We start from the raw sequence: 117,859 nt of genomic DNA, 5'->3' as shown, positions 1-117,859 counted from the left end.
ATCGAAACCATGAGTCCAACTTTCTCACTTACCGTTGAGAAAGTGAGACCGTTAATTCCGTTAATCCGTCAAACGACAGTTATATGATGTACTCCTAATTCGTCTGCAATGGCATGAACACATTTCCGTGGGTTCACTCCCACCGCATTCTTGAGGAGGTAATGAGAACATGTTGTTGGTCATTAGACGTGGGCCTCAGTTTTAAATATTGTGCCACCGGCGCGAAAAATTATAAACCAATGGCGTATTAAGGATTTACAAAATACTTTTCGCGTGGAGTAGACTATACGAAATTGTCACCATTGAATTGTTAATTATTGCACAGTCCAATAAAAGTAACCAGATGATTAAATGATGGCCATTTCGTAAACAGTACTTCATACAAAAATCTTTTTTCATAAAGTGTTTTTTGGTCCATAATCTTTTCACTGATATATGATATCACATACGTTACCATTTACAATTTTCGGATACTCCTCTTGAGCTCTATGAAAAGGGGCGCTGTGGGTCAAGCAGAGCACTCTGATCGATTCATTTTCTGATATTTTTAATTTTATCCTTTTAATTAAATCGTTTGCGATTAAAAACCAATGGAGGTTTGAATTTGCAAAAACTTGCAATTACTCGTGGTCGTGGTTGCTATTTCGTAAATAGTGCGAAATATGAAGAAAATGTTCCTACAAAAGTTGCTTGCTCTTCATTAATCTTTTCAATAATATAAAAAAATAAACCTTGCTATTTATAATTTCAGGAAGCTCTGTGGGATAGGCAGAGGGCTCCATTTGATCCACCCTCTGATATATTCATATCTCTTTTACTGTTACATCCTTGTATCTCCAACAATTTGTGATTTATAGGAAGTGGATGTCATGCTTAAAACACTCAGTGAAAAGAATGCTTTTCTTGCGTGAAAGTGAATTCATTAGCAACAAATCGCCGTTCGTCAAAGATAATAATTCTGCGGCAGGTAAAAACAAAATACTAATGATGAAGCTTGCTTACATATTCGCAAATCTATGAGAAGAGCACATAATGGTTACAGAAAGGGACGTCAAACTTTCTGTGAAAGAGCTGGAAGGCAAGCTTATTATTGTTATTACTAAATGTTCTTGCCTTCCGTCTCATTCGTAGAAAGTTCAACATGCCTATCAGTGACTATTACTTGCTGTTGTCACAAATATATGACTATGTCCGGGATTTGCAATCCACACTAACATATTTTAATAGAACTGGGAGTTAAAATTCGACACTTCTGTTCAATTTAAGGGAGTTTGTGCAAAATTAATTCAAAGTATCTTGAAGACCGGCATCACTTCGTGGATTGTAATGTAAATGAATTTTTCAACGTAAACTCCAAGGTTTGCCGAAAAAATATTTAGTAGAAACTGTTGTATTATAGAATATATTAAATCCCTGGATATGTAAGCATCTAAAGCCTATTATATATCGTCATACTCTTCCATCAAATATTGTATCAAACTTTCCTTTGACGGTAATTTGGTCAAATAATTGACTAAAACTTTCGCACCTATTATAAACGATCAAATATAAAGGTGAATATCATTGCTCAATTGTTTATATTTCTTGATTCAGTTGTTAGGTTACTTAAACGTATATGTGAGTTTTATGGTGGCACCTGCTGGTGTGACTATAATGAATAAGGTTGTAGAAATGAATGGAATGACTATTCACAGTTACTTCTGTCTCATTTCCCTCCTTTATTTCTATTCCCAAACACATCTTACCTTCATGGTTATTTCTTGATCACTAAATATGTATGAATTTATATTGTATTTGCTAGTCTGATGCTTAAATTTCATCTAATTTAGTTAATTTCCGAGTAACTTTTGTAGCTTTGGGACAATGATTAAGAATAAATAGTCAGTCATAAAAATATTAGGTTTCACAGTTAAAATGAGAGAGTACATATTAAAGAGGATACTGTGGAACATTAAATTCTGGAGGAATTTTTCACAGTGTAGAAAACTACTAATTTATATTTAGAAATGCGAAAATATTAATGCTCTGCTATGTGATTTTATGCAACGTCAAGTGTTTGTCACATTATCCTCATTTACGCGCCCACTCTCAGTCACTCATGCCCCTGCCCCTTGCGAACACAACCCTGTGCTAAGTCGTGGGTCCCCTGCTGTGCTCATGCTTTGAACCGGTTAAATACCATCCCCGTTTTAATGGCCACCTAACGTAAGTTGCTTTCTCCGCAGTTTTTTTAAAATGGTATTCGTCCGATGCGTATTTATAACTTAAAGAAAGTGTTCGTAAAGTGAATCTGCACTCATGAATGCAAGTCCTACCCTAAGAAATAATTTTTAAGACATTACGAATGAATTTCGTGACGAAATAATTACATATAGTAAGATAGCACATAATCATTCCAGACACATCATATGCATGCATATTGTCATTCTGTACGCAATAATCTGAGCATACCATAAAGTAATAACATACCAGAACGACTTAAGAAATCATTTAAATGAAGAAAAATGAAAGAAAATGTTTGTTTTTTAAATTTCACGGAATATTCTCAATCTACATCAATTTTGGGAAGTCACCTGCGGTACTTAGTCCTAATATTCTTTAATTGTATAGTTATACAAAACAGATTACTGCTAGTATACATCGAAAGAATGTCAACTGCTTTCCGTGTCCACATCATACTCGATTTTAGTGCAACCGCATAGAAATTTTCGTTTGTTTTCTTTGATACAATGTTGGATAGAAATAGAACAAGTTCTAATTTGAGAACAGTTGTATCAAATGTTGTAACCAACTCGAAAGTTGCATACAACTTGGTGCCGTAACGTTCAAATTCCATTTTGATGAAATATTTTATATAATATATGATGGAATATTTGTTCGTCTATAACCGGCTTAAATGATTTTTTTCATTCAGGACAGTTCCCTCTACTTGTGGCTAGTGGGGCGAAAGTATATTATGGGGCCATTCATATCAGGTATGAAAAAAGGTTTTCACAAATTTTGACATTTTTATGTCCATTATGATGGTATCCCACTATGAAATCACTTCCGAAAATTAATAATATCAATCAATCCATATGAATTTGTAGTTTACAGTCATAATTTCATAATATTTTTAAAATTAAAAATAGTGAAATCGTTACTTTTCCTGAAGAGTATAAGTTTTCTCCTATGGGGCAGACCTTTTAGGGCGCAGAGTCTGGGTAAAATACCGCACTTTCCCCACCCATGGGAAAGTCCTGTCCCCACTTGATCCGAATTCGATGCCAGATTAAAAGTAAGTACGGAAGGTTCTCCCTATTTGTTCATGTTAGCATTTTTACTTGTCAGCAATTTTGCATACACCGTGTGCTATTTACTGTAACTTAAATTTGTGCTACTTCTATGGCCTTTCAAGTAATTGCAAGGCATGATAGGGTGTGGAGTAGTGGAAAGGAAATGAAATGAAATCTTTGAGTTTTACGTCCCACGGTTATGCCGGTTAGGCTAAAGGAGACGGTGAAATGGTGGAATGAAGAAAGTGGGAGGAAACGGGAGAACCCCGAGAAAACCCACGAGCACGGTGTTTGTCCACCACAAAGTTCACTTGGCGGGGGCTGGGATCGAACCCGGGACCCCAAGCACCAGAGGTGAACGCTCTACCACTGAGCCACCGCGCCCCCGGAGTAGTGGAAAGGCACGACATTTTGAAACAAAAGATCAGTAATTCGAATTTATTCGAAGCCATTTATTTAGTTTTATTAGCATTATGTAGAATAACGAATTCATGTTAAGTTTTGTTTACAGTATAATTGAACATTTCGGAAATTACAGTTTAGCCTTAGAAGGACTGTTTTATTATCTAAGAGTTTAATATAATGTTCATCACCCTTATTCAACAATTATTGCTTAACGTCGCGGCATGCTTTCAATAAGCCTTAATATATAGTTCGAGCCTTCTGCTAACTCTGCCCTTTCAACTAATTTTCACAAATCATCTTGCCACACACCTCTCATTATCTTCTTGATTTCCGACCACATATTCTCGAAAATGTTCATATTCTTTCTGGGAGACCAATCTAGAACGTCTAAATTTGCTTTACCAGTAAGCGCCCCTGAACAAACTGAGACCTGTACATCGAAGATCCATCGTATCGAAAGTGGATTACTCTATCTGAATAGAAGATACAAACAACTGGCGGGATTACTTAGTGGAGGAAGTACAGTTACTGTGCAGCTAAAAATCTCCTCTTCACACGACGGAGTAACCCATGTCCATGAAAGAATGTGAAGTGAAATGAAATCTTTAAGTTTTGCTTCCCACATTTATGCTAGTTAGGCTAGAGGAGGCGGTGATCGTGAGAAATGAATAAAATGGAGGAATGAAGAAATGGAAGAACCAGGAGAAAACACACGCACACATTGTTTGTCCACCAATGAAAGAATGTGAATCCCCAAGCGTACATAGATACCCTAACAGAGAATCTTCTATGGTAAACATATCGTGAGTAATGTTTCATTCTTTTCGGGCTGTACACAATTATGGGACCACTATTTGGAAAAAAATGTAAACTCGTCTCTGAAGATAATCTCTCCAGTAGCGATTCATATTTTCTTGAGCAAATGCAAGACGCCGTTCAATGTGACCTTCCGACAGAAATTTTTGACTTAACAGCCCTCAGCCGTGTTCACGAAACGCAGGAAAACTCGCTGCTTGTTGCAGTTATCTGAAAGGGAGGAATGACCTTTCTACTGCGGTACTCACAAACCTCTGGACTTCTTGAAAAGAAGAAACATGCTTTCTTCCACTTTCAGGCCGGCGCGGCGCACAGTTTTCCCTCTCTCGATACCACTGCCCCAAAAGAGAGCGGCTCGTGGAGAAATACCACATCTTTTAGCAGCTTGCTCAGCGCTATAGTCTTCCCGAACTAAAACATGGATTTCGTTTTTCACACTGCCATTCTCTGTCATTGTATCGATATAATGACTTTTCGAATAGAATATCCTAAACAGTTGATTTACGAACTTCACAACTGGTATTTTGATTGGCTTAAAATAAAAGTTTTAAAACATTGACAATTTGTTGTTTAAACTTAGAAGATGCTTGTTGTTAGTTATGTGTTACATGGTTTTCAATACGTGTAGTCTCACAAAAAACAGATAGCTTGTATTTTCTTTCTTTCTCTCTTTCTCTCCATCTGTATGTTAAATGCCTAAAGAAGAAATCACTCAACATTGATAAAAACTGAACGTATTGTTTTGTTTCCTTCCTACTTTATCTGAGAGCAGTGTTCCTTAGACAACGTAGAAATAAAGACTCCATGATATGAAAACCTGCCTATGGCATTTTATGTAGCTAGTGGTTTTAATATTTTATCTTTACAGCATGTTGAAATAAACAGGTTTACGCCATGCGGAAATGTGATTACAAATCACATATCTTATTTCATTATCATTATATTAAAAATATTGCTTTAAAAATTGCATAAGCCTATATATATTTACGAAAGTTATCGCCGAAATATTTTTTAATTGTGAGGATAATTTATCCCTTATCGGATTAAATTTTACTCTAGACCGATTTGAAGCCCAATCAACCTCGAAGAACATGTACACAGGATGGTATAAGATATATCTACCTTGAAAGTTCTTTTGAGAAAACATCAAAGAGGGGAGAGTACATTCACTTCCTCATCTATGATTGATTTTAAACACACGGAATAATAGATATGCATCCTTTATAATGATTTTATATCCAACCAACAATATAACATATTTATTTGTCAATAGGAAGTTGATATGGTACATTGTAGAAGCGAGCGATCCATCTCTTCTCCCTCACTAGTGTTAACCTCAAACTATAAGAATAAGCAAAGTTAATCTCTAATACTCGGAAAGGGCATACACTAAATGTATACAAGAACAGTTTACCCTTTTCAGTACCAAAGTTGTGAGAAAACACTAATCATTCCGCAACCCACAAAGATGAATTCAATGAGGAAATCATCGAGTGTGCAGTAGGAATTGATAAGATATGGAGTTGTAAATCAATTCGTCGATCTGGACACAACAGAAGAGTTTAACCCTCCACTAACGCTGTCAAGCATAAGCAGAAGATTTCAGACGACAAGAAACATCATGGAACTGTTAACGAAGAATATGAACCCAGAAAGAGAAGCTGCTAAAGACTGGACACAGTGAATTCACTTTCTGCTTCTTAGCCACAAGAAAAATCTTTCTTGGTATCTTCACAGCAAATTCGGCTCACGTGCATACATTAAAGAGAGAGTGATGATGAACTCACCACTTACAGAAGAAGAAGCCCAGCTAGAGAAAGAAGAGGATCAAAATCACGAATAGAAGCTATCAAACACAGGAGAAAAACAAACTTCACAAATAGGTGAAAGTCATACAGGTGAAAAACAAAAATGACTAAAAAATTCACACAGAGGTAGACCCAAAAAGACGCAGTACCAGAGACAGAAGAAGTTTTCACTTGAACAAAGAACATCAAACAAAGAAGGATGACACTCCCTGAATAGACAATGAAGAAAAAGAAACGAAGGCGCTCCGGCTCTTTACAACAATAAACACCTACAACAGCAGCGAAAATTGAAAAACGATGGCAGAAGGATCACCGTCCACCAACTAACAAACAGAACCAATTTACACCCTTGCAAAGAAGTAAGACTGATACACCAATAGTAGTTTTAGAACCAGCAAGAACAATTCCACCATCTGGAAGAAACAACACCACATTTACATGTGTTGTTAAGGGTCTCCGTATCAACCTAGACATCAATGAAATTAAAACAGACCTTACGAACCAGAAACTGAAGATCTGAACCATCACAAAGATTAGAACAGGCAAAATGAAATCTTGCAGTTTAACGTCCCACGATTATGCCTGTTAGGTGAGGGAGACGATCATTAAACCAAGTGAATGATGATGGAAGAATTGGTGAGATGAGAAAGTGGGAGTAAACGGAAGTACTCCGAGAAAACTCACGGACACGTTGTTGTCCATCACAAACTTACTTGACCGAGGATCAAACCAGCGATCTCATGCACCAGAGATAAGCGCTCTACCACTGAGCCATCTTGCAGAACAAAGAACCCGCTTCACTAATTAGAGTTGTCAAGGTCAATCTAACACAAATAAACAAGTTGAGATCACATGGAATCAAAATCCAAGAAACATTACAGAGTACAGAGACATTACAGAGCTTCCAGGAGACTGCCCAGACCCACACCATGCCACAATTGTTACCAGTACGGACATCTCAAGTACTGATGCAGAAAAGCCAAAATTTGCAACCGTTGTTGCAAATCACACACAGAAAACTGCAAAGAATAGAGAAAGGATTTCTGAACCATATGCATGAGTGACAACTAGTGATGTGATGAGGAAAATTTTCCGTTCAAAACAAATTATATCAGGTAACAATTCCTCGCTAACCATAAAATTGATTTACTTCATGTATAGAAATGTTAAAGAGTGGAAGATCGTTTAAAGAATATGAAAATTTTCATGGTTCAGAAAATTTCCGGTACTATGTAGGAACAACTGAAACAATTTTTCATGAATCGTAAAACTTTTTGTCGTGTATGGGAAAAAAATTGAAAAACTCTTTATCATTTTGAAGCAAAAAGCAAAACAACCTTTTATGAATCGGGAAGTTTTGTCTCTGCAGAAACAACTGAAAGGAATTTTAGTAGTTCGGAAAATTTTCATTGTGATGTAGAAACAAGTGGAAAAACTTTTCATCTCATCAATTTTGAATCACGTATGTATAGTGATGTTAGGTGGAAAATTTTCCACTATGATTAACTACACATTGAGCTACAAAATTGAATTCCTGTAGAGGAAAGTTAGACAGCAACTAATTATAACTTTCGAAGTAGCTTTCGGGAACCGAACAACTTTCTAATATTTCGAGTTGGTAACTAAAAACTTACATACTTTCTGTGTGTATATATGTGTTTGTAAAGTGCAGGGAACATAAATCGAGTTCGTAGAGTACAATTATCCCATCTCATTGTTTAAAATATAACAAAAAAGCAAAAAACTTTATGAATTCATCAATTATAAAACAGAAAATTCCACTATTGCTTTACATATACGCCTTCTTATGTAATGAAATAGATACATAAAACATAAAAGTTCCAATTCCTTATGAAGATTATTTTTATAACAAAGATTAAGAAGAAAGGATTTGAGTTTTGTTTCTAAAGCTATGAGATCGTCTTACGCATATTAAACTAACGAAATATGAGTTTGTGAGATCAAAGGTGAATTTTGAGGGAAGAATACATTGAAGTTTTTGAAACTTTTTTGCAGAAATGAAGAATCATTAGATCTTCACTTCATGAAACATTTTTCAGACAATATTTACTACAAATAAATTTTACAGCTAAGCAACGAAGCAGGAATAAATGGAGTATGTTTTAATGAATCGGAAAATTTTCCGTTTCAAATTTTTTTCGGAAAATTACATCACTGGTGATAACCACCGCACTGGCAGTAGCTATTGTCCAAGGAAATCAAAATCCCAACAGGCAAGAAAACCACCACTACTATTAAATGAATTGCTAGTTAAATATTCGAAACAGCTGATACAGTAGTTAGAGTGTATGTGTTTGATTCCCATTGGGATTCCCACGTGATTCCCATTGGGATAGCTTTAAAAATTTGAACACATTACGATGGTTTCAATTGTACCTTAGTTTGTAGATCCACATCTTATATAGCCTCGTTGCTGAAATGAGACGCTGAATTTCAAAGAAATTTTCGAAGCATTTTACACAGCGATTTCATAATATATAACCGTCCACAGGTTTTTCCAAAGGAGGCAAAACACTGACACATACCTAAAGCCGCGAATGTAAGCCTACAGATTGTGATGCACCTAACACTTCATGCAAAATAATCATTATTGATGCACATTCACATAACTTCATAAACTATAGTAAATATATTAAACACTGTACTGGGTGATTAAAGAAATCTAATGTGTTTTGGCATGCTCCATTTTGCTCCCTTTGCTGTCTACAAAATTCTACGTGGTGTCTATAAAATTCTAAAGGGTAGACGCTGTCTACATTGTCTCACTTCAAGCTTCGCCACTGGATTGCCTCTACTACAAAATCATGAAACCATACCTCACAGCTTTGCCATGAAACCACACGCCTAGGCTGTCATTTTTGTTGCCTCAGTTTTTAATCAATGTGCCGTAAATTAAAGATAAAAATTGCAATATCTTACGAGCTATTTATTAAATTAAGCAAATAATCGGAAATAGGCCTGATTATGAACCCATCTGAGGTTAGTAACTCCGAGCCTAAGTGAGCACGACTCCCTCTGAAATTAATGAGTTTGAGCTCCATTGAAGATAATGACTCCAAGTCCGAACGAAATTATTGTACTTGAGCTCTAGAAAACTAGTGAGTAGGACTCTAATCCCTATTGTTCTATGTGAGCCCGAGCTCGAGTAAATCGAGCCCGAGCGCGAGTCTCAATGAGAATTGTATGCATGAGCCACACTAAAGGTAATGAACCCTAGCCCAATGAGTGGAAGCCCTACTGACATCAACGAGCTCAAGTCCCATTGATGATTGAGAGCTCAAGCTCCATTAATGCTTGTGAGCCCTAACACAGTTGACCGAAGTGAATCCTAGAGCGAGTGTGCAGAAGTCCAACTGAGATTAGTGAGCCCGAGCTCCACTGAATGTAGTGAGCTTGAGTCTAAGTAGGTGCATGCCCGAAAGACATTAATGAGCTTGACCAGCGGGGAAATTGGTGAATGTGAATCTCAAATGAGTATGAACCTGAATAAGCACAAGTCTTATTGAAGGATGTGAGATTGAGCGTGATTAAGCACTAGCTTCAACGAGATTAGAGAGTGTGAGCCAGGCCCGTATCTACGGGGGTCTCGGGGGACCGGGAACCCCTTAAATTTTTACTGGCCCCCTAAAATATTCACGGTAGGCTGGCAAATGAACAATATGGTTGGATCGGGCCCGCCTAACTTCTAGCGGTCCCCCTACATTGTTGGGCTGGCTACCGGCCTGGTGTGAGCCCCACTGAAGTTAATAAACTCCACACGGGCGGAAGCCCCACTAATGTCAGTGAGTTCGAGCCCAATCGAAGGAAGTGAGCTCGTACGAGTAAGCACGAGTTCGATTGAGGTTAATGACCTCGAGTCCAAGAAAGGGTGTGTCCAAAAGAGAATAATGAGCTTGAGCCTAATTGAAGGAGTAAGAGTGAGTCTCAGTGAAAGTAGTAAGCATCAGCTTCAACGTGAAAAGTAAGAGCGAACCCCATTGTATTAATTGCATCAATTCAATTATGAATTAATTTGTATTAATATTTACAATGAAAAATTTCGTAACGTTTCTGCTTGATTGATTCCTTCTAGTACAGAAAAGAAGCGTATATATCAACTGAAAAGGATAAGTTGAGTGGCGAAGCTAATTATGTGACGTTAACTGATGTCTCCACTTCAGGACGTACTCCATTTTGGTAGATGCAGACTGTTATAAATGGTTTCTGTTTTTTTTTTTTTTTGTGTGTGTGTTTTCACAAGTTGTTCTTAAACAACAGGACGATATATGGCGTATACGTAAAAGAATGCTTTGAAATTAGTTTTTTAGTTTTTATATATAGTTTATATATGCGTGTGTGTGTAAAACGAACATTCTCAAAATTGAATTGCATGTATAAGTTTAACATAATGTTTCATGATCGACAAACTATAAATTAAAATAGGTATTCGCTATTGAAAATTACTAGTAAACTATAGATTTTATTATAGATTGTTTTTACCAACTATTGTGCATAACTATAAGAATGGCGATTTGCAATATATAATCGGCTTCAATTCGAGTGCGATGATAGCAAATTGAGTACTTAGTTGAGCGTTGTCAACACGTTGTTGTTGTAAGAAAACGTTTTTCTGTTTGGTTACATCACGTGTTATAGTTTAACTTCATCTCAAAATAAGTTCATCTTCATGAAAAGTTGTCTTCTGTATAATTGGAACCAAAGTTACAAACTATTAATTTATTCTTCGAACGGTAAAAGTACCAAGGATAACTGTAGGTTGGATGCTTAAGAAATTCGGAAGTGTGATGTTTATATTACATTTTAAAAATAATTGCCATAACCCTCCATTACTTTTATTTTATTGCTCATAATTTCAAAGCTAAACAATAAACATCTCAGCACACAGTATAAAAAATGTAATACATGCTTAATAAGCAAAAAACTTACATAAGAAACTGGAAGATAAGACGGTCAACTCTTGCGTTGCGTACGTTTTTGTTTTGTATAGATCTGGCAACCTGGGTGCTGAGAAGAAAAAATAGAAGAACATATTTGCAATTGCGTGTAAGCCTGTGTGAAACATTTCCGTAAATATTCTTTCGTAATTGTTTATATTTTTTTCTTTGACATTAAGCACATGTTCTGATGAAATTTGAGAAACTAGAAAGAAAATTATTAGTAGAATAGGTCAGCAAAATGTAAGTAAGGAAGTAATTCCATTGTATTTGTAGAGTAGAATTGCGCGGGAAGTAAAGTGACATGATCCTTGCACTTAAATTTGTGTTTCGTTACTTAAGTGCTGCAAAATGGAAGTCGTAAAGATATTAGCTTCCACGAATAAAATGGTACATGTACTACTACTACATAGGGTGCAAATACATTTTACGTATCCACACAAATTAATGATACATATGCCTATTTCTTCACGAGGTGTACCATCAGAAACTATCTTTAAATATTGTTTCTCATGAGAAGAGTTGCAGTCCTGGGTAAAGATTCGCTTTAAGAGAACTTAAAAATCGAGGCCCATAAAAACAATGCAGAAAACACTTCAATCTATGCTAAATGGCCACAAAGCCAGAATTGTATCTAACCTGAGAAAGGGCAGGGCAAATCTGGTTGTCCCGCGCGGAGGTGCGTCCATTGGGAGCAGGCACATCTGCAACGGGGGTTATATGTGTAAACAAATGCAGTTCAAGAAAATCAGGGTTCACTCGAGTAGAATTTTCTACAGGGTTTCTATCGGTCACGAAATCAGAAAACGGTCATGAAAGTCACGAAATTTATCTTTTGGGTCACTTTTTATTTGTATAAATATGAGTATAGACTAGGAAATTTTGTTCTATAAAACGTCAAAGTTCACAACCAAAAATGTCTATGGTCGGCTTTAGACGCTGCCAAATCGCAAGCAAAGCACGCTTCTATCGCATGCATGAAGATTCGGCCTAATTCGTACCCAAATTTGCTCATGAGAATGTTACGAAATTTTATGGTTTGGTAAAATAATAAGACAAAGTTTCATTTTGAAATTTTAGTAGACACCCTGTTCTACCAAATAGAAAATTTATAGGCAAAATACAATGTGAAACATTTTTCCTGAAAAAATAAAAGTGTGAATATAAGTAATTACTGTGAGTTCATAGCATATTGAAATAATTTTGGCTATTTAGCTTCAGCTTTTTAACTGACTTTTTGCGATATTCTTTTCACATTTGGTTAGGTTAGATTAATATCATTTGAGACAGTAGTGCCGAGCGAGCGTTAGCGAGTGAGGGTTAAGTTCCAAAGTTGGGCGTCCATTTCCAGCAAAAATTTTAAAATTTAGAGAAAAGATGTGGATAATTTGATCGTTTGCGTGCTTGATAATATATAAGGGTCTCGAAAAATCTGTTTATTTGTTATATATAAGCGGTTATGAACATGGGACTATACGGCGAGCGGAAGGAACTACTTGGCGCAAGGTAACCGAACAGTTGCATTGTGGGAAAGAAACGAGCTTGTATGTTATCAACATGGCGAATGTACAAGGGCAATGGACTAACAGTTTTAACATTTGTGAAGCAATACGTTGATAACGAGCAAAATCTTTTAAAAGTTTGTGAAGAGTACGGACTAATGAACCCAGTAACAGATTGCAGAAAGTGTGCAAAGGAGATAACAGCGAAAAAAACGTGGCGAAAGCGGACTCCCAACTTCGGAATAAATGCCGCGAGTGAAGGCGGGTTAGAGCCCCGCAGGGCAGTTTTCCCCCATTACTAAACAATAACCTAGAATTTTAAATGTAAGTGAAAGTGTTATGTGTGTGTGTTCTTAACTATCCTCGTTTATGCATACACACCCGTCGCTGATACGCCCTCTCGCTTCTGCTCGGGCCTCCTGCTGCGCTGGTGCCTTGACTTGGTTAGATGGCATTCGTGCTTTTTAGTGGCCACCTAGCACAGGTTGCTTTTCCATGTACTTCACCAACGTGCTGTAGTTTTTATGCCATACTTCCACACCGTAGTTGGAAGGTTCTAGAACACAGGTCTCCCCATATAGGTTAGTACGTAGGTTGGTTCCTTTCTGTACCAAAGTTTAATATTTAATTCAAATAGTATTGCCGAGCGAGTTAGTTTTGGAAAACGCTGTCTAAGATACTTAAATCCTTCACTTTCTTTGTCCATAGCTTTTACGAAATTCTTCATGAGGCCCAACTTATATGAAGAGGTGGAAGCAGCAACTTGGCTGGATCGATCAGAGGCTCATACTTGACACTGTTGGTACCGGGCTTAAATGTCTCTCTGGGGGCCCACTTTTTTTTGTGAAAAATGTTTTCCTGTGGCTCTTGAGTCCCAAAGACACAAAAAACAACAGTAGTTTGTAAATCCACCTTGCAGACCAAGTAATATTGCAATAACTTTCAAATCTCCGCAAATTTGCCAACCATATTCTTTGTAGTTAATACGATTTAAAATGAGTGCGAGATTCTCGTAAGTCTCTTTCATCGAAACAGTATGTGCCACAGGAATAGACGGCAGCTTATTTCCATTATGAAGTGAAACTGCTTTCAGTTTGTACTTAGACGAATTTATGAAAATACGCCAATCGGATGGATCATGTTGAATTTCTAATTCATTCATCAGACCATTGATGTCCGTGCATACGCAAAGGGAACCTTCCATTCTGTAGTATTCTGAAAAGGGCTCGTTCCTTTTCCTGTAGTGAGTGTAAGTAGTTCCAGGAGCCAGTAGATTCCACTCTTTGAGTCTAGCATCCAAAAGTTGAGCTTTCTCTTTCGAAAGTTGTAACTCTCTCACTAAATCATTCAACTCATGTAGAATGAAGTGAGGCTCATCTTCTACGTGGAAGGAACTGTCTCTCGGATCTTCATCTGCAGATATTGAGTTGATGTCCTCATCGCTTCCTGTAGGCGCTGTAATATCGATAGTTTCCCAATCTTTCGGAGGAGTGGGTACAGGTAAATTTTCTCCATGGGGCACTGGTCTGATCGCGGATTGCTAGTTTGGTTATTCGATGGCACGTTGTTTCTTCTTGTTACTTCCTGCTGTATTCGTCATACAGAAATAGCAATCATCATAATGATTCCGGGGTTCTCTCCATATCATCGGAACAGCAAAAGGCATCCTTCGTTTGGTTCCTTTAAGCTAGGCAGTCAGAGTCGCATAACACATCAAGCACGCTATCTCCCCCGTATGTACATCATGAGTTAACACACTGCTTTCACATGACTTCGCGTCGTAGTGACTTCTTTATATATGAATGTGTGTCTAAAACATTTCACTTTTGTTGATTGGCCCTTACAGAGGTTTAGATTAATGGTGGGTACAAAAACCGGTTTCAGTTTCCTGTCTTTAGGGAAAACCAGTTTATGGAAATTTTCAAAAGACAGGTTTTCGCCGAAACTGGTTTCGGTTTTCTCCAAAACCGGTTCGGTATTGCATCAAAACGGGTTTCAGTTTTTCCAAAACTGGTTCTATTTCTGACCAGAATAGTGTTTCGTTGTTCTGAAACCGATTCAGTTTCCACAGGAATAGTTTTATGTGTTTTCCAAAAGTTTTTTTTATATACTTTATACTAAAGCCAGTGCAATAATAATAATTTTATTGACCTTGAACCAATTATGGCAATAGACAACGTCAAAATATACAACAAAATATTACAATATGTTAACTATCACGTTTAATTTGCATAAAGTATTCATCTAATGAATAAAACGGCCTTTCTAATAGCCAATTGTATAATTTACGTTTAAACACATTCATGGGACTTGAAGATAATTCACTTGGTAACCCATTATACAATTTTATGTCTAGTACATCATAGTTATTCTTCGACTTATTGAGTCTCTTATGGGTCATTCCATGTGAAATCAACAAAGCCCACAACCCGACCATCTTAGATTTTTACCAAATTTTAATATTTCGTAGGGATTGTCGAGATATGGAATTGTGCAAAGTTTTAGCTTCCTGTGTGACGAAGTTTCTGAATTATGGGAGCTCAAAAATACGAAAAAATCGTCCACTTTGGTACATACACGAAACTTTCGGACAACACTGCTCTTGATCCAATTGGTGTAGAGAGCTGATTCCTTTTGTTTGAGAGAGAATAAAATAAGCTTTCCAACAATATATCGCATGCCTAGTTTGGGAAGAATATCTATTTAAGGTCACCCGGTATGACCTTTTGACCTTGAACTTCTGAGAATGCATATCTTCGATTTTTCTAAAATTCGCATATAATTTACACACAAGTTTACTCTATAACATAACGGAAATAGAAGTTGGGACAGTAACGGGAAATTTCAATAAAATTGTTTTTTTAGTAACAATTTGTTTGTACCAGATAGAGTTTTAATGTGTAAAGCAGTTTGCAACACTGCATTTAATGTAATAATAATAATAAAGCGATAGCTCTCGTGTCCAAACTGGATTTTTTTTTTAATAATAATAATAATAACGTACCAGGAAAGCCACAGGAGTGACGCTTCCGCTTCGTATTCCTTATTAGTGACATATTTTAAGGCCATATGTTTTATATTTTGCCTTGCCCAATCATATAATTGTTTTGGTGTTATTATCTGGTCACTATAAGGTCTTTTCAAACTTGCTCTTGCAAATCTCTTTCAAGTTTCCCTAGTCCATCACACGTACTTTTTCCATGTGCGGCGGAAAAAAAAAACATTCAACAGGTACGGAAAAATAGCTTTAATGTATCTAATATTGATGAAGTTCTTGTGATTTTTGTAATGAGCTGCTGCTCCATCGGAGAAATAGAATAATTTTGTTAAGTCTTCAGAACCGAATTTATCTCTCAGAAAGGTAATAAGTATTTTCTGCAATAGGTGCACTAAAATTGTATCATGTTTGAGACAGCTGACGATCACATTGTCAGTTATAACTAGACGTCTGGGGATTTCTGGAGTATAAGCAAAATAGTTGCTTGACCGTTATTCCAGTGGAAACCTTGTGACGCTTCTAGGAAAACGAACGAATAATTTTTTGCAAAATCGGAAAGAACAATGCACTGTTTATCAAGAAGTTTTTCTTTCAGATCCTTAAGATATGAAGATTGTTGATGAGTAAGTTCTTTTGCTTTACGAGCCATAGTTAGAGCAGTGGAATTCTTGCTGATGTTTTCTGACAGGTCAACTTTTTGAAAATACAGTTAGCAATTTTACTTGCACATTTCTATCCGCTGTTCGAATTTTTTCTTTCAACTGCATTATAATTTCAGTTTCTGCTGCATTTTGCTTCCCATACTCTGTAGAAATTTCTAATAATTTTGTGATCTTTTGAGCTGCGGTTCAGAAATTCTAACGCACTTTCTTTGACGCACTGCTCAGTATCACTATTTTCAGCATCGGTGCTGCTAATCATCAAACTCTCTGTTATTACAGGAGTAGTACTCGCATCACAAGGTGTTGCTAGATTCTTACGACAGGAATCAGAAATTTTAAATCCATCTTTTAGCGATGAACACTTTGAAATCATCCACGGCAACATATTTCTCAAATTTCTTTTGCCATTCCCATGACATTCTATATTAAATGCATTGCACTAAACTGTCTTCTTGAATCTTGACGATGACATTATTCTGATATAATAATTCGTTAAATAAAAGTAACCATTGGAACACTGACTTAACAGACACCACAATTGTACATTTAAACGTGTGGACTCAGTCCCCTATTAACACATTTCTCTAACTAACGTATCCACACCTCTCAATCGTCCACATCTTTCTGTAGCAGACGACTGCGCAATCTATCATGCAGTTGTGCAATGCTACAGTGTTGCAAACTGCTTTACACATTTAAACTCTATCTGGTACAAACAAATTGTTACTAAAAAAACAATTTTATTGAAATTTCCCGTTACTGTCCCAACTTCTATTTCCGTTATGTTATAGAGTAAACTTGTGTGTAAATTATATGCGAATTTTAGAAAAATCGAAGATATGCATTCTCAAAAGGTCACACTGAGTGACCTTAAATAGATTTTCTTCCAAAATTAGGCATGCGATATATCGCTGGAAAGCTTATTTTATGCTCTTTCAAACAAAATAAGAATCAGCTCTCTACGTCAATTAGATCAAGAGCAGTGTTATCCGAAAGTTTCGTGTATGTACCAAACTGGGCAATTTTTTCGTATTTTTGAGCCCCCATAATTCAGAAATCTCGCCACACAGAAAGCTACAACTTTGCACAATTCCATATCTTGACCATCCCTACGAAATATTAAAATTTGGTAAAAATCTAAGATGGTCGGGTCAGAAATCCCTGTTTAATTTGTTGATTTCACATGGAATGACCCTTATATGGTACATCTGTGTGTTTATTGGGGCCGCGGTGGCTCAGTGGTAGAGCGTTCACCTCTGGTGTATAGGGTCACGGGTTCAAACCCTGCTCCCGCCAAGTGAACTTTGTGGTGGACAAGCACCGTGTGCATGGGTTTCCTCGGGGTTCTCCCGTTTCCTCCCACTTTCTTCACTCCACCATTTCATTCATTTCTCATAATCACCATCTCCTTTAGCTTCACCGGCATAACCGTGGGACGTAAAACTCAAAAATTTCAGTTTTCTATGTGTTTATTGTACATTGTATTATACGAATGCAAGTTGTATCTGTAATGTAATTCAGGTAGTCTGTTTTTCACAAACAAAATAGCTGTATATATATAAATTTATCACAGTTAATAATCTCAAATTTCTAAATAAAGGTTTACAATGCACTGTTTGATGTGAATTTGTCATAATTCTAATTACTTTTTTCTGGATTAATAAGATATCATTGATACAGGAAGCGTTTCCCCAAAAGAGTATACCATATGAGACAATACTTTGAAAGAATGCAAAATATGCAGTTCTTACATAACCATCCGATACATAATGTTTCAGTCTTTTCAGAAGGTAGACAACTCTAGATAATTTACTAGCCATATATTGAATATGTGGTTCCCATGATAACCTACTATCGACATAAACACCCATAAATTTTACATTATTTGTGATGTTAATATTTGGAACTTCCCTCAAGCGAAATAACATGTGTTGTGTTTTGCTTCTATTGAAATGAAAACAATTAGCTTCAAACCACTTACTTGCTTCAGTTAAAACACTATTTGCCATGTGTACAAGGTTGTCTACATCATGGTTTATGTTCACAAAAGTGGAGTTATCAGCATACAATATTGATTGAGCTTGTACACAACTTGGTAGATCGTTTATCATTATGGTAAATAAAAGTGGACCAAGCTCCGACCCTTGAGGGACACCACACTTTAGACTTTTCATTTGAGACAGTATACCGTTTGTAAAGACAACTTGCTTTCGGTCTTCCAAATATGTTTTAATTAAGGTCAATCCAGTGCAATTTATGTCATAACTAGTTAATTTATTCAACAGTAGACTGTGGTCTACGCAGTCAAAAGCTTTGCTCAGATCACAAAATGTAGCATGAGCAGAGAACCTATTTTCAAAGGCTTGTGTAACCTCTCTCACCAAGACGTCAAAGGCGTTAACCGTTGATAAGCCTGCCCTAAAACCAAATTGAGATTTGCTTATTAAGTTATACTCATTAAAAAATTTACTTAGCTGAGAATACATAGTTGCCTCTATTATTTTTGAGAAAATAGGGACTAGAGAAATTGGTCGGTAACTACTTGGATCACTCTTATCACCTTTCTTATAAATTGGAACTACTTTACTTACTTTGAGCACACTTGGAAAATATCCCTCAATTAAGCATTTATTAATACAAAAAGTGAGTGGAAATAATATATGATCTATTACTTTTTTAATTGTATTACTTGATAAATCATATGTCAGTACTTTCAGAATACTTCATTTTGTTAACTATATCCTGTATTTCATTAGGAGTAACACTTACAAAATTAAATATGAAGTTGGTATGCTGTATACAGTTAGGTATTGTGGTGTTTGACCCTGGTGTAGTTGAGCATGCTATATTGCTACGTATTCTGTCAACAGATTCAATAAAAAAATTATTTAATTCATTGGGTGTTATAGGAATTGTTTCTTTCTTATTCTCTTTTGCGACAGAATTTATTACCTTCCATGCGGCTTTACATTTATTATTTGATGCTTCAATGTTGTTCATAATGTGTGTTTTCTTAGCTGTAATTATGGCAAGTTTGTATTCCTTCTTGGCACTTATATATGCATCTTTTGTTGTTTTAGACATTACATTATTATATCGATTATACAGTATCATTAGTTTACATTTCATATTAGCCAATTTTGGAATACACCATTCCATTTTGCTGTTTCTGTTTCCTTTCTGTTGTTTTTAGTAATAACTTTACATTTCCTTTTTGGTATTTGTAAGTTGAAAATATGAAGGAACACATCAAGAAAACGCTTAAATACCTCATTGGCTGATAGTGTGTTTCCATAAACATTGCTGGAGCCGCCCAGGTAATCGACCAAATTTACGTAAGATAAAGCAATTTTTGCCGAAGCCGGTGTTGGTTCGTTCTTAAAGAAAAGGACGCTGGGTGAAAAGAGAAACCGGGCTCCATGCCTTACCAACACTCTTGTATATAGAGATTTTGAAGAAAACCGAATTTTCGGTTTTTCTACAAACCGGTTTCCTTTTTTTTTTTAACGGTTTTGCCCATCCCTAGTTTAGATACCCCACATATTGTAATTAGTTACAGAATATTTTTCTAAAACTCCTGTAAGTTTTGAAAGTCTATGGATCTGTAAACTGTACTGGCACCCTGCATAGAATATAATCCAGTACATTTTATTGACACTAGAAGCATCGATAGGTTTTCTTACACTGCTTCCAGTTGTACTAGATATTTACTCTCTGTTTATTTTTCGAATTCGTTCATTGTTCAGACTCTATGACTTGTGCTTAAGAACTCGATGCATTTTTGAGATTGCAGTAAAAATTTATCGTGGTGCAACCAATGCAAGTGTTATTCCTATAAGATATCTATGGTGCAAACAGTACGAACCACCATTTTGCAGAGAAGCCATGAGCAGGAGTAGATTTTGTGAGATAATGAAATTTCTATGATTTGGCAGAAAAAAGCTGTAGAGTTAAAAGACCAAAGATAGCCTAGCCTTAGCTTTAGACATACAGTATCCACTCATTGAAACTAGGGTTGCCAAGTCTGGAGAATAATAATAATAATAATAATAATAATAATAAAGGCACTCCTCAAAATTTCCTATGATATATCCCTATGATGATATATCTCTGTTCAGACCCATCCATATATCTCTGTTCAGACACTGTATTCTGTATATCCTTAGCAGGGCTAAAATTTCGAAGTCAGACGCACTCGCCAATCCAAAAACGATGGTCGCCAGTGTCTCTCAGGTACAAAATATGAGAGCCCCTCCCCGCACGGCCTTTGGTTTGACAGTTAAAAAGATCGCACCAGAGCATAAAATTTTAAAACCAGACAGTTAGATTCAGGATAATCAATTTTGAATTGGATAATTGATATACATGTTAAAAAATATTTTACCTTAAGACTTCACATTTGTGTAACGCTCTCTCTTTGCACTGAAGTATCAGTTGTCGATTGCAGTTTTCAGATCAAAGTCCTTAAGTGAAGAGCCATTGATGGAAATTGTCAGCATATCATCCAGTGCGTCAGTCTTCAGTGAATTCCTGTAAGCAGTCTTAACTCTGTTGACGCTTCTGGAGCCTCGGTCACATGAAGCAGTACTCACAAGTAAAGCTGCACAAAATGTGACAATTGGAAGCAAATTTGGGAATATCGTAGTAATTAAAGTTTTCGATTCAGGGTGGGAAAGCAGAGACGAAGTACAACGTTGTGAAGACTTCACATTCCGTGTTTTCTCTCACTGAGTGATAATTATTTTCGTTCGAAAAACAGAAACTGGCAGCCCTGAAGTTTAGGCAGAAACCATTCCTACTGAATACTGGTCGCCAGCTCTAAATTTCTAGTCGCCAATGGCGACCGAAAATTTTGTGCCCTGTCTTTAGAACATTCACTAATAAGTTTAATAACATTGTGCTATGAATGAGAAACTGAAATCGGCATTGATCATTTTATTGTATTTACCAGTAACCTCCACTTCTTCAAAATTATCGAAACATGTGAACAAAAGTATATTAATCTTTACATGACAATTTTGTATTTGGAAAGTGAAATTTATTCGTTAAACGTATACTTCAACTACAGTAAATTGCTTTAAGAAGTCTTTTTTCACTCTCAATAAATGTATAAAATTCCTTTCAGGTAAATTTTAAATTTTCCCTGATACAGTCCCTGTCATCTCTCTAAAATTATCTAAACTGATGAACAAAATATATTGATCGTTGATAGATGGTGAAAGGTGACAATTTTGGGTTTACAGAATGAAAGTTACTTTTTAAATCTGTACTTCGAACTAGATGAAATTACTTCGAATTATATACAAATTTGAAAAAAAAAAAAAAAAAAAAACAGTCATAAAGGAACTGGTAAGAAGTTTGTTCCGGTCACCAGCTTTAATCTAAATAACCGCAATATTTCCGGCCAGACCGGTGGAAAACCGGCCAGTTGGCTACCCTATGACAACTGCGAGAGAAACTATAAACCTCATGAAGTTGTTACTGCTGACAAGAAACTTCCTGCAAAAATTCTTATATGATGCTTTTTTTATTATTTGGCTTAGAAAACTCACAAAAAGAAAACAATCGTAACGAACAAAACAGTGACTCACAGTTCCTAAACTTAACAATGTGGAGTTAATTTGCAGTATATAACAATTTAATACAAATATTGTAAAAAGAAATCATTATCAGTATCGTAGAATGATGTTTTCAATATTTTTAGCACTTAAATGCGTACAGTGAAGTGAAGTGTAACACGATTCGCCATTAATAACTGGATATTTTTAGGAGCGCTCTAAAAAAATCGCTTGGTGCTTCTAGTGTTAAAATTACATCTTTACTGTTATAGTTGGCATAAGGAAATCACGTCTTAGGTCATTCAGTTGGGACAAAGGAAATACAAAGAGAGCGGAGTAGTACAGGAGCAGATGTAGAGAGCTTATAAGAGCCATCCGAAATCATTGACTAAATACAAATATATTGGTGCATATACGTGCAAAATAATAGAATCGGAGGTTAATTAATGATTCTGTACATTCTGGGAGCGAGTGATTTTCCACAGAAACGCAATAATCTGCGAACTCTTGAGTTTGTAACATTGATTCATACATAAACATAAAAGATGGGGACCTTGAGATTCAGGGCTCATAGCGAGTCATTTTTTTTTTTTTTTTTTTAACTAAAACTTCCTTTTTTTTCTAGTTGTTCACTAAAAGTTACTTTTTGGGAGGTAAAGTGACTTTTTCGTGTGATTTATGTTTTGCATTGGCAGTTTTCTAAGAAAAATATAAAAATAAGTGGGGAAAAGGCAGAAACTTATTACTCATTACTCTTCTGAAAGCTTCATTACTTGCTGCCACATGTGGAACAGTCAGCTTTATTTTAACTTCACCTTTTCTTTGTAAAGCACAGAGGATGGTTGTTGGATGCTTAAGCACTCAAGGTGGGGTTGAGAACCCTTCTGTGTCTATTCTTTCTTCTATCATAATAATCTTTTAGTTTTCTCTCGTAATAGTTAACGCTCCGCTCAATGTTGTGTATGTGTGGTTCATCATGTTCGTCTTGAGTTATGCTTCTTGTATGTTCTTCTTAAGAGTAGGTGATGAATTTGAATATCTCATGGCTTTGAGAACTCTCAGTGCTAAGTTAAATATAATGTCTGGGATAAAGAAATTCGGAAATAGGCCAGAACTGGTTCTACTTACTCAGAAGCTTCTTACATCTGCTAAGTCTGCTTACCCTAACTACAAAGCATACTTAGAAAACCTAAGAAAGGAGGAAGCTCACAAAGAAGAAGTTAAGAAGAAAAGATGAAACAAAACACCAAACAAAGAGATGTAACGTTATTCTTCGTTACATTGTCCGGTTCCAAATATTATATAGTTAGTATTTATAAAGATCATGAGATTAAAATAAGTCACACACCATGATCATACACTTTAGAATATATATTTTGTGTAATAAATACCAAATATGACATATTAAAATGATGAACATCAAATTCATACAAGATGGTCTTACGTTATATTATTTCTTAGTTACTCTATCAGCAACATAAACAGGTAATCATAGCAGCTAAACAAAAAATATGTCGATGCAATAACAACTATTACAATTAAATCTATATATATTTTCTACTTCTTCTTTTCAGCAGCTTGTGTCCTTTTAAACAGCACTTTTACCCCTAAATAGGAAAAAATACTGAAAAGAACACAAATACACATTATTATTGTATATATGGCTCCCGAACTATAGGAATTCTTAAATTGGTTACAATTGGAGAAAATCCTGGACCGTTGAACATTTCATATATATAGTTATCTTACTTTTTGAAAAGCCTTTACATATTAAAATTGTAATTCATGAGATAATACATTATTTTTATCTTATCTTAATACCATTCTTATTTTTTATACACATTCCCCCCCCCTTTTTTTTTGATAATCAATTTTATTTTAATTTTATAAAAGTATTGATGAAATGGACATATTCAAAATATGATAAGTTTGTTAATTATTTAGGTCCTAAATAGATTCTTTAACTCAATACCATTTATAATTGTTAACAATAAAGTTGGTGTAAGTTAAAATACAACACGACATATTTCATTTATTTGGCATGGCTAGCATAACTTTGATAGACAACATTCATATTGTGACTGCATAGAATTACGAAATTCGAATTACAAGAAAGTCATAACAATATTCAAAGCGAAACAAAATAAGAACTAATTGATATCAAATAAAACAATCATACAATGAAGAAGTTATTACACTAAGAGTCAATCTGAAAACTCGACATTATCTATATTGATCTTAGATAAAACTTCTGTAGGAACTAACGTTTTAACTAGTTGCATCCATTTACCTTTAGTATGTTTTGACGGACGCCATAACTTCAGCTCGTCAAGTGATATTACCAAAAGATTCGATTAGGTTACATTGGATGGCATAATCTTGAGTAAAGTCCTGTGTACTATTTACTTCACCAGTTCTTTGATTCCTACTCTGGAAATTTCTGCCACCTGTGTAATTACTACGAAATCTGGTAGTACGTGGGAAATTAGATCGGTTTACATTATTTCTAAAAGATGTACGATTATTATTTCTGTTTCTTCTAAAATTAGATTCGGTCGTAATACCATTACGATAAAATCCAAAATTACCTCTTGCATTAGGATTACAATCTTCCTTAACATTGATATTTCGAACAGGAATATGATTAGCTTAATTTCTGTTAGTATTACCTTGCAACATAGACTGGCTTTCAAAATTTTGAACTATCATAATTAGATGATTGAAATTAATACACTGGGAAGAGATCAGTATTTGTTGCAACCTAAAAGGTAACAATATTCGTATCGATGCAATGACGCGTGATTCCTGCTGATATGGATTGATCAGTTTCAAATCGTTATACGCAATCGCAAAATCTGTGAGACTTTTATCTACCTTAGGATCATAACGCCTGCTCCTAACCTGAGCATCACGGTTTGCCAACATAAAATCATTCTCGTAATTTGCTATCAGAGCATTTTTAAAATTTGAATAGTTATGTAGACTACCTCTGATAGCTTTGAACCATACCGAGCAAGACAGTAACAAAATATGTGGCAGAATTTTGAGAAACTTAGATTTATCTACACCATTAGTTCACATTCCTCTTCAAATTTTTGTAAGAATGTACTTGCTGATATATAGTCAGGGATTTTATTTCGCTAAATTTTAAAGGTATTATTATTAAAACATCTTAGACATCTAGATTTTACGTATGCATTGTTCCTCCGATGCGGTCTTCTCTCTTCATTCTCGGCATTAAAAGCAATGTCATCCCTTTCGGAATAGCATTCAGATGGATAACTATCCTCTTCACATGGTCTGGATTCAGCTATCTTACGTTCCACATAAGCTACGTTGACGACGGGATCGGGATTACAATTTGCTGTACTAAGCTTCTCCTTGATAGACTGTATTTCTTCTTGCAATCTCCTAATCTGGTTTGTATGGTCATGAACTTGCATTTCTACCACTTCAACTGTACTTCTCACAACCGCAAAACTGTTGATAATTTGTTCTATTCTTTCCATTTTGGTATCAAGTTTTTGTGTTACTTGTTCCATTTTGGTATTCATTTGTACCATCATAACATCTACCTGCTCTTTATTAGTATTTAAATGTTGCGTTACTTGTTCCCATTTGGAATCCATATGCTGTCCTAGTTGCTGTATAAGGTCACACACACTCGTTGATGTCTCAGTTACTGGTAAATTAGTATCTTCAACTCCAGTACTAGTATCTTCATTCCTATGAATATTCATTTTAATATTTCTGTATATTTTCCTTTTATTTCGTAATAACATATAATCCGTGGTCGAATATATGACACAGTTTACTGAAACTTCCAACTAATCTCTTAGATCCCGTTTCGACACCATCTATATGTAACGTTATTCTTCGTTACATTCCCCGGTTCCAAATATTAAATAGTTAGTATTTATAAAGTTCATAAGATTAAAATAAGTCACACACCACGATCATACACTTTAGAATATATATATTGTGCATACCAAATATGACATATTAAAATGATGAACATCAAATTCATACAAGATGGTCTTACGTTATATTATTTCTTAGTTTCTGTATCAGCAACATAAACAGGTAGTCATAGCAACCAATATGTCGATGCAATAACAACTATTAAAATTAGTTCTATATATATTTTCTTCTTCTTTTCAGCAGCTTGTGTCCTTTTAAACAGCACTTTTATCTTAATAGGAAAAAATACTGAAAAGAACATACAAATACACATTATCGTTGTAGAGAGAGGTGATGGAGAAATTGACAAAGGAAAAAGGGGCATGATGAGTTTTTGGTCACTTTTCAACTATTTACAGGAGACCAGACCACTATGAGCCCTGGAGATTGAGTGGATGTGTTTGTACTTCATTTAAATATAGCTGAGAATTTATAAAAGAGGGATTCGAGCAAAATTTATGCAATGTAGTTGCTCGCTAGCATAGTGAATTACATATAGGCACACCTAGAATAAGGAAAGGTATCGTTATATATGCTAACTGTAGACCAATGAGTTACAAATCTACCTTTGCGCGCGGACTGTTGAGATCAGGCAAGTCTCTCCCACGGTATCTTAGTGGCGGGAATAAGAGCAGTAGATATTACTTCCACTATTGCCAACTGCAAATACATTGTATTAGCATTCTATTCAGCATTTATTGAAAAAGAGGAAATAAAGTTGTAGTTTTATTGTTACCCGTCATGCTGTTAAGACTAAAAGAGAACGGTTAATGAACTGGGATGATAAATAAACAATAAAAGAAATAAAAAGTGTGGCCGGAGAAAAGACAGAACCTTTAGAAAGCTTACGCATACAAAATTCATTATATCATAGGAATGAAGCAAGAATTGCAAATACCTCAGTAATCCTTGAGAGCTCTACATAATTTTACGAGTTTTCCCTCTGCGGGGCCCACTTCTCGTCTTGAGTCATGGGGTCCGCTAAGTGCGCTTTCTGGCGGACAAACTTCGTGTGCATGGGTTTTCTCGTATTTTCTTGTTTCGTTCTTCATTCCATCATCTCCTTCATTATCATCATAATCAATGATCACCGTCTCCCTTAGCCTTGGAGCATAATAGTGGGACTTTAATGAAGCTTTTTATTTTGTTATTTATTTATTTTGATTGTGATGTATGCAAGTGAGAAATTAGTAAAATTTTGGCTGTAGATTTTTGTTCACAATTTTAACAATGCAGACAATTGGTGGTCAGAAGAAATAGAAGCAAGATGTAACATCATTGTGTAAGATGAATAGACACGTGGCTAAGTAGTACAACAACATTTTATAATGAGGAAACCCTCATTCCTCATTACTGTTATATTGGAAATTTCATATGTAAATCAAAAGAAAGGACGGAATGTAATTTTTTGTATTTCTGTAAATCTAACAACGTATAATAATAATAATAAACGGCGCAATATTGCAATTTCAAGAACTTTTTTTCTTTCTCTTCAAATGAAGAATTCAGTGCTTAATTCTCAGCGGATGTTACTTTTGAGTTTTTAGTATATATATATTATTGTGCAAATAACAGTGATTTATTGCGCTAACTTCAAAGAATAGGTAAACTTACAAAGTCCATTGACTGTATTTATCCTTTTGTGCCTCATTTTGTGAAGTGAAAGAAAAAGTATTACTTAATATAAAATAAGAATAATATTAAGGAATTTACATGACAATTGCAAAATAATTTTAAATTCTAATCAGTAACATTATCTACATCCAAGTAACTTCATCGCCCACCCATGTCTCGCTGCTCTTTAACTGGAGGTAACCGTATGAGATTGTAAATAAATAATATTTTCAAAAATAAGTGACACACTGCAAAGAAACAAACACCAATGGGGAGGGAACAAATCTCAAGTAACCTTTTTTTTTTTTTTTTTTTTTTCAAATATCGGTTAAACCACGGAATCCGCGGTCTGTCAAATGGATACTATTAACGAACTAAAACGAACTAACTCTGTGGCCTATGGAACCCGGAGGCTCAATACCACGTTCACAAAAGTTCTCCACTCACTTCTATCCTTAGCCAACTGGATCCAATTTCTATTTTGTGTTCCTGTTTCTGCGAGATCCATCTTAATATTGTCCTCGCATTTGCGCCTGGGTCTTCCCAATGGTCATGGTCGTTTTCCGATTGGTCTTCCAGTTAAGACTCCGAAGACTTTCTTTCATTCTGGCTACATGACTTGCCCACCTTAGCCTCCTAGATTTGATGACTCTAACAATGTTTGATAAACCGTATGAATTATGCAGTTCCACGTCATGAAGTTTCCGCCATTCCTCATTCCCGTTCCTCTTGGGTCCAAATATTCGTCTCAGAATCTTGTTCTCAAATACTTCCAGTCTACGTTCTTCTCTCAGAGTTCGCGACCATGTTTCGCAACCATACAGAACAACAGGCATGATTATCGTTTTATGTTCAAATTCCTCGATAGAATTCGCGACGACAAGAGATTTTGAACTGAATAATAACACGAATTCCCTGCTTTTATTCGACATTTAATTTTTTCGTGAATATGGTTTTCATCTGTTAATATTGATCCTAGATATTTGAAAGTATCCCCTTTGTCAAAAGTATTATTTGATATTTTAATGCATCCATCATTTGCCAGCCTATAAAGAAGATATTAACTCAGATTTCAAAACCCATTTAAGTCACTGTGTCCACTTTGGGTAAATGACCTGCAGTATAGGAGGGAAAAAAATCATGAAGTATTTGAAATGTCACCAAAAAATGATTGAAAATATCCATTTCACATAGTTTCAAAAAAATTAACTCCTGGGAAATTTATTTGATTAAATTAAAAAATAATGAAAATTTTAATTAATTAATTTAATCGTTAATTTTTTAACGGAAAACTACAATTCTGGCCCAAGTACACTACCAAAAGCCCGGCGCTGCGGTAGCAGCCTGACCGTTGTCAATCCAGAGATCTGGCGTGTTCCAACTCCAGGTATTTCCATTAAACTAATAGGATCTGTACATTATAGAGAGAGAGAGATATTAGGGTGGAGCGAAAAATTGTTTTTTCGAAATTGGATTTTGAATAGGGGGTAAAAGTTGCATCATATCGTAGTACTTTACCATAGAAAATTTCAATCCTCTAAAACAATTTTTAGCTGGGGCGCAAGGGGACTTAAATTTGAGATTTTGCAAATCAGTTTCCATTTACTATGTAACTATTTGGCAAATCTTTGCTGAAAGTAGATTGTAATTTGTATTGTAAATAGAGGGGAAGAGAATCATCCTGTATCAGTAGATAACAACAAGAATTTTTAATTTTCTAAAATTCTTTTTAGTCGGAGCGCAATGGCCCTGAAATTTGGGAATAATAAGACGAAAAGTGATCATATAGAAGCTTTTTGCTATTTAATAACATTCTTCTTCTGATATCCTATAATGAACTTGGCAGTATTGTCACTAGTATAGTACCTTGGTGGGTGGTAACAGTGATGTAACCTAGCGGGGCAAACGAGCTTGTGCCCCGGGCGCCGAATTGAGGGCGCAAATATTTATTTTCACTATAAGGCAAGAAAAGGAGTTTTAACAAACTAAAAATTATAAAAAAATATCTCAGAAACTTAACAGGACAACGACGACTCACTAACCTTTGGATCATATCCATAAAGCATAAATTACATTCAAAGCTATCTTTTGAGAACATTGTAAGAAATCTTTGCAGCCAAAACAGCCCACAAAGTTAAATTTTAGTTTCAGCTTTTTGTATTTTCATTTAACTTCTCGATTTAAGAGATATAAAATGTCCGAGTATAATTCCTGAGACAACAGTTTGACTGTTATAATTAAATACTCTATTCTAAATCAACAGACTGTTGATTCATTCTACACATACACACATCCCGATATAATTCCAAAAACATTGTGAATTGCAGTTATTATGATAAGGCTATAAGAATATCTCAAACATGCTAATCTCAGATTATTTGGCAATCAATTGCTAATTAGTTTGGTGTTTTATCATGTACTAAAAGTTAAATTATGTACTGCAATTTTAAAATCAAGCTTTACTACTTGAAGAAAAAATGGAATAGGTGAATTACTGTGTGATGGCAATTCAGGTGTAGTCGGGGAGCGTTTTGGTTTGGGAGGTCAGGGAGCGTTAAGACGAGTTCTTTCCCTGGGGCAAAAACTAGCCTAGTTGCGTCTCAGTGGTGAGTAAAAAATGATAATCGGTATTACTGATGTTACTTGGACAAAGAAATTGAAGAAAAGAGAAAAAAGGAAAGCCAAAAAGCGACCTTTCGGTGAAGCTTTCAACCAACTTAGTAGCAGTTACATTATCGAATCTTCAGACTCCTCGTCATCTTCAGAAACAAGAAAGGAAGGCAATAAAGAACACACTGAGGCTGGAGAGGATCCTGATCTTAGTTGGAAGTGTCCTTTGAAGAAGACAAGAAAGCAATCACAGATTGGATGCACGCAAATGAGAAAATTTCTCCCAAAATTAACAAAAGTGAAGGAGGAAACCGGCGTGACTAGGAGAAAAATTGCAGCAACTGCTACTGCAGTTTCGGAAGATTTTAATATTGTGAGTCCAGAGCATCCGCAAAACATAATTGATAGAAGTAAAATTCAAAGAGAGGTTGCGAGAAATCGTAAAAGCGTAAGAACTAAAGGGACGGTTAATAAAGTGAAACCTCGTGCTATCTATTTCGATTGGAAGAAAGACCAAACACCCGTGATGTCCGGAAGTCACAGAGATATGAAGATGGAAGAACATTATTGTATCCTTGAAGAAGTGAGTAATAAATTTCTCGGCTATGCCTCTTTGACCGGATCAGGATCAGCAAAGAATATTGCTAGTTCCATCTGCCGCGAATTACAAGAAAATAATGTGGACCTATAAAATGAGGTAGTTATCGGCACTAATACTAATGTTGGGTTGAAACGAGGAGTGATTAGAGTGCTCGAAAACCATTTAGGAAGGCCCTTGCAGTGGTGCATATGGTTATCGAATGTCATTGAACTACCACTTCGTCATTTACTAAAAGAAATCGATGGTGTAAGTACTGGTCCGTACACTTTATCTGGTCCTATTGATAGATCATTTGTGAACTGTGAAACAAATCCAGTGTGCGGCTTCGAAGAGATTTCTTCAGAACTTCTTACATTTTTAAATATACGTGATCTCATTTATGATCAAAGGTAGTTGTATGAAATATGCCAATCTCTCATAAGAAGAGACTGTAATAAAAGCCTAGCAGATAAGAAACCTCGGAAACTTGCGCATGCTTGCTGGTTAACATTGGCTTACAGACTTTTGCGTCTATATATATCAATGCCAAATCCTTTAGAGGAGTTTAAAATTGTCGCAAAGTTCGTGGTAAAAGTGTATGCACCAGTGTGCTTCAACATCAAACTGAAACCTCTTGTCAAATACGGAGTTAAACGTTTGTTCTTGACCATAAGACTTCCGCGATGTTTGCAAGAACCATACAAGACTTCTGTCAATAAAGCAATTCCCAGAAATGCATTTTATGCGAATCCTTAGAATACTCTCATTGTCATGATTGGTGACTACGGATCACTAAACGAATTCTTGCCGTCAATAAAATTTCCAATCCAGAAAAAGTGTAAACCTTCTGAAATTCGTTTCTTCGAAGTGCTAGTATTAAACTTCGAGGCTATTAATTATATAGAAATGATAAACCGGAATGAGTGTAACATAATAGAACCGCCAATATTGACTTATGTGACAGATGACAAATTGCGAGAAATTTGCTCTTCAGAAAATACAAGTGTTGATATCCCTGAGTTCCTATGTTATACGCAAGCAGTGGAAAGATTAATAAAAATAATTAGTGAAGCTTCTTTCAGTATGTGGGACACGAGAGAGCGATTTCTTTATTCGTTCCAAAATTGACTCGAGAAAATAGATGCCTACTTTCGAGACAAAGTCGCAGTATTTTGCACGAAGACGTGAATGAAACTTATGAAACATTCAATCTAATGTAGGTGGGGGATGGGATCGAACCCGATGGTGCTCACCTCTTAATGGTGAATTCTGAGTTGACGTAGCCTGTAATATAAAATATGAACTTCGATAGCTTTAGAAATCCATCTGGACACGACAACGAATCTTAAAACCCTCAAGCGAAGAACTCCCTAATAATTACACAAATACACAATAAATATGTAATTGTTTACAAAACCTATGAAACTTAAGGCCCATTGCGCCCAAACTAAAAAAATATTTTAGAGAATTGAAATTTCCTATGGAGAAGTATTACGATATGATGCAACTTTTGCCTTATATCCAAATTCGAATTTAGATAAATAAAAAAATGGCCTCTTTTCACTTATATACAAAATCTATCAAACTTAAGGACCATTGCGCTCCGGCTAAAAATTATTTTAGAGAATTGAAATTTTCCATGGTAAAGTACCACGATATGATGCAATTTTTGCCCCCTATCCGAAATCGAATTTCGAAAAAAAAAATTGGGCCCTCTTTTCACTCCACCCTAATATATATATATTCATTCTAGTCTTATCATAATAGTATTCAAATATTCAAGGTGGTTGAACATGCAGTCATATATCCTTGCTTTGAAATCATGAAAACATCCTATTTACTGTCGGTTTCTCCCGTGGCGAATCATCATCCATCTGTGAACTTTTCTTTGTAATGAAAGGCTTAACCGATTTCGATGGCGAGCTAAATTTGGTTAGGATCATTCAAGGTCAAAAGCTACAACCAGAAAATGTCTTGGAAATAACCGAATTAGAAACAATAATGGTCTGACACTAAATTATATGATGGTAAAAGTAAAATAGCAATTACAGTACTTGTCATGTCAAACGTAGTGGGTAGCCATGCCCAATGGGGAAATATGAAAAAAAAAAAAAAAAGGATACTGAATCTAACCAGCGTGCAGCCACTGTTCGATCTATGATTTGCTATACATTGACATTTTTTTTTTTTTCGTCTTGAATATTGTACAACACATGTTATTTAATGCACAAAACATAAATGTATTCATTATTTGTTCCTATATTATCTTTCAGTTTCACATCTTCATCTTATATTAGAAACATATACACAGAATAATGTTAGGCAGCGGCGGTCAGCAACCCACTTTTGGGAGCGGCAGTGTTTCCACCACAACAGCATCTCAGCCCGTGTTTGGTCAATCTGGTTCAAACATATTTGGTACCGCAGGAACGACCACCACAGCAACACCTACGTTTGGTTCTCTCTTTGGTTCCTCTGGTGGAACTGCATCAACTGGAGGATTTACATTTGGTGGAGGCGGCGCTGGAACCGGTGGAACAAGTGGTGGGGGATTTACGTTTGGTGGCACTGGAACTAGTTCCACAGGCATAGGCAGTGGTATGGCGTTTGGAACCCCCGCAACATCTGCACCGACAGGGGGATTGACATTTGGTACACCAGCATCTTCAGCACCTTCAACTGGATTAAGTTTTGGGAATCCTGCTTCAACAGCCACTGGTATAACTTTTGGCACTCCGTCGTCATCTGCAGCTACGACAGGCAGTATAAGTTTTGGGACACCTGTTGCTTCTTCTTCAGCAGGTTTGTCTTTTTTCTCCTTTGTCTTTCATATATTTGGTATTGTGACTTAGTTTCATTTGACTGCTAATTTTTCTTTTAAATAAGGTTTTAACATCAGTATACAAGAGAAAACATATGACATATATACAGGCTGTCCTGAAAGATTAGATGGAGATGTATCAAGTATCGGACAGATAAGATTCATGAGTTTCTAAAGGGAGTGATAACCGGAATTGTATTGTATGATGACAGATCGTAGCTATGAATACTGTAATTAAGTCTCCGTCTGTAAGTTCTGTATTACTTTTTTCTGCTGGAGAATTTTATCTATTTAAGTAATTTATAATAGCACTTTTGCTCGATGGTGACCCAGTGCTAGAACTTCCAGCCGTACAATATATATGAATACAATACAATAGACATAGAGTGAAGTACATTAAATGAATTTATTTTCTCTAATACTCCGTCACTTTTTTTAATATTTTATTTGTATTTCTATCATTTCCATTATTTTTTAGTGTTCAGCTATAAAAATAAAATCCAATTGTTAAATTGTAAATATATAAACTTAAATTCAACTTCCTGGGATAGTGATTATTATTGCTTTTATAGCATATTTCTCGTTTACTTTCGTGTATTTCAAGTCATCGATGAGGTGGTGAGTACGGGATAAGCAAAATTCATACGTTTGTGTAGAAAATTATAACTGAAATGGTGTTTTATGAGGGAATTCCAAACTTAGAATTTTACGTTAAAAGTAAAATTAAAAAAAAAAAAATAACAATAATAAATAAAAATCACGCAAAAATTGCGCAGATAAAATTGAATATATATATATATATATATATATATATATATATATATATATATATATATCTGGTTGGAAAATGTTGAGGAAGTGCTCTTGAATGACAGTGGCGGATCCAGGAAAGGGGCAATCTCCCCCCCCCTCCCCAGAACAGGAAACTTTCTTGTTTTACGTATATATATATAAATAAAATCAATCTCAGAGTTTGGAGCTCTTAAAAGTAGCTCTAAGTAGCAGTATCACAACCCGCCGCCTCTCCCCCAGAAATCCGTTCTGGATCCGCCCCTGTTGAGTTAGTTGTTGAGGAACAAAATGGTGGATCAAATGTGTATTCCTTGAATGACCAGGAAAAGGGTAGAGAATTAGGGAACATTTGATATAGTAAGGGAGATCTTGAAATAAAAAAAAAAAATGTTCATTAGTACGTTAGTCCGTTCTTAAGTTTGAGATTCACATCAAGGATGGTTGATATAACGGAACATTCCTTTAGGGACTGTAGAAGTATATCCAGCATAGGTTGAACGTGCGTACGTATTAAGTGAATATGATCAATGAATCGAAACCAGACGAAAAGTTGAAGTTGTAATGCAGATGAGCTGAGTATTTGTTGTTGCAGGCGTTCCATGATTAGGGTGGGATAAGAGAGAGAATGGGAGAGGGGAATATACACATATACAAGTGCCCATGGCGGTATCCTTGATTTGTAGGTAATAATTAAATTCGAATAAAAAGTTATTCATGGTTAACACAAATTGAACTTTTTGGGTTAAAAATTGTTTGCTTGGTTTTGTGTGTGGATTGTGTATTTAGGAATTCGTCCATGAGCTGAGACCATGAGTGAGTGGAAAATTGCTGTAATGAAATAACATCTATAAAGGATTGTTTTTTTTTTATTTATTTTTTTTTAACAAACCAAAAGAAAGAAAGAAGAGGAAATGAAACTATCCAACGGAAGTTAGATATCAAAATTTCGTACATTGTATATTTGAGGGAAATCGGTCTCGTCCAGACGTCCGATACTTTTTTTGTTTGTTTACTTTAGAAAGGAAATTGGTTAATCCAAAGTTCACATACGATATATTGACAGCTATTGAAGATATAAAAAGTAAAGAATAAGAATAAGGTTGTTCTTATCTCACATTAAGGGAGTTAAGTATATTTCTGATTTGTAAGATTTTTCGTATTTTTGCATCAGTATCTCTGTGTGATAGTTTTCAATTTTTATAACCTACGTTATGCTTCATTCAGTTATTCCAAAAGTTTTTTTCTTTCTTTTTTTAAATTTCTTTTTATGAATAATGAGATTCATTTTATATCCTCTATATTTTTGGGCAGTCTGTTATGCATTTGAGTGATGTTATAACTAAAGACCGGATGTTAGGCAAAATGCCTTTCTTTAATACTAATGATATTGTGGTAGTACCAAACATAGATTTTATATTCAAATTAAATTTGATTTTCATTTTTAGTTTATAAAATAAGAAAATACGGAAATAAGTTCATTTGTAAACAATTGTATCTGAAGAAATAGATCACTATATAAATTCTGTCATACAGTCATGTCTGAATTTGTCTTATGCGCTGCTGTGTGTACTGATAAAGTGCTGCAAAACTTTGGACTGCTGTGTGTACTGATAAAGTGTATAAAATTTGACTGTTATGTGTAGTGATAAAATGCTATAGAGAATGCTATAGAACTTCCCTTACATAATTGAATTCATTATCAAAAGTTAGCACAGACATACTTCTTTCTTTCTAAATACCGAAATTTGTTCTGGAACTTCTGGAACGCGGACTCGGAATACTTTATTACTGCACGTGGCTTTACGTCATGTCCACGAGCTTTTAGATTATCAATCTCAGCAAAGATCCTGATATAAAATATTTGGTAATTTCAAGAAAGAGAAGTTCCGGGAGTTCATGCAGAAACAGTGGATGTTCGGCATAACCACTGTACGACTAATAAAGGACTACTAGTCATCAGTACTCTTATCTCCGAGGTAATAATTCACCACCAACAAGTACAATATCAGGATCGGAGCTAAGCAGTGGTATAGAGCGTGGGATTGAAAGATTCATCCTCATCAAAGTTTACCAGGTATGTGTCAGAGAAATCTGTTTGTGCTAGGCTTTCCAAGTGCATGAGACAATTCATTCACAGACACATAAATTCACATTCAAAATTAACTGTATGAAAACTCTTTTTTTAAGTTTGATTTATGGGATTTAATTACTGTACCTCTCGCTATAGACCCTCGAACTAGAACCCAGAATTAGAACAATCTCATATAGCAACAATATGATCAAAATTAACGTTTTAAAGTTTATATGGAGGGTTATAGTTTCAATTTAAACCAATTTTATTTTGCCTATTTCGTCCATACCTGCCTAAATAATTGCCTTTAGTGCGTAATGTTGCCTGTTCCATGTATTTTCTTATAATAAGACTTTATGGGGGGGGGGGATATATAATTTAGTATTTCAAGAAAGGATTCTGCTTCTTCCGAGAAATATAAGATGCCATAAAACTTTGGGCTGCTATGGGTACTGATAAAGTGTATAAAATTTGGACTGTTATGTGTAGTGATAAAATGCTATAGAGAATGTATTTACGGAATTACATGGAATATATGTCAAGTTTCATATATATATATATTGAAAGAAGATATATTAACAAACAGGTTCTTCGAACATTATCTGTGACTTGAACGTATTTTTTATTTCGAGTTACATTTTAGTGCATATTTAACTGCGTATTTTTTAAATTTTAAGTCTGTATTTGCCTGCCTATTTTCCAGGTTTTTAATGCCTAAACATCCGGTCTCTAGTTATAACCTAGTTCCTTCCTTTCATACCCTTACTATGAGAACTAATCACATTAAACCTATCCTGTTACTTCTCCGTAGAAATAATCCAAAAGCCAAAATATAAACTTATTTTATCTGTATGTGTGCGTCCTTTCAGCATTCTATCAACAGAAAAAAATATTCCCCCCGCTTCGATAACTTCGATTCTTCCAACCTCATTTACACCCTTAAATGCGTTTACCATGTAGCGTTGTGTGTTTAGAAAACCCCTCTTATGATCCACATTCACAATCCATATATTCATACAACACTCATTTCCCATTCACCTGTCCCAAAACACATGGCTCATCACAGCAATACATTGGATATACGTGTACATTTTACGTTTATGTTCTCATGGCCCATATTTTAGACTGTTCTCTTTCCTTCAGAAAGAAATGAGAAGACACTTTTATTGTCCTGTCGACGAACCTCCCCTTGATCTTAATCTTCTTTAACAACCTGTCTTCCCCACTCGTATATATTACTATCATTTCTGGTATTTTTTTTAAATGCTTCATTTTATTATTTATTAATTGTTATTTTGTATAGTGTTTATTATTTTTTACTTTGTTACTACTTTCATTACTTGTTCCATAATTTTCATTCTTTTCAAAATATATTCTTGTAGGTTTTAATTTTGGGGCAGGAGCACAATCTAAAGTACCATTTGGTGCTCCAGCAACTAAACCTCAGACTGGAGGTTTGACTTTCGGTGCAGCAACTACAAGTACATCGGCGCCACCGACTGGTTTCTCTTTTGGTGCTAGTGGTGGTACTAGTTTGGGATCCACTGGACAGGCTTTCGGATCAACGGGAGGGTTCTCTTTTGGTCAAACAGCTACAAGTACATCGTCCGCGGTGGGTGCTGTAACTACCTCTACCGCTGCTTCTGCTCCAGCTGCTGCTGCTGTTACTAGTAGTGCGACACCATCAGGTAATTGAAATATAAAACTGCATTTGGTCCGATGATAACTCAATAACGAAACTTCAATCTTTGTAACAGAGGATAGCGCGGGTTGAGCTTTGTGACGGATTAGCACTATATGAATGGGCTTTCTTGAATGCTTCGTTGCTTATTTAATTCGTATTTCCTATCGCTTACGTTATTTTGTAATTCTCATTTGTTGAAGCGTAAAATCCAATCCTCTGTTATTGGTGTTGCTGTTTCTTATTTGCTTTATAATGTTATCGAGATTTTCGTTATGGTTAGAATTTTCTGCAAACATAAATGCATTACGCATTTTTTTTTTTTTTTTTGTCTTTCTTTTTCTTCCTCGTTTTCCCAGCTGTGCCACGACGAAACTCGATTTATCCAATACATATATTCTATCACAACCGAAGCTGGAAGGCGGCGGATAAAAATATAAGTACCGTAAAAATGTAAATGAACGGACATAGAAATATATATATATATGTACTTCAATCAAATGTGAACAACAAGCTGAAAATTAATCTTATGAACAAATGAAAAATTCGGTCTGTAATGTATAGCACATGTAATATCAGTTAATATGAATTATGATACATGAAGAATAGCATCGAACATACATCTAAACAAATCCCTACTTTTAATATTTACGGCCGTTCGATTTTGATCTTTGGTGACTTGGTGGCAATTTGGAACATGTTGTCATACTCACTACAATCTTCGACCGGTCAATCCGTTCAGGGTGATCATGGTCCTGGTATCAAGTCCCAATTAGATGCCGGGGTCCACAGTAGGCTCCACAAATGGTGATCCAAACTGGTTCACATTAATGCGTTTACAGTTGCACAATCACAACTCCGGAGTATTACTTGGATAGGTTCCCAATGAGGGGTCGCGGTGGCTCAGTGGTAGAGCGTTCACCTCTGGTGCTTGGGGTCCCGGGTTCGATCCCAGCCCCCGCCAAGTGAACTTTGTGGTGGACAAACACCGTGTGCGTGGGTTTTCCCGGGGATCTCCCGTTTCCTCCCACTTTCTTCATTCCACCATTTCATTCATTACTCATCATCACCGTCTCCTTTAGCCTAAGCGTCATTTGGAACAGATTTCAGGTTCCAAATGACGCACAGTTACTTAGTACATAATAGCGTAGGCGAGTATCATGGTATACGAAAAATAATATGCAATACACGACGTATGATATTCCACTAATTACAACACTGTTGATAGGCAGAGAGGCCCATTTCAGTATTCAAATATATACGTTCAATTTTCAAGTTAATGTCTCGTCTTTAAATACTGAACCCAGGGAAGGGAGTTCACTTCATACACTCTTAGCAAGCCACTTAGAACAGTATGGACACGAGAAATCCGGCTCCCAAAGGTGTAAGCGCGCCAATAAGTTCGTTTGTCTAATAAGAACTAGCTTTCACATACAGCAAGGCGTGGGTGGAAGGAAAGTTTCCCGAAGGGTCCAAATCCAAGGGACAGTCACAAAGAATGTAGACATCACGTGGACAGTCTCCCTGTTTTTTAACCATATATGGTCTTAAAACAAGGGTCAAGCACACGAACACACAAGCAAGCATACCAAACTTGTGAGAGAACAGTTCTGAGAACCTTCTTTCATATACGAGGCTTGGTCAATTAAGTTCAAAAATTAACACTGCTTTTCCGTTTTGGTTGAAAATCGTAAATGAGCTTCGGAGGCCGGTGACAATAATATATTTATTTAGTTTTAAAAATCGCAATATCTATGCTGCATGTTCTTAAGAAAAGACGCTAATCGTCCCCCCTTGTCTTTCATAAGTTAGAAATAAACTTTGCTGATATGCACTGGTTTTCGGTGTTACCCAGTGTTATTGCAGGCACACCTAAACCATCCTTGTAGACCGGGATCCTGATTGTGAGGAGCACTACAGAGCAGAGCATCGTTGGCCAGACTTGCTTCTAAAAGGATGTATGTGTTCTAAAATACCCTTTCCCCATTCTTATTACAAGCTACAAAGAAATGAAAAGTTTGGCTTAGGGTAGGAAAATTGGCGAGTTGAGTCAAGCCAATCGAAAGATTCACCCAAGAAGAATATATTTCTTATTCCCCTCCTGGTAACTCATCTGCACGGTTCTCACCAAATTGGAGAATCAAGGAAATCGTTTCTCCTGGTGAATATAATTATTTATTTAACAAAATCATTTTTTGTGCAGTTTTTAACATGTATACCAATTTAGATTTATCGTTAAAAATCACGGTATGCATGTGTTACACGTAAGCATTGCAAGTCAACACATAGAGTGTTTGTTTGACAGTTATTATTTGTACACTAATAGAGCTTATTACGATTCTGTCATGAGGTAATGAATATGTTGATTTTTATTCTTCCTCTTTGTGAACGAAAGTCACTGATAGAAAACCAGGAAGAAGAGACTATTTTTTTTCCTGAGATACATTAGGGCATGTAGCATCTCGTGTAGCCTCGATGCTGAAAAGGGACCCTAAAACTTCAACAAATAAAATTGAAGGAATAGATAACTAAAAGATAAAACAAAGTTTTAAATAAGGCGTAGCGAGATGAGAAAAAGGCATATGAAATTCAATAGCAAAAAAGTGAAGCAATAGGAAAAAGAATTGAAATTGCCTTCCAAGGCAGTGAAGGAACTTGAAAGAGGGATCTAAGTTGTTACAGCAAAATTAGGTTTGTGTCTGTGTAATCGTTATTATATGTTAACTTGTGTCCCTTTTCTTCAATACGATGTATGGTTTTAAACTTTAACAAAAAAGAAAAAGTTACGTACTGTTATTACGTGTAAAGAGATGGAGTGAGGTAAGTCTTGACTATAAGAGGAAATGGAGGAGGTTAAGGGACAAAATATCAATGGATTACAATGTACTTAGTGTTTTAGTGTGCTTCTGGATTTCTTCTTCTTCTAATGCTTGGAATGTTGCATTTTTAAATTAGTCTATTAATCTGTATTGTTAAACGTCAAATAGGTTTTAAGAACTGTAAGATTAAAAGCTATATTTGAAAACCTTGGACAAGTCGGGTCTTTTTATCTAAGGCTTGTTGGGATTGTTGAATTTGGAGCAGTGGACAACAAGATACTAATAACAACCAGGGGACGAAAGTTGATGAAATATCATATTTTTCTCTGGTATCTCAGACACAATTCCAATGAAATACACATAATATTATAGTTTGTTCTGAAACATATAATGGAAATTTTAAATTGCTTTTTTTTTTTTTTTTTAAATTTCTTTTTTCATATTTGCCAATTTTCAGCTTTTGTTTATTTTTTCTAATTTTAGTTTTTTTTTCCTGAGTTTCGTTGAATTTTTTCATCGTTTTTGGTATGTATCGGTAATTTTTTCTCATGTTTTTGATTTTGATAATATGCTCGAGACTTTGCACCGAAATCAACACATTTTTTCATAAGATGAAATTTACAAGAGAATCTTAGGATCTGAGACAAGAAAGAAGATCTGAACTACAGACATTCATCTTTCTTCCTGTGTTGTCAAGATAATGGTTGCTATATGTTATCAAGGCAGCCATTTGTAAAATAAGTGGAAAAACTCGGAGTTTTCGTTTTCATTTAATATTTTCAATAATTTATATATATATATTGATTTTTCCTGATTTTCACTCTCCGATTTTTCATATACAGTTTGTTAATTCTAAACAATAATTCCACGATTTACGTGGAGGTATTATTTCTATATTTGCAGTAACGCGCAGGACATGGAAACACCATGCTACGTAGTAGTCCAAGATGCAGGAAATAAGTGCATTTTACGTTGGACAATTTGCTGTATTTTCTAAACCATTAAATTGTTTAAAGGGCATGTGTGGATAACTATAGTGAAATGGTCCCAGATGAATCTTGAGACGACAAGTGGGTTGTGTGTAGGTACCCCCAAGATACATTAATCCCTTACGTTTCAAACCTCAACTCTCATTGGTTCATAAAGAATGGAGCAAAATTGAAAAAATGGGATTAATTTATTTCTCAAGAATGGCTCGATCGATTTTGTTCAATCTTGGATGTATGTATAGGTGTATGCAAGGGCTTCGTCTGAAACATTCTATCAGCTCCCCTCCCCCAACATTTCTCCCCTCAAAACATTCGATTCAGTATTTTGAACCCCTTTTAAACCTATGATGGTCTGCTTGCACAATTATGAAAAATAGATTTTAGATGCTTCTTTAACGCTAATAACGTATATTTTTTTCAAAAATTGTATCACGGTTACGCCATGGTCGAAATTGGCCAAAACCAACTATACCGCACCTATAACGGGGCAATTACAAAAAGAACAGTTATTGATTTAACTTTTACATATTTGCTACGTGAATGAATGACAAATCACACTTGAAAAGCGGTAAACTCACTAAGACCCCATTTGATGGCCTGTAGCACCCCCATCCGTAGTTTGGGGTATTGAAACTGTTGATATTTATCAATTTATTCGGATATTTATCAACAGGGTGGATTGATTTAAATCAAGATTTAAATTACTTGATTTTTTTAAAAATAAAAATCGTTGATTTAAATCAAATTCCAAAATAATTTAAAGTGAAAATAAGTAAAGTCCCGTTTCTGTTCTGTTATTTCGATTATGGAAGATGATAATCATAATATAATGAGACTCAAATGTACAGTATGTACAGCATAGTATGAAAACAAGAGTCATGCAGAGGATGATTAGGGAAAATCCCGTTTTGAACAGGTAACAGGGCAATCCTGTTTTCTTCTCTTCATAACATAGGGTTTATATTGTAAATCGTTAACTATTCCAACGGGGAAGTCACCATCGACATTTAAGACGAATATTCTTTTGTGTGCGCGTCTATACATTTGTTCCCAGATAATAGGGCGTATTTAGAAGTGTCCTATCCACTCTCGAATTTTTTTTTTTTTTAAATTTTATAACTTTGGGCAAAATTTATGTATTTCGTACCGCAAGCTAGTTACAATTTCCTTGAAAATATGCCCCTGCCAAATATCAGTAACTTTTGTAGAAAAAAAAGTGTCACTTTGATAAGCGTTGCTGTACTTTTTCCTTAACGCTTAACCTTTTAAATTATATCACCTATTTTTAGGTGACAGGATAAAATCTCCATTATTCGATTAAAAAGGTACCAATAAAGCTTTTTACTTCGTTTTCTTAAAGGCATTGTAGAGCATGTTACATGTGCTTTCACGCCTCTCTACGTCAAGACATACGATGTGATGACGTCATAAATTTAAAAAAGATATTTTCTGTTGTGCCTATTTTTATTATTTTTGGCGGGCCTACATTTTGCAATCAGAAGTCAAATTCTGCGCACTCGTTCAGTTCACCCTTAGTATTTTTCAGATGATTTCAGATCTCTGCGTGAAAACATAGGGGGTCCAGAGGGGCAAAAATGTTAAAAAAAATGGAAATTTTTAACAAAAAATAGCTTTCTTCTCGATTTTCCCGCCTAAGATGGAGACATATGAATGGTACCATCTAAAAGGCTGTTCTATTCTGAAGAGAATGATGTACGAACCATGACCTTAGGATAAATAGGGATGTCTCAGGAAACTGTTACCTGAGATCCTGTTTTATACGGGAATCTAGGGTATTTGGGGATATTATTTTTCGCGGGGTTACTTTTGTATCTAGAAGTTTGAAATTTTGGACACTCATTCACTGCACCTCTTAGTATTTTTCAGATTTGTTTCAGATCTTTGCCTTTAAACAGAGGCGTACAGAGAGGTAAAAATTAAAAAATGGGATATTTCTTAACAGAAAATCCCTTTTGTCGTGATTTTCCAGCCCCAGATAGCCTACACGATGGAGACATCTGAATGGTACCGTTTGAAACTCTGTTTTATTCTGAAGAGAATAATGTACAAATCATGATTCTAGGATAAATAGGGATGTCTGAGGAAATTTTTATATTACATCCGGGTCATCTGGGGTATTATGGGGATGTTCTTAATTCATTGTTAAAATTTTTCCCGCCCTTACTATTCAAGATAGAAGCTTGAAATTTTGTACACACATTTAGTACACCCTTAGTATTTCCCAGTTGATTTTGAGATCTGTGCGTTAACATAGGGGAGCCCAGAGGGGATCAAAATTTCAGAAAAAATCCCGACTTCTCTAAAAATTTTCCGCTTCAGGGACATGATAGGGAAATTGTGAATGTTATCGTTTTAAAGGCTGTTCTATTCTGAAGAGAAGGAGGTATGAACCATGATCCTAGGATAAATAGGAATGATGCTTGACTGAAAGTCTATAATTTACCAAAAATAAACCATAATTTAAAATTGTTAAAAAAACATTGTTTGGGATTGTTATAGGTTAACGATTGGGAATTAATTCAAAATTCAACCCCAATACTTTCACTTAAATGGCATAATTAACATTTAATACTAATTCCTAATGTTTTTTCTTCAGTTCGCGACTTGTATTATACGAGGAGAAATATTTGATTTAAATTTAAAAAATGATCAAAAATGATTTTTTTGAAAAAAAAATCATGATTTTTTCCCACCCTGTTTATCAATTTATTCGGTAGTGGACACCCGTATCGCAGTAAAATAATAATAATAATAATAATAATAACCGAAACAATGAATCATGGTGATTGTGAGAATTTATCGCGAAAAAAAAATACTGTCAGCCAGGAACGTCTTTTGCGATTTTGCTTGGGGAACAAGACCCCCATCTACATAAGAATTGTACATTTTTTATTAGTAAATTAGTAATCAATGGATTAAAATATATAGGGTGTTTCAAAACAACACTGACAACGTTTGGGAAGTGATTCCTGACACCAAGATAAGATAAAAAGTATAGAGTAGCCTGGGTGCACAAATGCTTCCTTTCGGAGTTATAGGCTGCCGAAAACGTGAAAAAATGAACTTTATTAGGTCCATAGCTCCAAGAGTATGGGACTTACCGTAGTCAGGTCAAGACTTCACTTAGGAACTAATATGTGCGCTATCGAAAAATACATGTTTCACAATTCTGCGGTACTTCCACATTTTTTATAGAGGTAGTTGGTGAGTACCTCAAATTATATGCCCGTAGCCAAACTGTCTCTATAAAAATTGTTGCATGAGTACCTTAGGATTCTGCAACATGTATTTTTGGATAGCCCACATATTAGTTTCTAGTGAAGTCTTGTCCCGACTACGGGAAGTCCTATAATTTTGGAGCTATAGATCTTTAAAGTTCATTTTTCCTTGTTTTCGGCAGCCTATAACTCCGAAAGGAAGCATTTGTTCACCCAGGTTGATCTATACTTTTTGTATTATCTTGGCGTCAGGAATCACCTCCCAAATGTTGTCGGTGTTGTTTTGAAACACCCTGTACGTATTTTTAAAACTCAGGATCAATTGTCCATCCCTGTCCTCCCTAAATAACGACCCTGCTGTCAACAAATAAAGAACTTGAGTGCATGAGCCAATTAAAATATCTTAAGTACCGTAATGTTGAAGCGCGTTGTGCTGTCTGCTAGTGAGGCATCTGTTAGTTCACTTGCAGTTGTTTTGGTATTCTTTTGTTATTGTTCTACGGTAGCTCATTTATATTTGCTCATTCGATTTACATTTTACAAGAGTTTATGTTTTTGAAAAATCTGTATTCTTATGAAGTGCTTAGTGGTTTGGTGTTTTTGTGAACAATGTACCTAGTAGTGAGTGACTAAGTTTGAGTGTTTGTGTTTTTGAGGGATGAATGTGTTGACTTCTGATGTAGTCATCAAATTGGATACAATCTAGCAGACCTTAACGTATTGCATGAGCAGCATACGTACTCGTTTTTTCACGAAGCTTTGCAGCTCTTGTAAACAACGCAGACGGCAGTGTGTAAATGTTGCCAACTAACAGACTAAAAAGTTTATAGAAAACCTCGAGCTAACAAATTAAGAAACAAACCGAAGAGCGGGAGATTGAAAATGAAATGGCATGGACTTCTGATAGATTACCAAGATGCATTTTCTCTCTCCTGAATCTTTGAAGCAGCATATATAAATATAGACACAGAACACTAGGAAGCATGGCTGCCCGCAGCGGGAAAGGGGCCAAGGGGATGTTGCCTCCCTGGGTTTTGAAAGGTTTTTGGAAGTGCATGTCAAGACATACTGATTTGCTTACTTAAATGTTATAACACTTAATATATTCATATTAAATAATATAGTATTGTGTATTCGCGACTGAGTTTGTGTGTCGGTCTTTTGTCCCCCCCCCCCCCCCCCCGTGGAATCAGTATTTTACCTCCTTGAAAAAGTCCTGCGGACGTCCATGCCTGGAAGCCGGGCTGAACAATCTCTTAAATTTTCCCTGTAACTGCAAATCATGGCTAATCGTGGTTGACCATAAATCTTCGTCCTCTGTATATCAGGGAGTTCGCATTAATGGTTCAAAATATTCAATCTATCACTACTAAATTTTATTTAGCCTGCCCATAGCGTCAAGGGATAACATGGAAAATTAGAATCATAGCTATTGGATCTTACTATGTTCTCTAGTCTTTGTTGTCTTACTATATTTATTAGCTTGACTAGCAGATGTACTAAAACATATGCTCTTTTACCCCCATCCATTTCAAAACTGTGTTTCGGATCACTACGTGACTCTCAAGTAGAGGCAAGAGAACATGTGGATAATTGTTCATTTAAAAAAAAAAAAAAAAAAAAAAAAAAAGCGAAAGAGTTTATTTACTGAATGGATTACAATTTTAGTATCCCTTGAAGATTTTTTCAGATATTTTGTTACTCCTGAGAACGGACAATCATTCTTACGACTCTTAAATGATGACTCTTAACGTACCAAGCCTAACTTGTCAACGTTGTTTACCAAGCTGGGGTCTTCTGGGGACCCCAAGTATTATTTTAATATCTCAACATAGTATTGCAACTCAAATTATTATTTTTTGGATGTCTAAAAGCATACCTAAGTTAAATGAGCATTCTTGACATCAAATATTATGTTTACTTGAGCAATATTCAGTTTTTCGTACAATTTTATACTTTTGTATTCGTAAATCTGAAATACAAGTTTAACAATGGAGCTTTTATTTTCAAGTGTGTTTTTATTTTTTGAATTTTTTTTTAACGAACGCATCGTTGATCTAAGAACACCATCCCCGACCTCGGAAAAATATGTACGACGCCCCTCAGTTTCTAAGAAATTAAAATGGGCAAGGATAGGCGGGGGGACGGCGTGACGTCATGCCGCTTGCTACCGTACCCCTACCTTTTCAGATCCACTTTTACCCCTGATTATAACATACAAAATTAACATCAGACGTTACGCTACTTCGAATCGGTGAAGTTGGTTTTATCTCTATTTCTTACTTATCTTTAAAATAATAGGCCTACAACTTTTAATATCCAATGAAAGGCTCTCCAATTATCTTAAGTATAATGCATTTAATATATTAAATAGAAATTTAGTACAAGGGCTCAGTTTTTCTTTTGGGTAACATAATGAACATTTGTATCCCAGTTCTCTGAAACTGACTAAACAGTCTGACTACGATTCTTCACAAAAAAAAAAAAAAAAAAAAAAAAAAAAAAAAAAAAAAACGAAATATAATCAGAAGTGAGCAACACTTGCAATGAGCCATATGACTATTATTCTTCCATAAGAAAATAGTCCCCAAGAAATTCCACTTGTTCAACCTAAGTAGCAATTACTGTATTTTTAAATCACACTAAGAACATTTTAGTTTCAATTAAAAGCACATCTCTATATGTGGATTGACATCTTACACAAAAATTTAAATTTAACAGGAAAACAGCTACACCCACTGACAAATACGCAGAGCGCGCGCTATATTTGATGATTGCCATGCAGGCAGGAAGGTTACCAGTGAAGGATTACATGCACGTGCAGAAGCAGAAATATTGCGGGAAACAGACGAAGCATTTTCTCCTGCACCAATCGCTGAATACTCGTGCGCGGAGTGATACAAATTGAGTTACGCGGTTTGTTTTTGAAGAGTGCAAAGGTTTGTGAAAAAGCGATTAGGTGAGTTTTCTTCAGTGTTCAGTATACAAATCAACATTCAAAACATTTGTGGTAGCTACCGCTTGTTAAATTATTTTTAAAAAAGCAAGTGAGATACAACCTCCAAGGTAAGTGAATCAATTTCTCTGCTACCTTGTTCTCACTCAAACATTAAAGATCCACTTTTGAAGTAACTTTCTCAGTTTCTAAAGAAACCGATGTGCAAAAATCGAGCTGAATAAACCATATCTATGCATAGGCATTGCTGCATTTGTGATGCTGCTAATGTTCCTCTGCTAGTGATCTCTCAAGTAGCGCGTTTGGAATGCCTGACGACAAGACACATTTATATTCCCAATGGGAATCTATGCTGCCCGAAACATATCATACATCAGCATTTTTACGAAGATAATCTATTCAAGATAGAAGTTTATTCGAATTGGAGCACAATCCGATCATATGAGGTGAGATATTATACAGAATTTGTGGAATGCGATAAACCATTGTTAAATCAGATATGACACTTTCAGATTTCAGAGGAGAAACTCCCTCTTTTCACTACCGTAAGCTGGAAAAATATTATGGAGATACAAGAATTGCTGAAGTCAATGCGTGACTCAGATAATCGAACCGTAGTACAAGCATTGATAGTGCTTTTATTCAAGCTAAGGATTGACAATTCTAATAAACTGACATCCTGAATTTTAGGACTACTGATACTCTCAATTTTAGTAGATGAAGGGGTCTTGCCACCCACGCAAAATCACAAAAGACGTTTCTAGCTGACACTATTTCTTTTTTGACAATAAATTCACACAACCACTTTTTTTAAGGCGACAAAGGTGTCCCAAACTAAAGACGGGGTGCCACAGCCCATCAAATGGGGCCTCAGTGTGTGTGGCGCTTTTCAGATGTGATTTGTCATTCATTCACGTAGCAAATATGTGAAAGCTAAATCAATATTCGTTCTTTTTGCAATTGGCTCCTTATGGGTGCGGTATGGTTGGTTTTGGCCAATTTTGACCATGGCGTTCCCGTGAAACAATTTTGGAACAAGTATACCGTATTTTTTTTCTTCCTCCAAAATCAAGGTATGTCGTAGATTTGAGTTATGCAGATTTAGGTCAGATTAGATAGAGTTTTGACAAAAATTGCTAATTCCGTTAGTCACGATTCTGTAAAGAATGTGTATTTTGTGTGTATTTGACCATCAAAAGTGGAAAAATTGGAAAAGATAGTGATGCCAATGAAGAAACAGATGATGATGAGCAGTAACGTGTCAGTGTTGTTTTTGCGACTGTAACTGTTGTGTGTGAATGCAAAACAGAAGAAAAGAAACAAATTTAAATAATTGCTGAATAATTATTTGTGTTTGTTTGTATGTGTACATACTGGTATAATATATTAGTATAATATACATACTGGTATAATATAATACCGATAATGGATTGCTATAAAACTGACGCAAGCAAGTGTTGTACCGTAATTACATTAGGAAAAACAAGTACCAGCATATGCACATGAATATACCGTAAATTCCAGCAATAAGTTCAATATTTCTTTATTTTCCCATAACATTATATGTTTTCCCATGTTTATTATTTTTTTTTCATTCTTTAAAATCAATGTAGTGTATTTTTTTTTTCATTCATTTTCGCCACGGGTGCGTCTTACATTCATCGATTTTTTTTTTTTTTCAATTTTTCCTCCAAAAATTGGGTGCGCGTCTTACATTTGAGGGCGTCTTAGACTCGCGTAAATATGATATGTTATTCTAGGGTTAAAGTGACATCTGAAGCCTATTTTTTCATAATTGTGCTCGCAGACCATCATAGATAAAATGGGGCTGAAAATATTGAATCGAATTTTTTGAGTGGAGGTGGGAATGGTGGTGTTGGAGAACTGTTAAATGTTTTAAGACGAAGCCCTTGAACAAAATCGATCGAGTCATTTTTGAGAAAGAAATTAATCTACTTTTCCGATTTTGCGCCATTCCTCATGAACCAATCAGAGTTGAGGTTTGAAACGTGAGGGATTGACGTATCTTTGAGATAACTACATACCATCCGCTTGCCGTCCCAAGGTTCATCTGGGACCATTTTACTATATTATCCGCCTATGCCCTTTTTATCTTACCTGCTTATTTTCATTTTAAATCAAATTTCTATATTTTAACGGAAGAAGCTACCTTTGTCGCAGACACGATGCCTATAATTTGATAAGTTTGCTGTATTCTTTTAAAGTCAAAGTTACAAATTTAGTCGTCATTTTCACAATTTTTTAGTCAGGAACTTCCGCCTCCTAATAATAATATACTAAAACTGGATATTAGTAAGTGTAATATTGGTTCAGATTTACGATACTTTGCACTGTTGAGGTAATTAATTTTGAAATCTATGAAATTAAATAGCGAAATACGTACGTAAATTAATGAAAAGTAAGGTATGGAATAAAAATAATAACGAAAAATAATACAAAATATAAAATGTGTGTTGGTCATGAAGTGAGGCAGTCTAGTTGTTTAGACGATTAAGACCAGATGGATGATTTCCGAACATTATTGTAATATATTTTCTTATATCATTCTGAGAGATATGGAAGCGCCTGTCGTTAGGATTTTGAGGATTCTTACTCTAAAAGTGTGTTTTGGTTGTGACAGGGTGTTGGGTCAGATTAATGTCGAATATAGGACAAATTTTACATCTCGACTTTTCACATTGAGTCAGCAATAATGTTGGGAAACATAAATTGATTGCTTGACTGGCAAACTTTTATTTTTATGATTTTATTTATTTATTTCACTTTTCAGTGATATGCCGTGAAGTTCTGTACAATGATTCTCTGATTTTTTTGTTAGACATAGATATAATCAAAATCAGTGTTAGTATTTATTTGCTAGGTGGGTCACAATGTTATTAGTGAGTCATCATTTTAAGTTGCATTATTTGATTTTACTTAGGGATTATTTTTGGAATTTAAACATGAACTTTTAGATCGTATATATTGCAATGTTTTTCTTCTTCTTTCTTTCTTTGTATGTTTTTGTTTATTCAAATTTCAGTTGGTCTGACTTTTCAAATGCCCAGTGCAGCAACACCTGCAGCATCCACCACCGTTACTTCTGTAAGTACCACTGGAGGACTTTTTGGCACTGGTAGTAGTTTGGCTTCAGCAGAGCCAGCTAAACAATCTGCACCTGGTGGACTTTCGTTTGGGACTTCAGTAACACCGGCGACAACTGGTTCCGAGTCTACGAGTACTCCGTCTCTTCCAAAATTTCCATTGGCCACTTCAACCACCTCAGTTACTACAACGTCCACTGCACCTACTTTGGCTTCTCAGCTCACATTCACCACGACGACAGCAGCTCCAACTGGGTTTTCGCTGAGTTTACCCACTTCGACGACAGCGACTACTAGTGGGCCAGTTTTGAGTCTCGGTTTAGGAAGCAGTACTACTTCAGCTCAAACAGGGTTGACAACCACGACAATGTAAGTTGAACTTTTGTTAATGGATATAGTTAGTTATATAGTATACATTTATAGATAATAATATTATAGGCTGTGTTGCACCATTGTGTAGTAAAATGTTATAAATTATGTACACATATTCAGCTGTTTTCAAATATAGATTAGCTATTAAACGCATTTAGGTTCTGTAATGCATACGTGTAATGATAAGTTGCATGCATATGATATGGGCACATGAAATATTTGCTGAATAATAAATCACAGTATTGTTGGATCTACCACATCATAATTTGGAATCTCTTAATTTTTCTCAGGTCCGACATTCACGAGACAGAACTCAGTGTAATGCGTTTCCAGATCCAACCTTCGATCCAGAATTTCATAAAATGCGTTTACCGCAAAATGGATTCCCTCAGTTTCCCTGTGTAATATATGAATGAATGAAAAAAAAAAAAAAAAAATCACCTTCTGGTTCATAGCTGTATGTGTCTCATGGTTTAGTTAGAATTTGAATTTTGCTCCTTATTCACATGCTAAGGTAGTGCAGTTCATTATGATTGTTCATAAAGAGACTATACCAATGCTAACAAAAATAGCGTGATGTGGGTAGGGTACTTTTAAAAGAAATATACACAAGATAGGAGGAAATAGTAATTCGATGCATCAGCAAAGTTCTTGTTTACAACATGCACGGTAGCGTTTCTCAAATTGTGATCCTCGAGGCGTACCCTTGCAATCCCCTTCAGCTGAATATTAGTCCAAAAACGATAGACAAAATAAAATTCACGTGAATTCCGTTTCATTTGAATATCAACTTTTATCGATTTTTTTAAGTAGGTTAAGCTAATACAAATTTTAATATAACAGGTTTATTATACACATCGATGTTTTATTATAAAATATGCTTGATACCCTTCAGTTCTTTTTAAACATACATTATTATGTTCTATATGTTCTTCTATTAATTGCAATATGAAATTGATGAAATTTTATTAATATTTAAAAACACCACACACAAATGTTCTGGTATTAATTAACAATCCTCGAAGCATATAAAAATAATACATTTTCTTTCGAACAGAACAAGAGTAGGGCTGTGCGTAGAACATTCTGATTAGTAAAAGTGGTCGCTATTTAAAAAAAAAAAAAAAAAAAAAAAAGTTTCAGGAACTCTGGTTAGTGGTAGTATACTGGGGATAGTTGGTGGTAAATGGGGTCAATTGGCAGCACATGCATATGAGATTATACAGTGCTTGGACAAAAAAATCGTAAACGTTTGCAAAAGTGTCAAAATCATACCTAGTATGGTGTGGGGCCTCCTTTTGCGTCCAAAACAGCTTGGATTCGACGTGAAATGGACGTATACAGCTCCTGAATCGTGGTGTGTGGAATTTTGTACCATTGTTCCTCAAAACATGTTCTAGTTCCTTAAGGGATTCTGGTGGAGGGTAATGAGACCGAACACACCTTTCTAACTCAGACCACAATGACACAATGATGTTCAGATCTGGTGATTGTGGGACCCAAGGGAGGTGTGATAGCTCCTGGTCATGCTCCTCAATCCATGATTTCACCGTTTTTGCAGCGTGACAGGGTGCCAAATCATCTTGGTAGATGCCATCACCATCAGGGATCAATATTTGGGCCATGGGTAGACCTGGTCCCCCAAAATGGCCTTATACGCCTTAGCATTCATCATTCCATGCAGGACTATGATAAGATCTGCAGAAAACCACGATATCACTGCCCATACTGTAACAAAACCACTTCCATGCTTTACAGTTGAGAACAGACAGTCTGTATCATAGGCCTGCGACGGTGTTCTCCATACGTAAATACGACCGGTTGTTGGAAACAAGGTGAAGGTCGATTCATCGGACTACCTTACGTGTTTCCACTGCTCATGAGTCCACGCCTTGTGGTTCATAAATTTTCATTTTATGAAGTTCCCGTCGCACTGTTATCGATGAAACCAGGTTCTGTAGGCCGGAATTGAGTTCAGACGTAATTTTCATTGCAGTGGTCTTCTTTTTAGCTGCTACAATTCGTTTTAATGCCATCCGGTCCCTAACTGACAGGATTGTCTTTCGACCACTGATGTGCTTTGCAGACGTCGTTTGCCCATGAATTGTGTATGCTCTCGTGACATTGGACACAGTGCCTTTCGATACCCCCACAATGTTCGCCACTGTTGCCACTGAAGCTCCAACCAGACGGACACCAACGATCACACCTCTTTGGAAGTCTGTCAGGTCGCCCATTTTACCGTACCACTTTCACTCCACGACACTCACAGGTGAAGTGGTTATTGCTGACGGAAGAGGAAGGTCCACATGACACATTGAAAACAAAAAATGATGATGAAATTGCGGCTACCGCAACACGTGTTGTACAGTGGATTGCCAAACTTACGTATCCTGTATGAAGTGTTTTTAGATTTTTTGTATACCTCCTGTATACGCGTGGCTTGTATAATCCAGTTTGATGCATTGTTCTGTATTGACGTCTAATTTGATAACAGTATAATCGTTGATTTAACTATGTGCTGATGCGCAAATTTATATTCACTGGATATGCTGTTACACATGAAGGGGGAAATTGCTGTAGAAATAGAAGATTTAGAGTTTTTTTTTTTTTTTTTTTTTTTCGCTGATAATAATGCTAAATCTGAGCTTTTTTATACTTAAACATGTTAAATTAGCCGAGTAATTCAACATGTCAGCACTGAGAAAAATAGCGCATTCTTTTATATTTTTCATCAAAGAAAGAAACTAGTGAAACAAATTCTCATTAGATTCATTAAAATAATCCCTGAACTATAAAACACCGTCCATCTGTGGCATAATTTTGTTAATCACCGTAAATAACAGCCTGTGTTGAATAACTATCAATTTAAATAAAAGTATATTCGAAGTGATCAAATCTATTATTAGCAGTGGAAAGTACCTAGTCATAAGCTCTGTCACAACGTTAGACGGTTCAGCAGAAAGAGAAATAGGAATATATATTTAAAACACAGTTCTGACCAGAACAAAATGAATTATATTAATGACTATACTTTTTTATTACAGTTTCAAGGACCTAACGTCCTCTTCATCAGACATTTAGAAAAGACAGATGACAGCAAATCTTATATCTTCCTCAGCCATTAGTTAGCATATTCATCTATATAATTTTAATTTTTTTTATCATGTCGACTTTTAATTTATTTATTTTTACTTCATGAAATACTAATAACAATCACTTAACATTTTCTTGTTCAGTTATTTGCGAAAATACAATCTATTACTGAAAAAATCATAACATAATGATATGATTATTTCTTGCAACTACTGGTCAAACAAGTGAAAAATTAAATTTTAACACAGAACAATCCTAAAGCAAATCACATAGTAGAGATAACTTTATATACAAATCAATTTCTTCTTCTTCAAGCAGAAGAAAATCAGATAACATAAAGAAAGGTGTTTTAAAGGAGAAAAGTCTCCTCTAGCTCTTTACCTGGTGGTATGGTTTCTAATATAGAGGTTACATTACCTCTTTGCACTGCCATACTTATTCTCTGAATTAGGAAGGTGCTTGCTCTATCATCACCAGATAATTGAGTGATGCGTTTACCTACTTCCCTTATAAAGCTGAGGCCTTCTTTGCCCCAGGATCCACTGGATTCAATGGCAATGGGCCCAAATTGGTACTTCTCTGTTAGGTTACTGTATTTTCTTCTTTTTTCTGTTTCCTTTCGACTGGCTACATTGCCCGCTTGGAGTGAGGAGAAAGGAAGGTTGGAAGGGGCAAAAGTATCTGTGCATGTAAAATCCCAAATCAATGATTTGCCTCTCTTCCAAGGTATTAAGGTCATCCCATCTGGTCTTTTACCATCAGTTCAACTACATCCATTTGGCTCCCTTATTGTTGATATACCTGCTGAAATTAGTGCTCTCATTATAATGTCATTGACATTCGAATATCGGGGATATCTACCTGTACTTTTTATGCAAGACAGTCCATGCAGTCCTTTTTTATCTACTGGATTCTTACATGACTGACATTTATGAGGTTCACATATATTTGCTCCCAACCGTAACGCAACAGCTATTCGAAAACTCTCATTACTGAGATGAAGGCCTAGAGGGGACGAAGCTAAAGCTTTAAGGCAAACTCCTCCTTCTATGGATGATGCAGCAATTATTCTAGCCTTGTCTTCTAGGCTGTCTGAAGACCGTAGCAAAAAGGAGAAGTGTGATTTAAAGATAGGTTCTTCCTATGTGGATTGCTTTGCTCTGGTACTAAATTCAGGTAATTCAGATCCAACTAGCAGTGACCAAGTGGAAGAGCAATCTTTTACTTCAGAATCCATGTGGAAGCTTATATCCTGTTGGAGAAGTGATTCTATTAGAGATCGGGAACCATAGAATGATGCCAAGAAGGCAGGAATAGCCAAATCTATGGCTCGTCAGATGCCTAATCCACCAAAACCAACTGGCAGAGAAGCCTGAAGCCATGTGTTATCCTCAAGGAAGCAATTTAGGATAGATTCTAAACCAGATTTTACGGTGTTATCGAAGCGTTCTAATAAATTTTCTTCCTTCCATGAAGGTGAACTTTTCAGAAAATATAGTAATCTTGGAGTAGTAAATGATGTTCTTAATAAATAAAAGGCAAAATGTGCTGAGATTAATGACAGACGTGCGAAATACATCTCCAGTTTGGTTATCTTCTCAGTTAATAAGGTTTTTCTTGATTCTGTTGAGAGGGCCGTTCCTAGGAGATATGCGTTTGAAGGAGACATTAATTGAATGCCTGGAGCTACCTCATTGTATGATGTGAGAAGTATGTGCATATGCTCTTTCGTTGTTCCAAGAAAGCTAACTTCACATTTCGAAAAATTAAGGTGTAGACTAACTGTAATTCCCTGTGTATAGATCACTTAATATATTTAATACGGTATCCGGATCTCCAGCTATGGTTCCATCATCTAAGTACCAAACATTCAAATCTGTGTGTGTGTTATTGACTATGGACTGTAAAGCTATTGCGAATAATGCTGGACCTAAAGGATCTCCTTGCTGTACTCCTCTTTGTGAAAAAATTATGTGTTTACCATAATATAAATTGCTGGACTGAGCATAACTTTGGTGTACGTAGGAATAGATCGAAGGAAAATTTTCTTTTACGACTGATAACATTACATTCCTGTCTATCTCATTAAAAGCATTCCTGAAATCAATTTTTAAGAAAACTTTAGGTTTCTGGTGAGGATAAAAATAATATGTGTGAGCCGCATGTGCTGCTGCTTCGGCTCCATATCGAATGCCTATTCCAAGTTGGTGTGGAGAGAGAAATTGAACTAGAGGTTGTTTAATTCTCCCACAAATTATTTTGGATGAAAGTCTTCTATACATTTCCCTATTGCAATAGGTCTAATACCTCCACTTTTCTTTGTCAGTGCTATTAGCGATGCTCCAAAGAATATTGGTCTTAATTCTTTAGGCACATCCCCTGATATAATCTTAGATAGGAATTCACACGTGATCTTAATTAGGCGATCTTTGGAATCTTGTGTATTGTAAAGTATTAAATCTTTAAGAATTGAAGAGCGCATGCTATCAATACTTCCTGCAGAATCTGAAGGGAAGGATCTAAGCGCTTTTAAGAATTCGTTGGATGTGACTCTATTAATATTAATATTAAAATCTGTTGTGTCAGATGGCGTAAATCCAGAAGGATGTGCAGGATGTTTCTCTTTTAGTTGTTTTTATATATAATTTTAATTATTGTTTTTATATATAAATTTAGATTTGTAATATGTAACAATATCATATAAATACATTGTTAATACATGTTAATTGTCAATGCAATTTCATGATTATATTGATCTTTATATAAAATAATATAACAGAAATTTGGAATTATTCAAATTGCACTAATATCCTTTATGTACTTTTCTTTTTACTTTTCTATAACTTCTAATAATTTCTCCCATTGCTCATGTATATTTATACCACTTGTCCAGTTCATTAAGTTCTCCTCTTGTTCTTTCTTTATTCTTCTTGCTTCCTTCCACTTCCTGATAATCTTTCTTTTTTCTCTTTCTAAACCTCTAGCCCCTTCCCAATCTATCCTATGTCCCGTTTCTTTCACATGTTTGTAAATAGCGTTATTTTCTCTTTTCACTCGAACATCATCTTGATGTTTTAATCTGTCCATAAGTCTTTTTCCCGTCTCCCCTATGTATTTCATGTTACACACACTACATTTCACTTCATATATAACTCCTTCTTCCTCCTCTATATTGTTTTCTCTCCTTTTCTTTTTCTTCCTTATACACCTCAACAACGTTTCTCCTCCTTTTCTATATGTCTTAATACCTCCTTCTCTTAATAACTTCTTTATTACTTCCGTCTTTTCTCCTATGCTCTGAATTCCATACCACTTCTTATTTTCTTCTTCTTCTTTCTTTTTTATAATTTATTCTTTTCTCATTCCTTTTATCTGTTCTATCTTATTTCCATTACTTTTAAGTTGTTTATAGAACTTTTCAAAATCTTTCTTCCTTCCCTTTCTTCACTATTTATGTTATCTACTCTTCTTTCCATGTTCCTAATGAAGTTCTTCTTAGTTGCTTTGTCTACATCACTTCTCCAGTGACAATAAATACCTGCCCAACACGTTTTTTGATACCAACTGGTAATTACTTTCTCACCTTGCTCTCTATCTTCATATCCATAAAATTTATAGGTTTGTTTTCTTCTAATTCTAACCTTATACCTTTTTCTTCGTCTTCTATGATTTCAACATATTTCTCCAGTTTATCTCTACTCCCTGTCCATATGACTAAACAATCCTCTACATACCTACTAAAGAAGATTAACTTTCCCTTTGCTTCTTTTGTCACTTTTTTTCTCCCACTTGTTCATCACTATTTCCGCTAAAACTGGACTCAGCTTGGATCCAATGCTTCGACCTTCTTTTATCCTTACTAGTCTTTCTCCAATTATACAGTAGCTATTTTCCCATAACGTCTTAGGCGCTCTTATAACTTTTTCTTTTTTCCATTGACCTATAACTTTCCTTTCCATTTCTTCTTCTATCGCTCTTACAACATAATCTCTTCTTATACTTGTGAACCTGGCTTTAACATCTTCACTAAACATTAACGAGTCCTCCTGATTCCACTTAATCTGATCCAGCTTCTTCTTCAATTCTTCCTTGTTCTTAATTCTGTATGTCTCTTGCTCTTCTCTGATTTCTTCCATTATCTCTCTTAATTTTTCTTCTAGTGGCTCAAAATAGTTACCTTTGCAGTCTATTACTGGTCTTAGCTTAATTTCTTTCTTATGTATTTTAGGAAAACCTTTCATGATAGGAATTCTTCCTTTTTCATTTATCAATTTTTTAATCCCTTCTTTTTTTCCCTTCTTGTACTATCTTCTTCATAATTTCTTTCATGTTATGTAGATATTATGATATTATACTATGTAGAAATTATATAGATGAATATGCTAACTAACAGCTGAGGAAGATATAAGATTTGCTGTCATCTGTCTTTTCTAAATGTCTGATGAAGAGGACATTAGGTCCTTGAAACTGTAACAAAAAAGTATAGTTATTAATATAATTCATTTTGTTCTGGTCAGAACTGTGTTTTAAATGTTATTGTGATTATCCAGAACCATGGAGTTTGTTTATTATATATATAAGAAGCTCATCACTCCATTTATTGCCTAGAATTCACTACACTAATAGTTTTATTATGATAAAAAGGCCTTGTGTCCATCTTAAACACAAACTAAATACAACTTTCTTAAGGCTGTCTATAATCTTTATTATAAATTAACTAGAAATGTTACAGTTTCGGAAGTGATATACTTCCGAAACTGTAACATTTCTAGTTAATTTATAATAAAGATTATAGAGAACCTTGTAAGCAAGTTGTATTTAGTTTGTGCACTAATAGATATTCAAAGTGATTTCCTCTGGCTTTCACACATACTTCCAAACGGCGTAGCCAATTATCAATCCCAGCAAGTATGATCCTTAAGTCTAAATTGTTTAGTGCACGTATTATACTATTCTAATTTCGTAGTCTAGCCTCCAAAATATTACACAGTTTGTAGCCTAGCGGATCCAAATCGGGATTTGAGGATGAGCAGACTTTGTGCTCAACGAACTTGGGAACATTGTTCTTAAGCCTTTTTGCACGATGTGCAGGTGCGGAGTTCTACTGGAACACTCTGTGTTCATTTCGGAACATAGTCTAGTTAAAAGGCTTTACAGCCTACTCCAAGGTAGTACTTTTGTGTACTTCATCGTTTGCTTTTATACCTTTACCACAAAAATGTACTTTCGTTGCACCACGATACGACACACTCAACCACACCATGACAGATGAGGAATGATGTCCTCTCAGAATAGGAAGAACAACCTGATGGGCTTCCTTACGCTGTGGGCATACACCCTGTCTGTTTATTTAGCTTCTCTTCAACCGTAGAAACTTTTTCATCTCTGAAGAGAATATTCTTACGCCCATTATACGCGTGTCAACAGAGGAGATTCTTCGTTTTTTTAAGCCTACTGTCTTCATCGGCGACGTTAACAACTGACAGTGCTCTGACGGTATGTTAGCGGTCCTAAATCTTCATTAAGAACTTTAAACACACTACTTTGGGAGATCTTCATCTAATACGTAGAGGCACGAGTTTTTCGCAATGCGCGATAAAACGAAATGCGTCAGAATTAAGTCATTTTCAGTTTCTTGACGTTTTATGATACTCTATATGTATTTTCATTGGTTTTCGTTGCGCGATAAAACGTGAAATTGACAACAGCTTTGCGCGAAATTTCTAACAATAAGCGATATAACGCGAAATTTTTAAAATATGTTTTCATTACTTTAAAAACGCTAGTTTTTCGTTGGCGGAACGATAGAACGTGGCATGAACTCTGCATTTTAGGTGATTCGGACATGACTATAGAGAACATGTTGCCCGTTATCTATCACCATCACAGCTGGATGGGGAGTTCCAAAGTGATGATTGTTTGAAGTTGGTTGTGCACTTACATATGTGTGGCTTCCAACAAGCAATGCCAATTGTGAGAGATTTTTTTCCAAGTATGGACTAATGATAAGTGACAAACGTACAACAATGAAGGAGGAAAGTGTGGAAACATGTAACATGCTTATGTTTAATGCTTAAATGTGACCTGTGCCTATGTGTTTTCAGAAGACAACAGAACTTTCCTACTCATAGTAAGTTTAGTTATTGATTTTCCTCAATTTGATTTGAAAAAATATAAGTTTCTATCAATGATATTGACACTGTCAAGTGAAATATTTGGTGTATATTGTTTTTAGGTAATTAATGGTTTATGTTTATAGTGGTCTTTAAATAAAAAGGAATAATTGTAAAAATGTCAGGGAATTCTTTTCCACAAGAGCTACAAAAGGTGAAACTGTATTTGGAAAATGCAACAAAACGCGAAATATGAAAAACGAAACGCGAAATTTTCAAATTCTTAGTGCGAAAAACTCGTGCCCCTACTAATACGCCACACTTTTTATTTGTGGGCAACATTTTTGCGATGTTGTTCTCGCAAACTTTTCACACTGCGGAGTATGAACCGTACGAAGACAATCAAGGATCTTCCTCCGTTATCAACAATATCGAGTTTGTTCTACCGCTTACTGTTTCGCTAGACAACCTCAAGCTAATATTAAGCTGTTGCAGCAGCTTGAAAATTATGTTGCTAAGTAATTGCATTTATGAAGCGCAATAACTGCTACTCTCTTTTGTAAACCACTCTGTGACACCGCCTCACAGCATACTGACAACATTGTTTAATTCACTTCGGTATTCCTTCTTATCTCATCAGCAGCATTGGTAGTCAGGAGTTGGTCAAATAAACTTGTGACAAGTAATGGCGTGACTAGATATTTAACTCCATTGTATTTCTTCTCAGAGTGTATGTTGGCTCTTACGTAGGCGTAGAACAAGATTCCTACGGTGCTGGAAATTATTCTTCATTTTAACCATGAAATTCCTGGAAATTACTAGAGTATCTGGATATCCTTGAAAGTATGGAGAATATAATAAAAAAGTTTTTAAAAATCTTTGAATCTTCATCCGTCTTTCACCAGCTTTTTCGCGTTTTTCTAAATATTGTACAAATCAAAGACTAAAATTGCAATTCTTTGTAAAATTGTGTAATATTATCTACTAAAATAATCAGTATTATGAGGTGTTAGTTGCCGAGTATTCATTCTCAAACCATATTATGTCTTAATTGATTTGAAGACTATTTTATTAGTGGTGGAAATAATCTCAGCAACCCATCTAAATTATGATGTAGTATTGTGTGAACAGTTTTCTGAAATAATGCGCTTTAAAAATAATGACATTTTCAATCTCTTATAACTGTGACTTTATTATCATAATTTGTGATCATAATATCCATATCAACTAAGTTGTGTGTATGTTCCCGTGGACTCTACTTGTATAGGGGCTTTGCTGTTGTAGAAACCTCTAAATTGTTAATTTTCTTAATGCCATAGCCTTAGTTTGTGATACGTGGGTAAGATTGTAATTAATAAAACATTGAATTTATATGCTGAATTTTTTTAAACATCACTCATTGGCTCAACCATATTTTTAGCAAATATGACACAAGTGTGGTATGTGCGGCTAGTAGAACAGCAAAAAAGCACTTACAAATATTTGAAAACTATTTGCCTGATCATAGGTTTATACAAACATTTGATAGAATCTTCTCATGTCATTAGTGATGCTAAAACGTTGAAAAAAGAAAAAAGAAAAATGATAGTTATTTAGAGCGACTAGTTGAAAGCATGAGTTAATAAAAAAAATCATAATTCACTTAAACCTCGATTCAGGATTACTGTAAAAAATAGAATCAGGTTATGAGATGGTCAATGACAGGGAGGATGTCACATCGGTGACTCATAACTGGTGTTACTCAAATCCATTTAAGAAGCTTCTTCGTTGACAGGGAACATGTATTTTGGGTCTTATTATAGATTTTGGTATCTTCTTTTTCTTTCTTCCCCATCTCCCGCCTCCCCTTCTACTGAAGAAGCTTTGGGTACCTAGGTAGTTAAATATCATTAATTACAGCGGTAAGTATTTAAAGAAACAAAAGGAAATTGTGATATAAGGTTGAGAGCAATTTTATTAATGATGTCGAAATAGTTCCATTTCTAATATGTAAATAGCTAGAAAAATTAGGACTAAATATATATTATAGTAATATGTTGTTGATATTCTTGCATCGTTATTTTGTTTTATTTTTAAAATATTTTTAGAACTACAGCTTCTTCAACTGCGGGACAGTCTATGAATTTCTGTCAGTTAGAAGAAGCCATCAATAAGTGGACTTTAGAATTGGAAGAGCAGGAGAAAGTATTCATTAATCAAGCTACTCAAGTGAATGCATGGGATCGACTTCTCATTAACAATGGAGAAAAGGTAAAGTAAAAGTTCGAAAATTGGTTTTAATAATAGGTATTTGCAAGCCCCTAAGACACAATTGCTGAAATTAATATTTGAAAACTCAAAATATGAAAAGTACTGGATGGGAATCGAACCTAGCCCTCCTAACCACTATGCCCAATCAATGTAATCAAAAATGTTTAGTATTGGCGTCAAAACTGAAAATGAGTTGCTTATGTAAGAGAAGATTGTAGCATAGTGGTTAGCGCTCAGTCGGAGGCTCAGATCAAATACCTGGCCTAGTGGAACATTGTCACTCTGAATATTAAAGTGAACGTACTTTGATATTTTTTGTGTATGGAAGTTATTTGCAGATCAAATAAAAATAATGAGGGATTTTTGTTGATTGCCTTCTAAATTTAAAAGAAAGAAAAAAGAAAACAATAATTTTAAGAATAATCCAAAAATGGATCAAAAGATTGCGATCTTGGCTAAGAATTTTAGAAATGAACCAAAAAAATGCATTTTGGCCAATAATTAGTTTTTGGATCACGGAAAACAAAATTTTTGAACGGCCCCTAAATCGAAACTTTGTATTTTTGGGGGATAAGCACATCATACTGAGTTAAGTGGTGATAGTTCGGTATGAATATGATTTTAAGTTTAGCGTCCCTTTCAGTAGCGACGCTATATGAGACGTGGACCTACTGATTAACGTGGAATCCGAACCACATGGCTTCTGCCGGGAATCGAACCCGGGTCTTCCACGCCAAAGGCGCCTATACTAACCGCTTAACCACGAAGGAGCACAAGTGATAGTTTGGGTTTGGCTACACTATATGTAGTTCTCCAGATATAAGGCCTACAAGAAAATTTTTTCCTGAAATATATTGATTTTTTGATCCAAAAATAATGCTCCGTCTGGTGACACTAGACCTTGTTGAACTTCCTCGTGGTTATACATGGTCTTGTCGCATTACCGGTGGGAGCTCATGTAGTTCGGGTTCTGTGTTAAACCACATCTCATATAGTCTCTATTCAGAAAAGGAACGTTAAACTCCAAATAAATAACCAAACCAGACCTTGTAGGTGGAAAGAGTTAAGAAAAGGAACTGTGTTGTGAAAATCGTGATGGGTAGCTGACTTCTCTCTGCCAGCTGTCTCACACATTCTTCAACCGTACCTTTCCTGTTCTTGACTTTTTCTACTTAGACTCTGTTTGGCGTCACCAGATGAGATACTAAGTTTGTGACATTTTCTTTTTAAATTTTGGAAGCAACCACTGTATACTGTTTTATTGTGTTTATTTTTCAGTACATATAGTTTGATTTCAGAAAGGGCAAAAACGTTAAATTTTGATTTAGGACGTTATATCGTGAGCTTTAACTCCGATTGGGACCTACTCATATTTTGTTTAATAGGTTCGAGTATTTCGCTTTAGATACAAATTCGAATAGTGTTTAGATCGTACTTTAAACAGTGGGTCCTGTCTCGTATAGTCTTAAAGGAACCACTTATCCAATACTGTTTCACAAGAAACACTCTTCCACACAGAGTCAAACAGCACCGGAAGCGAGGTGCACGGAACACCACGAACAGTAAACCAGTCTACACTGAAACACGAAACCCACACACAGCTCGCGGAACCCCATTGTTGCCACGTCGACGAGTTATGTGAGAATATAACTCCAGGCAGTCACGCACAATACTCTGGCAGCAACATATACGATCATGCAGCACCGTGTTAACTGTGTATACAGGTAGAGGTCACTTTCAGCACTCTCGTAATATACCTCATAATGTTATGTCGTGTACAAATATGATTTCATGTCCACTCTTATTAAGATTTTTGTAACACTTTTCCCGGGGCCCGTTAGAAGTGGGACCCTGTACAAGTGCGCACCTGATTTTTTTTAAGTCCCTTAAAATTGTAGGTTTGGCAACAACATCACATTCAAAAATAAAATAGAAGGGGAAGTCATACAAAATAATAACGATACTTTGAACACAGCTCACAGTTTGCTATTTGAAATCCCCAGCTTCTCTTATGTTACTTAATGTAATGGTACTTTTAGAACTAAATAGTACCTTGGCAAATGCAGAAAACTTGGTTTTAGGTAAAACGCACACGCTTTACAAGCACAAAATTCGTTAAAGAAAGAAGGAGAGTTGTTAAGAAGTTCGTTACCTATCCATACAACTGGAGAAAAACTTAGTAGTGGTTTCGGTAGTCATGCGTGTTGTTTCTTTTGTGGGGATTTAATAATTTTGAATCGTGACGGGGACATAAACCCATCCAAAAATAAGAAGTTGCACAGGCTATAATCCTAGTATGATTCCTCCTTAGTGCAAATCACTTCTTACATCGATTCACTCAAGAATTTCGTAAATCTTAAAATAAATCCGGAGATGTAATGTTCAAGAAATCAGTCAGCCCTAATAACTCATTCATCACTACCAGAACGTAGTTCTTCTTCTTCTTCTTCTTCTTCTTCTTCTTATTATTATTATTATTATTATTATTATTATTATTATTATTATTATTATTATTATTATTACTATTAAATTTGGTAAGACAAAATTTTATTTCTTCGTAGTGTGTTGTTATACGTATTAACTTTATGTTGTATTGGTGCATCAGAAAATTTTAAACAGCGTCGATCTCACATTTTTTCAGTTAAACGCCTTAACAGTTCTTAAATTCCAGTCACGTATCACCATTTGCTGAGAGAGCCTATCATAAGAATTCTTTTAGAGTTCCATAAAGCACTATCCCATCATCTTACCCAAAACAATCTCACACAAGCAGTCCTTTGTTGAGAAGCTGGACTTTGAAAAAGTATAGACAACTTTGGGAATGGGAGTGGGAATTTTAAAGTATAAAATACGTTATAGAAAAGTACATTTAAAAAAATTAACCAATAGAAATAAATTGAATAGATTATATTTTGCATTTATTTAGAGCTACGTATTTCTAATATGCGAAGTATAAAAATAATTTAGTTATCAAATGTTTAAGGATGTAAATTGTCAATTATAGAAACCAGAGAAGAGGGCCACCGTAAATGTTTGTCAGGGGCCTGCAATCTTCTAGTTACGCCCCTGCTAGAAAACATTTACTTTAAGGGACAACTGTACTTTTTAAAAATTTATTTTATTTATGCTTTTCTCCAATCTGAAATCTGTACAACAACACGTTCTTTGCTAATTTAAAATAATTTTCGCGTTGAAAGAGGAAGACAGCGCATTCTTTCAGCAATACTGTTTTTAACCTGCTCTAACAAATGTTTTCCTTTCTCAAGAAGATAATGTTTTGATTGTGAATTCGCGAGATTGATAACTTATCTTGAGACAGGTTTATGAATCAGTTCAAAATGTCATTGTTACCCTTGAGTTCAACAGTAATTCCTTTAATCGAGCGACAGAGAGCTGTAGATCAAAGTGTAAGGACGCTACAAAGCAGTACAGGAGTCAGTTCATTCCGAAATTACTCACAAAGGAGCAGTTAAGGTGTGTATACTCACTTTTGCTGATGTCAATATAATTACTCCTGATATGTTCCAAAAATAACATTCCGAATTGTTATAAGTTTATTTGTCTTAAAATGCGAGGAATGGTGGCAGAGTTTTAAAAATACTCACCTCTGGTATGAGTGGTCTTTGATTCGGTCCTAGGCCTTGTGAGTTTGTAGTTGACATCATATACGTGGGTTTTCCCATTTCCTCCACGTGTCCATCCCACCAGTTCCTTCATAATCATTAACTATCATTTAATCATCCGTTTCATTTGGCCACAACCATGGAACGTTAAGTTAAAGGTTGTATTTCATTGTATTTATTCTAACGTGAACATATATGTAAGATACTGTACTTGGTAACAAATAAGACAATTAAAACCGTGATTTATCAGTTACAGTTTAACAGATTGTTAACATTACCTTTGAGTTATAAAACCGCCTCCAACTTCGTTCAGTAGTCCGAAGATACGAAATAACACTTGTAGAAATGAAAATTGTTAATATAGATTTATGTATACGATAGGTTTACAAGTAAAGTTAAAGAATTGTATAGCAGTGAGATTTTGCTGGAATACTGTTTAAATTAAACATCATATCTCACACGCTTTATTATACATAAATGTGAGGAGAGTTTCCGAAGTAAATTCATATTAATATTGTTGAAAGATTTTGCATTTTATGGTCATAACCTTGTATCTCAAATTGGTACATAACTTGTCTCTATCTTGTTTATTTTTTCAAAATACATGTGTAAGGAGAAGGGGAATGTCGTTAATTTAAGCATCATTCATCATCATTAATAGCATGAAACAAACATAAAAATGATCTAATCCAGAATCTAATAATTACGAAGAGATTACAATGGATTATTTGTATGTAGTCTTTAGATAGCATATTCTGTGTAAATTCCGAAGTTCTCTTGAACTAAAAGTGAAAGTATTCAGAATTATGAATAGTACGTTTTGAGTTGTATTTATATATGTAATTTTTGTATTAGAGCAGGCATTTAGTTAACAGGATAGGCACATATTTGTCAGTAGGCACAAGTCGTTAAACTTATAGATGTTAAATGGAGTTGAATGGACTAATAAACGTTCCCTTTTAACTTGATCTTTTGAACGGTTACTGTGAAGGATTTTTATCTCGGTGGAGTATACTGTTACGAATCTCTGTGCTATGATGCTTGTAACATAACAGTATAGGGTATCTTATGTAAAAATAAGAAAATAAATCATGTACCTTAACTTTTTAAAAAAAATGGAAACCTATCATTTCAGTCTTCATGCGAATTTTTGATATGTAAATAATATATTTCTTGTTGTTTCACATGACAACGTATTATACAAAATGAAAATATTAACTTATTAACTTTTTTATTTAAACACTGATGCAGATTATCGAATTGAATGAAGCAGTAACACAGGTGAAATTAGAGCAGCAGCAGCTAGATCATGAATTAGACTTTATTTTGTCCCAGCAGAAAGATTTAGAAGATTGTCTCGCTCCGCTTGAGAAAGAACTAGGAACAACTGTTACCTCTGATCCTGATAGAGAGCACACGTAAGTTGAATAGTGTTCAGTACAACCGAATTTTGGTGGGAAAAATATTAATTTCTGTTAATAAAATTATCATTATGTGCATGTATTCACTTCACAAGCTCCATTAGCGACGTCAGTGAAATATATTTTCAGAAGAATGATCTTCGTTTCGAAATATTTCGTGTAATTGTTATGTTAGTAGGTTCCACAAGAACAGGGTAGAAACTTTGGGTAATGAATCCTCACATGAAGATAGATCGAAACGATATAAAAAGCGTCATAAATCGAGAACGAATTGTCGGATGAAAGTGGGTAAAAGAACTTAATTGTTATGAATCTGTCCTGGATATAGAATGTGTACTAGTTTTCAGTTCCTGACCCGTCATTTGTCGTTTCTATGCTTCATCCTTCTATTATGAGTCTATGTGTTTGGAGGCTAATCTATCGCTGCCGCTATTCCACATCCAGTGGTACATTAAGTGGAAACTACGTTTAAAATAACCACCGTCTTATTTTACCCGACGTTCATCCAACATGTCGTAAATTATGATACTTTATTTTATCGTTTCGACAGTTTTCGGCATGCTATAGCTCCGAAATGATGCGTTTCGTACACCCATGTTGGTCTATAATATTTTTCATGTTTTCATGTGTAGATTCTCATTTCGCAAAGTTTTATTATTTATTTATTTAATTTATTTTATTTTATTTTTTCTAACAAACTAGTTTTCACATTACTTTTGCGGAGCTTCTTTGTAACTGTATGTTAGCGTTCACGCCTTTGATACGGAAGGCCCGGATTCTGTTTCCGGTGAGAGCTTATGTAGTTTGCATCCCACAAGATGCGTTGATCCACGTCTCAAGTATCCTCGCTGTTGTACGGGACGCCAATCTTCAACCCAACCAATAACTTTTGCAGTAACTCTGGTAGAACGAAACAAACTTAACATGCAGTTTCACACACACGAAAATTAAAATCATGCATGCTTTACTATCGGTACGTATAGCTTTAAGATAATAAACAAATAGTATAGTGTGTAAATAGTCATTGAACATACATTTTATAACAAGATGATTGAAATCTGAAATTCGTACTTGCAAGATCATTGTGCTTCACAATTTCAAATCCATGTAAAAGTAATTCATGGAGTGAAAAGCGCGATTGGCCCTGAGGTTGAACCAGGTCCCTATTTCTAATACCGGTTTGTCTCGTTTTCCATCAGATTTTGGTATAGGTACTCTTATGTAAATATTGTAAATTTTATTAATAATCTAACGAGTTTAATACATATTTACAGCTGTTCAGTGGGAAGCAGAAAGACCAATTTGTACTCTTTTAATTCATGATTGTGTATCCTGTGTAAACTGTTAAATTGTTGTTACAGTAAATATTGATAGAGATAATTTCTTCGTTAAAAATCCTTGCTTCTTGTCCGTTTCGAAGTCAGTATTTTTATATTTAGTCGGGAAAGTCACTAATTTTCGTCTCGAAACTCGTTTGTTCTCCCTTGATATTTTACAGGCTGTTAATACAGTCATATGTGGCACCCATTTTTATTTATTTTTTTTTTTATTTATTTTATTTTATTTTATTTTATTTTTTAAATGTAATGTACTGGAATTGTTTTCTACCAGCACACAGAAAATACTGGAAATATCGAAATCAACTCTGTAGACACCGTACTTAAGTACATTTGAGCATATTTGAATTCATCTTGAAACATTCGTTGTTTTGGTTCGCAACCTTAAATCTTTATTGAGTTATAATTCTGTTTTATTTACCCCCATTAGCGGCTACGATTTCAGAATATGTTACACTTTCAGAGGGGCTATCTAATTCTGCTTTCAGATTATTCAAAACCCATTTTATAATTGGTAACATTCCTGGTTAGAAGGGTAACGCAACATGAATATTTCGGGTATTTCCTTAAACTAACAAACCGTTTTATCTGCATTTATTGCCATAGGTGGAAGCATAATTTGTAAACGTATTCTTTTATTAAACGTATTCTTTTATTAAACGTACTCTGTTTCTGTTTTATAAATATAATCTTAATTTATTAAAACTAAAGACCAGGTATAACAGCCCTCAGGAAGCCAGATCCTACTAGCCGGGTTGTGACAATGTGTAGTCAGCACATCGGCTTCCCGTGACGTTAATGCTGGAGTTTGCTAATTCTTGCTTTCAGGTAGCTTCCCATTTGTTTTCGCGACGTTCGGTGGACTTTGTAATGCCAACATCATTTGGTGAATAGTCATCCTTGTGTCGTCTGACCTAAATCCGGCACTGCTTGACTTAGCTGATCTCACGAAAAGTGATATTCCAGTGCATCTAGGGCACTGACATTTATTTGTAATATACGCAGTAAATAAAAGAGTACTATTACAAATTATCATAAACATGAATCCATTCATATCCCTAAGAAATTATAGCTAATTAGCATATAGAAATTTTAACAAGTAAATTATAGTTCAAACTAATATATGGGTAGTAATTAGTTATTGCATTAGAATCAGTATATACTGTTTGAGTCCATATCAATTTAACACTGACTTTACCTCACCATCTCAGATTTTAATGAAATTTCGTACATAGATGCCGTCTGGATAGGTTAAGAAAAATACCAAATTTCAACTTTATATATCAACCAGTATTGAAGATAAGGCTATGTAAAGTTTGAAAACAATCACCAAAATAGTATGTTCAATGAATTTTGAAATTGGAATTGCAGCTTTCTTAATTGAGCTACAGAGTTGATTTAGGAGTCATTTTACAGTATTTTTCATGCCCTTTCCTGTGGTATACATCATCATATAAGCTAATACAGAATTTATTCATTCAAAATAAAAATTTTATTTCAAAATTTTTCGAAAATTACATATTTTAAAATTTTGAAATTAATTTCATAAGTAGATAGTATTGTAGTAAAGCACCTGGCAAAATGTAAATTTGGGATGGTAATGGGTTCATTGTTAGAAAATAATTCAAAACCAACACTTGATGTTTCAAGAATACTCTGTATGTAGGGTCAAAACACAAGAATGCTAAGTTTTACACTTCTGTGGAAATAAAAATGAACACTTACTTGAAGAAAGAGTATAGTTGAGTCTATAGTAAAACTTTTCAATGAGTAGTAGTATCATTTAAAGTTTGAAAAAGCCACATTTGTTCGGCATATATCACTTTCAAAAACATAACTTCTTTCAGTGGGAGTTACGGATTCAATTTTGTCAGAACGTCCACTACTAACATCCACAGATCATCAGCATTTCTTGGATATAAGAATGATGGAGATAGCCAGGTGGATGAAGAAGTTATTTTTACTTAATTAAGTTCTTCATTTTTCTGTAAAACGTTCCTGAGCCACCAATTTCCTTCATAGAGAGCGGTCACATAGCCTAATATGTCTTCAAATTGAAGTTTATTTGGAGATTTTTACACTTCCTTTTCCCAACTCTGAAAACCATCATAAAATTTTAATACAATTTGCCCTCATATTGAATTTGAACCCCCCTGAAAAGCTGTGGATTCCCCAAATAAATTCCTGCGTACGTCCTTGATAATCATTGTATTAAAATGGCGTTTATTCAAACAATGAATGGTGGAATTTTAAAATTAAAAATTTAGTATGAGTTATTACTCAAGAAAATTAGAAAGTCCAATTGATGAGGTACAGATGTAGTTGATGAAGTTTACCTACTTTTTATCGATATATTTAAGCAAAATTAAAAACATTGGTAACTATGAAACAGACACTCAGGCAAGCAGATAGATAAGATAGAATTTGTTTCGTTAGCAGGGGCGGCTTCAGGATTTTAATTTTTAGTATGACAATTTTTATTATTTTTTAAAAATATAAAAATGTGTAAGATTTGTTCCTTGGCAGTAAATATATATTTATTACTTTTTAAACGTTTATATTTTTCAAAATTTTTTGGTAGGCCCGGGTCTACCCGCTAAAGCTGTTTCAGTTCGTTTGATTTGTTCATAAACGTCCTTACGTAACAGCGAGGTTATGAAAGGTTGGACATTTTACTTAAAGTGGCACCTGACTCAGTACTCGGTTTCCATCTGGGAGAAATTTTGTGGCTCATCGAGACCCTTAATTACAAAGCAAAAGTTAGATTCAACTAACACAGATGATTCGAAATATGCGAAAATGTCACTATGAAATTCACACGATTTGTGGTATCTTTTTTGTTTATACCAATTAAAGAAAGAAAAAAAAAAATGACTTAAACCAGTCAAATTAGTTAACTCTGTGCTTTCTAGAAAGTGATTATACTCTGTTTTCGTATAAATTTCGTATAACATCTGTGTATTTAATTTTCCTTAATAGGAATGTGAGTTTTGTTTTGTCGCTAGGTTTTTCGCCATACATAGTGACCGAAGAAGGCAACAGAAGTGTTCTGAAAGTTTCCAAGGCATAATTAAAGTCAATTTTATTATTAAGTTAATAATGATGTGATGTGTATCTTTATTACGCGTATATAATAGTTGTTATTTCAACATATACTTATTTTCCGAAAATTCGCTATTTTCAATGGAACCGGTGGTGGTTAGCATAGACAAGTTTAACTATATTTGGTTTTATTACCTTTTGAAAATCCATTTCATGTTAGGAAGCATCATGTGTAATTAATTTATTAATTAATTTTTTTTGGTAATAATAATAATGTGATTTATTTATTTCTCAGATACAAAATGGCTGAAAATTTGGATGCTCAACTGAAACAAATGTCTGAGGACCTGAAAGAAATTATTGAACATTTGAATGAAACAAGTCGTAATCAAGATAGCAAAGATCCTGTAAGTGATGTTTCTTGCTATTTATTGGTATTTTTGTTTGTTTGACTGATTACATAATAACTTCTTACTCATGTGTTCCCTCAACAGTCGAACATAAACCAATCGTACAGAAACTAAGGCCGTGTCCAGAAGTGCAAAGTGCACACTTCGAACATGCACGCTCGAAGTCTACAAATGGAGTGCACAGTAGATAATGTACACTTCGTCAAATTAACTCTTGATCCGCACTTCGTTCCAGCGCCTTATCATAATGGAACATCGGACATTGATAACAAAAGAAGGGAGAATGTCACATGCTAGAATATATATTCTTTCGTGTATGCCAACTGCTTCAGCTTTGCTGTCACTGCAGATATTTGTCGTTTGGTTTTTCTCACGTGCAGATTATCAAGAGCGGAGTATAAATGCAGTAACTACATGTATATTGTGTTATGTGCACAATAAGCTTGTAACAGCAGAAAAAACACTAAACTACTGGCGATGTTCTATTTTGTTAGGCATGCTTGCGCGAGGGAATATTTATTAATCCACTGGGAGGAGAGTAGCACTGGTGATTAGGGCGCTGATGACGCTGTTGCGAAATAACTTAGGAATTTCATTGCAAGCGAAAGCAGGTAAGTTGCAAGGGCGTTAGAACAGCGAAGGTACTGAGGGGAGCACTGTCTACAATAATGTGGAGCTAAACTACTTTGGAAGAAAGTTCATATTGTGTATAATTGCTTCCAGTACTTTAGATTACACAACAATAATACTGTAGTTGTAGTAGTTCTACCGTGTTGCTTCAGCTACAGGCATGCTGATCGGACTATTTTCACTATATTGCGCTAATAAGTAAGTTCCTTAGATGTTACTCTTTCTTTGTGAATCTATAGATTTTACCCATAAAACTTTGAAGTGTCTCCGTATTCTTAATTTGCACCAGAAGCTAATACTTAGAATGACAACGAAAGATGTAGTGCAGTTGAACAACATGAGGACCAAAATTTAAAGGAAAAAGCCATTATGTCGTTATGAAATACCAATGTATAAGAATCACATATACTCAAGGTGGATAACCCTAATTAAATTAAATGGTAAAAATTACCAGAAGTATGTAAGAGTACTCTCTTATAAGGCCGCTTAAATGGAGTACTGTACATTGTATACACTCCAACACTTGCATTCATTTCACTACGCTTTCGACGCTCTACATCTCTCTTGATATACACTAGGGTGAAGCGAAAAAACCAAATTTTCGAAGAAAAAAAATGAAATCTTCGAGTTTTACGTCCAACGGTTATGCCGGCTAGGCTAAAGGAGACGATGATGGTGAAAAATGAATGAAGTGGGAGGAAACGGGAGAACCCTGAGGAAACCCACGTACACGGTATTTGTCTACCACAAAGTTCACTTGGCGCGAGCTGGGATCGGACCAGGGACCCCATGCACCAGAGGTGAACACTCTACCGCAGAGCCACCGCGGCCCCTCAAATGTTGAGTATTGAATTGTAATAGGGCTTAAAAGTTGCGTATTAGCATGCTAATCAATAAAAAATAACGAAAAAAATCACACTTTAGATCTTCAGTTCACACAAACGGCCTAAAGTTTGAAAAAACGACAAAAAATACCAAAATTTAGCTTTATAAGAATATACAGATTACTTTTTTTTCTGTTTGTTTATTTGTTTATTTATTTCTATAGCATCCAAGTGCTTTATTTTAGTTGTGTAAGGTCATGTTTGTTAAAAATTCGTTTATGTGAGTGATTTTATAATTTTATTTTCATAAAGATTTTGCAGCTCTTCGCCCATTTCTCATTTTTCTTTTTCTTTTTTTTTTCTTTTTTTTCTTGAAATGACCCAGATCTTACTACGAGGAGGTGGCTTCAATTCGAGCTCTACCCACACTCTTTCCCACCATCCTATCAATTAGGATGTGCTAAATTATGTTGATTTAGTCAAGGACGTTGTCTTAAATGCAGATATTTTTAATCAAATTTTGGCATTGTGAATCTTGAGAGCAAAGTTGTTCTAATGTAGCCATCTCTGTTTCTTGTCCGCACACTTTTCCTGCAGACTCTAAGAAGTTTGACATCTTTCAACTTCCTGAGTATGCAACCTTCTCAAGACTCACAATACCAAAATTTGATTTTAAAAACCTGGATTTAAAACAACGTTCTTCACTAAATCAACATAATTTAGCACATCCTAATTGATAGGATGGTTGGATAGGGTGTGGGTGCCATCTCCTCGTAGTAAGTTCTGGGCCATTTCAAGAGGGAATTAAAAAAAAAAAAAAGTTGAGAAATGGGCGAAGAGCTGTAAAATCATGAAAATAAAATATAATCACTCACATAAACGATTTATTAACAAACATAACCTTACACAATTAAAATAAAGTACTTGGACGCTATAGAAATAAATTAAAAAAAAAAAAAAGTAATCTGTATATTCTTGCGTCAAGGTAAATTTTGGTGTTATTTTATCTTTTCAAACTTTAGGACGTTTGCGCGAACTGAAGATCCAAATGTTATTATTTTCGTTATTTTTCCATTGATTAGCACGCAAATACGCAATGCTTAAACCCTATTAGAATTCGATACTCGAAAATCTGACTTTTTTCGCGTAAAGGTATTTATTTTATTTTATTTTATTTTATTTTATTTTTTTCAAATATTAGGCTGTTTGCGCGAACTGACGATTCAAAGTGTGAATTTTTTCATTATTTTTCCATTGATTAGCATGCGAATACGCAACTTTTGAGCTCTATTAGAATTTGATACTCGAAAATCTGATCTTTTCACTTCACTCTAATATATACTTATTTTCTCTCCCACATGCGAAAATAGTTACTCAGTTATAAATCAGATCTCCTCGTTGAAGCATAACCATTAAAAAAAAAAAACTATAATATAATATAGGGGCCTAATAAGAATTTTATAAAAATTAAGAGACTTTATGAAAATAATACAGTATGTATATTATGTAATGGTTCTCGTTGTTCAACTATACGATTTGTTCGTAATCTTTTCATAGTAGGTACAGTAATGGGATTATATGAATTAAGAGGAATTTGTGAAATCTTTGATAGATGTGTAGAAAGAATTTTTGACCTGTATTTTACTTTTGATCAGTTGTGAAAAATGTAAAATGTACGCAGATTGGCATTATTACGGTCACTCACACATACCACGTGCAAGGAAATATGATAGCGTTGAAATTAATTTGAAATTAATAATTCGAATCAAAACTAGAAAATTAGGCCTATCTACCCTACGAGTTAACATTTGCAGCTGTAGCTGTAGCCATAGAGTCATGAATAATGTAGGTATTCAATATTCTATGCTAAAGCTTAAAGCTTAAATTCATATGACATTTACGTGCAAATAGCTGGATTGCCGATAGTGTAATTATCACAATTAAGCTACATAAACTACGTAATATTTTAAGCACAAATGTCTTTATAACACTATTAAAGAAATTATTTAGTTGCTTTCTTATTTCCTGCACTATTTTAAATTCCAATCCATAACGTAAATACGTTTGTTATTTGTTTTGTATATTTATTAAGTAACGTATTATAAGATCAGCTCACAAAAATATTAAAAATGTGCCTTTTAAAATTTTATTAGGTCATTTTGATAGTATCGTTGTTCCTACTACGAGGAACCGCCATTTAAGCACACAAGTGTACTAACGTAGTGTATATATCTACACATTATGCACTCGCAGACTTGTAAACTTTTATCTTTGTAACTTGGAGACGTCAGTTCCGGAAATGAGCGTACTTCGAATGCGCACTTGTATCTTTTGGACATTTCCTAAGCATACTAATCACAGGTAGCCGAGAGTTATTTCAGTGCCACTTGGTATAAAATGTAACGGCTCTTTGAAGTCTCTACTATTTCAGGATATTTCGTTTAAGTCTTCATTGTGTAGGAATTGTAAAGAAGGTATGAAAAAAGTAATATTCTGAACATGTTAATCTACATCAGAGCAAATAACAACGTTTTCATGAAATTCTCCAAAATCAGTGTTAAACATATTTTCAGCAAACAAGGAGAATTTTTGTTCCCAATTGTTATTATGTGGGAATACTTTTATTTGTTTGCTTTCTTGTGAAATCTTCTTGTACATAAATAGAAAAACATTTTTTTTAAATCGTTTTTTAAGTCTTTGTTGAAGTGTGGTGCGAGAGATGGTTTAACCTAGCAACTGACATAGGGAACATATTATAGGGAACATATTATGTTCTATGTATTACTTACGATGATGATCAAGATTATTTTATGATTGGTAAAATCGGTATGAGTGGATATCAAATTTTTGAAAATCATTGGGATTAATGAATTTGGATGTAAGTCTACTACAAATATGCGGTTTTGTGCTACATATCTTTTTTTTACCGGCTATTCAAATGTAACTAGTGGACAAACACCGTGTGCGTGGGTTTTCTCGGGTTCTCCCGTTTCCTCCCACTTCAACATTCCACCATTTCATTCATTTCTCATAATCACCGTCTCCTTTAGTCTAACCGACATAATCGTGGGACGTAAAACTCAAAAATTTCATTTCATTTTCATTTTCAAGTGTAACTACCGAAATCAACAGTTATCAATCTTTACTAACATAATTTAGTATTTTCTCTTTACATTTCTATCAAACTACAATCGTATCCTTAATATTTAATAATAGTTGCTACCAGAAAATAATGAAAAATTCACGTGAAAAATTCTTTCGCTAAACGCTTTGTCAGATAGAGAAGCGAAGAAGTGGCGGGAGAAAAGAAAAATTAAAGAACAGAGAAAAAGCTGAGAAACACTAAGGTAGGCACCATATTGGAATGCAGGGTCGCATGGTCACGTGTTAGTGTTAGCCAAGCTGTAAGAACATTGAGATTAATGGAGGAATAATAAATAAAAAAAAGAGAATGTGAGAGGGTTAAGTCGGTAGAAGTGCAGCTGAGCGGAAGAATAACAAATAAAGAGGAAGAATGTGTAATATAGGAAAAAAGAATCAACAAGTAAAACTAATAAAGAAATTATAGAAATTATAAAACCAGACTAATAAATTAAAAATAGAACATAAGGCGGAATTGCAAGTATGAATATGAGAGATGAATAAGTATAAATAATGATAATAATGTGGCAGATAATTATATATTTATATCAGGTAGTCTAAAAATTATTGAGGCTTTTGCGCACAAGATGGCATAAGAATCCTAGATCTCAGATGTGAGTCTCAACTGGTAGGCATAACGTCATTTGACAGCTGACAATTGAAACTAGTAGATTTGCAAAAAGAGTTGGAATTCTTATAATGAAACGTCAGGTATTGCACCGTAAAGATAAGTGAACTTCCCGCAAAAGTGCCGTACATTTTACGACTTTATTTCGATAAGGGCGCAAATGCTGCGCATGCCCGTGAGGAAACTTGTGCTGTTTATGGGAGAGATAAGTTATCAAAAGCAACAGCCTGAAGGTTGTTCAGTCGTTTTCGTTCTTGAAGTATAAATGTCCAAGATGCTCCTGACAGTTGGCGACCAATCGCAGCAAAAATGGGTGATATTCTGCAAAAGTCGATCAAGCAGTGTGTAAGCAATCATGACATCGCCATTTGTTAAACCATTTGGAGATAGGTCGCTACAAAAAGAAGCTCGACGTTTAGTTGCCACATCTACGTATACTTATGACACAAAAACTTAATCGATCGAATTACTGTCTGCGAATTTCTACTGAAACGTAACGAACCCGAGCCATTTGTGAAGCGGTTGATTGCGAGTGATGAAAAGTGCTTAACCTACAACAACAATGTACGAGAAAGATCGTGGTCGAAGCGAAGAGAAGCCCCACAATCTGTGGCAAAGCCCACACTAAAGCCCAGGAAGGTTATGCTGTGCATTTGGTAGGGTTGGAAGGTCATCAGCATCACGACTTGGTTCCACTGGGCAGAACGATAGCCTTAAACCTGTACTGTCTACAGTTAGCACAAATGCACCTAGCAAGTCAAAAGAAACGACTGGAACTAGTCAACGAAAAGGATGACCACACTGACAAGCACCAGACCGCATACATTTTTAACGAGGGGCCATGGTGGCTCAGTAGTAGAGCGTTCACCTCTGGTGCATGAGGTCCCTGTTTCGATTCCAGATAGCGCCAAGTGGATCCCAGATAGCGCGTAGTTGAGTTGAGTGGATTTTGAGATTAACATCCCTTTCAGTAGCGAGGTTATATGAGACTGGACCTACTGGTTAACATGGAATCCGAACCATGAGCTCCCGCCGGGAATCGAACCCGGGTCTCCCACGCCAAAGGCGCGTACGCTAACCGCTTAGCCACGAAGGAGCTCTGAACTTCGTAGTGTACAAACAACGTGTGCGTGGGTTTTCTAGGGGTTCTCCCGTTTCCTCCCACTTCAGTCCTTTTACCATTGCATTCACTTCTCATCATCGCCCTTTCTTTTAGCCTAGCCAGCATAATCGTGGGACGTAAAACTGAAAGATTTCATTTCATATTTACATCTTTAACGACCCGTGAGAAATCGAGACAACTTGGCTGGGAGTTTTAATACATCCACCGCATAGCCCGGACCTGGCACCATCAAACTCAATTGTTGCCATCTCTGCAGAACTCGCCGAATATGTTACGTTAGTTTCAAAAGTTTTTTGTTATATATACCAGAAATCACAGACGGTTATGATGAAAAAGTAGAAGAAAGTCATCGAGCAAAATGTTATTTTCAAACCACAATTAACATATACTCAATTTTGACCTCCAGAGGTTCAATACTTTTTAGATAACTGATATATATGAGAGAGAGGCGAAATAAGTAAGACATTGCAGACAATTGAAACCAGGAGTGTAGTTCCCGGATAGGTTGGTAATGTAAGTGTCTTCCCACCTCTTTCTCAGATATATGAAAGGATCTGGGGGTAACAGTTTGAGGGTACTTACACCACATGTGTGATCAAATTGTGTTTTCAAGATGGCTTGTGTGCTCTGAAACAGGTCTCCTGCCTTCAGATTCTGTATTTATCTGTAATCTTATAAATCAAATGTCTCTTATGATATGTTTGCATTCTCTTTTAGAAGAGCTTAATATGCTTTCAGTAAGTCATCGACGTCCAATTTCTGAAGATCAGCCTAACTCCGATTTCTCTAACTGTTGAGTATTCCCTCATGCCATGTGGCTAACGTACGTGGTCCCGGATTGGTTCACGGTTTGAGTATTTGCCTCGTATAAAAATCCTAGTAGAGATTCGTATCCTACTTTAAACAATAGTTTCTGTTTCATAGCCTCGGAACTGAAAGGGGGCGTTATATCAAATTTGGCCAACGACTCTCAGGGTATGATTTACTCTTCGTTTGGTTTGAGTTATATGACTTTACCCGAGAAATTAATTCGTATAATAAATTCATTTCATATGTCTTTCCAGATTGTGCAGATTGGTCGGATTTTGAATGCACACATGAACTCACTTCAGTGGATTGACCAAACAACCAATCAAATGCAGAAACAATTGGATGAAGTGTCTAAGCTTCATGATCTACATAGAAGGGATCATGAGAGAACTTTCCAACTCACATACGATTAGTTTGGTACTTGCGTTTCTAATGGTTGTTACAGTTTACACAATGATCAGAGATTGGTGCAAGCTATTGTAGTGTAGTTAGTAGTGGTTGTTGATAAAATTTGAAATGTTTGGTGCGTGAGTGATGTTGATTCCAATAAAGTGTTATGTGGAGACTCATAAGATCTTGAAAATTGGTTTAAAAGAAAGTGTCGAAGATTGTATGTTTGGAGGTTGTAATACAAGTATATTGTGTATTCTTACAGATGAAGATTTATGATAACTGTAATGCATGCCTCAAAGGTGTGCGGTATAGTAAGAGTTTTCTATGTTTTCTGTGTAAGCATCCATCATTTTTAAATATATTTGAATTATTTTAGAACTCCAAGAAATTAAGATTTGTATTTGTTCTTATCAGTTTTGTCGTAATGGTTTGTTTATAGGCAATTTCATACTTTGTGTTTTGTAAGTAAAGTCGCTAGAAGATAAACTTCGTTATCAATAATTTTGTAGATTTGATATTTTATACTTCCACAATGTGCTATTCGAAGAGATACTTTTGTCATTGTGTATTATAGTGATTTTGAAGCCGTGAATAGCACTACTATTTACTTGCAGCATCTATGTATAATCAGCAACAGTTTTATCGCGTCGTAGAAACTTTTTCAGAATAAGTTTAAGATAGCATCTAATTTAATATTTCTTCGTACTATTTTCCAAAACGTAAATAAAAATAAAATCTGACCGAAGCAAACACTTAATTATTATAATCTGTATTACTTTTCAGATTGCTTTCATAAGAAACATTATTTATCTCTGATCTTTTATTTAAAATTATATGTAGTTCCAAAGCTAGAAGAGCGGCTTCAAATAAAAACAGTATTGAAAATGTTCAATGAATAGAAAATCACTGACGTTGCAAGTTTTACAAACATAATTTTGTTATCGATTGTACACTTGTCGTATCGTATATTATGTGATATTTATATGTTTATTAAGTACACAATACATTTGTTAGGAACTAATTTTCTGTATTTAGTTTCCCATTTCGGGAATATTCCTCACAATTTTCCCACTCTTCATTACGAGTCGGCTTCATCTGTAATCTTGCTGAAGTGCACGTAGTTATTATCGTGGTGGTGTAAAATCTATTCATCTTTACCAGGGATACACATCCACCTCCTTCACCAAGGCCCATGTCATACCCCCTTTTAATTCTTGTGAGATATCCTCTAGAAAAGTAATATCTACTTGTAAACTTCTTCAATAGCTTTGACCTCCAATTCCTCCTAAACTTCAACAAATTAATCAACTAATTCCATCTCCATTATATTTATATATATATATATATATATATATATATATATATATATATATATATTGAGAGAGAGAGAGTTAGTTAGTTAGTTAGTTGCTAGACGTCCCGGTTTCCAATGATAGAATCAACTGTCCCGAGAAAGGCTTTCGGGGAGCCTGTTTGTCCCGGTTTTCCTTCTTCAGATTAAAAAAAAAAAAATCAACTTGAAAGAACTAGTATGTCTTAGCTAAAAATGGAAAGTTTTCGGAAAATTTGCGGAGCCAATTAATTTTAAAAAACAAACAAGTAGTTTGAAAATCATATCCATTCTTTTGCCCTAAGGGTTGGTTACTTCCAGAGCAAAGAAAATTTAAATGTTCAAGAGGGGTCAGATGTTATCATCACTTTCCATAGCAGTGGTGGCTAATGTTAGTGTTGCAGCGTTGCGCAACGACCAAAGTATTTCAAGAAAAAATATTATTAGCAGTAGTAGTAGTAAAGAACAGAAAAATACACATTCTAATACTCCCATAGGCCTATATACTTTATAAATAACATATTTTTTACTTCGGTAACTGTCTATTCCGTTAATCCATTTTAGAAAGCGAAAAACAATCCGTCACAGAGTCTCTGATTTTTATTGCGTTGCAGCGAGCGTACAACGACCAGATTTCTGCAGCGTGGGAATTGGAACGAATGTTAAGTCTCCTTTCCCTTATTTCGAAAGTTAAAGGTTCTTGACGTTGCAGTGCTTATGCAACACGGCGCGGTTTCCGGTGAACGAGAAGGTTTTTCGCGCTAAATACGATTTCTGAATTTTATTTCATTACCAATTAACAAATGAAATTTGTTTTTATGTATTTATATTTTTAAATTACGGGACTATACTGAAGCAAACCAATATAATGACAATTTAAAGTGATTGCAGAATTACAAAATAAGAAAGAAAATATGTAGTAGAGTAGAAAACAAATGAAAGTAGACCCGCATTTACAAGTTAATTCTTAGCTTATATAGGCTTCTTGTACAGTAACTTGTGAACCAAATATTAATAAATCAATATATCGAATCCCCCTCTGTGGATAGTATTTTAGTATATCATATTTCTTTCATAAAATAAGTGTATTTTATATTCTTGATAACTTTCCACATAAAACTGTATGATGGGAAACGCACCATTAAATTTGACACTAGTTTGCAATGCTCAGGAGCGCAGCTACGATGGGGGTCAACCAGGTTCGGACCTCTCAAAAATTTCGAAACTCGACTAACATTTGTAGACTTTCTTAACGAACTACACTTGTTCAACAGAGAAATGATTGATGTAGGCTAAATATTTTATTTTACGCCTCATCATGTATAAAAATTATCGTTCTATCATTTTTTCTTAAAAAAATATAGGTGATAGTAATTAAGAATTACTTATTGACTTTTCGGGTGCAGAATAAGACAGGTTCGATATTACATAGACGTATTTGACACCCTCAAATGCTTTGGACCCCTCCCAGCAAACATTTCTGAATGTGGAACTGGCAATGCTGTTTGTTTTGACGTTCTTTGACCTTTGGTTTCTGTTAATGCTGATCCTACTTCTGACGGGTTTCGAAGTTTGCCTTCCAGAACGTAGATAAGCGTTGTTTCGCCTCATGTGGAAGTATATTGTGTTCATCGTGCATTGCTTAACAACCAAGACGGATGACTTGGAATGTAGTTTTTCTTTTATGTATGATATGTATTGATGTACGTATATGTGATATTCGTAATTCATATACCGGTACCTCTTTTGTATCAGCTGTTTTGGTTTTTAGTTATTAGATTTAATTGTATTGTGTGTGCTCTAATTCTATAAATAAATAACTTACAAATTCTCTGTAAATAACTTACAAAAAAAGAAAAGAAAGAAATTTGTCCAGCTTTCACCTGAGGAAAAACCTGCAATTAAGGCTTAGAGAAAACAAAGTGTTCGAAAAAATTCCGGTTTAAATTCACAGTACATCTTATGGCAGTAATGTTGTTTGCACTAGATATATTTACACAATTTATTTTAAATTTTCATAGATAAACTGTGAATAAAGTGTGTTCAATTTACATTTTTTCATAACACTAATCTCTGCCACGAATGTCTTCAGTCTACACTGCAGAGGAATTCGGATCACTGTCAGGGACTGGGTTTGCTAGAATGAATTTTTCGCAATCTAGAAAAATTATTTAGTGAATCTACAAAGCTTCTGAAATTAATATTAACTGCACCTATGAGGTCAGCAAAAGAAGAAAGGCTTTTTTCCACATCGAAAAGAATTGACACTTTAAAGGAATTGAGTGTCCCAAGAAAGATTATCACCATTGGTTATGCTTTCCATCGAAAAAGACCTGACAATAAGAATACCAGAGTTCAACCAGCATGTATTAGGCAGATTTGCTCTAATCAAAGAGAGGAGAATAAACTTACTAAATAAATAAAGTGAATAATCGGATAAAATGTTTTGCACTATTTTTTTTAAAACAGAATTAAATAAAATTCTGATATGCGTATTCATTTCACTTCACTTATCACATAGCATTTGCATCTAAAGTTATGCTGATTAGTCAATGAGTCCACTTTATATATTCAGCCTCCGATCGTTAGTACTGCAACACCCGAAACCACAATCCACCGGCCGCCACTGTTCAATAGAAAAGAACGTATTTTTCCCTGTGACGGCCCTTAACTACTAGTTATTTTATACTTCAATCAGCAGTACAGAACTACTTCATTGTTGGAACTTTAATCAATAATAGTGGTACTACTCTCAGTCGCATCATGTTAACCGCTTTTAAACTCTATTTCATCCTGTCTGCCGTCTTAAGCTCAATTTCTTCTGTCTTTAATAAAACCTACAAGGGTTGGACAAAAAAATCAAAAATGTTTGCAAAAGTATGAAAATCATACCTAGTATGGTGTGGGGCCTCCTTTTGAGTCCCAAATAGCTTGGGTCTGACGTGGAATGGACGTGTACAGCTCCTGAATCGTGGTGTGTGGAATTTTGTACCATTGTTCCTCCAAAACATGCTCCAGTTCCTTAAGGGATGCTGGTGGAGGGTAATGAGACCGAACACGCCTTTGTAACTCAGACCACAATGGCTCAATGATGTTCAGATCTGGTGATTATGGGTCCCAGGGAAGGTGTGATAGCTCCTGGTCATGCTCCTCAAACCATGCTTTCACCGTATTTGCAGCGTGACAGGGTGCCAAATCATCTTGGTAGATGCCATCACCATCAGGGAACAATATTTGAGCCATGGGTAGAACCTGGTCCCCGCAAATGGCCTTATACGCCTTAGCATTTATCAGTCCATGCAGGGCTATGATGGGACCTGCAGAAAATCACGATATCACTACCCATACTGTAACAGAACCACCCCCATGCTTTACAGTTGGGAGCAGACCGTCTGTATCATAGGCCTGCGACGGTGTTCTCCATACGTAAACACGACCGGTTGTTAGAAACTAGGTGAAGGTCGATTCATCGGCCACATTACGTGTTTCCACTGCTCATGAGTCCACGCCTTGTGGTCCTTGCACCACTGGATACGCCTCTTCGCATTTACTGCTGTGACCAGGGGTTTGGCGATAGCGGCCCTGCCATGCATTTTCATTTTATGAAATTCCTGTCGCATTGTTTTCGATAAAACCGGGTTTTGTAGGCCGGAATTGAGTTCAGACGTATTTTTCATTGTAGAGGTCTTCTTTTTAGCTGCTACAATTCGTTTTAATGCCCTCCGGTCCCTATCTGACACGATTGTCTTTCGACCACTGTTTTGCTTTGCAGACGTCGTTTGCCCATGAATTGCGTATGTCCTCGTGACATTGAACACAGTGCCTTTCGATACCCCCCACAACGTTCGCCACTGTTGCCACTGAAGCTCCAACCAGACGGGCACCTACGATCATGCCTCTTTGAAAGTCTGTCAGGTCGCCCATTTTACCGCACCACTTTCCACGACACTCACAGGTGAACTGATTACTGCTGATGGAAGAGGAAGGTCCACATGACACATTGAAAACAAAAAACGATCGGCAACCACAACACGTGTTGTACAGTGGAGGACCAAACTTACGTATTCTGTATGAAGTGTTTTTAGATTTTTTGTCCATCCCCTTTATATTTTTCTAGGTGTGGATAAATATTTCTAAAGATATTGTGCACGCATTCAATAGTTTTGGATTTATATTTTTTCCTTTGTCTGATAAAAGTTTCAGTAATTTTCAGGCCAAAATTCCGTAGCAACTTACTCTAGCACAAGAAGTGGTAGTTAAACACATAAAAATATGCGTCTTATATAATTTTGATACTGGATTTTGATTTCTGACAAACTTTTGGAGAGACTGCGTAAGTCTTTGAAGAGATTTAGTTTTTGTTTATCGTTCTGAATTTAGCGTAAAGTATTTTCCTTGCTAAATGCTAAATTTGTGTATCTTTTAGGGTAGTGTTTCTGACTCAGGTATTGACGCAACAAATGAAAAAATCTGGCTTCCATCATACATGGGAGTGTGTGTCGTAATTGGCGCAATATTTAGGATCTATTAAAACACACCAATCCGGAATAAGGGACGCCAAGCAGCTCTTCTTACATTACCTTTTTTACATTCTTTACACATCTCTTGTGGGGCTTCATTTGTTTTAATTGTGTATAGAATAAACTGGAAAATTGTGAGTAGTAACCGGAAAAAGACAGGTAATTAATTAATTCTAAACAAATGAGTAAGAATCCTGACCTACCTACAGTCTGAGATTGGTGTCCCGGTTTTTCGTTTACAAAATCTGGCAATCCTAACCCTATATATATATATATATATATATATATATATATATATATATATTATACAATGCAGGTTACGTCCTTAATTAAAACATGATGTTTTGTATAATTTATACATTTTAATGTTAAAATTGTTATCTCTCAATACAATTATGAGACAATGGTATTTTTTCTGTTTTGGTATACATTAGCTAAGACAAATTTAGATGTTATCAAGTGAAAAAAATCCGCAGGCCAATATGGTGACCATTTCAAAATGGCAGCTGAGCTATATATAAAAGTGTTCGTATCTCGGCTATTTTTCATCCGATTTAGATTTATCTTTTTTATAAATTGCAAGTCTGCACTGGAATAATATTTTTAGTTATTACACTTATTGCGCTATCTGTAGTGGTTTTCCAGTTTTAAAAGAACAACGTTATTTTTACCTCTGAAATTCCCTTTGTATTTCCTGTCTGAGTTATTTGTGAACATATTTTGGTAACTCTATTTTTAAAATTACATGTATGGTTTAGAATATATATATTGCCATTGGGCTATACATTTCACTTTAAATATAGTATTTTTTCGAATTTTAAAGGGTACAATATGAACGTTTATAAAGCAATGATCCCTAATGAACGGTCGAAAGCATCCATTTCCTTGAAGACACTGTCAATTTCCACTATCTGCTGGGCTACTTTCAAGGCACGTTTTGGTTATGAAGAATTTGTTTCTTCAGATATTGATGTCAGATGATCAACAGAACTCTGAATGGTATCTCGTAAGTTGGGATTTCTAGTGATAAATGCTTCTAAGTACAAAGTAACTAAAAGTCCTGGACTGTTGCTAAATGTGTTTTCATTCCTCTTCGAACGTGTTTCCCTGCGAGTATGGAACTGGTGGCATTAGCACCATACAAATTACTTTCAATTCATGTCATAACCAGTCCACTGCCTTCTATGAAAACACCAATACAACTAAGCACTGCCATTGTTACGTGAAGTTTACCTGGACGAAGTATAAGGTAATTAAGATCCGACCTATACATTTGTAACTGTTTCGCCTTTGTATATACTAATGGGATATCCAAAGTTAATACAGTTTCTTTTCCAGATCCCATTACAGTTTGGTTGATGCTCTTTGCAAATAGGAGAGCTGTAAATAGTGTTGACCAATCTGTTGGTGGTGCTGGAATTAGCGGGAGAACATTAAAATCTGTAGAGGGCAAAACAGGTCTTGTGCTTGAGTTTAAGGCTGGCCACTTTGAAATGTTTCAACTTCCAGGAACCACTACCGTTGGGTGTTCCTTCGTGCTTGTGTTTGCCAAACTATGCTCAGTTTTAGGCAGTGCTTTTGATAATATCCAAGTCTGAGTGATCCAATCCTGAGTTTTGATGGAGTGAAATCTGGATAATTTGGACACTTAGGCATTGGCTTTGATGGCATGCTGCAATATTTGAGGTTATCGAAGCATTCTGGAAAATTGACCAATGTACCGTAGTTGGATGAAGTCATTGCATTGGCAGATGGTGCCGCATCATTAGGCTCCTTACGCTGGTAGACTGCAACGACTATGGCATGGGTTGTGTTTTTACCATCTGAAGTGTCTTCCAAGAAGTCCACATTATCTGCAGCGAAGAAAATGTGTAGATTTTTGACAATGCCAGAAGGAATGTATGTTCCATTGTTTTTTATTGTTTCGCGGATTATATTCTCTGCTATTTGCGTTTCCTAGCAAAGAAGCCGATTGTATTCAACCGACATTTTTAGTCCATGAAGTAACCGGATTATCTCCTTGTTTTGCGTGGCTTGATGAATGGCTAAACGTAAGCGACTTGTTGAGGCATAACACGTGTCTGCTTCATGCCGGTAGAAGAACGTCGCAATTGTCTCTGACTCAAGGCTAATGCCAAAGCTGTTTGGGACAAACTGAGGTTAGCTTTACTGGCTGATACTTCTTTCTTATCCGACGACATATTGTCTAATCTTTCACACACGAGCCATCTGAAGAAAGTTTATATTTCTTTTGGAATATGATCATCTTCTGCATCTATAGTTCTTGTAAAATCACACTTCTTGGCGCCGCTGATATACTTTCTGAAAATTTGTGCTGCATCATAGAGATTCGACATCTTTATCACTAAGTTGGTAAGCTGAATCAATACAACTGTCTCGGGATACCTTTAGAGACATTAACTCTGCTTCATTTCCACGGCATGGAATTCAACTTCACTTATGTATTCAGATAACAGTTCCTTAACTCTTTTCCAAGATATAGAAGGATTGGAAACATTATTTATAGCTCGGATATTTTCATACATTGTTTGGATGACAGCCATGTTAGGAGGACCGCTTCTTAGAAAATCCCTTACGAGACTAATGAATTGAGTTTCTGAGGCAGCTTCTGCAATTGATGAATTTGGACAAGTTGAACCCGATGCTGTTCTTAACATATGGCTTACGTTCTTCGTGTAACATGGGAGTTGATATCGCACATCTATGGCATGTCCATTTTTTTGATTGATGACTGTATTATTTTTTATTTTATTTGTAGTGTTTCGTTTCCACTTTTCTTTATTGTATCACTGACGTTTTTCTGAGACTAATCACATAAATCGGTTGTGGGTTCCATTGCAAAAGAAATACTTACTTTTACCGAATGGAACACATTGAGAACGTGTCAACCTGGAGGTGCTGGGTTTATCTAATTCCATTGGTTCAGACAGATTCTGTTTTTCAAACCTTGGCTTTAAACGGTAAAGTTTACTTAGGATGGTGATGGCTTGGTAACAGTCCCTATGCCAGGAAGTCTTTCGCCCAATTAGCATGTCAGATGTGATTTCTCGGAACCTTCCAGCTGCAGCTACACACTGATCGTCACAGTGCTGAGCGCGTTCTAAGATATAGTTTAGCACTTGTTCATGTGAGGTTGGACTTTCAGCTAATTTTTCCTTGGTACTGGTTTGGTAAATTATGCATAAACTACGAGGGTCACTACGAAAGTTTCGAGATGTGAAATAACTTACATACTTAAAATCAATTTAACACTTACATTTTCTCAAAATATTCACCACTACACTGTACACACTTTTGCATCCTCGAAAACTACTTTTTGAAGCAGTGTTGCCAGTCTTTTTCTTCAAGTGTTGAAAGTTCATTCTCGTAAACCACTACAGCTTCTTTAGGGCTGCAAAATCTCTTCCCACGCATGCGATCTTTGATCCTGGGGAACAGAAAAAATCACACGGGGCCAGGTCAAGGCTATACGGCGGATAAGTCATAAGTTTGACCTCCGTAGATTCTAAAAACTGAATTGTGATGTTGGCCGTGTGTACGGACGCGTTGTCATGATGAAACAGGATCCCACGCAATCCAGTTGTTGGACGCCGTTTCCCGAAGCTTCTGGAACACTTTTGTTAGGCAAACAGTGGTGTACCACTGAGCAGTAGCAGTCCTTTGTTCTTCAAGTGGAACAGTTGCAACATGGCCGGATTTGGGGGAGAAAGTTGCGACCATCTTCTTCCCCACACTTAGCGGTCGCTTCACTTTCGTGGGTGTATTTTCATCTGGAAAGGTCCAAACTGTAGACTGGCGTTTATTTTCAGGGTCAAATTGATAGATCCAAGTCTCATCACCAGTAACAATGTCAGAGACGCGTCGAGAATTGCCTCCAAATCTTGCAAGCATTTCTTCATACCATTCCACACGCATGCGCTTCTGCTGTTCAGTCAAAGTGTGAGGCATCCAACGAGATGAAACCTTCCTGAGCCGAAGATAATCATGAGGAATTTTTGTTACTGCTGGCGATCCAATGTTCACTGTGGATTCAATGTCCTTGAAAGTTGTTCAAGGATTTTCTCGAATCATTTGTTCCACAGCGGCAATGTTTTCATCTGACACAGCTGTTGCCGGACGTCCAGCTCTCTCTTCATCTTTAAGCGATGTCCGGCCTCTTCTGAATTCACCAAACCACCGAAATATTGTAGCACGGGAAGGAGCAAGGTCCCCAAATGCTCCCTGAAAACGGTCAAGGCTTTGTGTCTCGTTCAAACCACTTTTGAAATCGTAAAGGATCATTGCCCGAAAATGTTCCCTTTCGAGTTCCATTCTAGACAGCCGAATACTGCTCACATCAACAAACAAGTGAAGGCGATACGGCCACGCCGATAAGCGAGGCGAGTTGAAACTTGCTACGCTTCTTCGTTCTGGATACCACTACCGAACGCAATTGTTGGAATTCAAATACTGTGCCACAACAATGCGTATCTCAAAACTTTCGTAGTGACCCTCGTATAGTCAGTGGATAACTTTGGATTTAAAGGAGGTGTCTCTTGATCCATCGTAATTTTCTGATTTTGTGATCCACTTCTTTCGATGCCCCAACGATGAACGTTCTTGGTGTTTACCTTTATCCACAGTTTTGAGGCTCAGCAACTTTCTTCTATTGAAAACCCTGTCACATTATGCACTCCACCACACGACACTAAACTCAACTGCACTGCACTGCATTACACTACACTTTCTCGCTGCACAGTGCACTACATGGCACTGCACATTTTCAAGGACTTTAATCTTAAGTCGCTACAGTAACAATGATTTAGGAAGCGTTTATGTACACAAGATTATAAATATGAATTAACTTAAATATTATTACACCTACTAAGGCAAGTTTAATACTTTAATATTCCTTTAAACAATTAAAAAAACAATATACTGTAAATGTTCGTTATTATATTTTAAATCATCAATGACTTGGAGCACACTGCATAGCACCATCCACATATTTGGGAGTAATAATAATGTTTTTCTTTTAAAACTGGAAAACCACTACAGATAGTGAAATAAGTGTAATAACTAAAAACATTATTCCAATATAGACTTGCATTTAAAATTTTTTTTTTTAAAAAAAACTGAATCGGATGAAAAATAGCCGAGATACGAACACTTTTATATGTAGCTCAGTCGCCATTTTGAAATGGTTGCCATATTGGCCTGCGGAACTTTTTCACTTGGCAACATCTAAATTTGTCATAACCAATGAACAACAAATCAGAAAAATTATGCCTCACAATTGTACCATCAAAATCCCACGGATGACCACTTGCTCCAGCACTAAAATTTCAGTTATGAGCTTTACTTCATGACTCCTTTGTAGGCCCCACTACCTCTGCAGAATATTCCCTTCTTGTATGTAATGTTTGTTTCTTAATGATATCAGGGATTAAGTTTTGTCATCGGTGAGGAAGACCTCGACCGAATGTTACCTTAACGCATGTAGGTAGGATAAATCATGTAGCCTTATTTCAATAATTGATCTTAATTATTAAATAATAAATGAATACTGCATGTATGTACAGCATACGCACACATGTGTAGTGAAAAGTGTAAAAAGAAAATCAGTGTTGCAGCAATAAAAGAACTGTCCAGGGAACAGATTAACACATCCAATCCAAGAGAGGCCCCCTACTGAAATTGTCAACTACCAGAAGGCAAATTCATTAACTCATCCAGAGGGGCGAGTCTACAGGAGACGGTGATAATGAGAAATGAATGAAATGGTGGAGTGAAGAAAGTGGGAGGAAATGGGAGAACACCCGAGAAAACCCACGCACGCGGTGTTTGTCCACCACAAAGTTCACTTGAGGCGAGCTGAGATCGAACCAAGGACCCCATGCACCAGAGGTAAACGCTCTACCACTGAGCAACCATGGCCCTCATCCTGAAAAGACTACTTTTCAACAAACATGACAGGATGAAGGCTTCAAGAACCCAAGTTGCTTCCAATATGGGAACTTCACATACATCTGTTCCCTTTCCAAAATCTGCTTTTATTGTGGAAACAACCACTTGTTAGTGCAATAAATCAATCAACGAACCTTTTTGTGCCACTTGTAAGACCGAGGGGTCCAGAACAGGAAGCATCTATACATTAATTGCTGTACATATATAGGTATCATTTTCCATCAATAATTATACATTTGTAATGATATATTAATGATAATACGTCTCATAAGCTTTAATAAAAATATTCTCTTTTTATAATTAGTCTCACATCAAAAATGATGCAGTAATTTGCGAACAATATTTATTGTACCTAAGTTCAAATAAAATTTCATTTTCTATCTCTAACCATTCTTTGAGCCAGATTTCTGTATATGCTTTTTCAACGCCATTACGAAATATTAAAAGTATTGTAAAACAAGATTTTTTCAGACAAGACTGTAAAAATATTTTGTAACTGGGAAGCAGCTTTTGAGAGAGGACACAAAAACTTTTCTGGAGGTTGGAGAATGTACCATGGGAACATCCCAGCTAGCAACCCTCTTCAAAAATATTTAACGAAGATTGGTTTTCTTTATTTAGCAATTCGCGGTGAAATAAAAGAAAATGACGGACGGTTAGAATTTACGATTCAGATTATCGTTAAATAATATTTATTTCTGTTCACTGTTCTGTGAAAGTAACGAGGTTTCATGATGTGTAATTCCTGTGTTAATATTGAGATTCTCATACCTTTACAGTAGAAAAAAAAAAATCGTAAATGGAATCTGCATCATGTTCATATGTTGCTGTTCTATATCTTGTTTTCGCCAAAATACTTTGCTCTTGGGACTAGGAAAGCAAAGAGATTTGTTCTTGCTGACGATTCAGTATCACGCTTTACATTGAATGGCGGAAACTAATCCAAGGGATCGAGCGTGTTTCAGATGTTAAGCGGGTTTGAAATAATATGTATGTTGACACAAATTCGGTAGCATAGTCGGTAGAGCTTTCACTTCTGGCGCTAAACTTCTTGCGTTCAAACATGGGTGCGGGAGAGATACTCCTATTTCTTCCCCAATTCACATTCCTTTCATTTTTATATCATCAACTCGATAATTACGTACTATCGTTCTGTGCGACATTAAACTAATGATTTATATGAAGTATAAATGTTAAGCGACGAACTTCCGTCTGTCAATATCCGTAAGCTGCCTTCGGTAATTATAAAACTACGCATTTGAATTAATGATTGACTTCTTTCACCTATGTAAATAATGTTCTTGTTATACGATTTTATTTTTCACAGTAATAAGCTTTTCTTTGCTCGCTTTCTGGCATACGAATTCAGTTTACTTTCACGATATTATTCGTTACTGGAGAATAAACATATAGTGTAAATTCTCAAATGTGCGAGACTGATAGTTAACTCAGAGTAATGGAGACATTACTACAAGAAAATCAAATAAATAAGTAAATAACAACCTGAAAATGAGTGTATGCGCTTTATTATCGTGTATTAAGATCGCGATCGTGTTTCATTATTTATGTATTTTAGTTCGTCATTTTAATTTCTTTAAATGTTGGACCAAACACAATAATTGGTTGTGCCTTAAAAAAAATAGTGTTAACCTTGATTTACTGCAGTGGATCAAGGCAGCGTATGTGGCAAAAGAAAAATATTTTATAAAATCAACAACAACAGGCTTTCATTTACGACAGCAGATTGTTCTATGGCAGTGGTTCCCGCGGTTAAGTATCTTTAATTTTTGGTAGCTACTTCGTAATAGTAGTTGAGAGGCAATATTAACAATTAAATTATAAATTTTTATTTCTGTAATAAGCATTCAATATAAGTACATGCATACAGTATCCATGACATTATTTATATCTTTTACAGTTTGAGATGTAAATAATGTCACGGACTCTGTAATTTTTTTCCCGCAGATCACCAATTCGGAAAGACTGTTCTATTGAAGGGCGATCGAGAAGCGGGGCAGAGGTAAAAGTTCGTAGTGACAGCTTTTTGCTGATCTAGCTTGGTTGTTCAAGTTGAAGAGGTAGGATCGGAAGTGAAGAGGGGTTGTATTTGTGGTGGTCGGTGTTCATTGAATCCAGTGTTCCAGGGACGTGTCGTGCGTATTACCGCTGTTACCGGCGGTAACGGTAAAAATATTACAGTTTTTCGTTGTTTTCATATATCTTCAAATTTCATTATCGATATGGGAAGATGTTTACATTTTCCTTTTTCTTTTCTTTCTTTCTTTCTTTCTTTCTTTTTTTTTTAAAAAAAAAGTTTGGATGGCCTATGCTTCATTTACATTGTGAACGAATGCAGCATGCCAACACCAAATAAGAGCGTACTGTGGTTGATACCGCAGATTTCAGAGGTAACGCGAACCCCGATAGCATTCGTTCACTCCAGAAGCACCTTTTAGCGTGCCAGCCAGAAGCATCCTGAGCGCTCGTATTTGGACTTTCGGAATAGCCCGTATGTTACCGTTCGGCTGAGTGGAACAGGAAAAAATAGGAACGTTCCCTGTCAAAACAAGGAGAATCTAGAATATCATCACCATGCATATTCTACTCAACGCCCGCTTAGGAGTCTATTCGCTCTCTTCTCGATGTAGAGGATTGAGCGGGTGGTAATTCTACTATACTGTTTCGTTTGCTTCCCCATTCTAAGGATAGAAACTTGGCTGTAATTTCAGTATTCATAAGGTTATTTCATTGTCTTAACAGCATACAATTTCAAACAAATATAAGTAGCAGGTTTTTCATACTAATACCATTTAATACGTGCTACTGTGAGGCTGATGTTCTAGTGCATTATTTATATGTTAATCCATCATTTTTACACATGATTGTTAATTTGAGCTTAAGGGCATTATTTTTTTTAAATGGAGATTTTATTTCTGTTTAAACGGTATATAAATTTAGATGGTTGTCTCATGCCTGAAGGAGCAAAGATATTGTCAGTCCCTGAAGTGTCATTAAATATATAGAAATGCCTATCGATGAAACACATTGTGCTATATGGGAACTGTTTCAAGAGCAAGGGGGAATAGTAATGAAAACTAGAGCGAAGCAGAGAGGTTGCCCGCGCTCCTTCCAATTTGACTAATTATTATTATTTAGGATTTATGCTAATCAAGTTGAAAATATTTTGTTTTTAATTAGTATAGAAAATTTTCGATGGAACAAATTTCCAACTCTAGCCGCTAGCCTACAAGTTGAACTTGCACTTTGATGCAGTTTGATGTGTTGAAAAAGAACTGCAATCATCTTCATCGTACCGCAGTTTGACTGTCTGACTAATTTTCAATACGGAAAACTTGTTGCTCAAACATACGATGAAACTTCAGTTATGGTTGGTGAGGTAGGGAACTGCAGCCTTTTGTTAATTAGTATATTTTCATTCTTATGTCCATAGACTTAATTTAGTTTTAGAAAAGTCCGTTGATTATACAAAAGGGCACAGGCGTAAATAGCACCCCCGCAACCATCGTGGCGGAGGGGGGGGGGGGCACACGAGCTCCAGGATCGCAAAATATATCGAAACTAGAGGTGCATAACTAAAGGTTGCGGGGGCACTGAAGCTTCAAGTTACGCTACTGGAAAAGGGTATAAATTGTTTGTTTTTTTTTTAAATTGTGTTAGGACTTGCTTCTTCTTCCTCGAAGTCTTCAAAAAGAACAAATGATCTGGATTATTTAGACAACAGAAGTATCCCAACAGTCTCAAACACAGGGTATGGAACTATTGAAGTAGGGTAAATGATGTGCTGTATATCTTTAAAGATGAACTGTTAGGAGTCTTTAAATCCACGATGGATAAAGCGGACGAATAGGATTCTCAAACCAGAGTTTGTGTAGCAAAATTCTTGAAATTGTTGATACTCTGAAAGAAAAAGTGAGTACTAGATTTTCTGTGATTGAGAAACAAGAGTTACTTGTAGTATCAGCAACCGGTAACAATCGTCAAAGTGTCACGCCACGTAACTGCAGTGTTCCTAGTACTCTAAGGTTATGTTCAGGAAGTACCGGATGACAAATTCTCGCTGCAACATTTACCGGAGCGTCTTTCCGTTGAGTAACATAAAATGTTAAAACAATATGCAGATTCCTGTATCCATCTCAATATGAGGAATAGTTTGTGTCTGTCGTAAACAAGCCAGTACCTTCTGACTTGGAGTTTCATCCTATTTGTGTTTTACCTTACAAAACTTAAGGTTTCTGGTGATATTGGGTACTCAAATGTGAATTCTGCGATTCAAATAGGTACGAATTCTGGGACGAAACAAAGTAGTTTACAAGGATTCTTAGTAAAAGAGGAATTCTGTGATGTAGTTCGAAGTTGTTTAGCTAAGGGTTTTGTTTTGTTTTCTGTTTTTTGTTTGTTTGTTTAAGGGTAGACAGTGAGGAGGCCACTAATATTTTCAAGAGGCCAAATGGGGTGCTGATGACTATATTACAGGGTGTTGAAAAATACATATTACAAAGCTTTTGACTGAATCTACTCATAGGAACAAGAAAAATAATTCCAGTAAACATTTTCCTGGAATAACTTAGTTTTAGAGTTACAGGTGTTGATAGCGTGAAAAAATTAACTTTGGATTTGTATATTTCCAAAATTATTAGCTGTTCAGCTGAGGCGGCATGTTATTTTATTGTTAAAGTTGTAATCTGCTCTATCCCGAAATACTTGATTCAGAATCTTTTAGTGGTGAGGCAAGAAATTCCCGCACAAGAAGTAATGAATTCCTTGATATTCCCTTAGGACAGATGGGTTTTATTTATGACATATGGAACGACGTCCCAGCAAGTAACAAAAATTCGTTGATAGAACGTCAATATTTTGATCAGAATCAAAATGGTGAAGGGTCTTTGATGTGTTGCGCATGGGTGCATAACAACTAAAGAGTGATTATAGTGGATAAAATGAAATTAAAGAAAAGGTACAGTTTAATGACTCACGATCTGTCCCTGTGGGCTAAAGGAAACAGATATTTATTATATTAAATGATGTTGAAAGAATTAGCGTAATGATGTGCAAGAAAATGGGAGTATCCCCCATTTTCTGTACACAATATTCTCCCACCACAAACTCACTTGACCTAGGATCAAAAATAGGACCTCTGCAGTAGAGATGAATGCTCTACCACTGACTCATCATGCATCCCTTCTTTCCTTTTCTCCTTAAGAACAAAAGATTATTGACCACGGGAATTAATGACACATGAAATCAACAGAATTGGTTCGTAACAAAGTTGAAGATTGAGTATTATGGAGGTAGACATCTCAAAAAGCTTTAGTAAATGAACTTTCGAGGCTGATAATGGCAAAGACAATAATATAGAAGTTCGATGACAGGCGGTACACGAAGAACATTACATGAACTTTTCAAATAAGGAAAGATCAGACGTGTAAATGAGCCTGCTGCACCATCGTCTGACCCATCGGTTCTCCAGTCTGTATAAGTCACTGGATGACATTGTGAAGGTGGGTACCTGTACGATAGAGCCGAAATGAGGAACACCCCAGGGACTGTTACAATTGTCAGCCATTGGCCTCATTGACGAATCTGATATTACCTCGTACAGTCAAATACGCCGGGCAATTCTGATATCACCGCGATAGCTAATGATATGAGCAACGAGGTCTACGTGTGTTGCGATAGGTGTAGACGTTTTATCCCACTCTATAGAAAGAAATCCTATTGAGTTATGTCAGGCAAGAGTGGTGACCAAGGCACAGTACCACCACTGCCAATTAAACGCTTAGCGAGAATATGATATACAGGTTTCTGACATCCACGTCATAATTTGTAGATACGTCGTCGTGTTGGAATCACCTTCACTGACTAGTTGGCATATTCTTTAGAAATTCCGGCAAGACGCCAGGCAGAAACTTAAGGCAAAGGCGATTATTCAACAAATAAAGACCAATCAGGTGGTTCTGCACCGTATCACCATACATTTAATGAAAACTTGTGCAGATTATGTTGGAAAAGAGTTGCATGGATAGCTCTCAACATCCCATACATGACCATTGGGCTTTTTGAATGTTTGTCGTTATAAATACTGCCTCATCTATTTACGAAACCAGAGTTGAAATGTCCGATACATCATTAGTTTGCTGTAGAAACATTGCCAAAATGCCTGACGATGAAGAAAATCACCCTGCGATAAATACTACATCGTACACAACTTGGATGAGTGTATCTTTCTTATTGAAGATGCGCCAAACATTGACACAGTGAGTACTTAGCGCCTGGCCTATAGCACATGTACTAGTATTAGGACGAGCTGCTATCTAGCAAGTTCATTCTCTTCAAACTGATTCACGCACTGTACACTCCAGTTGAAGCGGTAAAACATACCGGACGTTATGCAGAGTCGTTTTGAAGCGCGATTAGTGCCATACTAAAGAGTTCGACTAACATGTCTCCTGCAGTAGTCTGTAGTTTAGTATGACGCTAATCGTACGTCGAAACGACTCTGCATAAGGCGGACCATGTCTACTTCGAAGGCGAACATCAAGTTGTTGAAAAAAGCACCTGTGACGGTAACCTCCGACTCAGGAACTGTACGCTATATAGGCGCTTCACTTCCTTGCTGTTGCCCCGTGCTTCACAAATGTGGTACATACAACCAGGGGCGGACTGGGAACCATAGGGCCCACCCTGCTAAACTGAAATGAGGGCCCACTGTATAAAAATGTAAAAAATGTACTTGGCATTCTTCATATGTATTAGATATATTATGTATTTGTATTAGATATATTATGTATATGTATTAGATACTATTTATGGGTCCATCTTCGAACCCATAAATAGTATCCCATATATTCATACAAAAGCAAAACATTAATTACAAAAAATCTGAAGTAGGAACATTTTAATAGTAACTCATACAGTGTGTGTAATTGGCATTATCATTTTTTATTGTAAACACACACAATACCGGAATTGGTGCTTTCAGTTATTTATATAGTGCTAGAAAACCCAAAATATATACATGTGCAATAAGTAAAAATTAATCTCAAGTCAACTTTGAAACACTAAATAATTAAAGCACTGACAGAAATAATGTAAGTTTCTTTCCTCATAAATCAGTTCTAATATCAAATTGGATATAGACATTTGAGAAACGTTAATTAATTTTGAGGCAATTTTTTATTGCGTTTTCATGTAAAATAACATATCTGAAACTTTTTTTAAGTAACCAAACCTGCAACCACCCTACTTAACGAAGAACCGTATTTTGTCATAGCTGATCTGGGGCTCCCCTCCCCCTTGATACGTAAAAAATACCACTTCAGTCGGGAGCCTGCTTGCGAATGTGTCGCAATCTCTCTCTGTACCTCTCTTTTTGGCGAGAAGAAAATGTTGTAACCCATATACACAAATTCATCTAAATATTGCACGCCCCGCTCTTAGCAGACAACTCTCCCCCCCTCCCCCCAAGCGTGTCAGGTCAGACAACAGACATGGCGTCAGTGTTGGAAACTTGAAAAAGCTGTAACTTTGTGGCCTCAATGCAACACAAAGAATGCGATTGGAGGTAAATTTGCGATAGATTTCGAAACGCAAGATTTTCCTTGACATAAGTAAGTCATAATATCATATCTTCATGTCGCAGAAAGATTAGATACTTATCGTCTATCGTCTAGTGTAGTCCGCCCATTCCTCGGCTGGCCCCAACTTCTCTTTTCATATGAATACCTACTTTGCACATCACAAATAATTTTTACATTTTACTACACTTTTATTTTAAATTAACTTTAAATAACTAAAGGGAAGTTAACATTTACACGATATATACACTGATTTGACTGACATGCATAAGTGTTCAGCACTTTTAGAAGTTATATCAACGCTTCTGAGCCCAGTGCCAACAGCTAGTGCTCTCAAACGGGCCAGGTCAGGCTTCATCGGGTCAGGGCTCGAGTCGAACCTCCTTGGGTCACAGGTCGGGTCAGGGCTGCTCTAGCCACGGGTCGGCTCGGGTCAACTTTCTTCTGCGTCGTTTCAGCTAAAACCTATTCGGGTCATGGGTCGGGTCGGGTCGGGTCGACTTTCAACTCGACCCGAGCCGACCCGTGGCTAGAGCAGCCCTGACCCTAGCGTAGGTGACCTGTCCGACCCGTGTCTCAAGCAGGCTTGACTCGACCCCTGACTCATGAAAGCCTGATCTGACCCGTTTGAAAGCACTACGCGGCAGCAAACAGTTCAGTTAATTTCGTGTTCGCCTGTTAAAGTTGTGTAATTTCAAGTAAAAATAGCCATAAAAGATAAGCTACAATTGACTGAAATCATCCAAAGACGTGGTGTATACATTATAATTTATGAACACCTTAAAAAAAAAAAAAAAAAAAAAAAAAACTGGCAACTGTCCTGCAGTACTCGAATGAGTAACATCACGCTCATTTGTTTCTTGGGGCTTCACAGATTCAATAGCCTACGTTGTTTTGGGTCAGATGCAGCTTTTTGTAAATCACATCTTCGTTTGTGTTCTCGCTTTTTACCACCACTTTTATATTTTTTCTTTACAGTAATCTTACAATCACTCTTACCATCCATACTGACACAACCACATCTGTCTTCCACGACAAACGACACGTAACTGGTGTTCCAATAATTGAATTGCTGCTATCGGATTTGCTCTTTGATGTAATATACAAATAAAACACGAGCCGAGGGCAGCAACTTCATAGTAATTGTTTGAGGTTTGTATAAAACAATCGTTGATAGTGGCGACTAATTTCTTTTCGCATTACCGCACTTAAAAAAAAAAAAAAAAAAAAAAAAAAAAAAAAAAAAAAACACGAAGCCTGATCCGATTTCTTTCATTGAAGCTTGGTCTGAGGACAATGCAGTTCAAAAGCGTTCCGGCTCCACCTCCACTTTCCACAATAACAGTATCTACGAAACTATTGTTTCTCTAAAACATCGCCACTCGCCGGCTTGTAAAAGAACCGGAGTAGGCAATGGTATCCAAATCCAATAACAGCCTGAAATCTACTGTGTTTCTTATATTTAGAAAAGTAGTAGTTGGCTTTTAACAGCTGCTGTATCACAAACCCCACAATGTTTTAGGGCCTGATTGTCTCATAAACGAACCTTTTCAAGTCGATAAACGTGAAGGAGAATAAGGTCTATTCATGAAAGTTTAACTTTACGTCTTCTTTTATGCAAAACACAAGTTTGCGGGAGTTACCCTGCCATATTTTTGATGCTGGTAGGTTTAATTGAGCACATCTTTTTAAAGTTGGTGGAGGGGGCCCACCTGTTTGGGGGGCCCACCCTGCATTTGCAGGGTAGCAGAGTGGGCCAGTCCGCCCCTGCATACAACCTCAAATGTAGAATAATCCGCCATCCTAATTATTGTAGATTGCGAATTTTACACCAGGAGATCCATATGTATGTAGCATTGTGACGACGGACGTCGTTCTATGCGTAATAAATAAGACTCATCTATCGTAACAGGATATCATGGAATCCTTCACTTCCTGTCGGGGAATTCCTTGCGCCGCTATTAAAAGATTCTGAATCAGTGGTCGAAGTGAGACGGTATGCGGTGGTATGCCATACCACCTCTGGTTTTTCAGTAATGAGGACATACCGTCTCTGGTTTTTCAGTGATCAAGATATTTAAATAGCCGGTATGTTGAGTCAAAATCTATAACAAGATGGATTGGCATGAATTTTTAAGTCAACCCTCGTATTTCCCCAGTGTCAACTCTTAGAAATATAACGCAATCAGTTAACATTTGGAGGAGAACAATGCTCAGGAATTTGTTACCCAAAAGGTGCCTCACTTTTCCAGACAGTCTCGCTTCCTCCCGTCAGCCTATATTAGGAAGAGGAATTTAGCTACTCTCGTGCTGAACGCCCACGCAGCAAATCCTCATGACGATGACAGATTTTACGTGACAATGTAAAATCTATCAATAATCGTCAATTACACGACTTATTGGAACAATCAGTGTTTTTAATGTGATTTCTATTAACCTATGAATCATCTATTATATATTATTAACAATATAATAAAGCAAAAACTTAATGTTTTATACGAACTATATTTTAGTTTGTTAGTGTATTCTTGCGCTGTTAACTGGCAACTATGTGACGCATGAGGAGAAGCGCAAGAGAGTATCATTCATTCGACATGTAATAGTGAGAGTGTTTATACCTTGAGAACAAGCAAAAATGTTCTACGAATACTCTCAAAAGAGAGAGTATCATTCATTCGACATGTGAGAGTGAGAGTGTTAGTACCTTCCAAACAAACAAAAGTGTTTTACGAATACTCTCAAAAGAGAGAGTCTTATTATTTGCAATGTAGAAGGGAGAGCGTCGACTTCTGCCAAACAACATAGACGTTTTCAACACAAGCTCACATATATGCAAGCCGCATTATTAAATATGAAATGTAAAAACGTCGATAAATATTTTATAATTCTCGTGATTTCAAGTTAACTAAACATTTTCAGTAGTTGTAGTTGACACTTTTGAATGAAGAAACTCATGGAAGAGATTTAATGTGATCCAGAATTGAAGACGACGCACAAACTCATCTTTATTCAACGATGCACTAGTGAATTTTTAATCTCGTATGTTTTGCCGTGATTATCGTGCGCGTTAAAACGTCGCCCCGAAATCTTTTACAAGGGCCAGTTTACCTTTGAGTGAAGTAGTATTCATAATTTGCAAATATTAGTATTGTTTTATATCATATGTGGTTTATGTAGTAAAAGTAAATATCAATATAATGTTTTCTACGATTTTTGTTATTTTCTTGAAAGCGAAGATAATGATAATGAGATGCGTTTCAAAAGTTGTTTTTTTTTTTTTTTTTTTTTTTTTTAGTGATTAAAGCGTATGCGACATAAAGTGCTTGTCATAAGGTAAGGAATCTATAAATAGAGAAGTTCAAACATTTACTTTCGTCTCCCACTACTCGTCTGGTGTTGACTATGCATGACCATCCCACCTTGTATTCTTTAGCAGGCAGTGAGCAGCAATCTCTGAACTGACGCATCAGCGACGGTGGGTATACGGCATATGCCTCTAGTTTGTTATAACACTCGAATCCTAGGACCGTGGAAGTGGTGTTATTTGTTTTGTTCTCAGTTTCTTACTATAATCTATTAATTTATGCAAATGAATGATATTTTAAGGAAGACTTTTAAGGGAATCCAAGGTTCGGATCCTGAAGTTGGTCTTCTCAAACTGGAGCAAAGGAGTATCAAACCCACTCATCTTATATCTGGCTTTCCGTCACAGGAACAGATAATGAACGAACCCAATACCATTATAAATCATAATAAAACATACCACCTCTGATTTTTTTTTCACTTCGAACACTGTTCTGAATCATACATTTTTGAATAGAGCATAGTACAGTACAAGTCTAACACGATAACAAACTGCTTCATCTCAATTTCTACTAGTTTTGGACATATTCGCCTCCACAGTTCATTTCCCCCACACTTTCATTACTCGGTAATTCTCAAACTATGCCAATCCGGAGAATCACTTATCAATTTAATGGAAACACCTGAAGCTGGAAACATATTATATGTATAGATTCATCTCCCAAGCGTTGTAACACTATTTTGCAACACCCTGTACGTATTCAATTTAGTCAATTTAATAAGTTATCGATTGAATGGAAACATTGGAGCTGGAAACGTCATATGTATGGGTTGGCAACGGTCAGGCGATGACTGCAGCGCCGGGCTGTTGATGTGTTGTTAGAGCAAACTTCGTACTACGTGAAGAGCAGTAAAACGGCAGTGTACAGGGAGCTGAGCAGATGTGGTCGTTTAAAATGAGCGACCGCTTTGATTTATAAAGAGGCTGCTCGGACATATGGTGCGAGCGTGACAAAAGTGGTAACTATGTTGGTTGTGTCGCGAGGGACAGTGCCCAAGTGATGACGACCTACAAAACTCATGGCAAAACATCGGTAAAGAGAAATATTGATAGGAAGAAAACCCTTAGTAGCAATTGCTGCCGAGCAGTAAAGCAGGTTGCCACTCAGAACCATCGTGCGACTGCGATGTAAGTGACAGCAAGCAGCTCAATAATCACAGTCCACCGCAAGTAACATGACAAGGGCATACCAGATCAGGTTGCATGGATTTAACCGCTGATTCAGAAGTGAGACGGTTTAACACGACCCCAATAGTGCTGGGATCGTGCAATATGTGATATTGTCGTATAAGTCATCGTTCACCTTATTTGAAACAAAGCGCTGGCTGTATTCATGTGTGGCGAAGGCCCGATTAGCGTATAAATTGCAGTGTCTCCATCCAACCGCGAAACATAGCAGTGGTTCTGTGATAACATGGGTCACATTATTCTGGTTTTCAGTGAGTTTTGTGCTGACACTTACCGGTCACATCACTGCCCGTGATTATGTCCATTTTAGAAGACCATGTGCATCCTATGGTTTAGATGTTATTTCTAGGTAATGTCATGTTCGAGGATGATAATGCACCCATTCACACAGCAGGAGCTGTGGTGTAGTTTAAGGAACATCGGTATGAAGTTGAAGACTTCCTCTGATCCTCTGACCTAAATATAATTGTTGTATATTTAAGAGACACGAAGCCAGCGCAAATTTCTGCCTCCATTCTCTCTTACGGAACTGAATGATGCGCTATACATTAAATGGTGTAACATATTACTTGATAACAATATGACATTCTGACTCCATTCTACATCGCATCCAAGCTGTTCTGAGTGCGGAAGATGGTCCAACGAATTAATCTAGTAAGTTACATTTTTAAGTATTTCTATTAAACATTTATCTATCTATCTACACACACACACACACACACACACACATATATATATATATATATATATATATATATATATATATATATATATATATATATATATATATAGGAAGGTAGTACACAGTGGATCAATTTTTAAAACTTTCAGCATAAATCCGTTTAATGTAAGTATTACTGGAATTTGTTTAGTGTAGAACATGGGCACATGTCTCCACTACATTCGTAAGTAATTTATTAATTTGTAGCACTGCTCTCTATCGTACAGTTACAGTTAACGCTAATGCTTATAAAGTGATTCACTGTGTACCACCATCGTACACAGTGGATCAAAGGAACAATGTATTGAAAGTAAATAATAGAAACGTGTGATAAAGAGCCCCATCATTTGAAAATATCCAAATCTACAAAAAATTGTTAGCATTATTGTCAAAATCTGTATTATTACTCACAATACAAAATAAATTTTAAAATTCTAAATAAAAGTTAGAATTGAAGTATTACAAGATCTTAATAGCATACTATTAATTTCAGGAATTGATTACCAAAATAAATAATACAAACGACTCTTGTAAAAAAAAAAGTTTTAGAGAATTAAATTGATATCTTGTACAGAGAATCATTGGTTCCGGATTAGTAAATTTAGAAGTTTAAGTAATTATGCATAATAGCATAAGCAATTTGTTATAAGAATGAAGAATTCAACTTTATGTACTGGATTCAATTTGTCTGATTATGCAAATTATTAGTCAAGAGGTTTTGGAAGCCCTCTTACTATTCAAAATATTGTGTATGGGTTAAATATCTGGATTATTTGGTTGGATGAAACTTTCAGGTAAGATACAGAGCGAAATTTAAAGTCGTTATCATTGTTTTTTCTAGTCGTGATTTGACCAATGTAGTGTGTCCGTGAAAGAAATCTTACAAGAACGTTATCACCAGGTTGAACTTCTCTTTGACTCTGTTTCAAATCATCATAAGTAGTAGTTTCTGCCTCTAAAGTAACATCGACCGTCTTCCTTAGCCTGAGGGACATAATCGTGTGACAAACTAAAAGATTTTGTTTTCTGAAGTATCATCATCATCTGAAGAATCTTATAAAACAATTGGCTGAAAATCGTCATTCTCCGTTGAACTACCATTTTCTTTCACTTTCTTAGGGACGGAACGTCTTTCTTTTATCCTTTTTGTTTCAGATTGCTGCTGAATTTGGACTCCCTTTATTTACTGGCTTTGCCTTCAAAACGTTTGGCTCTTTCCGGAGTGTCTGTGAAGAAACAACTTCTGCCTTTCTATCTACGATGTTTCTTGAAGTGACACAAAAACTCTGTTTAAGTTCTTCTTTCTGGAAAGCACTTTCTTTCGAATCTGCATCTACATTCTCTACTTCTTGAATTAAAGGATTGTTGCTTAAGGAAGGTACATTGATTTGGTCTTCTATCTGTTTTTGCGTACATATAGCGTAGATAAGAACCATTGTAATACATTTTGATCGTAAGGAAACATTCCTGTCTTTCTAAAACCTGCTTTGATGTAGGTTGGAATCACTGTTCGTGCAAATACTATTCCCAAGATTGAACTGCTTCGTATATTGACATGGGTATTCTTGGGTTTTGTAACAACCAAGTATCCACAGCTGCATTTTAATATGCTTTCAATGTACGAAAATAGGCACATCCAACTGATTGTATTTTATTGCTAGAATGTGGTAACAATTTTTCATTCATCCATCCTGATGAAGTTCTCAAACTAAGTGGGTTAGGCGATGCCTCATTGATCATATGTTGTTCAAACTATTTTCTAGGATAAACCATAGCTGGTGGCAAAAATATACCCGATGCTCACAGTCACACACGTCATAACGAGGACCCCATTTTCGCTACTCATGCATAAATTAAATTGCTTGGTTTCTTTCTTTGCTATTACTTTCTTGGATGTCTGAACTGTTCTAGTTCATGTTTAAGTTGGAAATACGTGAAAGGCTACAGAATTTGGGATATTTCGTAGATAAGTTACATAAATTACTAAAGAATGCTTAAACATTGTGTTTGTTGAATGACAACAATCTTGAGAGTCCAAGATTGACGCTTTCCAACACATCTTCGGGATTTCTAACACTAACATCTTTATAACGATTCACTCTAGACCTGAAATTTTGCTTTTTACCCACGAAGCAGGTATCGATATATTGTTGTTCTTAGCAATTTCATACTCCAAATGCTTCATGGCCAAGGTACACTAACACATTTTGTTGCACTTTTTATATATTTCGGAAATAAATGCTCCAACTCTGAAAAAAAATTGTCGTACAGAATAATTTGGCTTCATTTTAGCATTGTCACCTGGTACTTTCCTATTTTTTGACATGTCTGTTCAAAGTTCTGTAATCAATGTTCTCCAATTTAACAACACGTCTAACAGAATATCACTGCTCTACTAATTGCACTGCTTCTCTCATCGAAATATCTTTCATGTTGCCTTGCGTGTATTTCCTCGTGGTCAAACCATTCATCTGTAACGTGATAGTAACACAATATTATGACGTGTTTCTAAATGAGTATGCCAAATACTTGAACTTCTATAAATACAATGATTTACAGAGTGGATCGGTCCACTGTGTACCACACCGATGTGATCCACTGTGTACTTGTTGCTGTCAACCCAATTTCCCACGCCAAGGAACTATTAAAGTAGAAGAATAAAATAAACAATGCCATATTACAAATACATTATTACCTACTTCCCATTCCCATGATATTCTAAATTACAAGATAAATCACAAAGTCAGAGCATTCACTTCTATTACTTAATCTTTTACTTTAGCACGAGGAAAACAGATTTTTCACTTCACAAGTTAGAAGCATCCACAGTTGTTGACATTTCGTTAATAAGTGTGTAATCTGAAAACAGAATAACTGACATGCGCTAGTTGAATTTATGCAATAAACAAATGAATAACGCCTTCTGATCCACTGCGTACAATGATCCACTTTGTACTACTTTCCCCTATATGACGATCATTGCAAAAGTCATGGCAACTATTTTTTTCTGGAAAATGATAACGAATAATGAATTCTGAAATATGCAAATGGAAGGTTAGTTCATATGTAAACAGTACATGTAGGGAGTGGATGAACACACACACCACCATAAAGATACAGCACAAAAAATGACGATTTTTTCGCTTCAAACGTATTTTACTGTTAATTGCAGCAGTACAAAATAGTACAGGGCAGAAATAGTAACCTGTGACATCTTGTATTGTATATGTATACACTAGTTGGTTCCACTGCCTTACTAATCAGCCAAAACATTATGAGCACCTGCCACTTTTTAAACAAAATTGTTGTGCTCACGTAAGAGACACGGTGCACAGCAGATACACTTGACTGATGGTGGCAGAAATTTTACTCGATCAGTCAGTGTGATATGTGGAATGCGGAAAGCCTTGATATATAGCAGTTTGATAGAGGTCAGATTGTAATGCCAAAAAGCTGGGAAGAAGCATATCGTAAACAACACTACTTGTCGAATGTTCGCGAACTGCCGAGGTTACTGTCTTCCGAAGGTGAGAAAAGGACCATGAAACCAGCATCAAACGACAAATCATTAAAGATGTAGGATGTGGTAAACTGTCGAGGCTAATACAAGATAGAACGCAAATTATGGCTCAATTAACGGTAGACAGTGAACAAAGCAGGAGTGTGTATCAGAGGGACCGCGCCAAGGTTGGACGACGACAAGGATGGACGACGTCAAGCCTGGACACATTTTGTGTCCAGGTTTGTCGTTGTCCAACCTTGTCGTCAGCGAACCAAAATGAGATATGTCAAAGCATCTCGGGGTCGATCCTGACAAGCCTGGACACCTTCAGAAATGTGTCCAGGCTTTTCGTTGGCCAACCTTGTCGTCAGCGACCCAAAATGAGATGTGTCCAGGCTTGTCGGGATCGACCACGACAAGCTTGGACACCCCAGGAATGTGTCCAGGCTTGTCCTCGTCCAATCTTGTCGTCAACGACCCAAAATGAGATGTGTCCAAGTTTGTCGGGATCGACCGCGACAAACCTGGACACCCCAGGAATGTGTCCAGGCTTGTCGTCAACGACCCAATTTGAAATGCCTGTTCCAACAAACTCTACCAGTTAAGGCGTTTCCAGTTCATACATACATGCCCTTCAATATAGAGTTGCTTGGCTCGCATCTATATCGCTATTGGCTGATTCTCGCCAGTCAGCTACTGCCCTCTACTAGAGGATTTTCGAATTTTAAATTTATTTATCTTTTATTAAAAGAGATTATTATTATTTACAAAATTTTCGTTTTACTTAAATAATTTACTTAAATAATTATTAAATGGAATGTGTGCCCTTGTACATAAAATTTTCGCCGAACTGAGCTGGCGCCGATACGGTGTCGTCGAAACGTAGCGGCCCCAAAGCCTGATGGCTTGAATAGGTCTGAATCCTCATGTCTGTGGTAGACTACTTCTTACGATTTTTATGAATATCACGGTGGTATAAAAACAACACTGCAGTATAATCAGAGAGAACAATTGCCCTTGTACATTGATAACACTAACTGCCCTTGTACACCCGTACAAGTGAATAAACAGTTGTATTTGTCAGATCTACGTGCTTTGAATGCACTAAATCGGCCCATTGGAATATGTCCAGGCTTGTCGTTGGCCAACCTTGTCGTGAGCGATCCAAAATTAGATGTGTCCAGGCTTGTCGGGATCGACCACGACGTGCTTGGACACCTCAGGAATTCGTTCGAGTCTGGCGCAAGAGGATAAATTGAGAAGTGTCCAAGCTTGTCGTCGTCCAACCTTGTCGTTGTCCAACCTTGTCGGGAGCGACCAAAATTAAGTGTCCAGGCTTGTCGTCGTCCAACCTTGTCTGCGTCCCGTATCAGAACACAGTTCACCATATACTGTTAGATATGAGCCTTCGCAGCCGACGTTCCATATGTGTACCAATGTTAGCCTTACAACATCATCGATAATGATTGGAATGGACATGTGCTCACTGTCATCGGATCATACAGCAATAGCACAACCTTGCATAATACAATGTTTATACTGTCTTCATTACATCGATGACTGGGTCAGAATTCACCGTTTTCCGGGTGAACCAGCTGCTAGACTTCCACAGTAGGATGATGACAGCCCGGTTATGGCTCAATTATGATTAGGGATCCTTCACATGACTATCCAACCATAGCCCTAGTAGTGCGTGTGCACCATGCTAATCAAATACATATACACCCATTCCTGCCGGCCATATTTCCAGCTGGGAATTGCATCTTTCAGCAGGACAACGCTCCTTGTCATATATATATATATATATATATATATATATATATATATATATATATATATATATATGTGTGTGTGTGTGTGTGTGTGTGTGTGTGTAAACAAAGAAAGAAACAAAATTGGAAGCCTCTCGAACACTTCCTCCTCAAGAATATAAATTAAAATATGAAGAAATATGACCATTAGTTGTATTAATTAATTTTGATGAATGACCTAAAATTATTATTTTAAATTTTAAACACCTTTATTTTTAGAATATGTGGAAATTCTCTATGAGTTACTACTTTTCTCTTTTTCAAGTATATGATAAATACATACCTACAATATCCTTTATTAATATCTTTATATATACATGAGAGAGAGGGGGGTTTAGTTAATGTATTTAGTTTTAGGGGGATCCTGAATTCAAAACTCGGTCATCATCAGGCTCTGGGCTGGTTCATATCTTCCCAGAGTTTTCCAGCTTAAATATGGCTTTAGTTCACTTGAACAGTATGAGGGGGGCGCGGTGGCTCAGTGGTAGAGCGTTCACCTCCGGTGCTTGGGGTCCCTGGTTCGATCCCAGCTCGCGCCGTGTGGACTTTGTGGTGGACAAACACCACACTCGTGGGCTTTCTCGGGGTTCTCCCGTTTCCTCCCACTTTCTTCATTCCACCATTTCACTCATCTCTCATCATCACCGTCTCCTTTAGCCTAACCGGCATAACCGTGGGACGTAAAACTTAAAGATTTCATTTCATTTTCATTTGAACAGTTTGAAAACTCTTTTCAAAGGAAAATCAAAATAAGTTCGATAACCGAACTCCGAGAGATGACACCTTACATCAAATTACCAAATGTTCCCATTTGTTACTGCAGGCAATATCAGATGTTCTTCCTTTCGAACCTTTTATATAGAATTCGTCTCAATACAAAGTGTCGCAAGAAATTCCAGTGTCTAGTATGAACATATTAGTGAACAACAACAACACTCCTTTTTCAAGATCAAACATCAAAAAATGATGAAACACATATTCAATTATTTTAAATCTAAAATTCTAAATTCCAAGTTTCATGTCTGTAACTTTAAGAGATTTCTAGATATAGACATATTACGAGTAATTGCAACCCACACCCCTTTTCCTTTCCTTCTAGGACAAATATCGGAAAACGCTGAAGCATGTGTTTAAATTTTAAATGAAAAGCCTAGCAATTGTCATGGCTCTATCTTGAAGTGATTGGACATCTTGCAGTAATTATAATCCTTCCGCTTTTTTTGTTCCCATCCCATTTTTCCCTTTTTCTCATCCCTTTTGCTTCCTAGCCCTTTTTTCTTCCCTTCTAGGTTATTATCAAATAAACACCAAGCATGTTTCTAATTATTTTAAATGAAAGGTCCAAATACCAAATTTCATATCTAAGTTTTTAGGAGATTCCGAGATGTAGACATCATATTATAATGAACGTAATCCTTACTCCTTTTTTCTCCCTACATATTTTGTTCCCTTCGTGTAATTATTTTAAATTACGCAATTTTAATTCGTGTAGTGAAACACGAGTGTAATTATTTTAATTCCATATACCGGCACCAAATATACCCTTCATAAATTTGGGAGTATTGTAATTTTAATACAATAATTGTCACCCCTATCCCTCCCTCTTTCCTCATCGAATTCCCAAAAATATTACCTTTTTAGTAATATCTTGCATCACAATCCTAAGCACTGTCCAAATTTCAAGTTTCTAGCTTAAGCGGTTTGACCTGGGCGTTGATCAATCAGCCAGTCATTCACTCAAGACTTGTTTTATATAGAGAGATGAAAGGAAAAAGTTCTAATAAACATGTGTCGAAAAACATCTCATTTCAGAGTTATATCTAAACCGCTGAAAATACTAAAATTACGTTTCGAAATGCACTTACTTGAAAACTATGGGGCCTATTGTAAACGGTTCAAGGAATTACCCAAGAACTAGTATATGCTTTACCCGAATTCCATGTTTCACCAGTGCCGGCGAAACGAGCTGTATAAGGGAAGATGGGGTAGAGGATATACTTTTAAGTACTGATTGATCATGCTTAATTGTATGAGAGACAGAAGATGAGAAACAAGTCCTTTTTCCAGTTTTAGTAGATACAATGAGGATATTTACAGAAAATTTCACAGTTCAACGCTTAACAGTTTCGGAGATCTGGTAAACCAATGAAAACCGCTAAAACTCTTTCCCTCACTAGAGGCTGTATTTATCAAAATCAAGTTTTACGTAGACCGTGAGATGCGCTGAAAGTAATTAGGTGAAATTTCAAGGTTATACATGTAATAGTTTCGTAGATCTGATAAATGAAAAAATCAAGTGTCCCAGCCTAGCCCTTAAAGGTCATATTTCGCAAAATACTTCCTTCTCTACAACGTAGACTCAAGGAGAATATTTGTACAAAATTTCAATTTCAACGCCTAATAGCTTCGAAGATTTGGTATAGCCCAAAAATATTCAAGTCCCCCTCTCTTAGGAGTCACATTTTGGAAAATCCGTCTTACCTACAGTCTTTGGATCTAAGGAAGATATTTGCCCAAAATTTCAGTGTTCTATGCCTAATAGTTTCGGAGATGTGGTAAATTCTGAAATATATATTCAAATGTCTCCTTTCCCCCTTAGGGGTCACATTTAACAAAATCTCCTTTTATCTGCAGCCTAGGACCCAAGGAGAATATAATACAAAATTACAACGTTCTACACGCTTAATATTCACAATAATATAAATACTAATAACTTAAAATAAAAATAATAAAATTCAAGCCATCTCCCCTTTTACTGGCCACATTTCGCAAAATACCGTCTTAAGGCTAGGACCCAAGCGAAATGTTTATAAGAAATTGAAGGTATTATGCTAATAGCTTGGGAGGTCTATTGATAAGTGAACTAGTGAGTCAGTGTGTTTATTCTTTTATGAGATGGATAGATAAACAAAATCGTTAGAGCTATTTTTTGAGAATTTTTAGATTTTTTCAATTTTTATCCTCCAGTGAAGTACCTATAGTTTTGAAGATATCAAGATAATTTGACCCCATCCCTTGGAGAATCTTCCAAAAACCTTAAGTTTAACGTTTGGTTTGGGTAGCCTTAAGGCCGAGAGAAGGGAGCAAGGGCTACCACTTGACAATTAACTGATGTGTCTAAAGGGCCGAGTCCAGAATAAGTAGTATCTTAGAACAGGGACATGAAACGTCGGAACCTTGACAGATAGGAGTTACGAGCAGTCCCGGATTCGATTCTCGGTGGGGACACTCGGTCGAAAAAGTGTAGAAAGCTTTTTTAGGCCAGCCATCCTGAATGAGGTTTCCCTTGGTTTTCCTCATTAACACCAGGCAAATGCCGGGGTGGTACATAACTTGTAGGTCCCAGGATGCTTCCGTCCTTCCTCAATCCTTTCTTCCTTCCCTTTCTCCGGACAGTGTGCTCACCGAGGGACGCTATCCCTCATACGTAACGGGCTAAATGACCATAGATACCGAGAACCCAGAAATCTAAATCCTCTCTTCCATCGTCATTCGAAAGTAAGATAAATCCAGCAATATAGCAAACATATTGTTCAGTCAAGGGCGTAAATAAAGGCCCTGCAGACGCCGCATTGAGGGGGGCCTCAAGCAATCAGGGACGTAGAGATGGGGCCCCACTCCACATTATCTGCGGGAGGGGCCCCAAGCCTTTAGTTACGCCACTGTGTTCAGTTATGGTAGACCGGGGCTATATCGATCATTTGACATTAAACAGTAAATATAAAATAGAAACAAAGGGATTTCCCCAAAACTGTTAATTTATTTCGAAACAGCAACCTTTGGTTTACATAAGTTCACAATTAAAAACTATGTTTGTATTTTTAATGGTTGCAAAAAAAAAAAAAAAAAAAAACTAAAACAGTATACATTTCAAGTTTTTGAAAAACTATGGGGCTATACTGATCACTGATGGGGCTATTCTGATCACTTGCGCCATCACATGTTTACATACATTTTCCATAAATGAACTGTTTTTTACCAATAGCCCCAACAGATATCTCATGAAACCAACTGTTGCATAATTGGCAACGTATCCAGTCACCTTTAACAGCACTTTCTTTGGAGTAGTAAAACAGACCACAGAAAGCACAACGGACATTTTCCTCATCGTTACGGACATTCGTAGTTTTCCGTCGTTTGTTCAGTTCCTTTTTCACAAGAGTAAAGCTAAGTTTGTCAGATGTTAAGTGTCATGCTCCCAATTTTCTTTTGCATCGTTTTGTCTTATCTGGCTGTTTGGTTGGAGATGGGAGTATGTCAGAGAATTGTGAAATGAAAGAGGAGGTGCTTGGTGAATTTTTAGGTGTCCTAAGAGGGGAGGATGGTGCAGTAGAAGGGACAGACTTGGAGCTAAAGTTTATTCAAGGAACGTTCAGTACCTCATGTAAACAAATACACGTGGTGATTGTTTGATTTTATTGGTTAGAGAGCCATAGAACACCCATGCGGCAGAAGAAAATAGTCCTTGCTTATAAGGCTCATTACCAGAATTCCTTAGAATTAGACAGCAGAAACAACACTTTATCTAAGAACTAAATTGAATTAATGCAATAAAAGAGAATACGCATGCATTGAAAGTGGTTTTGACCCAACTTTAGCGCGAATCACAGTTAACAATATGGTCACAATGCGGGGAATAAGTAAAACATCGACAGGGTTCAAGCACGTGCTTCTCGAAAGAAGCGCTGACCGACAGCCAATCATCCAACGACTGGCGGAGAAATACAATTCTGCAATGTTTACATCAGGAACAGAAGGTTCGTTGAATGAACTTTAGGGCTATTATTACGTTCGTCAGGTACGCTACAATTTCCAAGGAAATTTTCCGATGACAAAAATTTGTCCTCGGGAATGGCATTGGGATTATAAGGGAATATCCCTGTGCATTGAAACCCTTTGGTATCATAAGCTGGTGTTGCACTCCTATTCCAAACATCCGTAAATATTTTCCCAAACACAAATTTGCTGATTGTACCATCAGCTTGGTTGAGAAGATGTGCTGTTGCAGCGTATGGAAAAATGTTTTCATAGGTTTAAAAACCAATCTATCTAACGGTTGCAAGGCGTGTGTGGGGTTGGGTGGGAGACAGAGCCGTTCTATGTCGTGTTCTTTGCAAAATTCCACACATTGCAGGGAACAATGCGCGGCATGCCCATCTAGAATCAGAAGACATCTTCTTTGCACACGGTTCCTTTGAAAATGTTGAAGCCATAGTAAAAATACATCTTCGTTGATGTAGCCAGAGTCTGTCATTTCTACCATGGAACCTGGAAGAAGATCCTTTTGGAAGACTTCTTAAATCGCTTTCCCTTGAAAATGATGAATGGGGGAATGAAAGTACCTGAAGCACTACAACACACTACTGCCGTTACATTCTCGCCTCTTTCTACATTTGTAATCTTAACCACTTCACGCTTTCCCTTTTCTGCTATAATTTTTGATGGTTTGTTATTTAATGGAAACCCACTTTCATCCACATTGTATATTTTTTTCTCTGTATGTAAGAAGCAAACTGGGATTCGTGTCCGTGGCTACACTGCGATGTAGGTCAAAAAATTCCTGTACAACCCTTCTATTCATACCCTCAGCCTTAGCTTTGGAAAGACCCTCTGGTTTTCTCAACGACAGGTCAGGATGTCGCTTCATAAACCCAGAAAACCAGTCCTCTCCAGATGTCTTTTTAGTGCCCCAAGGATGACTGATTTGGTGCTTCTCTGCAAACATAAACGCAGCCTTTTAAACTAATATTGGTGTGATACCGAAGTCTCTGTTTGCCAAATCCTTCAACCTTTCCGCCAATTGGATCTCTTCATCTTTCTAAAGGATGGTTGGATGTCCAGGTGGTTTTAATATGATATCTTCTTGCAAGGCCTGGACTTTTCTGGCACTCGTAACTCTATTCTGTAATGTCGTAAATGGTACTTTGAAGAGGTCCGCCACAGCACGAAGACTGACATCTCCACGTAGTACGCTTGAAACAGCCTTATTCATCTCGTACTCCGCCCATTTCATTCGAATCCCTTTTGACTTGTATGTGCGCACCATCTGCAACGATAACGACAGTTACCGCAATTAATTTTTTGAGTGGAGTAGAAAAAAACTTGCTGATCGATATAGCCCCGGAAAAAATGATCACAAAAGCCCCAAAACAGGTTTTTCTTTTATCAGTTGGCTACACTGCGCTATACAACCTGAGCGGCAAGAACGCACATGACTCACAACGCAGATCCCTACCCCTTTGTTACATACCATTGTCACTTTCTTACACACTAAATGTAGCTGGTACAGCTTAAGTTCTGACGCTTAAATTTTTAACTAGGCAAAAATACACATGTAAAGTACATACCTTGATTCCAAAATACTTTTTTTTTCAGGCACACAAATGTTCAAACAGGACCAGTGTCATGCGCGTCTTACTCGTGTTAACTCTCCTTCTCGACTGATGCCATGCAGTTTGCCAACTCATGCAATAGCAAGTCACTAGAACCAAATATTCTTTCTTTGATCGATATAGCCCCGTGATCGATATAACCCCGGCCTACCCTATATCCTCTCTGAGGTATTCGATCTATATCTTGTATCTATCTATACTTCGATGTAATCGATCTATCTATACATACGTACATTTTGTATAAAAAGATGGAAAATATCAAAATATCACAAAATATGTGAATATCACAGTATCGAAAAATATTGAAATAACATTACATCGGAAAATGTCAAAATATCGAAAAACATCGTAATATTGAAAAATATTGATCGAATTATTGAAACTTCGCATCTTCAATAACAGGCTGACAAACCTCAACAAAATAATAATAATAATAATAATAATAATAATAATAATAATAATAATAATAATAATAATAATAATAATAATAATAATAATAATTTGCTTTAGAGTACGTGAAAAGAAAAAATAACATTAAGCATCAGGTTTTAACATGTAGGCAGACACAGGAGAATTCCAAGTATGGATCCAATCAAACCGCTAACAATTCTGATCTTTGAATTATGGTCTATGTACCCGATAATTGCATCGGATCCAAGCTTCTGTCGTGATTCTGAACTCACGTTCATACTAGATCAAGTCCTTCATAACTATGGTATTACCTAAGGATGCAAAGGCCACAAAAATCAAACTCGAAGTTGGATGTGTTTGGGACAATAACGATTTCACTTGTCTGCAAATCAGCATCGCTTTTTAATTTTTGCTTGTTGTGCATTCTTAATACCTAGAAAAAAATCGAAGTTGTAATGGCGCAATCCAGCAGAAATGATACACATTAGATCAAAGTTAATTTCTAATAAGTTTTCAAATACTATTTTTATTTGGTGAGGATGTTTACTTAGCAATCAGACCACAGTCGTCACTCATCACTTTATTTGGCTTATATTTACACCTCTTCGTAGCACAAAATCTTATATAGCA

General features: G+C 36.0%; 1 protein-coding gene across 3 annotated transcripts; it reads left to right on the top strand.

Annotated features, from left to right (window-relative positions):
- Positions 1 to 11,261: 11,261 nt before the first annotated feature.
- Nup62 (nucleoporin 62) lies at positions 11,262 to 81,449 on the top strand. 3 transcript variants are annotated; one of them, XM_081734184.1, is made up of 8 exons: positions 11,262 to 11,368; positions 33,017 to 33,545; positions 37,810 to 38,115; positions 51,155 to 51,584; positions 62,884 to 63,046; positions 67,921 to 68,087; positions 72,765 to 72,876; positions 80,290 to 81,449. In XM_081734184.1, exons 2-8 carry the CDS (start codon positions 33,059 to 33,061, stop codon positions 80,446 to 80,448), a joined length of 1,824 nt encoding a protein of 607 aa, XP_081590310.1. In that variant the 5' UTR covers positions 11,262 to 11,368; positions 33,017 to 33,058; the 3' UTR covers positions 80,449 to 81,449. The 3 variants fall into 3 exon arrangements, with proteins under 3 accessions (XP_081590310.1, XP_081590309.1, XP_081590308.1); XM_081734183.1 differs by having other exon boundaries at positions 11,324 to 11,391; XM_081734182.1 differs by having other exon boundaries at positions 11,331 to 11,502.
- Positions 81,450 to 117,859: the final 36,410 nt, after the last annotated feature.

Source organism: Thermobia domestica, chromosome 12 (assembly GCF_964235325.1).
Source record: "Thermobia domestica chromosome 12, izTheDome1.hap1.1, whole genome shotgun sequence".
In the NCBI taxonomy this organism is placed as follows: Eukaryota; Metazoa; Arthropoda; class Insecta; order Zygentoma; family Lepismatidae; genus Thermobia; species Thermobia domestica.
Note: the sequence above shows the minus strand (reverse complement) of the source record. Positions and strands in the feature narration are given on the sequence as shown.

Bases quoted from the DNA above. Each gene is read 5' to 3' on its own strand.
- Nup62 (XM_081734184.1), top strand. From the start codon at position 33,059: ATGTTAGGCAGCGGCGGTCAGCAACCCACTTTTGGGAGCGGCAGTGTT. The intron at 38,116-51,154 runs GTAATTGAAATA...TTCAAATTTCAG, and splicing joins TAGTAGTGCGACACCATCAG to TTGGTCTGACTTTTCAAATG. The intron at 68,088-72,764 runs GTAAGTTGAATA...TTTATTTCTCAG, and splicing joins GATCCTGATAGAGAGCACAC to ATACAAAATGGCTGAAAATT.